We start from the raw sequence: 125,608 nt of genomic DNA on the forward strand, positions 1-125,608 counted from the left end.
TTCTGAAATTTCACTACAGGACCAAGGGGCAAACTGATATTAATTCCACAAAGAAAATGACCCTATTGCCCCCATGTGAACAAGTATGGGAGAACGCATTTGCAAGTGAGGTTAGATAATTTACAACATGCATAGATATATTTACAATTAAAATTAGTCCATTTACATATTACCTTCTTCTTCACCTGAAGAATGTGTCTGAGTGAACAAGTGTGGGATAGCCCATTTGCAAGTGGAACTAGACAATTTGCAACATACATATATTTATTTATAACTGGAATTAGTCCATTTACATGTCACTTCTTTCACTTGAAAAAGGTCTCCATGAGTGAACAAGTGTGGGAGCGCCCATTTGCAAGTGGGATTAGTCAATTTGCAACATACATACATTTATTTACAATTATAATTAGTCCATTTACATATCACCTCATTCACCTGAAAAATGTGCCTGTGAGTGAATAAGTGTGAGAGAGCCCATTTGCAAGTGGGACTTGTCAATTTGCAACATACATACCTTTATTTACAACTGAAATTAGTCCATTTACATGTCACCCTGCAATAAGTATTATGAGGGGCAATAGCGTCATTTTCTTTGTGGAATTAATATCAGTTTGCCCCCTTGGTCCTGCAGTGAAGTTTCAGAAAGTTTTGGGGGCTCTTTGAAATTAATTGTCTTCTATGATCCTACAGTGAAATTTTCCCTAAATAAAAACATATTTAGAAAAAAAGTACTACATTTCTTATATACTACCTTCTGTTCTTAATATAAGAGTTACTTAACTAATTTAAATAGATTAAGAAAGTTTGTTAATTATTTGTAATAAATAGATGTTATATTTATCAAAATAACTTTACTAATCATGTGTATTATCTATAATTACCATTTAATGGAATTTTTAACATTTACATATACTACAAGAACTAATTTGAAAAAAATGGTTAAATATAAGAGACAAAGAGGATTGGAATCATATAAGTAGGACCAAATTTTATGTTAAACTGACTCTTATATTAAGGACCGGAGGTGATATTTATTACTTTTAATTAATTTTAGCATATTTTTTAAAGAGTTGATATAATTTTTTTCCCTCAAATTTCTTTTTATTTAAAGCATTGGTTCTTATATTTAACAAAATCTAGACTATTTTTACCTTTTGAAGGATCAAAACCTATAATTTTAAACTTAAAAGACTAAAATCAAGACAAGAACAAATTTAAAGAACCAAACATTATATTAATCCCTTTTAAAATTATATTAGGATCTTATAAGAGGGAAAAGGAGGAGTAACTTTTTGTTGTAAGGATCCACGCCTGACCTAAAATGTGGATCATCCAAAGCATATTATTGTACTTCTATTCAAATTAGGATTTGAATCAAACTTCTCATTCAATAATTAAGCAATCTTCTATAACCAATGAAATTTTTGGACATAATTTTTAAGTTCTAAAAACATTAACTGATTTTGGCTTAATTTCTTAACACACAACACATACACATATAAATATAAAGTAATAGATCTTTATAATAAGCACTGTAAGAAGGATAGAATTTAAAACAATATTGTGGCTGTTATTTATATTTCATGGAATGCATAGACCCACACCTTGGCGTCTGAAGTTGAACTTCCCTTATTGTCGCTTTGGGGTTACTCCAAAAATTAACCGAATTAATGCAATATAGTCAAAACTCGGTCGTTTCATTTCACTTTGAGGAGCCGAAAATGAAATTAAACCCTAGTAAATGAATGCAGTAACCTAGACTATAAAAAGAGATTTTTGATTTTGAAAAGCTGTTAATTAAATACTACGAATCAAATTGAAATTAAAATACTTTTTTTTTGTTTTTTTATAAAAGTGATTAGGATGAATGAGATTAAGAAATGAAAATGAGACACACGAATAACACTGATGGTAATCAATCCTCTAATTCAACAATGTAGGCAATCATCACTCTAAAAGATGTGGGAGTTAAAACAATGAATTAAGAATTATAATTAAGCTTTTAATCCAACAACCGAGCCACCTCGAGTTGTCACAAAATATTTTCCTAAAATCCCAACTTACTAACTGCAACCAGAATAGTAAAATGGTTAAGGATGCTAAAAACAATGCTTAATTAGAACTCTTAAATCCAAAATAACAGAATTAAAGCTAGCAAGAGACTATATGATCCAAAATTCTAAGCCACCTTAGAAAATCACAATATATTAATTCCAAAATCAATACAAATGTCATAACCACAACATTATAATTGAGATCAAACTATAAACAGCCCAATGTCAAATACTAAGCAATAATTCAGTCACAATAATCCCCAATATAATCAGATTAAGCAATACAATTATCCCAATAATCAGAAAAACTATCCTAAGACCTAGGAATTATTAAACAATTATTGAGTAGGAAATTAAAGCAACTGAAACTCCCCTTTGATGATCTAAGCTCCTGCCTTATTGTTGAATTAGAGAATTAGGAATTAGCCACGGTTTGCCATAAAATCGCTGCAATCAGTATTTTGCTACAGGATCCCATGGAAGAACACTGTTCACGCTGAATGGTTCACTTCTCTGTTTCGCTGCGTCTTCCGCCCTCAGCTCGCTGGTCTGCGTCTGCGTGTTCTCTGGTCCTTTCTCACAGCCGCGCCCAGCTCGCCTTCAGCGTCCGTGTATTCAGCTCCGTTCGGCATGCTCTGCTCTCTGTTTTTCTGCTGGTGCCGCCTGCGTCTTCCCTCAGCTCGTGCACACCTCTCGCTGTCGCACTCCTCTCTGCCACCAGGAGGATTCAGCGAAGACGAAGATGGTGGTGATGGAAGACTCCGCCTCACTCTGCTCCTGTCCTTCGCCGTCAGAGCTAACGTGTGTGTGTGTTTCGTTCTCCGCCGCCCAAAGCTTGCTCTGTTTCGTATGTGTTCGGCCTCCGTCCGTGTGTTCTTCTCTCGTTCAAGCTGAAGGTGATTATTGGATATTAGGTTGGGGGAGCAAAAACAACGTTTTGCTCCCTCTTTTTATTATACTATATATTTTTTTTGAATTATATTTTTTTTCTTTTTTTTTATTTTTTATTTTTTTTTTAAATCTTTCAAAACCCTGAAACAAAATTAAAAATAAGGTAGCATTAATTGTCCTCAAAATCAATTAATCACAATTAAACCAAATATGACAATTTTGCCCCTATAAAATAATAATTCAAAATAAAATAAAATAAATCAATTAAGGCAAAAAGGGACCAATTAAGCTGACACAAACTCATATAAAAGATAGTAAAATATATAAAAATAATTGAGTTTGTCAGCGTCGCGACAGAGCCATAAGCTGTGGCATTTTATAAAAATAGACATGTTTCTCATATAGAAGGAATGAGGAAGGGTAACTTAAAATTAACATTTTACATTATATTCACTGAAGATAAAAATAATAAAATTAAAACCGTAAGCTGTTAAAAAAAAAAAATGAAATCCAAACATAGGTTTTATCCCTGCATATTATAGCATCTTCACTACCGTTAGTACATTCCTTATTTTCTTTTTTTTCTTTTTTTTTGGCGTTAAATGGGAATATTTATTCAACCTTTTTTAACCTGAACCAGATAAGTGAGCTTGTTAGGAGCCTGTTTGGCTCAGCATTTGGAGGGTAATAATAATTACTTTTTTTTTTTTATAAGCAGAAGCATGGTTGAAAAATTTGTTTGTGTTTGGATTGGTGATAGAACAATCTGACTTTTGCATAAAAAGCTACAATAAACTATAAGTAAAAATTAGCTACCTATGATTTATAGCTTGTGACTTGTAGCTTTTGCAACATAGAGAGAGAAAAAATTAAGAAATGTACTAATCCTCTTGTTCTTATTATAAACCTCAAAAACTAATTTGTAGAGAATAAAAAAATTAATAATTAGTTGAAAGTAATAAATAAGTTAAAAATATACTTATGAGTTCAAATATGCCTCTAGAAATATACTTTTGTTTTCAAATATACTTTTATAATAAATGATAAAAAATAAAAGAAACTATATGAGGTCAACATGAGCTTATTATTTAATAAAAGTCTTACTCATTTCGGTAATTTTACAAACTAAAATTACTTATCCAATCATAATTCAAACAACTTTTTACCCAGTCTAACTTTTACAAGTTAACTTTTATAAAATCTAATCCAAACACATCACCCAATTTAACTTTTATTTAATCCAACTTTTTCAAAAGTCAAATCAACAATAAGCTGCTTTTCTAATCACTAATCTAAACGGATCATAAGTCAGTCTCAGTTGAGGAATATCAATCATCATGCAGTGATTTAATAATATTAATTAAAGGTGGGATCACAAATAAATTTTTTATTATTTTTTTTTTTGAAAAAAAACTTGTTCCTTTCCGGTGAAAACAGGTTTACAAAACCCATTGAAGAAGTAGTCACTTTCACTATAAAATTATAAATCCCAGTATATGTTTTGTAAAATTCAACGTGAAATGGTATTGGTTTTTTACAAACAAGTTGCCCATCCCTTGAAAACATGTTGCAAAACCATTTAAGAAGTGGTCATTTTCATTATAAAAGTTTAAATATCACTGTGTGTTTGTTTGTAAAATTCAGCGTGAAATTTTATTGATTTTTAGAAACAAGTTGCTCATCCCCTGAAAAGAGGTTGCAAAACTCATTTAAGAAGTGATAATTTTCACTACAAAAGTTATAAATATCACTCTATGTTTTGTAAAATTCAGTATGGAAATTTATTGGTTTTTAGAAACAAGTTACCATCCCCTAAAAACTGGTTGCAAAAGCCATTTAAGAGTGGTCATTTTCACTATAAAAGTTGTAAATATCACTGTGTGTTTTGTAAATTCAGTTTGGAATTTTATTGGTTTTTAGAAACAAGTTACCCATCCCCTGAAAACTGGTTGCAAAAGCCATTTAAGAAGCGGTCATTTTCACTATAGTGGTTGTAAATTTCACTATACATGTAGTTATTATGAATTTTACAAATACATATTGTGATTTACAACTTTTGTAGTGAAAGTGACTACTTTGTTAATGGGTTTTGCAATATGTTTTCAGGAGATAAACAACTTGTTTGTAAAAACCAATAAAATTTCACGTTGAATTTTACAAAACATATACTGGGATTTACAACTTTTATAGTGAAAGTGACTACTTCTTCAATGGGTTTTGTAAACCTGTTTTCACCGGAAAGGCAACTTATAAGCATAAATAAATCATTCAGTGAACGTGCATTGGAAGTACGTCACAATAAACATTGAACTATTAACTTTCATAATTAACTACATGCATAGTGAGATTTACCATTTACGTAGTGGGATTTACCAAAAACCAGCAAGCATATGACAGCAGTTACGTTACGTAATTGCTTGCCATTGTTTTCTGATTTTTGCTTCATCTTTCCCACACAGTTTCATCTTTCCCACAGCTTTACATTCTCTGAAAATGGTTTTATGCGAAGAACAAGACAGAACCAAAATTTTTTAGAGAAATGCTAGGCAATAACATTTTAAGCTGTGGGAACCCATCGAAAATCAGCGTCTTCCTCTCTCCTTCCTCTCTTCTTCCTCCCGATTTCATCAGCGTCTTCCTCCTCTCTCCTTCCCGTATTTCATCAGTGTCTTCCTCTCTCCTTCCTCTTACTTTCAGATAGGGCATTTTGGTCTTTTGGCCAAAAATCTGAATTCCAGATTGGTACCCAGTCCCCTATATGTCATTTTGCTTATTTAGGTGCCTTATTTGTCTTTTTGAAATTCAGGTGGTATTTTATTGTCATTTTCCCTTGATTTTATGTTGTAAGAAATAAACATGCGAAAAGAATTCTATCTTATAGATAGCAAAAATATTTGTTTTCCCAACACAAAAACTTATTTTAAATTAACCCCAACAGTCACTTTATAAAGTTCTTGTACTTCTCTTAGAAGTAATTATTTATTTGTTTTTTCTACTATTTAAACGTCATGAAAAATTACTCATGTGCATTTAATTTTCTTATCTAGTACTTATAGACGATTTTTCCTAAAAATAACCCATGTTTTAGGATGTGTTTTGTTTTCAAATAGAAACAAGCAAAATCAAGTTTTAGTTATTGATTTTCAGCATGAAACCAATTCACCAAGCATGTAGTTAATCTGTATATAACTTAGATGTTGTATGCTCCATCACATTTTTGTTCAAAACCAATATTTATACGTAGTATAAAATATAATTATAATAGGAAAAAACCAATGCTGTCAATATTTGGTTATATTTATTTATTTTAATTCTCACTAGAATTATTCTTACAAAGAAAATGTCTCAAACATTTCAAATTCCATTCTACTTGTTGGCTTGAGGTCTATGTATAATAAATATAATAATGTTAATAATATGTCTGTCAAGCGATATAAAATTATTACGACAAAAATTATATTACTATTTATATTTATTTACAGACTAAATAATGAAAATCAATTTTTAAAATTTTTTCTAAGACATGATCTTATTTATCAAATTTTATTCTTATTATGATTGTATTTTAACAAGTTAAATATAATTTAAAATAGTATTCTGATTCCTTTCAATATTTTTCCTCTTCATGAAAATCTATTACTCCTCCGGTCTTTAATATAAGATCTATTTAACTAATTTGATTAAATTAAGGAAGTTAGGTAAGTTAGTTAATTATAAGAAATGTGACACATTTTTTCTAAAATATCATAATCATCTTTCTTAATATCCCCTCTCCTTCTTTTACTTGATTATGGTTGAGAGAGTATCCATGGGGTAATTTAGAGAAATAAATATAAGAAATAGATCTTATATTTAGGATTAAAATTAATTCAATAATTAGGATCTTTATTAAGCGCCGGAGGAGTATCTCTTTGGCCAACGGATTCTTTTCTCATTTTCGACTTAGGGTGTGTTTGGGTGACACCCCAAACCATGGTTTGGGGTGTCAATCACCCAAACACCCCCTCTAAAAACCAAAACCATGGTTTTGATTCCAAAACCATGGTTTTGAAAAAAGCAAAAAAATTTTGCTTTTGGAGAAAAAGGGAGAGTGTGAGAGCCTATATGATATATATCTTGTTATTTTTTTTATAAACATATTTTTTGATAAACATATTTAATCTTAAATTTTATAAATATATATACACATTAATTATTTATTAATTATATTATCTTATGTATTATTAATTATGTTGATAAAAAATATATTATTAACAATTTTATTCCTTCAAATTAAAATATATCATAAAATCTATTTTTTCTGTAATTATCATATTAACTTATGTCTTTGTTTTAGTAATTTGTATATATAAAAAGTGTTTCTGATAACAACTATCCAAACACTCTCACTTCTCAGAATCACTTTTTTACAAAATCTATTCTTCACAGAATCTATTCTCCCCAGAATCTATTATCCAGAATCACTTTTTCAAAGCACGGTTTGACCAAACACACCCTTAACCGTTCTATTAAGGAAAAGAAGCCGTCTGCGGAATGTCGAAATGTAATATTTCTGAGGTTGAAGTTTTTCCTGCGAAAATTTGAAGCAAAAAATCTTGCCAGCAGTTGCAACTCGCAAGCAAATTCTCAGTTGTGACAGCGATTGCCGATTGAATTGAAATCTCCGAGGCCATCGGAAAAATTCTCTCTCCCGTTTCGGATGGCTCGCTTGTCTTCAAACCCCATTAGTCTCCATAGATTCCGACCATGCCTGCAAATCCCTCAACCTCCGCAAATAATCGGAAATCCTCGCTACCCTCACCCCAAGACTCGCAGATTTCAGACCCTTGCTTGCCAAACAACTCCTAACCTGGACGAGACCTCCACAACGGTAAAGTTTCTGTTGGGTATTCTTTGGAGTGTTCGAGTCTTAATAGTTCGAATGTTTTTCGATTTCCATCATTTGCTAAGCATCCTTCAACTTTTATGTTCAGGAAAGATCGGTTAATGAGGCTACTTCCGTCAATGGTCAAACAAGCAAGGTTTCACGCGCCCCTCTTGGTTCTTCTGGCCTTCCTGAATTCCCAAGCAAAGACATCAATAAGAAAATTGCAGCTGTTTCTGCTTTAGCTGCTGTGGGACTTTTCTTATCTACAAGATTGGATTTTGGTGTTTCTTTGAAGGATCTCTCTGCTGTTGCATTACCTTATGAAGAGGTTTAAGTTCTTTCCGCTGATTACTATTTCAGTATTACTATGTTGTATTGCTTCCCACGCAGTTATAGGTGGTTCAGTCTGTACTGAATTCTAACAATCTTATAGACGGAAGTGACATTTTGCTCTTCCCAAAAACTGCTTATGTACTTAAATGATCCTCTTGTTACGCCTATATGATCATAGTAGACAGTTAACGAGCTGTGTGACGTGAATTACCAGAATATGTGGCGCTAACTGCTTACGTGGCCATCAAGACATTGCATAATCACTTTTCCAAGCTACTGGTTCAAGTCTCCATGAGTCATAAAATGCAGCGTTTTGTTGGCCACAAAAGTATTTAATGGTCTTGGTGATTTTATTATACTTTAAGTGAACATTATTTAAAAATAGAAATAATCTTGGGAAGTCTAAGACGAGATTTTTGGTCCTTAAAGCTAAATTGACTCAAGGGGTGTGCGCGCGCGCTTGCTTGCTTGGGTAGTCTAAGACGAGATTTTTGGTCCTTAAAGCTAAATTGACTCGAGGGGTGTGTGTGTGTGTGTGTGTGTGTGTGTGTGTGTGGATCAAGGATAAAATGCGTAATTCACAATATTATGTTTACCATCGTAAGCAGTTCATTTATTAATGTTATTCTAGGTCTTTAAAGATATGATAGATTGATAATGGCTTATAATTTACTGTTAGGAGCTGCTCTTACTAAACTTCGGTGTATTCATATATATATGTATATATATTTTTATATGTTGCAGCTACAGTTGCAATATCATATTTGCTAATGATTGTTGTACATTTGTCGGTGGATGTTCCAGGCTCTTTCAAATGGGAAGCCCACTGTGGTGGAATTTTATGCAGATTGGTGTGAAGTATGTAGGGAGTTAGCTCCCGACGTGTACAAAGTAGAGCAGCAGTACAAGTAATGGCTTCTATTGCTGACATAGTTCTTTATGTTCATATGTCTCTTTTGCTGCCTATTTGAATTGGTAACTTTTAGGAACCATAATATGGCTATAACTCTGTACTAAAATTCAATATTGACGCCACTATGTTTTCATTGAACTCAGGGATCGAGTGAATTTTGTTATGTTGAATGTGGATAATACTAAGTGGGAGCAAGAGCTGGACGAGTTTGGTGTTGAGGGTATTCCACACTTCGCATTTCTTGATAAAGATGGGAATGAGGAGGGCAATGTAGTGGGCAGGTTTCCAAGACAGTTGATGCTTGAGAACGTGGATGCCCTTGCCCGTGGAGAAGCATCGGTGCCTCATGCTCGTGTTATAGGACAATATTCAAGTGCTGAATCAAGGAAGGTGCACCAAGTTGTTGATCCCAGAAGTCATGGTTAGACAACAAAGGTATCATCTCTTCAGAACAACTCCTTCCATTTGCCAGTGAGAAACAATTGAAGAGGCAGCTCGTTGCTCTTGTGTACTCTTTTCCAATATGAATTTGTTGTCATTTTGAAAACAATGTGCAAGTCTAATATGTAAATTCAAAAAGTAGATTATCATAGCTCAAATGTCTATATTAATGCAATTTCAGGATAGGTAAAGTTGCACTTGGGTGTTTAAGAGTCTTTTCATCCCTAAATTATTTGTGTGAGCATGTTATTTGTTTTCACATCCCACAAAGTCATGCAACTACTGGCCATGCATATTTTGCTGGTTGGGTTGAAACCATATGATTTTTCCGCTTTGATTACAACTCACCACTCACAAACCAGAATCTAACTCAACCTTTCAAAGTCAGAACGTTTGAGCTCAAGCTCAATGAGGGCATGCTTTTCTGAGACACATAACAAGTAATAAAATATACAGGTTCTATAAATATTGTAAAAGTTACCTTAGATTTATGCGGCGCTAACGCTAGTTATTTTAAAGTAGTGATAGCTACTCAAAGTGATCGATACAAATTCTCTCATTAGATGAGTCATTTTACTACAGATTTTTGACCAACTTCTTTGCCAGTCTATCTGGCTCGAGGCCATAGACAGATTGATGAAGCAAAATATTTATTAATTGATGTGGGAGCTTAAATCTGAGACTTTTTTTTTTTGCTTTTGGGTTTTTTTTTTTGGGAAGAGGGTCTCATAGAATCCATAATTTAGTGCTGGAAGTTGAAGCATGTGGAAACAGAGCACAAGAACAGATGAATTTATTGTTTATTAATTGATTCATCAACACTGTGAAAAGCATGCAGACTTATGCCGGTCATGTTGACATGACCAACCGTAAACAACATGATTAATAATATGATTATTGTTCGAAGGTACCGATATTCCCCATCTCTTTTTGCTCGGATGCCCAAGAAAGTGAAAAACCCATCCTCCAATTTAAACAGACAACTTTTTTAAACCAGCATCTTCGGTTGCTTCGAGAGTGATGATTCCCCATTACCTGCAGTAAAGAAACACTAATTTAGAAATTGCATACTTCAACTTTTTTACTCATCGGATTGGATTTTGCATAAAGATCTGCAAGTTTTGTTCTTTTGTGATTTAGATTACCGCTGGAATAGTATTTTGTATTATTTTATCTTTATTGGGACACGTCAAGCTCGTGTGGGGAGTTTTAGCTTTCTAATTCCCTGCGTGTTGTGTCCAGGTGATTTTTTTTTTTCCTTTTGAATATTTGATCTACTTAGGTCCGAAATATGTTCAGTATTATATGTTTTCTCCCAGAATCGCAGATTTCTTGAAGGTGATCTCTGATATTGTGTTCTGCAAGTTTTCAAGTGCATGCATTAAGCCCTGTTGCCTTTCTTGATTACAGAAGTCTGCCACATGCCACATACCATGCAAATTAATTCTAAAAGCGTGTAATTGATTTGGACTGATCAAACAACAATAAATCTTATTCTACTCGATAGGATCGGTTATGTCAATAAAAATGAACTTGGTGGTGGGGGCAGATGAACATCCCTGTTGCACTACCTTGAGCAGAAGTTGCAGACTGCGATGGTTGGTCAGGGGAAGTGGCAGAAGCTTTAGAGGGGATGACCACACCAGGCCAAGAGTGGCACATACAATGCTTTCCCTCATCAATGCTTCCATACAAGTTTTTCAAGTGCTTCCCACATCCTCCCCATGTATATTTCCCGCAGCTTCTGCACTCTACTTTGTAGCACATTCCTTCCTAGCTTGGCTATCTGTTCAGCTTCTAAAAAACTATTTTACCCAATGTGAACCTATGGTTCCTTATATATATACCATTCCTCTAACTTCGTGTTCATCATCCCTTTATTTACTCATGTCTTTTACGAACACCACCTCCATGAAACAGCTTGCCACTGAAGATAACGCCTCACTCCTAGTTACGCAAGGGAATATTCCATCGCACATTATCAATCGACATGAATTTGTCTTAGCTATGTTGTGATTATGTTCGGCTGTCTTGGTTTCGTCGTTCACACTAGCAATAAAGCAGTTTTCTAAATTGTTTTTCCTTTTCCCTTTCTGGAGTATCTGATATATGTTGTTACTGTGCCAAATTTAAGCATTTTCAGAGTGATTTGACAAGTAACTATTGACAATGCCCAAGCTGTCTGTGATAAGGAAAGCTACGAAAAACATTCTCGTTTCGATTGAATAGAGGAAACAAGGGAAATTATAGCAGGGATTAGAATGTTGATTTTAATTGTGTTTATAAAGAAAATATTTTGGGAGCTATTGGGCTAAATGGGTTAGGCTATGGTAGTGATTCTATCTTTTCTAACATTGGTCACTCCTTCACCTTAGATCTTGAACAAGTTAAGGTGAAGAATGATGAGAGGTGGCTTCTTAGTTTAGTGTTTTTATGTGTATTTTAGTGAATTTTAATAATAGTGTCCCTTTTCCATTATTGAAAAAACTCTCCGGATATTTTTCTTTCATTCGCAAGTTTTAGCATTAAACATCGTTAAACATCCTTAGTCTCTTCATCAAGATCGACTCAGCTTCTATATCCATAAAACCAAGAAATACCGATGCGGTGATCAATCCTAGGGAAGCAAGACATAATTTTGATTTGGCTTATTCACTAGGGAATATGAAAGCCGCAAGGAAAAGCACAATTTAAGGGGGAGAAAACAGTTTCTGCAAAGGGTAATCTCTCTTTTTGCAGGTAAAACCCTTCTTCTCCTCAGATAATAGCCACGAACACTATCATTCAATTAAGAATACTGATGTAAAACAGCTTCGAGTCATTCAACACAAACTCAACGAGAAACATTACAGGCACCTACATCTGTCAATTGATCATGTTCAGCTTATAAGTTGATTATTTATAATACACCTATAAGGGTGAATAGGTGTATTAATAATTTAAATGCCATTTGTGTATTTTTCAAAGTATTTGATAAGTTAGTAGCTTCTGCTAACTCTAAACAAACTTATTTCATTAAAATTTAAATAACGATGAACAATTTTAGTATTTGATAAGTTGGCAGCTTGTGCTAACTCTCCTAATTTAGGATTTTGAAATTCAAGAAGTTTTTTTAAAGATTTTCCCAATAAATAATAATGGATAGAGCATAAGATGATACCATCACTTATTTGATTCAAGAAAATGCTTACCTACAATAAATTATCTATTTATATGGATCGAATGAATTACTTTAAAATTTCTATTAATTAATTAGTTAATTAATATTAATACTAATGAATTTTATGTCGAAGTTCTTTATAATAATTTATGAGATTTAAAAAAAACATAACTTTTTTCCTGAAGTTGTTTATTAAAGAAGTAGTTCTTGCGTGTAATAGTTGTTTATTAAAGAAGAAGTTCTTGTTTGTAATAACTGTAATTTATTTTCTTCTTATACCCTCGTGTTTTTCCAGTTGTTAATTGTACTTCGTAGACTGTTATACTTATTGAATGTTTATTAAAAGGTTTCAATAACAAGCGATGAGTTTTTTTTTTTAGTCATTGGAAGTTTTGAGGTAATTATGTGGTGATAAAAAAAAATTATGTGAAATATCATAACAATCCTCCCAATATGTATGTTACCCGAAGGCCCAAAACTACAGATCAATCCGGAATCCTTATTCCATCTTTCAGCGCCTTTTGCTTGCGGGTCAAGCATTGAGATGGTTGAGATGATTCGTCGACGCAAGACCACAAAATCCAACGTTGGCCCCCACTATCACCATATCATCATTGATCAGCCTGGTCTCTCCTCAACCTTAGATTCATGGCTTCCGCACTTTCACCTCTGAACCGAACTCTTCCACTCCACCCTGTGCGCAATGCTACACTATCCTCCTGCAAGGCGCACGCAACCAAACCTATGCCGGCATTTCCTATCAACGCCCTTTCGGGGCGGAGGCAGTTGCTATTCTTTCTGACGGCGTCTACGGCGCTTACGGCGAGGGAACGGACGTCCAAGGCGCAAGACATTCCTCTGTTCGGAATTCGAAAGAATATTAGGAAGGCAGAAGAAGCAGCCGAGGAGATTGTGAGAGAGGGCTTCGAAGCTGCGGACAAAGGACTGGAAACGGCCGAGCGTGGAATTGAGGCGGCGGAGAAGGGAATAGAAGCGGCAGAGAGTGAGATATCCGATTCGGTGAGTTTTGGTGGTTTGGCACAGGCAGGAGTGGTGGCTGGAGCAGAGGTTTTTGGTGTTCTGGTTGCAACGGCCGTAGTGAACGGTATTTTGGGGCCGGAAGCTCAAAAGTCATGACGCTACAGACTAATGCGTCTAATGCTTGTTGATCAACTTGCAATGGGCTTTTGTGTGGGTGTTACATGTTTATTCTGTAAGTTGTGCGAGAACTTTTGTATTTTAGCCTCACATGAACGCATTAGCTTGGTACCGTAAAGTGCAAAGCTGAATTGAACGATAAATCTGTGTGCGTGGGTGTAGAATCTGTTACTTCCTGTGAATATTTCTTACGTTATGTTTCAGTGGTCGTCTCACTACACAAATCAGCTTACTTTTGCTGTGATTTACGAAAGATGTGCCGAAATTATATATGTCCAACATATTTGTTAATTTGTTCAAAACATATGATTGTCTAGAAAAACATAATGACTCACATATGATCTTGATTGCATCAAGTTATCAGCTTGATTCAAGGAGAGGGAAGAAGGAAACTAGGGATTGAGTATTATATTAGCTGGTTCATGTCCTTTTAGCCAATGATGATATGATATACCGATAAGGGTTAAGGAGCTGCCCTTGACCTCCTCCACAAATTGTTGAGCATTATCCGTCTGCAGGAACCGTCAAAGTCTCAGTTTTACTAAGCTCTCATGAATAAGAGACGCCTCTGGAAATGTCGTGCATATAGTTTCGTCCATTTTTTCCTGCATCCACTGCTTTTGATGTATTCTCACTCCTCTGCTACCTCCATCATAGCAGGCCTGATGTCTCTTCGTGAATCAACGCATATAAATGCGAGCTCAGCCAACTTGCGAACAGAATAGTTGGTCCATTCATCCTCATCTGATGACTGGAAAGGATCCACTATCTCCTCCAAACAACCCCTTCCACTCCTATCAACTGCAAGTGCTTCCCAAATTAACCTCATTAAGAGGTCGAGAAAAATCAACCGCTTTCAGGGCAGCCATTATTGCTACTAAAACCACCCCAAAACTATAGACATCACTCTTGTTAGGGAGGGGGAAGCTGTGCTCATATGAAGGGGCAACATAACCTGGTGTCCCTCGTGGAGCGGTTGAGATATGTGATGTGTCTGTTATGTCAAGCCTTGAAAGCCCTAAATCTGCCACTTTTGAATTGAAGTTGTAATCCAGCCGCATATTGCTGTCTACGATACGAAATATTAAAAATGAGAAATAAGAATTAGGATTGGGATTGAGAAAATTTATTAAAAAAATGCTTAGTATGAGAAATTACTGGTTATATGATATTAGACAAATCCATGTATGTAGAATTGGGTAATGTTATAGGGGGGATCGGTTTCTCTCCACTGCCTTCCCATTCACTTCCCATCCAATATCTTGAAAGACGTTGTTCCATATAATCAATCTTATCTGTCCATTTTCTCGTTCAATCTCAATCGTCCAATGCATTTAAGATCAATTTCCCATTTCTCTTCATTCAACAATGTGAGAAAGTCAAAGCTAGTGGTGGGAATGAGTTTTAGAGAGGAGTTCTAGCAAGGAATGGATACCAAATATTAAAGATTGGTGAGTAAACAACTTTTATGAAATATCCACAGTTGACTTCAATCTCTGCAACTCTTTCCTGAGCTCCATTGCCTTTGTGTCTTCGATGCTCTTGACTTTGAAAGAAGCAGAGTATAATAGTGGTAAAATGAATCAACTCACATCGTGTCCATTAATAAATAATTACTATGATTTTATTTTTGTTTATGTGAAGCAGCATGTGTACGTGCTCCCTATATAAACACCACCCAAGTCCAACAGGGGTTTTCATTCACTACCCACAAAGGTATAAGTTTATTGTTCATTTCATTTTAGTTGTTTGGAGGAAAATTTATTTGTTATTAAAATGAAATAAATAAAATAATTTTGTAGATGGAAGTGCAATAAAGTTTAGATAATATTTTAGAAGAAATCATTTTTGGTCACCTCATGTCTTATTAAATTTTGATGCCGTTAATAGGTGATCATTTTATAATCAATGTATATTGGGTACATACATTGCAATTTTGCAGGAGGCTTATACCATGACTACGAATTTGACTCCTAGACTTAATCTTGAATTTGATGATATAAAAGAATCATGGGAATTTTGTAAGGCATATGGTCGAAGAACTGGTTTTGGTGTTCAAAAGCAAAAGTTTGACAAGAGTAAAAAAGATAAGTCAATATATTCATCTTATCTATATGTTTGCAATAAAGAATGGGTGAGAAAACCAGATAAGCGAGATGTGCAAACAAGGAAGCCTAGAGATGAGACAAGAACAGGCTGTAAAGCTAGAATGAAAGTTAAACTAGTAGATGGAAAATACGGAATAAGTGAAGTTGTTTTAGATCATAATCATCATCTTTAACCTCCTGAAGTTGTTCATCTATTTGCATCACATCGAGGGATAACACTAGCTCAACAATATGAATAAGAAAATGCTGAAAAGGTTAGGATTAATAAAAAATCAGCATTCAATTTGCAAAGTTAATATGCAGGAGGTCGAGATAATTTGAGATATACAAGAGATGATGTTAAAAATTATCTTAATTCAAGAAGGCAACGGGCCATGAAATATGGTGATGTTGGATGTTTATTTTGTTATTTTGAGCAACAGTTGGCAGAAAATCCATCTTTTTTTTATGCTCACCAAATGGACTCAGAGGAGCAAGTGACTAATGTGTTCTGGGCTGATGCACGCATGTTGATTGACTATGCTTGCTTTGGAGAAGTCATTTCACTTGATACAACTTATTGCACAAACAGTAACCATATACCTCTTGCAATTGTCTATGGCTTTGACCACTACAAAGGAGGGGTTATTTTTGGAGTGGCATTGTTATATGATGAGACCATTGAGACTTTTAAATAGCTCTTTGAGACCTTTTTATGTGCACATAAGAATTTAAGGCCTCTAACCATTTCCATTGACCAAGATGTTGCTATGGCACGAGCATTACAAGAAGTGATGCCAGAAGTAAAGCATGCCCTGCGCACATGGCATATTTCAAGGAATGCAATGAAGCATCTTCCAAATTCAATGATTAGTGATTTCAACCAGTGCATGTATCATTGTTGGGATGAAACAGAGTTTAAAGAAGCTTGGCAAGCATTATTATCAAAAGAAAGTATGACAGAAAACTCATGTGGTTAATGTCTATGTACCAAATAAAAGAGAAATGGGCAGTATGTTATATGAAGAACACAAGGACACTTGGTATGAGTACTCAAATTAATGAAAGTGTCAATGCATCTGTTAAAAGTTACACCAATGTTCAATTGGATATCAATTGATTCTTGTGTCAATTTGAACAAGTTTTAAAGGATAAGCGTTATAATGAATTGAAAAGTGATTTTGAGGCACGTGACAAGGTGCCAAGATTGATATTGTAGAGTTTATGCATGCTTTGTCAACTTTCTGATGTCTATACTCGACTTATTTTTAACTTGTTCCAACACCAATATGATCAACGCGATGCTACATGTATAAAAGAGAGAAAAGAAAGAAAGAAAAATGAATATGAGGAGGATAGTGTGATCGTGTTTGATTATCTTACCACCATGGATGATAAGAAAAAAGAGTTTAGTTTGACATTTGATCCTTCAATAGAGACGATTAGCTGCAAAAAATTTGAACGAATGGGCATATTATGTTGTCATGCATTGAGGGTATTAAATGACTTTGATATCAAATTGCTCCCTCAAAAATATATTGAGAAGAGGTGAACAAGAGAAGCAAGATGTGGGGTAGTGTATGATTTTAAGGAAAATCAAATTGAAGTTGATCCTAAACAACAAAGATCAAATCGATATAGACAATTATGCCCCCTACTTCTAAAATTACCAAGTGATGCATCAAAAAGTCTGGAGGCATTCTCTCTTGTCCATGAAGCTGTGTTAGAACTTAGTAAGAAAGTAACTAAGCTACACATAAAATATCTATCAGATAGCAATAATGGTAGTAAGGATCATGTGGAGAATCATGATGGTAATAATGATTGTGGAAAAATTGTTGGGTTTAAAAAAAGATATGGTAGAAAGACAAGTAAGCGGATAAAGAGCTGTTGAAACTCGTTTAAGAAAACAAAAAACAACAACCTCTAAAAAACCTCCTCAAGCTTCACATTCAGTACAAACTTCACAGGTATACTTATGATCAATTTAATTTTTGATCAATTCAATTTTATGTAGATGTTTGTTATATCTTTGTTGTTTCCTTTTGAATATGTTTTAGGGATAACATAGTCAACTTCAAAAATCTAGCTCATCAACTCAGGTGCAACATAATTCTATGATGTTGGATAACCTTCAACCAAGTCAAATGACTTTCACAAATTTGTTGATGGTATGTCATATAATGTTGGACAACATAATAAAGCTAGTTTTTTCATGTAAGGCATGTGTAAATTGAGACATTCTTCTTATTTCTTGACTGTAGGCATCATGTGATTGCGACATCACTTCGCTTGAAGCATTTGATTTTAACCAAACATATAATGATGGTAACCATAAAGAATAATGATAATTGAAAGAAAAAAATCAGTCACTTTTATTAAAATCTGAATTGTTTTTTACATAGCATTGTCTCATCTAAAAATAATTGACAATTTCAAGACTCCCACTACATATTGATTAACACTACAAATACAGGTTCAATGATTGACTTAGATCCTCCTTCATGAAGATCCTCCTGCATGAAGTCTTCATTTCGGCTCATTTTGTCTAGCTCATTTATACAACATATGGCTTCTCATGGGTTGCTCTCTTTTTTAGTCAAGCAGGCTCATCATTTTGTTCTTATGGGTTGCTCTCTTTTTTGGTCAAGCAAGCTCAACATTTTGTTCTTACAGCATTCTCATGTCTTCTCAACTTATGTAGTTTGAATAGGCTCTATTTTTTGATGAAGATTGCTCCTTATTTGTGTATCTATCATGAAACAGAGTTAAAAAAACAGTCACATAACAAGTTATGTTATTTGGTACATACCAATCTTTTTCACAGCATTTTTATACTATTGAGAAGTATAGCATTCTCTCTCTTTTTACTTTGATATCATCATTTAATTCCCAGTAAATAATTGCTCCTTAAGGTGTTTGAACCTCATGATTATTAAGAAAAGATAAATCATGTTATTTGGTGTACACATGAGACAGGACTAGTTGTGTTATTGGGTATATAAAACGTTTTAGTGTACATGACAAAAAAGGATTAGATTGGTCAATCTATAATTAAACAAATTACAACTTTGTTAAAAAGAAATTGCAACAAAAAAAGAATATGATGGATCAGCTAAAATCACCATCTACATGCCTTGCTTCCTCTTCTGAAAGGTCTACTAATCAAAAATTATTTATGTAGTCATGGTCTAAGAAGACATTTGAATGGTCAAAATAATTGATTGACAATATTTTCCCACAAAATATATTAAGAAAGAATCAAAGACGTTACCCCGTCTTGTTGTAATAAGAGATGGAAGGTTCCGTATGAAATACTATAAACAAATTGAACTCCTATCCCAAAGGTTGGACCTCAGTCAAAAAATGAGCTACACTAAATATATGCTATAAACACAAACTAAAAAATCTAGGATTTTTTATTTTTTTATCTCATTCTAATCATTAAGCATAAATATTAATAAGAATTAAAAAAAAGAAAGAAAAGAATAATTAAGGGGAAACATGAAAGCATAACAGTGAAACCTTGGTTTCTTTAATTTTCTACATCATTAGTCAAATCCTCCTAGGCTCATTGAAAATGGCTGAAGCACGAGCTACTCTCACCTATTAAGAGAAAGCTTTAAACAAGGACCTGCTCGGCTTAGAGTTGCCTCAACATAGCCTTAGTTTTTTTTTAAAAAATTATTCATCCTCAAATTTAGTGGCTTGGCACATTACTGTACATACCATTATATTAGTCAACAACAGCCAAAGTGGCACAAGAAAACAAAAAACAGAAAAATAATGTGATTAAGAAATTTACCAGTCATCTTCCTCTTCCTCTAGACTTGTTAGATACAACATATGCCTAGTAATAACAGCATGGAAATTGCACCCAAAGATGAGTAGTTTATATATGTACTCATTCAAGTAGTTATACCTTGAAAGCAACCATGAGGCACTTCACAACGTGAAATTATTGACAACACCAAAAAAAAAAAGCAAATTAAACTTCATTTATATATGTAATTGTATAAATACTATGGAGCAAAACATGGGGAAAGTTTGTATCATGGTCTTCTATCTGTTCCTTATTCGTTAGGATTAGCAATTATGATGGAGATCTAAGAGACCGATGGATTAGTACAAAGAAAGGAAGGAGAAAAACATGGGAGAGGTATGCATACTCATCACCCTCCTACCATACTTGATTGCTTTTTCATATGCCACACAAAACTTAGCACCAAAAAAAAACATCAGCATTATCTGCATTTTTTAGTAACAGCAATTCCTGTAAACAAATTCATATAGTTCAGAATAGATGGCAATGACTCACCGTTTCCATTTCACCATTTATAACGAGAGGGCTTAATCAAACTTCTTTGGGCTGGTTGATGTGCACAAAATCTCGGCCTGCAGTAGCGGTTTCAAAAGCTTTTGACAATGGCCGGTGAGCGGCGAGAATTAGCAGCCATGGAAGCTTTGACCTTGGATATTTGGTGTGGCTGGGAGATGTGATTGACTGTGAGAGTAGAGAATTGCAGGGGCAATAAAACAAACGCGACTCGGGTGATAGAGATTTGAGCGTAAGTGGTTAGGCCTAAACGACGTCGTTTACGGTAGTGGATGGGAAGTGAATAGGAAGGTAGTGGAGAGAAACGGATCTTGTTATAGGGGGATTGGTATCTTTTAATCCCATCATTGTAAGTTTACTTAATCTCATATAATAAATAATTATTTATATTAAATGTTTTTTTAATAATTTTTCTCAATTGCAATCTCAGTTTTTATTTCTCATTTTTAATGTTTTGCATCAAACAGAACTTATGTCTCTATGGTAGATTGGAGAATGAATGGCAAAAAATTTCTCCAATCAGGCATGCAAAGAGAAACATGTTGTAAACAAATTTAAAAAAAAAAAAAGGGAAACATGTAGAGGCTGATTTTTTTTTTAACCAGCAACATGTAGAGGCCGATTGAATATTAGGATGATATTTCGGCAAAAAGTTTGTCTGAAAATAACACAACAGCACAAAAGAAACCGTCGGGCCTTGTCCTTGCTCGAAAGCCATGGCCAAGAACAAGAACTTGCAGTGGTTTCGACTCACATCCTAGTAGCTTAGAACATCCTATTCATTCTTTCTATGAACTTCGCCAAGAAGCCGATATTGTCACGACCTTTATTGCAATCCTCCAACTCAATTTGATGGGAAAATTTTCAGATAGAAGGGATGGAATAGAGGCGAAAAAAATGGAAAATTTGGGGAAAAGGACCTAATCAGCAAATTAATTGGGGGAAAAGACATGATCCGGAATCTACAATCTATCTTTCACAATCTGCGTATTATCTTCTATCATTCTTCACTTTTCTACCTGAGCTTAATAATAATAATAATAATAATAATAATGCGTTTTCCTCTTCCCCCCCCCCCCCACGCGGTTAAAGACTAAAGAGAAGGCCCTTTTGTTTCCAAGCTTGGCTGCACCATATTAAATATTTAGTGCCAAAGAAATAACTATAGCTGCACTTCTCTGCATCTCCTACTTTTGACGATCATCGATTTAACCTAAAGACAACATAATTACGGGCTGAGATTTTGGCAGTTTAAAGCCAAATTTGTGCAAATTGATTATCTGAGGTTTTTCTTGTCCCCGGCAGGCATCATTAATTCTGTACAGTATTTTTAAGGAGATGGACAACAGATTACTAAATTAATCATCAGCAAAGACAGCTATGTTGCAACTATGGAACAAGAAAAGGAGCCATTATATGTATTTAGTATTCACATTGCTGGAGGCTTTCCACAAAAATGAGCTGGCGAGTGCTCATCACTGAACTACATTTCCCAACAAGCTGTTTGCTGAGGGTGAACTTTGTCCACTTAACCAAGGATCATGCACTGATACAGGAGAGCTATCCTTCACTTTTTCCGCAGAATGCTGTATTTTATCCATCCTCTTGTGACTCATTGATCTCTTGCTCCCTCGTTCTGCTTTCTTAAGAGCAACACAATCCATCGACTTCTCACTTCCAATGCGAGGTGAGGAACATGAGGAGCCAACCGATGATGCTGTGAATAGAGTTTCTTCCATTGTTGCCCATCCACTGCGTCTGATATGTTCTAGCTCCTCTGCCACTTCCAACATGGTAGGTCTCATGTCACTATGATAAGCAAGGCATCTAAATGCAAGCTCAGCAACCTTGTGAACAGAGTAGAGTGTCCAGGCATCCCTGTGAGGCTCCAGAAAAGGATCTATGATCTCATCCACAGAGCCCCTTCTGATCTTATCCACAGCAAGTGCAGCCAAATTAACCTCACTATGGGGTCGAGCAAAATCAACCACTTTCAGGGCTGTTATTATCTCTACCAAAACCACTCCAAAACTATAGACATCACTTTTATCAGAAAGATGGAAGTTTTGGTGGTATTGAGGGTCGACATAGCCTGGAGTCCCTTGTGGAGCAGTTGAGATATGTGATGTTTCTGTCATACCAAGCCTAGAAAGCCCAAAATCTGCTACTTTCGATTTGAAGTTGTAATCTAAGAGTATATTAGTGGATTTTATGTCCCTGTGATAAATTGGGGGATCCATGGCAGAATGAAGATATGCTATAGCATTAGCAGTTTCAGTAGCAATGGTGAGTCGTATTGTCCATGGAAGTCCGTTTCCCCTCTCTCTTTGTAAATGTTGGGATAGTGTTCCATTGGGCATAAACTCATAAACAAGTATCTGCTCACCACCCTCTATGCAGCAGCCCAAGAGGCGAACTAAATTAGGGTGACTTACAGAAGAAAGAAGTTTGATCTCGTTCATAACTCGGTCAACACTGTTGGTGTCTCTATACTTGATCTTTTTAATTGCAACGCATTCACTATCGTGTAGTTTTCCTGCATATACCGTGCCAAAAGCCCCTGTTCCCAACCTCTGTTCATCTGAGAAAAAATTAGTGGCTCTTTCTATTTCTTTGTACGGGTAAAAAGGAATAATAGAGTTGCCTGCAGCTTCACGTAATAGGCGCTTCACTGTCATTTGTTTGCTCAAACAAATGTAACGGCGCCGAGCAAAGTAACATCGAAGACACACACCAAGCAGGATGAAAGCTACAACAATGACCCCTACAAACAACCATGGAGCATCCTGTAAAAATGTTACCGAAATGGAATTCTAAAGTATCTTCTTTTTATACAGATTTGGGACGAACTCATTGACAAATTAGAAAAAGGAGAAAGGAAGAGCCAAATAAGAAAGAGACCAAAACTGATACTAGAATTTGGAATCTTGAAGACGTGTATTAACCAATAAGCAACTTTCTGATGGGACAATGATTCTCTCAAATTAATCTTCTAGTCGATCAGTGGATGAAGAAAAAAGAAATCTGACAAAGCTAATATATATACGATATTGACCAAATATAGTCTGAAAAGAACAGAAGTCATCCAAGAATTGGGATCTTACCTCCAGCAAGAACACCGATTTTAATTGCCTTTCCACATCCACCAGACATTAGTGTTGCAGCTCCGCACTGAGAAACTGACGACAGGACGATACAAAAGGTAAATAAATATAAAAATAAAAAAGAGAAAGAAAAAGAATCAGCAACAATGAATGCTTATTTTCATGTGCCAAAAAAAAAAGTTTGAAACAAGAAGCTGTCGGTCTCAACGTGCACGAAAAGCAAGTATTGCGTTACCTCATATCTAAATTGAATTAGGATAAAAACAATCTGGTTGGCAATGGCAAAGAAAATAATGCAACAAATAAGATTGTACCCAACTTCTTCTTTAAAAGAAAGAACGAAAGATGATGGGACAAGAAAAGAAAAGAAAACGATTACTCAGAAACAGAACATAGCAAAATCCCCTTCACCACTTTCAACAGCAACAAGAAGGCAAATAAGATTACCGTCAGAAACAGAGTCAAGATACTCGTATACGAAGAGTGGATGAGTATTAAAAAACCAGAGCAAAGCATAATCCCAAGACCCAAGTACTCAGAAACAAGTAAACAACTTTGTACAACATTTGTCTAAGAATAATCGGGAAAAAAGAAACTTGATTAATAACATCATTTGACATGCTGGTTCCGTCAATATTTAAACGATATATTATGTCCCGTGGGAAGCGCTTATACAACTTCTGCTGGTATCAAAAAGACATAAAACAAGTAAAATGTCGGTGATAGCCCCACTGATAAGAATGACAACCAATCGTGTTAATATCGGGTGCATCCTCATTGTAATCGTTCTCTTCCTTTTGACTACCGCTAAAAACAATTCATTGCCATTGGGTCAGACATGTGATTTGCCAAATATATTGTCTGTACAAATGATCGAGAGCGGTAGCTACAGAATGTTGACCTGGATTTTCCATCTGGCAAGTTATCATTCATAACACAGGGGCACTTTGCCTTTTTAATTACTTCTCGTATTGGGAATAGCACATCAACTAAAATAAACTATTTTTGGGACCATAACTTGGTAAAAATTATTGTACAAAGGACTATGGCAAATCCCTATTAACTTGAAATTTTCCCAGAAACCAATCAATCAAATGGAAAAGGGGTCGAGAGTTAGGTCATAATGTGCTCCAAAAGATTGAGATCTCGATGCCTAGGATATGTGTGACATGATGAGTACAAATCTAAAAGGAGAACCCAACCAGAAAAGACTAACATGTTAAGAGGAAGAATCCTTAGATTTATAAATCCCATCATACTTAACATAACTCCCTAAATGGGACTCAACAATACAGATGGTGAAATGATCCTTAATAGAACAACGTGAAATCAAACAAACGTAGTGTTTCATTGTTTGGAAGTGCCCTCTAAAGTCTAAACAAATCAAGCCTCGCTTTATGGCCATTTGTAAAGTAAATTATATGCACTTAACAGTATTTAAACGATTCTCAAACCAAAGCAATATCCACTACAAAATATGCTACGATCTGCTTTTTCATGAGACATAATCGAGTTGTCTTCATAAGTATGCTTTTCTTTCGTAACAAAAATATTAAGTTTTTCTTCTTTATAGAAATTTTATTTTTAAATTTTACAATCTAGCTATTATTTTACTTTAATGTGTAAAACATTGTTGTTGAAACTCATGAATTTCTAATTCAAATTATAGAATCACACGTTATATAAGTGTAAAAATACTCTATTATCAAATATATATAGTTTAAAAATATCAACGCATATAATATAAATCAAATCATTATTAAAGTCCAAATTAACCCATTTTTTAAAAATTTAATTGAATAAATTATTGTCTAACACTAAATTTAATTTTAAAATGATAATAATAACTAGATATTTGAAATATTATTAACAGTGTAAAAAATTAATAACATTAGAATTATATAAAAAAATTTAAAAAACAAAAAAAAATTATAAAAGGGCCGGCCCATGGCCCTCCAGGGTTAGCCCTTTTAAGCCCTCGGCCCTCCAGGGCTTATTTACCATTTGAAGGGAAAAATATCAAGCCCAGCCCTCATAATTTCAGGGCCTAAACAGGCCGACCCGACGGGCTCAGCCCGTTTTCCCGGCTCTACAACCAGCTACCAATTACTTCCATCAAACACCACTTGCTTCGTCATTATTCCACCAAAAAGAATAACCAATAACAAAAAGCCAGAGACTAAAATATACTCCTCCAGTACTAAAGATAAGACCCTTTTTATAGTGTAATTTATACTATAAAAAAGGTCTTAAATTACACTATAAAAAAAGTCTCATATTTAGAATTGGAAAAATAATTGTATAATAAATTAGGCTAAAGTACATATTTGGTACTTTAATTTTATATAAAGTTTCAATTTGATCCCTTAATTTTAAAAAGTATGTTTTTAGTTTTTTAACTTTAAATTTTTTTTTAAAAAAATGACGATATTAAGATCTTAAATGTTGATAAAATATTCTCAAATGTTAACATATTAAGTTTAATTTTCAAAACATCATGATGGTTACAAAAAATCATCATTAAAACCTAATGATTTTAGAATTAAAGTACTAAATGTATACTTTTTAAAATTATGAACCAAATTGAAACATTACCAGACTTAAATTACCAAATATATACTTTAACCAGATACTGAAATTAGTCCCAACGAATGGACTCACCTTTCCGGCAACCAACGCCGTTCTTGAAGCCATCTCCGGTGTAACCTTCACGACATTGGCATCGGTACCCGGTCTTCACGCCGCCAAGATTGACTTTGGTAGGGGATGCATTGTCAGAGCATTGGGGGGTTAGACCTTCAAGCCACCACCCCAATTCAAGCACCTGAAGACGGAGCGAAATCGTTGGGTCGTTGCCTTGCTCAATAGCAACCGCAGAGAATAACTTGCACGTAGGTTGATTAACATCCGCTGGTGCCAGAACATCGGAATCATTATTTCTTTGCGAAAAGCAACCGATGTTATGACTATGGCAATTCTCCAAATTGAATAGACTGTGCATCAGACCGGCGGTGGGTATGAAGCAGCCTCCTTGCTGAGACGAACAATTTTGCACCAGAAGGCTATTGTTTCGTGTGGGAGCGAAGTTTTTACTGAAAAGATGCTGAATAGATTTCATACTGCGGTTGCATTTCGCAGGAAGATTGACGAATATACTTCTGGGGGTTACTTTCTCCACCTCGAATTCCCCAATTTTCATGCGGCTGTCGCTGCAATTTAATTTGAGGTGGCACTTCTCAGAGAATCCGAATGGATACAGCACGGAATGTTTTCCACAACTGCGATCACAGTCGCCCGACTTTTGTGCTCTTGTTGAGTGGACGATGAAGATCGTGAGTACAAGAACGAAGTTCCTCCGGTAATAGAACATCTCTTGATGGAAATTGAATTGGTTTGTACTGGGTGTGGAGCAAGCAGCATTACCGTCACTATCTGAAACCTCAAAAAATAGTCCACTAAAATCTCTGATCTCTCATGAAATCATATTATCTTCTTCAGCATCTGAGAGAGTTCCTTGATTAATTAAATGAGAAATTAAAGCTCGTGATTGATGCCGTTGAGCAGCCATCTGTATCAATAAATGCTCATAGAAGAGAGGTCAGCGACAGAAATAATGCCGAAATTTTGTTACAGTGAAAAAAGAGAGAGCTATAAATATCACACCTTCGAGCATCCTGCAATCGTCGAAATAAAGGGCTGTGGCAGTTGGAGAAGTAATTCAGCATAGGTACTCGAAATTTAAGTCTGAGATTGGAATTCCGAAAACGGACGCACGGCAAATTGATGGATTCTGATTTCTCAGAAGCTTCGTCTCGTTCACACTTTCGCGTCTGGATTTGTACTCCAACGTAAAGCGCATTTATGTGCTCTTGGACTGGGACGTAGATTAAATGACGCATACACCCTTCATTGATTCTCTTCTTCACAAAATATGCCCCTACTCAAAGCCTGAATTACCTGGAATGGACATTTTGGTCCAAAGAAGGCAGTGCTTGACCAATTGCAGAGGTTCATTTGGATTCCACTTGGATAATTTTCTTCTTCTTCTTCTTCTCATCCGCGTAATTCTCTTGTTGAAACTATGTCATAAAATAAATGTTCACTTGGTCTGGTTTGGCTGAATTAAGCGGGAATGATAGCTAATTCATTGAACCTATTAATTATATAACTTAAATTGAGATTTGGCTCACACAAGCATATTAGTATCAATCAAATTCAAATTCAGAATCTCATTTAAGGAGTTGTTATAGTCCTCTGGTCCTATTTATAGTATAAAAGGAGAAGACTTTTTTGGTCATATTTGTAGAGCATTGAAATTTTTGTTGTTGCATGGATGTATAATTTTACCTTTTATTTATGATTGTGCTGATTTTGTTTGCATAAGGTATGGTGTGTATTAAATAGAGATAAAGTTAAAAAGTTATTGAATTTTAAATGAGAATTAATGAAATTTCAGGTTTTTCTTCGTCGTTGTGAAACATGTTGGAAGTAATTTATAATTAGAACCAAATGAATACTTTTAAAAAGTACTTTCACACAAATTGAGATAAAATTACTATCACATACTTTTTATATCATAAAATTACTTTTAAAATCATGATTTTCACCTACACACCCTCTAAGTATAAAAGATAACATTATCATTGAGATAGTTTGTTGTTAATCAAACAACTTGCAAGATAGATAAGAATTAAGATTATTTACTTAACCCATCATGGTATTAACAAGTAGTTTTGAGTATGAAATTTCCCAAAAGTTTATCCATTTTTACCGGATACTATTATATTTTCCTCGTCAGTGCATATTTGGTCATTGCGTTACTATTTCCTTTCCTAATTGTTATAAAGCTAAAGAAAGGGTAAAAAATAAAAGAAGAAAATAAGAGAATAAAAGATAGGGGTATTTCTTATTCCGTTCAAAGTACTGAATACATGATACATGTCCTCTATTTATAAACATAATTTTATATCTTTAATAGAATCTACAGATTATATAATAATAGAAGATAATTGTGGATCATGAAGATAATATAAGGAAGAGATATAGACATCCATATAAATATTATTATATTCATAACAAATATTATACTTTATACCTATTTTCATTTCGTTTTTTTTTATGCTACTTGTCATTTTTGTAAAAATACTTTCGACACACTTAACATAATACTTTTACAAGTTTTTGCAATTTAAGCTGAATGATCTAGACCTATAATTCCATTTTATGTAATGTTAAATTATAAAAATATAAATTTATTATATTTTCAATAAAAAATAAAATAATGCAACCCGTTAGATGGTAAATCAAATGATTATTAGTGATGATTGCAATTGCAGGGATGATGTGCAGCAAAAATACCAGAAAAAGCGAGAGAATGAAGTACAAGTCATAGCCGCCGCCGCCGCCGCCGCTGTGATGGTAAGAAAGGCCACAGACTGCAAGCTCCCAGGATTGACCCGAGATAATGCTCATGCCACTTGAGGATCAAGTTGAGAGAATGTTGTGTATAAGTCCTGTTTATTTATCGGCAGAATTAGATTTAATAAAAAAAAACTAATCTAAGTTTTGAATTTATTTTTTTTTGTGAACAAAATTTTAGGAAAGGGGTTGGGCTCACCCACGAGCGCCGTAGCTTTACTGGGACGGGAAGAGCTCCACGTGGGGGATCACCACATGTTACGAGCTGAGGCCTTGACTTCGAAGATGCCTCCCCCAGCGCCGCGACTGGAGCCACAACAAAGTGGCACTCCCCAGGATCGAACCCCCTCCCTTTGGTGAGAGTGTCCAACCCCTTCGGCAGCTGAATCCACGGACGAGGGGTTAAGTTTTGAATCTTTAGGTGTTCATATTTAGTATCTAACATTATTTTAAATAAAATTTTTCTAATAAAAAATGTTTTTTTAAAAAAAACAGCAAATATGTAAAATATACAAATATTTTAATAAAATTAAATGGATGGAGATGTTACGAAGTTGGAATCATAATCATATCTCAATCATAAATGTTAGAAGCTCAATTATAAATTTAAAAGATTAGTTTTAAATAAGTTATAAAGCATGAAAATTTTGTACATTATGGATTATTAATTTTAAATCTCTAATTTAGTTATAAAAGATGGAAACTAAGTTATAAAAAAGCCATAAATTAGCAAGACATTTTTGCAGTTGAACTTTCATAATTTACAATTATAGTTTTTGAGATTTACAAAACTTTAACTATTTATAATCAATTTATAACTAAGTTTCTAATCATAATCCTTTTTATTTTTTAATTTTACGACAAGTTTATGGTCTTTCAATATCATTTCTTCATTTTAGTGACTCTTTTGGCTCATTCTCCTTATCAATTTTGCCATAACATATTTTATTATTTTTCCAAATGAGATTGTATATACGGTAAACCAATGTTAACGAGTATGAAAAATACCCACAAATATGCCTTAACTTTCATATTTTATATTATTTTTACAATTTATATTGATGTTGATATACATTTCCTTTACCTATATATTTGCTTTATTTTTATTGAGGTATTTTTTCTAGAGTAAATGTGTATTTAACACCTTGATCTTTTTTTTAATCCAATATCATGATATTATTTTTTTAGTGCATCTAGTACTCCATATTATTATTTTTTAGTTACATTCAATACCCTAATCTTTAAAGTGCTAAATGCATAAAAAAAAAAAAGAGATTAGGCTGCTACATGCATCAAAGAAAATAAGATCAGAGTGTTAGATACACCTGAAAAAAATATTTTTTTTTAAATAATTGAACTTTTAATTTTTACATTTAAATTTTTCATTTTCTCAAAGTTACCAAATCACAAAAAAAAAAAAAAAAAAATCATCACTACTTCCTTCTCTTTAGCATGTTAAAAATGTCTGAACCTGGATGGCCGGATCTTGTCCCCACTTATCACAGAGGCAGTCTCATTAGGTGTTACCCTCCGCTACTATTTCGCATGCGAAACCTATGTGGTAAAACGGGAAGCATATAATGTGAATGGGCAGCTAAAGTGTTTAAAAAAGTGGCTTCAACGTACCTCTCTATTAGAAAGCGTACTTATTATTCTATACTATGCAAAAAATATCGTATATTTATAGATTGTGAATAAGTGTTTTTATATAATATTGCACTAATGCTATTTAATAGAGCATAAGATGAGTTGCACTTTTGATTGTTGATAATAGCAAACCTTACTATAAATTTTAGTGTATTATATAACGTATAATAATATAATTACCTCAAATATTAATTCTTCCCATCATAAACATAAAAATTAGATAACTAATTTGTAAAGATTAATAAAATTAATTTGATTATTTATAAAAAGATATGTTTTGGTTTTACTAAAATATTCATTTTAGTTATTTGCATTGGAAACGACTTTCTTCATAGTTAGAAAACTATTTTAATATGTGTAATTAATAGAAAGGGTTTAGAACAAAAAATATTTTATGAAACAAGGTGGATTGAAATTTTATGAATATTTAAGATAAAAATGAACCCATTTATCTGCTCATATTTAGGATTGAATGAAATATATATTGCATAATATTCCTTCCGGTTTTAAATGTAAGATTCATTTTGTAATATAAATTATATTAGAAAATAAGTCCTACATTTAGAACAAGAAATAATATTATGTTGATATACTACCTCTAATTCTTAATATAAGAGCTTGTTTGACTGTTATTTTGATATTAAATATAAGACTTTAATCCACTTTGTCTTTCATATTTTTTTTCCAAAGTAATCCTTGCAATAATAGTAGTTCTAGGTCATACACTTGGTTAATAAGGATATTTTAAGAAAAAAACAACACATATTTATTATAAATAATTAATTTAGCTATTTTTTTAATATACTTAAATTAGTTAATTAATTTTTCATATTAGCAGGGTTAGTGTCATATATGAACGGGGGAGTGCCATGACACCATCGTTGACTGGTTATTATGGGTTATTATGGGGTGTAGCAAGTGGACTCGTTAAAGGCACAATTTATAGTTTTGGATAGGCATGGTGGGGAATGGGGATGCCGGCGGAAGCCCAACTCTCTGGTCCACTGTAACTCCATATTTTCAAACTTATTCATATGGTCAATTTTGCCCATCTATTCTGATTTCATCTAATTAAATCATTAGATTTAAATGTGAGTAATTGCTTACTCATTCGGAACTCATAAATAATTATGCGTATAAGCCATGTCGTTTTTACATTATATATCTTATTTTCTAAATATATAAACACAAATATTTTTATTTACAAATCTGTTTTTTATTTAAAAATAGGTAGGTTAAATTCATCCAATAATGAGTAGAACAGAAATTCAAATCCCAAAAAATACATTTGTTGAGAGAGTTTTAACTTAATGCTCTTGACCAAACAAAAATCAATTTTAAACCTAGCTAAAGTGACTGGTAAAAGTTCTGAGCTACACCAAAGAAAAATAGCTGGGTTAAATAGGTTATTAGTGTTGAGATAGGTCCCGTGACTAAGCACCTCGTAACGTACCCTTTTTTTCCCCATGCATAAATAGGTTTTGACCATATTTGACTTGCAAATAACAATACGTTTTTGTAAGAATAGTTGGTTTGAGATTATATAATTTCCATGGTCTTTTGTCATTTTCACTATACTTATTTACTTCACCAACAATTTTTTCCATTAATAACTTTTATGAACTGATTCACAAGATAATTAAAATAAGAAATAAGCCTAAGTGCATTGAAAATCAGATCCGTAACTGGTGAAAACAGTGGTTTAAAAATAAGTGATCTAGCATAATTAAAATAGGTCAACTCTCATGTCATGATTAAAATGATATAATTTAATTAAAATATAGAAAAATTCATATATAACAATCAAAAGAATAATATTTAAATAAAAAGATATTAATTTACAAGTAAATGAAACATTAATGTATAAATAATACATAATCCAATAAAACAAAGTTATTAAAGCCCAAATCTACATGGCATTTTTTTTTAATTCTAAACTCAAAATAATATCATTCTAGGTTAGGAATAAATATAAAATTCAACTCAATCAATCGATTCAAAACTCTTAATCAATCAAGAGACCAATTTGCTAATTTAGTGGTGGACTTACCGGACGAAGATTTAATACCTTCAATTATATGCAATGTTAGATGTTGACGGTGATGATAAAGCCAAGCAGAAAAGCGAAGAAGATTAGGCCAATATACAGTTTAAAAACATTAATAGCGGGCGATACAGAAAATTAATCAAGTCACAGTCACTTTTGGGATTCATGTGAATCGTACAGACATGCATCCCCTTTCTTTGGACGTTCACATTTTGCAATTTCCATCACTTTTTCTTCCTCTGGCATGGTCCCATCAGAACCAAACCTTTTGACTCAGTCTCGTGCTGAAGATGCCACGCAATTCTCAGCATGTGACCCATTTCTTGACTAGCATCTCCTTTTTTCCCTCCTTATCATGCCACTTTTTGCTTGATTAACCCAGATACGTGTCTTCCACATATGAAAAATCCAATTTTCTATCCTTCCACGTACGTAAGAAAGCCAAAGCACCAATCAAAACCTGTCAAGTGTGATTTTGGCCGACGAGGGGGCCAGTGATGATGGGGTTTGTCGTAAAGTCGTTTTGGGGCAAATTAATGGAAGACGTGTAGCGTCATGGGCATCCTGCTTTGTTTGTTGAGCTATCAGCATTTAATTATTTGGACGCAAGAGCCAAGAGCCAGACATAGTCAGGAAAATCTTAGGGTCTCTTGCTTTGCAAGTTACAACGTTGAAACAACTAACCCCCTGCTCTGGGAAATTTCCAGTACCTGCATTATTATTATTGGCTGTGGTTCTTTCATGCGAGAGATATTTTGGGTTCCAAATGAATGATTCGCTTTTATAAAGCTTGAAGGGCACACATATTTGTAAGTTCCTTTTTGAAATCTTCAGAATTTAGGCTTCAAAAACAATACATGGCGGTGATGATGCTCATGATTCTGCTGCAAAATAATATAAAAATCATAAATAATTCTAAATTTATATAATACACACCAACTTTTTTTTTTAAAAAAGAAGAAGATAGAAGACCACAATAACAACAAGAACACAAGAATTATAAAGTGAAAAAACTTAGAACGACGTAAATTTGATTATAATACCCTAAAATAGGATTATTATAGTCTGCCAGCCCCTGGTCTCCTTGTGGATATTTCCGAGCGTGGCCCATAGTGCCACACAAGACTATCATATTGCCTTTCGTATTTGCTTTAGCCCCAAAAAAAATGCTTCACATTTATAAAAAAAAAATTCCTCACCAAAAAAGAAGAAATTGGGGGAAAAAAAATATTTCATGTGTGCCAAAATTTAGAAAAAAAAATAATTATGTGATACGCTTACCTAAAATTTTATTGCGATTTGTGACGCAAGGTTAAGATTTATAAATGTATCTTCAAGATGGTGATTCATAGTACATGAATAAAATTTTTAAGACCAAATTCGCGGCAACAATATCCTTCTAGGGACATCAAAAATATTATTAAAACAAAGTTATATTTCATCCCTTCATGATCGATATTAGGTGTTTGCTACCTAGTACTTGTATACAGAAAATTCATGCGATTCCCCACCTCACTTTGAGGAAGGACAAGGCGTCTCAGGATGGAAAGATGGTAATAAAGGACACTTTTCTGTTTCTGACATGTATATGAAACCTGCACAGAGAGAAAGTGGATGCAGGGACTGTATTTGGAGATTAGCGTGGGACTCGAAGGTTCCGAGACGAATGCAGGTTTTCTTATGGACTGCCATTCATGGGAGGCTCCTTACAGCTGCAAGACGAAATAGGTTATTTGGTGGGGAACACAATGTTGAGATGTGGAGCTGATATTGAGGATCTGAGTCATGTTCTAAAAGAGTGCCTTGTGTCAAGAAAAATCTGGAATGACTTGGGGATAACTAACTCTAACGTGCAGTTCTTTAACGATAACATGAGAGAGTGGTTTATGCACAATCTGAAGAGCAGTGGCGATTATTTTTTTTTATAAAATTTTTTTTTAGGCGAGTTGGATTATAAATCATCCTCACATCAATCAGGATTTGAACTCAAGATTTTATAGGTTATGAGCCGACTTCTTACCAACTAGACCAACTTTTGTTGGTGAACAGTAGCCATATGAGTATGTTATTTTGGGATTTGTTGTTGGTGGTTATGGAACTGAAGGAACCTTGCTAATAAAAGCCTAGAATATGGGAAGGATTTATGTGAATTGGAAACTCCCCCGACTGATTTACTTTTTTTTTTTTTTTTTAATATATGATTTACTTTCTGTACTCAACAAGGACTTTATGAAAGTGGCTACTCCCAGATATTGTACGGCTGATGGATTAGATGATTGGGCGTTTGCCCCGTTCGTTACCCTCCCGGGGGGGGGATCTGGTGTTTGCAAATAACTGTTAACAGAATCTGCCTTTCAAGGAGACGTGGGCTTGACTTCGTTCTGGCACGTAATTGGGCCGGCCCACCTATTCTCTCTTAGTTCACATGGACCCAAAAAGCAGTTTTCTGGGGGGCAAAAAAACAACGAGGGGAAGAAAGGCATCGCCGAGTGAAAGCAAGACCTCAGTGGGGGCGCATCATTAGCATAAACCCTAGACAGTAACAGGGAAACTGAAAGTAGAATCAGATATGTCGGACAGAGAAGACGAGAATGACGCGCCCGAGGAGTTTACAGCCGACCAGGTATCTTCGCTGTTTTTCTTCACCTCAATTATTCAACTAAGTGGTCTGGACGCACGTAATTTGTATTGACCTCATAATTTTGCGTTTCGCAGGGCGCACAACAGGAAGAGGAAATAAGGAAAATTCAGAAAGAAAGTAAAGTGAGGTAGTCCCCTGTGTATAATGAATCACGTTCATTTATAAGATATGGGAAAGTAGAATTGTAAAAGAGAAAGTTTTTCACTAGGTATCTTCGTGTAATTTGTATGAAATGTTTGGCACAAAATATGTCAATCACGGTGTGGTTAGACTCAGTACCTAAGGTATATTAACATATCGAGGAGAAAAAAGAAGTTAAAATCGAAGTGACGGTGAATTCAACACATTCTGCTGATTTTACTACGCATTCGTTGTATTAGTTGGCATCGAGATGCTTTAAGTCCTCGAAGAATTAGTATACTATGCTCTTTGGACCGGAATTACTTTTGGTAGCCCCTCAGGGCTCAGGGTACCTAGAATGCCTTTTCAGTTGGAGTTTAGGAAACTAGTGTGAGTTCCATGCATCTGTACAAGCTCAGGATGATCAGTTCCCTCTTTCTGTATTTTTATATTGATTGATGATTGGTTAAAGAATACATATTCACTGAAGAATGCAGCCATTTATAAAATTTTGGACATATTGCTGCTGGATCCCACGGGCCATTATTTACTAGGATGTTGCTATGGAATATTAAACTTCACGAGAGGTTGAGGGTTTCCCGTTTCGATCCTTGGTGTTTTATTTTGTCTAGAGGGTGTAATTTGTCGATTAGAATAATTTACATCTGTAGGCAAAAATAGAAATCCAGGGGTGGAAACAGTCAGCCTTTCAAGGGATTGAGCTTGTTGATTACAACACCCTGTGTACCAGCATTAGGCATTTATTGAACTGTATCTGCACATATCCCTGTTACTAAACTTACTGCTCCTTTTTCATGGTTGAATCCAAGCTTAAGATATGGCATCATGCTCTTCAACTTAAATGCTGTGGTGTTTAATATTGGCGTGCCTTGTAGGATTGTTCGTGAAAAAAAAGAACGTAGGAGAAAATTAGCTCAGAGGTTAACACCCCGACCGCCCAAAAAGGGAAAAGACTCCCAGGATGTATCAGAAACTGAAACTGAGCAAGCATCAACAGAAGATGCAGGATTTCTTCCGGACAGCATTGTCCAGATGATTGCAGCGAGGGAGAAGTATGACATATCTTCTATGTTTAGCCCAATATTTATGGTTGTTTATATAAAACCTCTCACTAAAGGGCTATAATTTATTTGCAGACAAGTTCTCTTATCAGGCTCGGATGATGAAGATAAAGTTGAGCCTACTTCAAGGAAGAAAAAGTCGACGAAAACACGGTAAAATTATCATAATTTCCATCACGAGACACTGATCATCTTCTTAGTGCTTTTCAACCTTTAGTAATTTTGGGTTCCTTTTGTTATCTGCAGCTTGGATGATGAAGATGGTCCTGTCATTTTGGACGACATTGGACCCCCTCCATGTTTACAGAAGTCCTTAGAATTCTTGAAGAGAAGGAAAATGGAGGTTCCGAGATCATCTTCAGTTTTGAACAATTCCAACCGAGCATTACGCCTGCTAACTGGCTCAGGTGTTCTGGGCCGAAACTGAGGATTTGTTATCACCTGTTTTCTATCATAATTCTTATCCGCAATTGTCATTTCTCTTTTGCAATGCTATTATTGATATGGAATAGAAAGAGGCGAATATATTTTCTCGAAGAAATTCTTCATGTCCCGTTTTTGAAGAAAGTGGAAATAGAAGGAAGATTTAAAATATTTTTGGGATGGTATGTCAATGAAAAGGGGATAAAAAAATTGTGAGAATTATTGTGAGGTCCAGAGAAAGAAAATAATTATTAAAAAGTCAATGACAAGTGGGTAGTTGAAAGGGATTATCATTTTTTATATTAAAATTTGTCACGAATTGTTTAAATTGAGGTTTTTTAGGTAAATATGCAGTTGCAATTCTCCCAAAATTTAATATCCATGAAAAGACCACACGGCCGCACCACCCATAAAATTAAAAAACAACCATTGAAGCTAGCACTAGGGATGGCTAGAAGAACCATCATGAACCACTGTCAGCGAACAAAAAGAACCACCATCTGAGAGCAAAAACCAGCGATAGGAGGAGGAAGACATTTAACACCCAACCATCAGAGAGTAGAAATCAAACAAGTAACCCAAAATATCACAGTAGCGTTCAACAAGCAATCCAGAAGAGATTCAGTCAGAGAAAAGATTTGGACTTATGGGAATACAGCGAATATTTGAGATGGAGTATGGCGTCATGGACCATCGCCCTCGATGCCGTCGAATATGGGAAATTAAAGAAGGGATGAAGAATGGTGCAGGGGTTAGAAGTTGCTGGTGGAGAATCACGCCGCCATTGAACAAGGCTGTGTAGATTGAAGAAGCTTGAGTTGGAGATTGAAGAAGCACAATGATGGTGAGGGGCACCGGAGATGGCGATGGCGACGGTGAAGGAGTGGTCCGACTGGTTAAGGAGATTGAAGAAGCGCAACGGTGATTGGGTGTAAAGGAGGAACCAATGTTCAATATTTTACTAAAAATGATACAACCAAAAAGGAAAAAAAAAAAGGTGGATTTTAGTAGAAAATGACAATTTTTAAAATACCATACAGGATTTTGAGACTGAGGTAAAATGATCGAATTAACCCCACAAAGTAATATTCAAGTTGCTAGTTCTAGTTAAAATCCTACTTGTCTATAATCAGTAGACCTCGTCAAACATCAAAAGGAAAACGCAAATGCAAATCTTGAGATTATGTGTAAATGCACAATAGCAAGCTTGTTAGTTATGCATGTTTGTTGAAAAAACTAACATGACTCGTCAATTTCTTTAAAATCTTGGAAGTGTATATTTCATAATTCTTGAGTTGGTAAATAAGGTTCTAATGTGGTCTTTTACCGAAAATGCTTCCAAGGAAAAAATAATATTAATAATAATTTAATAAACAAAGATATGCCGTATAAGGAAAACCACAGCCTCTGCACATCATGATTGTTGATTGATAAGGCCAATGGTATAAAGATTGTCCTCAACTGATTGATAGTGATATATTCTCTAGAATATGTAAAGTTAGTATAAACCAAATGAGGACCCACCCACATGTTGAGCTCACTGGAGGAGTCAATTCAAAGAACATGCCAGGGATGATGGCTATCTAGTGCCATCCCTGCGGCAATCCAAAAATAACAACTTACCAACATCACAAAATATTCACAAACACTGCACGTACACAATATGATGATCAAACAAAGCATCTAGAAGACACACTTCAACTTAAACAAGCAACCAAGTAGAAAATAGACCCAATGCATACTCATCTGAAACGAAAAAAAATGTGGCCAAGGCACAAACAAATTTTACAAGGAAGCTATATATCTCATATCAACAGGATTTGCAGCAATGAGCTGCTTCCCCACGGCTCTTACTGCTTCAATCAGAGCACCAGCCTGATTAGTGTGGGGCACCCGTGGTTGAGAAGTCACAGATCGAAGCCGTTCTGCTGTCTGCTTTGCTGTGGCCTGGGAACCTTCAATTTTACTGCACCACATATAAAAAATACAGAAATTAGTTCTCCATCTCACAAGACGGCATCCAACACTTTACTCATCCAACTTTATAAATGATAGTGAAGAAAATTTGCCGTTTCTTAAGCTGATTCAAGAAATCATTAACGAGGGACTGAACATCAGGCATTGTGATACCTGATTTCACCTGAAACGTAAAAAATGTCAGGGCCTAAGCATGCCTAAGTAAGATCATGCCTAAGCATCACAATAGAATGATGGGTCTTCACTTCGAGGATTGTCAGCCATCTAGTTTTTTCACCAAGATTTCTCAACAACCAAACTTCAGAGGGGAAAAAAACAGATAAAACCCCTATTTCAGCCAAGTGTCAAATCATGCCTCAACTGAAATCATTGCTAGAAAATGCCAAACAAAATTCAAACTCAACCAGAAATGGGGATAATGTATTGCATGCAGCTGTATAGTTGCAAGATTGCAGCTTTAATTTGGGATTACAGAGATCCACTTCTGAACAGGAGTTGGATTAGAATTCCAAATTTCTAAAATGACAACATGTTCTTGAGATTTCAGGTGCAGAATTTTACTACAAAAACCCAGATTTAAATTCTTTGTTAATCTTGGGGTAAAATAGTAGTTTAATAATCTCTTTCAAAGAAAAAACTTGGATCAGTTTTTATTTTTATTCCTATAAATGCATGAGGATGAACACAGATGGGGTAAGGCAGGGTTGACAATCAACCCAATGCCAAGCCCCAACTGATGTCGTGTTCTGGTCATGTCCTGACAAATCCAGAACAAGACCAAATCACTCTAGACCAGTCCAGGCTGGATAGCATTTAGGAGTACCATAACTTTTCTCCCCTTAATTTTGTACATTTTTCCCCATAAGATGAACACCATTTTGACGCAAACAAAAGCGCAAAAGCCGCATCAAACCTTGGCACACAAGAAGTCCAAAAGCTGAATCATACTTTGGAACATATAAAGGCCAAAAGTTGAATCCATCACAGTTCATTAATTCACCTAACTGCGCAAACATAACCAAATATGTAATGATTCTGTGCAACACTATTACATGCAATTCTGCTACATTTGAACACACACAAAGAGGTTGGATAAGTATTGCCATGAAGGCAAAGAAACCAACCTCCGTTTTTTGATAAATCTCAAGTAGTAGTAGAATAACCAAATAATCACTATCACATTAAAAAACAATCAAGCATTAATTCTAGGAGGCTACCAACACAAATGCACAATGATAAAATGCATGGTACAACTGACGATTTACAACACAGCCAGGCTATAGCCGAATAAGCATGAACCTGTGAGTTAGGCCTCAATTATGAAGCTGACCTATATTTTTGGTCCAATTCTGAGCCCACCAAAGGGCTGGGCCATGTTAAGGCCCAGGCAACTCAGATAGTTGCCTTAAGCCCCTCAAATTGTTGCTTTATACTCCATATCTGTGTGTGGTGTTTTTCTTTAATCATGGAGAGATTTAATTGGAAATTAAATAATTAGGCGCTAAGTATTGTTCATTTGTTCTTCCGGTTGAAATCTTCTTTCAATTTCGAGATAATATCAATTGTTGGACTTAACTATTAGCTGTTTAGTAAAGAACGAAGAAATTTTAGTACTTCAGTTGAAATATTAAACTAAATAAAAAATTAGACTCCCCCCCCCCCCAGGATACATATCTTGCTTATAGAATATTATTGATCATTATACTATTTGTGGTCTTGATTTACTTTCAAAATTGGAGTTGAAATAAAGTTAACAAAAGATAAAACTAGAATTGAACAATTAAATTAAATTATATCAATTGAACTTCAATTTATTAGCCGTGTGGGAGCCGTGAGTGACACAAAGAAGAAGGTGCAGAAACTGAATATGGGAAGAGCAGAACCGAAAGGGAGGTCGGTTTTAGCAGGCTAATAGCAAAGCTTGTTCTTGTATGCGAGTGACATTCAATGTTTTGACTGACAAAGAGGGCATTCACATGTACAAACAAAAAAGAAGAAGAAGAAGAAAGAGGGCATTCACAAACTAGTAGTAGTAGGTGAGAAGAACAAACGAGGGTGAGATGAAGGTCAGAAGAGCAAATGAGAGATAGAACATTGATATGAAGAATTACCTTTCTCTACCGTGGTCCTCCTCTGTGATTCGCCGAGTCGTACTTTCACCTCCGCCAGCTCCGTTCTCTAGCGGCTGGAGCGTCTGTGATATTTGATCGAAAATGAATAGCAGTTCTGTTTTTTCTTGGGCGAGGGAGAAAAGTTGTTAAGAACTTTCATAATTTGGAGTATTATTGTCAAAAATTGTTCACTGAACTCATCTCACTTTCATGGGCCTATCCAAAAACACTCACTTCCATACCCCCGTCACGTTTGAGCGTCACTTCTCCAGAGAACCCAGTTCACAAATGCCAAACACACTTGGATCCCACCTCTTGACTCTGGCAAACTAGAGGTACAGTAAAATGGCGTCTGGTTACTTTAGGTACACTAATGGTAGTATTTGATTTACCTTATTTTAGTTGATTGTATGTTGTGCAAGATAAATATATCAGAGTAACAAATAAGTGATTCTTTAGTTAAACGGTAGGAAGCTCAAATAGAAATATTCTATTTGAGCTTATGCTAGTGATTATGAAATCTATTCACCTTGTTTGACTAAATTTCTTAAAATTTCGAAAAAAAAATTGTTAATTTACTTTCTATTGCACGTTTGAGCATACTGATAAGTCATTAACACTAGTTTTTGCGATTGAAAAATTTCAATAGAAGTTCAGCAACGAGAATTTTTCCCATATACCTTTATAATAATTATAATTAAATTAAAATTATATTTGAATAATAATTAATGCTTATAAGAATGATATTGAATTATATTTTTTCTATATACCCTTGTTACTTTTTGATAATTATACATCTATAAGTGAGTTTAATAAATGAAATTCAAACATAATCAACATTCTTAAATTCATTTATAAAAAAAGTATCTAAACAAAAATCACGAAACTTCTAATTAATATCACTAATGAAAAATGATGATAATCTAAAATTACAGTCATTTACCACTAATTCAAAGAGTCACCAAGTAATTTGGGCCCAAAATAGCCCAGGGAATGAAATAATAAGTCAGCCTAGAGCTTAGCGGCCAACTATATTAAGCAGGTAGAAGGAATTCTGATACTAAAAAAATTAGGTCTAATAGAATGGGTTAGTCCCTCACAAAGTGATGAATCAATATTTGAATTCTCACTGAAAGAAGTGCTTATATTTAGTACTCGATTATGTCTTAAATAGTATTACTTCTAATAAAAGAATACCTATGCTTTGGAGGGGAAAAAAAGGAAAAAGAAGGAGGAGGAGGAATTCTGATCATCAGCAAGCAGCGCTAGACATTTTATGCTACGATTTACTCCACAAGAGACCGTTTGACGGTGATCATGTTGTTGACGCAATGATATTGTGACATGCACTATCATGTACATCTACGAGAGTGACGGGACTTATGTGTATTAGGAATATGTATAGTCGATTTGGCAGCGTATCTATGTGTTATGTTGCGATTTTAACTTCTATGTTTATATGATTATGTGATTAGATTGGATTCGAGAATCGAGACTCCACAAGCTTACGAAAAGCACCAGATGTTACAATTGAAAGAAAGCGTAGGTCAACCTAAGTCGTAATTACATATTTAAACCGTTTTTTTCTTTTTCCAGATTCATATTTAAACATCACGTTCATTCCAAACAAGCATTTGTAAAATAAAGCAGACTTGAAATGCTCAGGTAAAAGATTTTTATTGAAAGCCAAGAAGGGAAATCCAAACTTTACACTTTACAGGCCTAACAAAATGGACAAATAAATTTAAAACAGATGAATATTTCATTTATCATCGTTCTGGTCAATATAACTCAGTAAAAAGCCGCTAACAACTCTGCGGGCTACAGGATTCGGAATACAGCGACAAAGACGTCCATCGATATAAGCCAAAATGCCTGACAATACAAACTTAGTAATTCTCCATCTCTGAATAAATCTCACCTTATGCTCTTTTTCCTTTAAGCTTGGCGAGTGGGGCGCCTGATTGTCGGACTCTGACTTCTTTGCCCACTTCAGGTTGGAAATGACCTTGTTAAACTGCCTTCTCAGCAAGCGAATTGCGAAGCTAACAAACAGATGTTCAAACAATGTCATCACTGTTGGCCCAATTTTCCATTCCTGCACGAAATATCTCTCTATGGATTAGTTCGGGTGCACCTGGAAATACAACTTGATCATGCACAGCCAAGTGATGCAGGAATGAACAAGAATTCATTAGATTGGGCGTGCTAATTAATTTTGTCACTTCAAACATTCATTCCAGTGGATTTTCGTTATTTTACATGCAATTGATATATTCATGTAGCTAAAGGTTAATCTGCAAAGCAGACTCAAAAAAAAGAAAAACGACAAAGAAAAATTGCGCAAAAAGGGGATTTTACAGATTTGACATTTGAAGCACCTCCAGACTAACAAATTCTACCCAATGTTCTGGGAAAAGAAAATATTTTGGGCGTTTCTCTAGGAAAGAGAAATATAACAAGGAATAGGAAAGACAAAATATTAATAGAAACATGCTCTCTAAAATAAAACTTACACGTTCTCCACGACGATGACGCAGGGGGCGGGAAGTCGTTGAAGCATCTCCCTTGAGCAGCGCCTTGTTAACAAGGAACTCCTTTACACGATCCATGATCTCATTAATGAGGGAATGATTTGGAGGCAGATTTTTAAGGATAACCTAGACATGTCAAATATTCCATCACAACCAGACAACACAGGGTCTTCTAATCAGTGACAGCCAATTTGTATACTACATGTTATCGCACTAATTTAAAAAATAAAAACTATTGCACAATACATATGATCATTCTATAAACAAGGATATCTTGTTGAAATTCCATTCAATGTACTCAAGCTTGCTAGATGTTTAATGCCTCCTTACCAACTAGATGCAGATTTAGCTGACGATTACCTGGTTGTCAATGACTTTGACTCTCAGGTATTCTTGTCTATAAACAGTATCCAACATGGCTTGGATATATCCTTCAATGTATAACTGCAACAGCACTCACATCTAATTAGTGCCCGATAACATCACCAATGCTTCCTCTCAAGGTCAATACAACAGGTCAACATTATTGCTATTAAAAGATGCCTCTCAAAATTTATTTGAAAGATCTAAATAGTTCTTCCCGCTTATGTTCTTTTATTTTAAATACCACCGTATTAAAACTTTGTTGTTTGCATGTATGCACGCACACATATGCATGCATGGATGACATCATCAATGCTTCCCACTCAGGTGGAATGCAAAAGGTCAATACTTTTGGTATTAACAGATGCCCCTCTGAAATCATTTGAAATTTCAAAATAGCTCTTCCAGCTTCCAGGTTTTGCTTGTCTGTTTTTGTTGCGCACGCTACAATCTTAAAAGGTTTGTCAGTCCAGCCACCCCCATTTTTGTGTCAAACAAATGGGAGTAAAGGAAAATATATATGCATACATACAAACTTAAATATGGACACGGTGTTGAAGATCTGAGGGAATGGCATATAGGGATTCGTCAGCACAATCAAATGTAATCCTCCAATACCATGGGCACAGCATGACAAAACAAATCATGTAGTACCTCATCAACTCCTGGACTTTGATCAAGGACGATCTTTCTATCTGGACCACCTTCCATTAATGCAGTTCCCAGAAATGATGGCTCCATAGCCAATTTTAGTATTCCTTGATGAAACCCGCTCACCTTTAATATATACATACATGCATATGTGTGTGTGGTTAAAATATGCCATATTGAATAGGTCCCTACTCCGACAAGATTATTAATAAACAAAACAGGGCAGCAGTTCCATACCATTCCGTTGAAACCATTTGCTTCAGCTCCTTTAAGAACAGAGTCTGATATTTCAGCTACAGCTGTAAAAGCTACATTAGAACCGGCGGACCTCAACTGCAGAACCAACATCAATTGATCATATGACAATTACACCTGTAATTGAAATTTACTTTTGTAAACAATAAAGAGCTAACACATACTGTTTTTCCAAGGTCGCCAAAGTAGCGTCTTGTCCCTGAAAAACCTTCACCTTTGATACATTTACTGATTAATTTGAAAGTACCTGGTCAACCAAAAGCAGTGTGTGCATAATTTGGAGGAGAAAGTAAGGCCTGGCTGCATAGCTGCACTGGAATGGGAATCCCATTCTAATGCACAACAATCGAGTTATTTATTATATCTCCATTATCATTATTCAACAATAGTTATTTCTTTTTATTTGTCATTTCATCCAAAAGACATTTTTACAAAATTCCTTTTTTTTTTTTTTTAATTCCATTCTGCATACCACACGGGACCACATGTAAGGACACATAATGTTTTTAGAGAACTTGCTAGAGGGTCCTTATTAACTCCAATAAATATGGAAGCACAATCTTATATTCAAGCGTATTTGAGCTTTTTTTTTTTTTTAAACACAGATGGAAGTGTTGCAGGATAAGCATCAGCTTGGACGGAAGTGTTAAAGGATGAGTGGTGTTGAAATAATTTTCCCAGATTCTTCCCCTTTAACACTCCTTTTCAAGTTGTGACAGTCATCCCATAAGACCTGGACAAGTTTTTCAATAACCTTCTCATCTGTCTTGCATAAATTTCATCTCAGTATAGGCAGTGAGTTCAAAGAAATAATTTAGAAAAGAAAAAGGTTCGCAGTTCCAAATGATATTGAATCTCCAAAAGGGGCAAGGCCAGAAGGTGGGGTATAATAGTATCATTCAGCATAACCATTACCTATTTGCAAACAATTTCAAGTATCTTTTAAAAAACCTTCTGGTTTGAGCTATTCAGTCTAAGTCCATTACTCATCAATTCTATAACTTACATTTAATATATAATGGACATTTCCCCTTTGGCTCTCTACTTCTCAGCAAAAGCGGAAGATAGTACAGATAAAATATTATTATGCCACAGTACCGCAACTGAAATCTCTCTAAACATAATTCAAGTTACCATCACTAATCACCAATTCCAGAAGATAAACTCAACGTCCCCTAGCATTGGCAAGTCTTCGAAGCTTAATAAAATTGAGACTACCAATAAAATGTAATTGCAAGGTTTTGATGTCTCAATGCCCCTAGTTAGGAAACGAACTTCTATGGCAAAAGAAACAGTGCAGCAAAAAGGCATGAAAACTTGAGCTATTCGTGATCATGATGATAATTACAGTTTTCAACTTAGTCATAAATCCTTGTAGCACTCAGCATCCACATTCCTGAGTTTAAGTAGGAAGATCACAGAAAAAAGCACAAAGCGGAATTCGAAACCTATAAGGATAACTTAAAGAGAAGCAGGAGCAGAATAGAGACTTTGTAAGAGATATACCTAACGTCAATCCTGGAAGATTCATCAACCCACGAGATGGGTCAAAGAAGACATCAAGAGAGGATGAAGCCAAATCATCAAAAATAGAAACAAAATCGGGTGGAAGCAAAGGGCTTCCTTTAGCAATATATATGGCCCTCATAGCATACCTGAATAAAATAGTCAATTGTAAGCTATGACTTGGTGCATTTCTTCAATTCAAAAGGAAGCATCTAGTATAGGCTTACCAAGAATAATGCTGTGCACATTTGATGATTAGCTCACGCAGTGTTATCAAAGCATGGCTAATCAGGATGCCATTCAGTTCTACAACCATACCTTTCATGGGAGGCACCTGGATAGAGAGAGAGATTAAGGTCAAGGTGCAACACGACTAATTACATTATTATATAGGATTACTTTAAAAAATTGATAACGTATGCCAATCGAACCTTAATTACACTATGAATTAAAGACCTGAGAGTTTCCTGTGCTGAACTATAACTTGCAAGTGAATCCCCAGGAATAAAGCTTGCAGTGATCTACAAAGCCCATTCATTACACAACAGTTACAGAAAATATTCATGGTAACGGGGAAAAAAAATGAAAATATGAAACGAGTGGAACCTTTATTGGATGGATTTCAAAATGATCAAAGTAAAATCGCTGACTCTCTGAGTCACTGAGAGATCTTCTCCAAAATGAAGCAAGTTTCATTAATGTCTCCTCATCAAGGTTCAAATCAATTGGCTGCATGAACCAAGGTGTTCATTCATATATGACTCCTACAAATTCTAATATGCATCTTTAGCAGTTAACAGGCTTATCATTTTTAATGGCTTTTTACAAGCTAACGTAGTTTGGTAGAAGAAAGAAAGCAGAAAAAAGAACCAAAAAATTCAAAAGAGAATTAAAAAAATGCCCTCTTCGACTTTACCTGAAGAAAAATAGATGAATATCTAAATTGCTTAATCTTCGAACTGGAGGTAAGTTGGACAAAAACAACCTTCAGTACACTATCATTTGAATCATTGTAATCAGATTGATGCCTGCGAAGCATTGATGCAAAAGGAGCCCCATTCCACTTAAGTTCCAAATTCAAGTACTGGATCAATAACAAAGGATAAAAATCAAGAATCACTCAACTGGAACAAATAATTGAGAATCTAGAAGATTTATTCTTAAACATAAAAGAATAATGACCTGTAGAAGTCAGACATGCAACAGAATTAAGCATACTTAATTGAAGTACCTGCATACTGAACAGATTATATTTCTGATGATTATTAGAAACAGTACTCAAGTTGAGATTCCCAAACTTTGCCACCGCAATTGGTGAAAAATCTGTGGGATCATTGTCATCCACCTCCTTGACAAAATAGTAACATCAAAGAATATTAGTAGCAAGTATGCAAATCCCCCGCCCCCCCCCCCCCCCCAAAAAAAAAAAAAAAACAAGAAGAAGGAGAAGAACAACAATCACACATAAGTATAAAACTAAAAAATGTCATTACCACACCTGCTATGCTTTCAATGTGATGTATTGAGTAATCTAACATGATCAAGTGGACTGGAAGAAGTCCTCTCGCTTTCTAATGGGTCATAAATTTCATAACTATAAATGCATAAATTTCATAACAGCAGCATTTGGAATTCAATCAGTGACGTTTTAACCCATGTGAGATCCTGAATTAGAAATTTATATGAAATGTTTTTCTCAAGTTCTACATTGCATTTTTAGGACAGACACATAAGAACCAGGTACACACTGATACACACTGAGCGATACAAACTATATTCCAAAGACGTAGAAGGAATACACATTTATGTCCCAAGTCCAATTATTTTAAGTAAAATTAACATATGCACATATCTGGAAGCCTCAACCACAATCATAGAAAAGGCTAGAAGAGGCAAGCTCAAAGAAAACTTAGTATCAACTGATGGACTCAAGCACTCAACAAAAATGTAAATACCTGTTTTGCAGGTTCAAGTAGATGGATAGCAAACAGAGAAATTCTCAATTGCATTTTTGCGCACAAATCAAGAACTCTATCTCCCTTGAAACAATCAGAGATCTCGCAAATCCGCAGAACACGGGTGGGTCCCTCTGCATATATTTCATACCCCACTTTTTCTATCTCTATGCCATTAAGCCCATTGAAAGTTGCTCTCTGATCCCTTGATCTTTTGTCTAAAAGCAAATGTGGAGCCAATACTCTTTGTTGCCCAACTTTGTAAAATGGTTTCCATGGCCGCACCTTATCCAACTTAATTTCTCGTAACTGCAGGCGATCTGCAAGAGAAATCATTACCATTATTAGATGTAAGACTAAAAATTTCTTTAGTTCCACCAACGCAGCAAAATACAACGAAAGGGATTTACAAAAACATCAGAATAATGACTAAGTTATGTATCAAAAGGTCAAGCCTGTATCCCAAATCATATGACCACAAGGAAAGCACATGTAATGGAGTAGGGTAATTAAAGGGCTTTAAATTCAACTGTATCATATCCAGTTTATATATTAGTGAATTTGAAAAAGAGATATTGGCTTTTTAACTTAAAAAAAGAAGTAGATATTGGCTTTAAGTAGCATCTCTACTACACTGAGTATGGAAAATAAATAATACCACTCAAGCATTTCTGAGAATAAACTAAAGGAAAAAAGATGAATTGTTCTGAGCAAGTACCATTAATACGGACAACTAGTTTATGAGGAAGAGTTAAATCATCCCACACATAATCAGCACTGGTAGTAGATCCAAGAACCTCGGGCTCTGACGAAGCCTGCAAAGTTCTCAATTGATATAAGGGGAAGAAAAATTCAAAGTTAAAAAAATAAGAAAATATCAGAAAATATGAAACAAATATAAAAATGGTACAACCTTTTGATAGTAAGTTATGGATAAATCGTGCAAACAATTCTCAATTCGATATGGAAGACTCAGATTTGGGGGTTTGTAGAAATGTAAGACAAGAGTAGAGCCTTCTTCCACCACATGAATAGCAGCAAACTGTGTCATGTTACTGTCTGGTACTGTGAAATTGTTAGTTATCTTTCTAAATTTCAGGAAAAAACGTCCTAGGGAAGCTATGCATACAGGCCCCGACCATCCAAATCCTGGATCATTTGTTTTAATCTGAACATACAGCAAAGATTTGTCACTGGAGCTTCTGTGCTTCCTAATAAAATGATCAAATAAACTGAACTCTCTCTCCCTGCCAAATCCTTCCTTTAGCCGCAGTGTTGTTCGCTGTTTACTGTCAATGGAGGTAATGCCTGCCAAGTCATCCTTCACAAAGAGAAAAATTAATCACATGTATCTTAAAGAAAAAATAAACATTCTGTTAGAAGCTAGGTAGAAAAAGATAGAGTAAGTAGAGGAAAGAATAGGATTGTAGGAGGGACGTGAGGGTCCTCAAGAATTAGAATCTAATCCTAGAAGTAGGAAAATCTGGAAAATAGAAGTAGAAATAGGGGAAAGGGGAAGAAAGAGAAGAGAAAGGGGTAAAGAAGGAGAGAAAATCTAGAAACAGAATCTGTAATCCTAGAGAAAAGGAAATGATTCACTTAATAATACTTATTCTTCCTTTTGGCTGAATATATGTATGACATTTATAGCCTGGTAAATAAACTGAAAATAACATCTTATCCATATAAAACTGACAATAATGTAACCAACACTGACACTTGTAGCAGCTAACGCAAGAAATATGTTAAAACATAAAACATATAAAACATAATAATTCACTGAACAATAAACTAGTAAAGGCCACCAGTTCCTATCGCATTCAAATTATTATTTATAAAATCAAACCTGCAAGTAACATTGACGGACACTGATCTGTTCTTCTGATTCATTACAAATGACATATCGCGGTACCAAAGTCACCATTTGAAATGGCACAACAATTTCCCCTGAAGAAGGGCCAGTAGACACCCCAAGCTTTATTATAGATCTCATCTCAGATCCTTCCTCTTTATAGAAGCTTATTTCTGTGAGGCCTGATATAGCATCCAAGTCTAACAATGCCTCAGATTGATAGTCCTCCAGCAATCTAAGTTGCAGTTTTTTGGATCTGGAAGCAGAGTAGGATAAGTTACCATAAAAACCATGCAGGTTTAGATAATCTTACAGGAAAGCATTAATCAGGCACATTAAATCCATCGGTGATGGAAGATAAACATCTTACTTCAAGAACCATGATCTGGTAGACTTAGGAGGCAAGCACAAACCATACTCCAAAAGACTGCCGGAATTTAAATTGTCCAATTCAATCCTGCACATAGGTTTACATTCAATGGATCAAGAATGATAAAAAAGGGTTTAATTTTACTATTAACTCAATGAAAGAAAAGGAGTCACCTGGGCACATGCCTCTTTTTAGTTGCAAGAACGTAGATTGGAAAGTCTGTCTCATTCTTCATTGCATATGACGTAAAAACAACAGCCTGCAATGAGCACAACAAATTGACATTATTGTAAACTTATTGAGTCCTCAATAAAGCAATATAAGATATGCTCTCTCCAAAACCGGAAATAAGATTTTGGTCAATTTTAATGTAAACAACTGCTAGCTCAACAACCTCTAGCATGCCCCTGCTTCCACGGTACAATCTTAATGTTGCAAAAAAATTTCCACTTTCAAAGTCCAAGATTATATCCAGATATCGCGCATCACCATTTTGCTTTAGTAACCTCTTCACACAATCGCCACTGTTCACTGGCTTGGAACTCAAATTATAAGCACTTAAAGCAACAGTGAAATATATAACTGCAGGATTGGCATAAAAGTCAACTGAGGACCCGCATGATATCTTTGCCTGCTTTCCAATATTGTCATTCCCATAAAGTTTGGGCTGATCTACATCACAGGAAAAAAAAAAAAAAAAAGAACACGTTAAATCTGCTAATAGAAAGTTAATCTGCAAAAAAAATCATTATCTCACCTGTTTCACTTAGAAGGACTTCTATCTCGCACTGCAATAAATTGGTCATCCGTACAGTGGGAAGGATATGTATTTCTTTCTGCTCTTGCAGTGAAACTGGTGAATTTTTATTTTTAAACTCAACTGAGGACTTTTCAGGTGGTGCAACAGGGACATCTCTGGCAATTGTCTGAATAAGAAAGTGCATATTGCCAACATTTCCTCCCTCTGAGTTGAGGGCACATTGTGCTGTGCTAAAGGAACATTTAACTGGTTTTACTGATAACACCTTACGGACCCTGTAGTTTAATTTATCAAATATGCCAGAGAGATGGACTGCTTTTCCACCCTTAATACAATCAGACCATCCCACAGAAAGAGAAGTTTCAGAATTTGTCATGTCCTTTGTCATTTCAGGTCTTAATGAAAATAAGAAGTTACCTGACATTTAATCATTAGGCCAAATCAGTCACAAGAATCAAGACACAAGATCATGATAAGACTTAATTGATGCCTCAGAAAAGAAGATAATAAAGATATATGACCAAAACATTTTTATGTGAGAAAAGAAAAGTAACTAAAGAAGAAAATATTAAACATTCATCTTCATCACTTCTTTTTCACTTGTTACCTGATAGAATAGTGTGGGTGTGACAGGTGGGTTAACTTAGCATTTGATTATTAAAGAGCTGGGTTATACTAGTTGAATCATTGCTGTGATGAGGCCTATGGAATCCCTACTTCCATCACTGTTGTGATTCAAGGTCTCAACCCCACTAGCACACTAAGCTTTACTCAGACTGTCACCACCTATGCCATCGACTGATGAGGAAGAGAGTGACGAGGCCTAATGCAAAGCCTTATTCCTGTACTTTTTTTAAATTTCTTATAATGGGTATCAGCATAACCTGAATCATTCTTTTCTTTTCCTTGCATTTTATCTTCAAACATTTTAATTCTCTTATCCACACCAATCATACAAATTGATTCCATGGAAGGCCAACTTTCTTATTCCCATTCCTGTTGCCGTTGCCATTCCCATTCCATTATTCAAGGGAAATGCTACCAAATCGGACAACAATTTTGAAAAATAGTAAATTGAAGACATTAGCACTAGGGTTTTGTTTTGTTGGATTCCCACGTGTGCAACCCAAGCATTAAAGACTTGTTGGGAGAAGTTTGAAAAGTAGATCAAAGACTTTCAGGAAATGTGTCAACATACCTGGAAAGAGTGCCTCGAACAATGTTGAAAGAGCCACTCATGGGAAGCAGGTCAAAGAATATTAGAGTTTCTTGTCTACCTAGGACATCATTAGAGGAAGGGTTGGTTGTTGAAGTTCTTCAATTGCAGTTGGGTGACCATAAGAGTCATTGTACCTTATCTAGGGTTTTAATCTGTGTGTGTATATATATATTCCAATTTTGATTGGCTCTTGTTTATAACAACTTGAAGCTTGACTAATTTTCACTTTGAGGGACAATGATAAAATAACAAGTGTGTGACAAAGCTAAAATATGAGTGCTAATTACTAGCGGACTGGACTTGCACTAGTTGTACTGCCCTTGTACTTGATCAAATCAATGATTATAAATACAAATAGAAAAATGGCTAAGTTAAGGAAGTATTCTCATTCAAATTCCTCCATCTTTCTTATTCTTTGTGAAAATTATCATTTTTCCCCTAGTGAAGCTCCTGATGTGATTCCAATGTTCTGAACTTGTCTTTTCCCAACCTTTACACCCAACTTTTCTTTTCTTTCTTGCTTTATGACAGATGTTTCCTTGCATACCGCAGCCAACCCCTTATATCGTTTCTAATGAAGGGCTAGAAGCAGGAAGTTAATGCTAGACCTTATCCTGGATTCTTGAAATTGTATCCCAAAACCAAAACATAAATGAAAAATGTCTTAAAATCAGGCCCCTGATAAAAGGCTAGAAACTTTGATGGGGTAAAAAAATATATAAAGGGAATTCATGTGTCTTCATCTTTCAGGTAGTAAAACAATGTATTATGGTACTGAAAAAATGATAGTATTTCAGAAGAATGTCAGGATTTCTAGTGTCTGTATGCACATTTTGTGCTACATGCATGAATAGAAGAGAAATATTAGCAAGGATAGAAGCTGTGAGAAAAGCAATCTTAGTTGATAAAAGCAAAAGTTGACAATGCATACCAACAGTTAAAGACATCAAAGCCCTCTTTACTCCTCCAGAAAACTTCATAGCATCAAAAGTTGCCATGGAATCATCAATAGAATCCCCTGGTTTTAACGACACAGATGCAAATTCATCTTCCTTTGGTTGGGGCCGCTGGAATCGTAGTTCCATCGGAAGTCCAGTTTCATTACGTATGGTAACCAATGGAGAAACCGCAACCAACAAACCATCCTTAAAAGATAAGCATAAAATCATTGGCCTTAACAGATAATCTATAGTCTCCATGAATAGTCAAAAAAATGGAATGAAAGTTACAGTATAAAAGGACATGTGAAGATACCTCTAATTTTCTTGAAATGTTAACCACAAGAAATGGCCCAGGATATGTTCTTGAACCTATGGCAAAAAGGATAAGTTTTCCCTTGTCAGAAGTTACAAGATCTTAAAAGTGTAAAGAGTTTAAAATGATGAATGAAAATGAAGACTGAAAGTTTTGAGGTTGTGGTACTTTAAGACCATACAACTCTGTTTATATTGCATGTAAATAATTACACCAAAATAAGATGTCACTTTTATCCCTTTTTCCTTTTTTTCTAAATCAAAAGTGTCGCATGTGAGAAATATTTTACAAATACTAGACGGGCTAGAACACAGAGAGGAGGAAAAAGAAAGCACGATTGTAACTTTATTGACAAGAAGCCTTCATAACAGGACAATGTCTAATCAGTACCATTAGCGTGCAAGTTTGGCAGGCCCAATTCCACAGTTCAGCTGATAGAGAATTATTTAATGATGTTTCATTTAAATGTACAAGAAAGTGGTTGAATGAGACCTTCCATTGACATGATACGTGTTCTCCAAGCAAGGGATGATTGTGAAAGTGAAAGATGAATGGAAGTCGTCGCCAAGGATCCAAAATCAGCAAGTTGGATTGAAACAGAGGCTGCACTATCTAAATCTTGAGCCGTGAAATCAGAGAGCCGCCTGTCACATGAAAGTCATGATTTATCAATCAACTAATCAAATTAGAATGCAACTCTAATCATTAAAATTCGAAGATGTCCCATTGATACACAGTGGTTCAAGAAGAATCTGATAACTCTTGTGTAGACAATCAATCTTTCATCATTCAAAACTTCTTTCTAACATTTTTTTTCAATTTTATACAATAAGAGAAAATTGACATTTATTACAATAGGTGACAGATATTAGCTACCTTCCCTAACAAACTCAACTGGCATTAAAAATTCTCTCCAGTCCCAGCCACCAAATACAATCCTATTTATAGTTTAACTGTTACTAACCAATCTTTAACATTCATAACATAAATATGAGTAAGAATTAAGTTACACGGCCTGAATGAATGACCAGCGGGGAAAAAAAGAGACACAGAATAAGGAAAGGTGACAATGGTCCTTGGAAAACCTTTTCATATCATTAGATAACCATAAACCTACACTCCAGTGTTTATCAAGACCTATCACTCAAACAATATCAGCCATGAAATAAAATAAAAGGCTACGATCAAATAACGAGATCCCAAACCACAGTAGCTGTGAAATATTCACTGAAAAATAATTAATCAGAAGCAACATGTGCGGGAAAATGACAATCAAATTAATGTCAAAACAGAAATTCTCTTTCAGTAACCTACACTCTCCAATATAAAACAGCAAATAAACAGTTTTATGTATCATTGTGTCATACATGAAAACATCAAGGGCAGTTTTCCATGTAGCTACCTTAGTAGAATGGAAGTAGACTGTTTTCTGGCTACAGTAACCCTTTGCTGATTGAAATGCAATAGAAGATTTAAGCCTGACTGATTCTCCACCTGCCAAGGCAGATAAGAGAAAAGCACAGTTACAAAAATTATGAGATTAAGTAGGGACACAGAATTACTGGGAAAAAAAAAATCAGTTGAATCCTTTGGACATGCTGTTAAGAACCATAAATATGCACTGGATGTAAAACCTTGCAGTAGTTAGCCAGAATCATGGAGCTTCGCAGTGAATAAGGACCAGACAGATTTAGTTTTCCAATCATGAAGAGAAGTACGTCCAATGATAGCTCACAAAGGCATATGTTAAGCTGTAAATATGATGAGAAATGTTAGAAGATGGTAAAATGATGCCCAAATGAAAGTAAAGAAACAAGAAATCAGAGATAGCTTTAACAACCTCTTTAGTTCTGCAATAAAAATTAACGGGAACTGCATGAGATGCATATTCTGATTGCTGGCTTTGAAATTTAGCTCGGTAAAAAAGACATATTTCAACAGGACGGAGAAGTTCTCCCCTGGAATATAAAAAAGTCAAGGAAATATTGTTCATGAAAAGTATTACAATTAAAAGTATTGCACATAAAACAAAAGCTTTACAGTTAGAAAGGACATGTAACTAACCATATATCTCTTTGAGCATCAAAATAATGTGCCACAACACTTGATGTGCTTATAATCCGGGATTTTGTCGCAAACCTCTGTATTATAAGTTGGGCATTGTTGATGCACGCGCGGAGAAGAGGGAAGAAATCTTCTGTGCCTGGAAGTTCATGAACAAAATTCACTGAAATTTTGCCCATTTTAATATCAATTTGAGAAAGTTTCCCATACAGGCATGCTAAACTTTCTTCATTTATGTGCGGACTGCTCAGAGAGGCCATTCTTGGGTAGTTATCTGCTCCTATGCCATGAAGAGCAAGAGAAAGATCATGAAAAACTTTGAACTTGATTGGGTTCCCAGGTTTCTGCACATACTCTGGAACACCATCAAGAAAAGCCACACCAGAATCATTTTTTTTGTTGACAAGGTAAAAGGTTCTGTTCACCAGTTGATTACAACCCTCCCAGTCATTAACTCCTTCAGAACCATCATCCTGAAAAGGATGAGCTTGCCAAAGCGCACATCCTCCATCATTAGTACAGCAGATGTCAACAAAGCATGATCCTGGATTATAATTCAATCTCAGTGGCACACCCATGTCGTTCTTAGCGTACAATGATATCAAGGAAAACCACAAAACTGTAGACTTCCATCTCCTTTCAATGCAATATTTGACCTGCAGAAAATTTAGCCAACAGATATGATCCATAAGAATGATGACATTCCAACTAAGAGCACCGCCGATATGTCCAGCCAGAGAAGAAATGAGGTAATGTGAAACTTTATCTCAGAACCAGGCTCAGAAAGACAAAGGACAATTATATTGTAATCCTCAAGCAAATTTGGTCATTTGCAGACAAAATTCCAACCAAGCCCAAGAAGAATTGTGATTCCTGGTTCTAAATCATTACCATGACATGTCGCTAATGAAAACATTCTAACAACAGTCTGACAGACTTACAAACCCCAACGCAATGTTATAAACCACAAGTTACCTCATGTTTATCCTTTCCAATTCAGGAATTCTCAGCAAATGCATTTATGGTTTAGGGACAAGAAACAAGACCAGGAGTGAAACAAAAGCATAGAGTGGTTAATGAGTTATTAATGGGCCTGGTGTGCTGGTTAAGCATGTATATAAAAGGTCCAAACCCAAAATGCCTCTTGCCAAGAAAAGAAGAATACCCCAGTGAAGCTACTCAGGTCACACCCAATAGGTGAAGTGACTGTTTCCTAGAGTTGCATGCAGCCTGAGAGAGGGCAAGAAATAGACTGGCTTCTTGGAAGGAAAGCCCCTGACCTCTCAAAAGTCAGAGAACCCATTTCCTTTTTCGGTTTCTTTTCCATTTGTCTATGTTCAGATTTTGTCTTATCTTTTCCTATACCATTCATTAAAAGAGAAAAGCTATAACTAATCTTTGCTAGAAATAACAACTAGGAGTACCAAGTTATATCAGTTTAGGATATATTAATTTAATTAACCACCGGTCTAACTAATTTTTCCCAGTCTAGAAATATAGATACTTAGAGTTCCTAAACCAAAGGTATTCCTTTCATTTATAAAAAAGATAATAAAAAAATTGAAAATCCTCAAAAATTGTCTAACAAAGGGGAAAAGAGTAGCGAAATTTGCACTAGTCCTCAGATAGAACCATTAATGAATGAAAATTTTGCAGTAATATAAACGTATAGAGCTCACAAGCCAGTTACCTAAGGTATGTAAATTCAACATAAATTTCATACCCTGAAAAGAGCCCTTTCCCCTTCGAGAGAATAATGGATTGCACCACCAATACTCAAATTCCTTTCTTCACCTTTAACCGTAAAATACATATGTTGGGCAACATCTTGAATTGCAACAATTGCTCCTACACAAGCTCACAACTAATTACTACTGTAATTTTCCAATAAATAATAAACAAAACTATAAAATTTAATTCTGAATACCATCAGGAACTATTGCTTCCAAATTATTGTTAAATTCCTGCCTAGCAGTGCCATTATTTCTGTTAAATTCCCTGGATGTCTTCTGACTAGAGGCACCATAAAACGAAGATGTCATTGACAAAATTGTCTGGCGTAATGAAAACAGAGTTAGACAAAGGGCACTGTATTTTGAAGGGGGAAAACACTTGGACAACTTCCAACAAACTTTAAATAGCAGAAGAAATTATCACCTGTACTTCAGATAAAGAAAGTGTAACATCAAAGCCTGGAAGAGAACAACTGCCAAACCAACTGTGAGACAAGTGTAAAGAACCACTCTCTGGACTCTCTAGTTCCATAAATGCTCTCAAATCTTTCAAAATAGGCTTCTGATGAATAGAATGAAGGAACTCAGATTTCAAGGGAACAGAGTCTCTTGAGCTGCTTGCAACACTAACAGAGTTAAGTTCATCTAAATTCTGAGATCCTGCAAGAAAATCTCCAGATGCATGGTGAGATGACAATACTTTTGGTGTCACTGAAGCAAAATGAGGGATTTCTATTTCATCATCCTCACTTGTATGAAGAACTTGAGAGAGTATTGACAAATGAGAAAGGTCAAATTTCAATTTCCTCCTAGTAGTTGCTGATTCGAGTTTGAGATGGATGTCAGCCTCAACTAAAATCTCTCGGATTTCACCTGTGTTAACAGATTAAACATTTAATTAAGTTTTCCTACACTATGATGCAGTGTCACATCTAAAGACGAAATTAATTTACCAGATTCATTTTCATGCACAAAGACAAGAGCAAAGTGAGACAAAGATAAAGCAAATGTATTTGGTAATCCACTTTCAGCTTGATAAGACGGGCAAGGAGTCCCTTGAGCATCCTCCGCAGGAAGATTATAGCGTGCTTCACTATGCTCTGTCATTGTGCATCTATTATGTTGTCGAGAAGCAGAGGCAAGACTTAAAATACTATGAAGATATGAAGAATAGCAACCATTGACCACTGCTAAAGATGCCGTTTCAAGAATCATTCCACCCTGCCCCATAAAATTTATAGCTCAGCTGAATGAAATGAAATATTGTAAATATTGAGATGACAGCATTTATAGATAATAGCTTGAAAGTGAAACAAACCAGAAAGCTGCATAGTCATCTTTTTATGAACTTCAATTTGTTAAAAATAAAAAAATAAAAAAAAATTCAGAGTATGATGTTCTCGCTCATTCTCCTCAAGATGGAACAAGTGCAAATACATATATGTAACTGTAGCCAACAGACCCGCCTATCAGATCCCAAAAGAGAAATTAACAATAAAACATAACCAAATATCCTATCCTGGGAAACACGAGTGGAGAAAGGAATAGAACATTAACCAAAGAGACATAAATGAAGACAATGATCACATGAAATTTCAAAACTTCGTCTCAGTAAAAGGCTTCAAGCAAAGATGCAGTTAAAAGCGCGAGAGAGAGAGAGAGAGCATTTCTTCCCTCTAAATCACACACATTACCTGAATTTTCATGGATATCAACTCAAATTCTCCACCAATAGAAACCAAAGACAGAAACTTATTCATTTGATGTGCTGGAACAAGATCATTCTTCATTTGACACCTTCCTATGAAAACATTACCTACTGCAACACTTATAAGTAACCAGCAACTTCCTGAAGCTGGAGTTCGAATATTTGTAGCAGACCCCCTTTCCTTGACAAAGTGGAGAGATTGATTATTGGATCTCTCAGAGCAGATTGCTTGATCAATATCCCGTCCCAAAGATATATTACCACCAGGTTTTTTGCTCTCGTTGTCTAAAGAAGCATTCTGAGGGGCACTCAAGTATAAAGTAACTTTGCAGTCAGAAAGAGATATTTCATGTAAGCAATTAACAGATTGCAAAACCAACTTTTCAAGGAGAACGTGATCATCATTGTTTCCAATAGAGTTCCCGTATTCAAAGACAAGAAGCATAATTCCTGATGAATCAGAGAGAATATCTGCCTTTCCTTCTTCACAAGATATTGTAACAGAGGTATTCTGAATAGAAACCAAAATTCCATAATCAGCCAACTTTTTCTCAGCTAAAATGTTGCCAGTTACCAAGCTAAAAGTTCTCATCCAACTATCCACATTGTCTTTTGTCCTGGAATTATGAAGAATTACATCCACTGACTTAAATCTGCAGTTCCCGTTAATTAAAAACAGGCAACTATAATTTGTGAACAGGGTTCCTCCAATAGGTCCCTCTTGCCTCTCAGGTTCTGCAAATAATGCTTCTTCTTTGATGATTTTGGTATGTACAGTATCAACTGCTTCAAGACTGCTAAAAAGACAGGACACCACAACATACAAACTGGAAACTGCCTGTAAAAGAGAAAAGAGATCCTTTATCAACAATAATAAAAATTATGAAGTCAGGTCCTTACAATCTAGCAACAGTATATCAGGTCCCCATAATTTCATTCCACCTTAAGCTCATTCCCTATAATTTTTCTTTGAAATCAGGTCCTTACAATTTAAAATCCTTTGAACTAACTTTCCCCCATCAACCAGTATTATTGACCCCACTAAATTTTGGTCCTTGTAATTTGTAATTAGACCATGCCACCAATATGGGAAAAAAAATGTAAAAAATACTGAAGCCATCAAATGCAGAAATCATTTAGGGAAATAGCCAAGCGCACAAGGATCTCTATCTAGCTAAAGCACAATGGAATTAATGATATTTCATGAAATCATAAGGAAACCATGCATCCTAGTAACCATCTGAAGACCTAAAGACTTGAAACATGTGATTGATATAGGGATGGTAACTGTATTTTTATTAATTAGAAACTCTATTAGAAAAATATAAGCACCTCACCCAGAAGTTCCAGTAGTTTTAGGAGAATCTCCCAAATACAAGAAACAAAGTGATTATTCTAGCCACCCAACAATGTACAGCTATTTATAGCACTAGTAATTAACAATTAAATAAATTACAACAAGAAGCCATATACTAATGTCCTAATAAGTGACGTCAGCGATATGGATGGCATGACATCTTTGAGCTCTATCAACTACCAACTCTTTAGACATATCATTTACCAGAATATCCCATTCAATGTATTCCTTGAGGGTCCTTCTAGGCCTCTCTCTACACCACTTATAGGGATGAAGATCATCTAATTGACCCTTCTCACTAGTGCACCTAATGGCCTTTGTTGCACATGTTCAAACCACTTTGAAGGATTTTCTACCATTTTTTCTCAATTATTGCCACACCAACTTCATGTGCAATCACATATGCAAAGCGGCACATGGTGGTGCATTATGGGTGCCTAAAGTGCTATCATCATTGTCTGTTCTCCAAGTGAAATGGTAATCACCGCATCCCCACTATCCCCACTACTTCTCCCATATCCAGCAACTGCGCAACTCCCCTAATTCACACCCTTATGACTCTCACCTGCCCATCTTCTTGCCTACATATGTTTCTTTAAGTGTAAGTGAGAATGGGTCAGCATCCTTAAAAGAAAGCACTTGAATACTTGATTTGCAACAAAATAAGCTTTATATCACTTGAATACTTGATTTGCAACAAAAAGCTAAGCTTTATATCCTAGAATGCATGCTAACTCAAGGGGCCAATGAAAGAAGGTAAAAGCTAACAACAGATCTATAAGGAAGGCACCTTGTTGCTACGTGACATGCAATAATTTAAATATCTTCAATGGCCAAAATCACAGAATTTTACCCCAACAAATGCACTAACCAATACCTCCAATGATGATTATGATGTAAGTGATCTTCGCCAAGTTCAACTTGATTGGTTGGGCTGAATTTAAGAGTTCAAAAGGTATAACAAGGCTGAAGAGAAAAGAAAACTCTGATGCCAACTCTAACCTCCTAACATTCTGAATTGTGATTAGGTTGAGTGAGGAAAAAGTTGAGTGAATCTTATGATGGTATTAAGCTGCCATTTCTGAGTTTCCAACTTCAGGACAAGGTGAATCTTCTGGGGGGAGTGTTAGGAGGACCCAACGTACTGCTGCCACCAAAACATACAGAAGGAGACATGAGGGAGTAGGAACGAGGGCAGAAAAGGGGAGCCACTGGTTCAGAAGACAGCACCAAGGTAAAGAAGAAAAAAGACACAAAAAGCAGAGGAGCAAATGGTAGAGATAAGAGGGACCAGTTAAAGAGTAGCTGGTAAGATATAAAAAGTGAAAAGCTGAAAAAAAGGGGAACAAGAACTTTGGGTCAGAATTTAGCAGCCATCCTCTCGAAAGTTGGCACCTGTATTCTCATCTTGAAGGGTTTTGTGTTGTATTAGTTGTGTTTCTAGTGGGCATCTGTGTATTAGCTATGTTTCCGAGGGGTGTCAGGTGGGTGTCCATTGAATAAGTTGTGTTTCTAGGTGGCCGTGTGGTATGGTGCATGGAGTTCCTCTTTCTTCATTTTCTGTGCTAGTGTTCTGCATTGCTCCATATATGTACCCTCAACTTCATTTACACATTATATGTTGGTTTAGATTAGCGTCATGTAGCAACTTTGCATCATTCTGTGTTTTGTTTCCGTTCACTTGTATTTTGGGTGCAACAGAGATGTCGGGTTGGATCTTGTCAGATGATTTGGGCCAGAATAGCAAGACCCAAGTTCCCCATTTCGTTTGATCTTCCGTTTATATTATACTAAGTTTTAGTTAGAAAACTTCACTGGTTCCTAACAGGTTCACTAAATGATCGACTTAAAACCTTGACATGATATACTTACAGCATATTTTACAATAGGTCCTAACAGCATTACTTGGTCTTCTTTCATGTTCTCAGTCACTAGAAAGTGGTTCAAAATGCATAAAGGTGCCTAGTACTTAAGGGGCAATAAATTTAATCAGGCATACAATGTAAAACTTATCATTTGACTTAAACAGGATGGGAAAAAAACTACCTGATAGATCATATACAACTCATCCAAAAATGACAGAACAGTTAATCCTCCAGCCATCATGGTGAAAGCAGCTGAAAAAGCAACTGTTGTTGTGCTTAAAGAGTGCATGTACTCCCTGAAATATCAATTTAACACTCATAAATCACAATCACAAGGAGAAATATGCATATGACAACATATTTTTAAATTATGTAATGGAAGGGCTAGTAATCATAAATCTATCACAAATACAAGGGCCTTAAAAAAAAAAAAAGTAACTTATCATCAAATTTCAACATGAGGTCATGGCCATATCACCTGCGGAAACTTCTCTCTCCAGAAAACACTTCAGATAAGCAGCAAAATGATATAATCATAACTTAAGAGCCCAGTAAGAGAGAAGGAGTGTCTGCAAGTTTCGGTGTTTTCCTTTTGCTTTTTTTTTTTTAAAAAAAAAAAAAATTTGTTGGGTGGGGAAGTCGAAGGTCTTAAAACGAATAACAATTTCTGTTAGAAGTTGGCAATTTTTTTTCCGATTCAAGGGTGATTCCAAACTTCATATTCAGAATTATTTGAATATTCTTTGTATCGTCTTGAATCATACTTGTTTGCTTTATCGTGATCTAGTTTTATTGTGATCTAATTCGGAGAACATACTTTCCATCCAATCATACAATTATTTGCATTCTACTTAGTAAAATTTGTGCATCAAAGTTCAATTATTATTTTCGCCTCAATCAACATCAAATCAATCAGAGATTAAATTCACCAAACTTTTTTCATGACTTTGTTCCTATATTCAACATATATCAACCCCAGTACTGACAAAGCAATACATAATAAGCCTACTCAAAATTATCCAAAAAGGAAAGCTGAGCATAGAGAACACCAAGTCTGCACAGGTGCTGAAACTTCATTTTTTTCCCCTCATTGAACTGAAGAATGGGACTAAGATTCCTAGGCACACAGTGTAAAAGCAACATATTAATGCATTCCCAAGTCAACACCAACTGGCACAATCATGCATTTACATAATATTTTTTTATCCATAAAAGAACACGTGGAGAAAAAAATGAAGTCAATGCTTGAATATCATGGGAAAAAAGAAAGAAAACAGCAAGGAAAGAGAAACAAAGGAAAAAAGAATATCAGCTCAAAGAGACGAGAACAATCTCAAATAAGGTCTTGAGATATTTGCATATACCGGTAACTTATTAAGAAAAAACATTGAAGAACCATGAATCATCAAGTCCCAGTGGAGATTTCACTATAAAGGACATAAATTAAAAATTAAAAATATATTTGAGAAAAAAATTCAAGTATATATGATTGGCTCATAGAAACATCAACTGCTTTTCAGACATTGATTAGAATAATAACCAGTCTGAGAAACAATAAACAAAAGAAAAATAATGTCAAGATACAAGACCCATTGAGGACCATCAAGGAACCAACAATGAAATCAAAGTATCATCCTATAAACATATCACCCCCAAACCAAAAAAATAAAAAAATAAAAAACATCATCCTATAAACAACATCCTACCTAATGGATGAAATCTGTAATGTAATTGGCTTCATTGCAAAAAGTTGAAATTGATGGCTCTCAGCTGGTTTCCTCAAACAAGCATTTAAACCATTTAGACGAAGATAACAACCAAATGAAATCTTTTCCCACGATGCATATTTATCATAATTTGGTTTAGGGATATCGATTGCCTGAGGTTCCAACCTAAGACACTCTTCTTTCACATCATCAAATCCCAGCAAATCTACCAATGGCGCCACCCCACACAGGGAAGGTGAACCAATAGCCACTTCTATCTCATGGAAATCAAAAATCAAGTCAAAAGAATTATGACTAACATCAGCCTTCTTGTGTAAAAATCTCACAGAAGGACCATCAACAAATACTCCAAGCTGAATGTTTTTCTCCGGAAGCACTTCAAACAGGGCCATAACCCATGCTTTGGCATAATACTCAAATTTGTTAACCCAACAAACTTCTGGTTTAGCCATAGAATTCGAAACAAGTGATGTTTTCCCCTTGTCCTCCTTCCAAATAAAATGCTGCATCTGACCAAGAAGTAGAGACACTGACGATACTGAATAATGAGTCAAAACTAGATTTAACTTTCCTAGAATCAAACCACATTCAGGGAAACCAAAATCCGAATTCTTAAGGCCCGGGTATGTGAATGATCTTTCAAACTTACAGAGAAGAGATGGATTTTCAGAATACTCCATTCTGTTTTCAATAAAACTATCACAAATTCCTTTCCAGCTCAAGCAAATTTTCCCCAAAAGGCTTTCCACACGAAGAGCACATGAACCTTCATCCTGGACCTCATCAGCATCTGAAAGAAAAAATAACTTTGCTGGCTCAACCCATAAAATTGATTCCATATCATCGATTCCTTCCTTCCTATTCTCTTTCTCTGAATCAATAAGAATATTCATTTTACTTGACTTTGATGATGCTCTAAGAGATGCAGGCATAACCCTCATTAGCCCACATGATAAATAAACTCTCTGCTCAAAAATGTCTTCAACAGATACAAATAACAAAGCATCAATACAAAAGCTTATTGAATGGAAATCTGTGTATTCAAACCCATAATGTGACTTTAGCTCAGCATATATAGATGGTTGAATTCTACTGGCTGGGGAAACCGTTATAATCACTTTCCCAATGTCCAGAATGAAACAACGCTTTTGACAAGGAGATTTGTTGGTGCAATCCAAAGTGCCATCAGCATATCGATCTTTCACAACTTCTTCTCTCAAAAATAAGAGATTTACTAAAGATTTGATTATTTTTGAGGTCAATTTCCATATAAACATCAATATCGGGAAAAGAGGGCGAAAGAAATTGAAAGGACTTGTGATAAAATGTTTCTCGCCATCAGATTGAACTTTCAATGTGGCTCTATGACGAGCTACTCGCCTTGCCAAGGCTATGCCTGCAATGGGCAACCTTTCCTCAGTGTCAGATATTACCTTCCAGTGGTGTCTAGCAGAACTCAACTTGGAGTTGTTCCAAGAAATCTTAGAAATGGATCTATTCAACAAGAGGCCAGAAGAATATCCAATCAACAACAAGAGATTCTCATAAGCGTTGACATAATGTATCCATTGACTAACAGTACAAACTAATCTATGCAAGGACAATCTGGGAGCATAGCCCATTCTGCTGGCAGCTAATCTCCATAATTCTCTAGCACTTCTAGCATGATTGTGCTTATAAGATAGCACTTTATCAAGAGCTAGATATATAAAAATGTCATCTGGAGAGAATGAAAAAGTCAGTTCTGGAAAATAGATAGTGCAATCGGCCAGCTGAAGATCATGCAATTTGATGTGTGTACACAGATCACATGAAAATACAAGACGGTCTATGCAATCTTTCTCATTAAATCCAATCTTCAACCCCATGCCATTTAATATGTAAGAGCTCTCGTTCACTGGAAGAAAAATTGCACCAAGAAGACCTCTGGTAAGACATTTACCATCCAGAAACTTAGACCTTGCATTAAACTCCTCTAATTCCGCAAAACACATCAACACATTGTTTAAGATAGGGAATTGAACCTCCACACGGATGTGATGTGCCTCTAGATGACAGTGTTTGAGAATAAGATTCACAAGTGATGCTGAAAAATCCTTTCTTGAAGGTGCAGTAAACAAGATTCTCTCCAAGAGGTGATGCAAAGCACAACCCTGAAATCCATACAAAATGTCACTGTGATGGCCACAATGATACTCCCTCTGTCCCTTTTTATAAGCAACATTGGAACTCATCACGTAGATCAAAATATTAGTTAAAATAAGTTAAAGATAATAAATGTGTAGAAATTAGAAGTTCTTTTTCTAAAATGCCCTTATTTATGGGGGAGAGAGAGTATAAGAGAAAGAATAAGAAAATTATTATAATAAAGAGAATTATGGAAGAGAGAGAATGTGTGATGGAAAGATGATAGTTTGGAAAATGAAATAATAAATATATTAAATATTAAAATAAGTAATTAATAATGGCAAAATAGGAATTTTGCTACAAAAATTTAAGACAACTTGCAAATGTTGCTTATATTTAGGGACAAGAGGAAGATGGTAGTTGTTGCTTATAAAATGGGACAGAGAGAGTATCATCTTAATAAAAAATTTTCCTTGGAGATGCTTGATATAAAAAATTATAAGCCCAATTGTATCAAACTCTTTGGATCAATAGACTAGATAACAATGCATAGAGTTCATCCCAAATGATCTTTCGCCATTTTTAGTGCATCTACAACATAGACAGCCAATGGACGTTCATTTTCAAGTTGAATTCCCATCCTTTAACGATTTTGCAAGAAATTAGAAAGTGAAAAGAAGCAGCCAACCAAATCAGTATTTCCATTTGTTTTCAAGTACCTCGTTCAGTGACAGTTCAAGGCAGAGAATCTTTTAACAGAACAAAATGATGAAATGAACACGATTTGAAGCATAGCAATCGAACAAACATGGACAGCAACATAAGAACGAAGAAAATTTTATGCGATGAATTCGATTTTTGCTACGCATTTTACATTGGGAAAATCTGTCAAGAGAATCATAATGTAGACGACGGTTCAGTGTTGGCTGAAAGCAGCTTTGATAGAGAACTTCGCCGGGTAGCAAAAGTTAAGTAATAGGAAAAGAAACAGCAGTTGCAACAAATAGGACGGCGACTTATATAAAATTTCTCAGAGCATTACCTCTGGATCAAGTGCCGAAAGCTTCTTCCTCACATTTTCCAAGTCATTATGCTTTGATGTCCGCAAGCGCCCCAAGCATCCCTCCTGCTCTGGCTTCCTTATATATCATATACAAAATGACAGCTTTAGGAGATATTGACTAAGGTACAAATTACAAAGGCAGCGAGAACAGGACATAGAAGGACACACAAAACAACACAAAAGCCCATAAGTAGGGACTTACTCAAATGATAGTACAACGTGGACTCCATGAACTTCGATTGAGAAGGCTGGTGCGGACCAGTTCGATAATCGAACGCTTAGATGTTCAACTGTGATGTCCTTGAAAAACAACAGAGCAGGCGCGTCCAAGAGCTCGTTAAGAACGGAAACATCAATGCGAAGATTATCCGCAACCGCAAAAGACTGGATGAACCCTAATTTAAGATGGAACTCAGGTTCCCCCAGCAGCCATGGCTGAAGCAGAGACAGTAGTCTCCGCCGGATGATGCGTTTAAAGGGCATGGTGGCATTAATTAGGATTTGGATTGGATAACACTGAATTTTTATCGAAGTTCTACTGGTAAAGCTGAATTCGAAGTGGCTCCGAAAGCAAAAGTAGCTTCAGCATGAAATCGATGTGCATCCGCCTCTGCCAGTGAATCGGCGGGAACTTAACGAACCATACCAGTATCCGATTGAAGTCCTTTTGTCACGTCAGCCGAAAAAAGAAGTGCTTTTGTCCTGCCAAACAACATTTTTTTTTACCAAAAAAAAAACGTCGTTCTGTCACAGTAAAGTGTAAAAACCATGTGACAAAAAATCATGAAGCCCAGTTTACTAGTTCTCTTTTTGGGTCAGGAAGCCCAGTTTACTAGTTCAGAAACAATAAAAGTATGAATTTTTTATATTTCTATAAAAATGATTTTATTTTTTAATGTGTATAGAATTTTCAATTTTGATTTTAATACTAAAAAATAAATATTTTTATGTCATTTTTTCATGTGATATCCTATAGCCATTAATTTTCTTAAATAAATACTAACTTCAATTCTTAATATAAGAACTAGATAACTAATTTGTAAATATTAAAAAAATTAATTAAATTAGTTATTTGTAATAAATAAATATTTTCTTCTCTGAAATATTCTCATAAATCATGTGCATTAAAATAAAAATCCTTTAACATGTATAATCATCATAGAAACTATTTTGAAAAGACAAATTAATAAATATAGGAAACAAAGCAAAGTGAATTGAGTATTATATTTAGGACCAAATAGAATCCCTAGTTAGTTTTTATACTCTTCTAATCCTAAATATAAAATATATTTTATCAAAGGTATTGTACTACCTCCGGTCCTTATTATAAGACCCCATTTGACTTTTTGTTTGGTCCTAATTATAAGACCCCAATCCATTTTCTCTCTCATATTTATGCATTTTTTTCCAAGATAATCCTTCTAATAATGATAGTTCTAGCCAATATACTTAATTAGTAAGGATATTTTAGGAATGACAACACTTATTTATTACAAATAACTAACTTAACTTACTTCCTTAATCTCTTCAAATAAGTCAACTGGGTCTTATAATTAGGACCAAAGGTAGTATCAAATATATGAAACGATTTGGAAGGCTGAAGGTTTGAAGCAGCAAGCTGACATCTTCATAGGACATATATAAGAATACATGGAGAATACCGTTTACTCTTAATTTTAGTCAATTGACCAAATCAAACCTCATTACGAAGAATGCCGTTTGTTTGATTAAAAAAAAAAATAAAGTCGGATTTGTCTGTTTCTAAGGAAAAAGGACATCTCTTTTTTTTTTTTTAACCATGATATGATATGACTAAGCTAGACATCTAATCAATTAATTAAAATATGCCAAACGAATCCATGGCATGCTATTTGTAGGCTAAAAATGGACGCCCTTCAATACAATCACACCAACAGTTTTTGCGGTTTTCTAACGGATTATTATCGTATCGTCCTTTCCTCTAAAACAGTGATTCACCTTCCTCTCTGTTGAATGAACAAAACAAAAAGAAAAGGCCTTTTCCCTGCCTTTGCCCGTGAATTCATTGTCAGTTTTGTTTCTGTTTAATCTAATCATATTCATTCTACGAAAAATTTTCTGTCGCTTTTTGTTCATGCATGCAAAGGAGGGATATAATGATGACAGGCTCAACAAGAAAAGGTCGTGTGCTCTCCGAAGAGAGTAATACATATGGCCGCCAAAAGTTCGACAACTTAGGAAGAAGCGATAATAATAAGGACGAGTATAACAATGATCATAACTGCAATCATTGTCCAAGAGAAAGCAATGTTGTAGATCTTCTTGGTCCATATCATGCAATGGCGGCTGATCTATACGAGCAATCTTCGTCTCCTCTCTCCAAATCTCCATGGTCATCTCACGTAGACGCCCCTCCTTCTTCTGCACCTGCCATGGAAGATAGCTCATCGTCCAGTATTTTGTTGGGGTCGTTAATCCGTCAAGAAGGCCATATATACTCGCTTGCGGCATGCAAAGATTTGTTGTATACAGGATCCGACAGCAAGAACATTCGAGTATGGAAGGACCACAAGGAATTTTCCGGGTTCAAATCGAATAGTGGTCTGGTTAAAGCAATTGTGATTGCAGGAGAAAGAATCCTGACGGGTCATCAAGATGGAAAGATCCGGGTCTGGAAAGTCTCCGGCAAGGATGAAACTCTGTACAAGCGAATGACCACCATGCCAACTCTAAGAAACTACATCAAATGCGCAACGAAACCCAGCAATTACGTGGAAAGTCAAGACAAACGACATCGCAGCAAGCTCTGGATCAAGCACTACGACGCCATCTCCTGCCTCTGCCTTACAGAAGATTGCTCCCTCATTTACTCTGCCTCTTGGGATAAAACGTTCAAAGTGTGGCGAGCAGCAAACTACAAATGCCTAGAATCCGTAACCGCTCACGACGACGCCGTCAACGCTTTGGTTCTGGGATTCGACGGATTGGTGTTCACCGGTTCCGCCGACGGCACCGTGAAGGTATGGCGGAGGGAGGTACAGGGAAAAGGAACAAAGCATTCTTTTTCAAGTGTATTGATGAAGCAAGAGTGTGCGATAACAGCATTGGCAATAAACCCAGAAGGGACCGTTCTGTATTGTGGTTCGTCCGATGGGTTGGTGAATTTCTGGGAGTGGGACAGGAGTCTATCTCACGGCGGAGTTTTGAGGGGCCATAAATTGGCGGTTCTGTGCTTGGCGACGGCACAGAATCTCTTGTTCAGTGGGTCTGCTGATATGTCGGTTTGTGTGTGGAAAAGGTCGTTGAACGGAGAGCATCACTGTATGTCGATTCTGAATAGCCACACCGGTCCGGTGAAGTGTCTGGCGGTGGAGAAAGATCACGAGGCTATGTGCAACGAGCGAAGGTGGATTCTGTACAGTGGGAGTTTGGACAAGTCAGTGAAGATGTGGCGAGTTTCGGAGCAACCACATGTTCAACAGCATCAATCGCATCGTAATAGTACTGAAGTTTTCCCCAGATCTTCGTCTCTGCGAAAATTGGGATCAAGAAGATATTGACAGCATAATTGGGCGTACGTGGCATTGTGCAAATGTAAATATTTATGTGGTTTTGCATCTTTTGAATTGCCATTTGGTAATTTCATTCACTTTTTTGTCAGCGGAAGGTGAAATCAGAATGGACCGTTAAGACTTCATCCAAGTGTGAAATTGATGGGAAAAGAAGAGTTGTGGTCAAAACGAGAGGATGACAAAAAAAGGATATTAGGTCCGGGCCACGCTAAGATATGACCTTGTATATATATAGAATGAATGATAATTTTTAAAAACTATCAGCTCATTATTCTACCCTGTTCTTAACTTTTAATCCTCGAATTGCCTATATTCTACATATTAGCAAGTGATTTAGTGGATTAAAATCATGTTTGGTACCAAGTATTGAGAACGAGAAATAAAGATTAGAATAGGATTTGAGAAAAACTATTAAAAAGTGTTTAGTATGAGTAATTTCTTATTACATGAAATTAGGCAGTCTCATGTAAATATAATCAAGGAATACCACCTCCCCCATAGTATTCTCCAATCCACATAATATACACTTGTCCAGTCACAAATAACAAGTAATTACTCATACTAAATTTTTTTTAATATTTATTCCTTATTTTCAATGTGTAGTATTAAACGGGACCTAAATGTTCTTTTTTTTTTTTGGTGGAAGAGGGGTGAATATATACAATTAGTATTTTATATTTGCAAAAGCAGTACGATCGATTGATAAGAATATCCATTTCTCTTCGCGTGATAAAATTTAGTTTTGCCCTGATGTTCACCGGGAAAGAAGAAAATTAGCGTGGCCCTCACTTGAAGTCTGGCATGGATTTGGGCAGGTTGATGTCAAAACTAGGTTGTCCTGTTTCCAAATGGCAGTGGCAAGCAAATGTGCACATTTGTTTCAATTTTTTTTTTCGGTTAAAGTATTTAAGAAAAATATCCCAATTCAAGACTTGATTAAAAAATTAATGTTAAATGAAAAAGAAGTTAAAAAAATATATAATTCGGGTGGTAAAACTTGAAAGGTTAAATAGTAATCAGGTTATTGTTTGATATTAATCATCTACTCAAGTCTTGATTTGTTATTCTCCCTTCACTAGTTGGAAAAGTTTACATAACTCGCATCAATAAACGTCGGAAAATGATAGTACAAAATCAAACATCTCTGAGCCACTAGTCACATATTTATTATACAGATATTGATACATGCACAACAGTCCAACAAGAACAATCATGCCTAAAACGGTACAAACAAAGGGGAAAAAAAAAAGCTAGGCTTCACGTAGCTCCCCTCACTTAAAAAGAGTTACAGTAGCGAAATGCATCCATGGAGTTAAAATTTAAGGCGAGGAAGAAGAAGAACCTCAAGTGGGGTTGCCTTTACATTTGTCAAACCAGTGCTCATAGTCATGTCCACGGGTTCCTTAGAGGGAGTACACATTTCAAAACTCTGCAAAAGTGTAGCCAATGTAAGATGCATCATCTGTAGTGCTAATGACATGCCAGGGCATGATCTCCTTCCTGAGCCAAATGGAAGAATCTCATAGTTTTGGCCCCTCACATCAATATCCTTATGACTAGATAAGAATCTTTCGGGTTTGAAGGAAGCTATGAGGATCTGGCCAAACATGCTCGTCACGATGTATTTTCCATATGTTCACCATCAACTGTGTGCCTGCAGGAACGTGATGACCAGAGGACAGCGTGCAATCCTCTATTGCCTCAAGAAAATTAATGAGTGTACTGGCAGGATAGAGACGTAAGCATTCTTTTACAGTGGCTTGTAGATAGGGTAAATTCTTAATGTCAGATTCTTTCACTAGGATTTCTCTCCCTATTTGGATGTCTAGTTCATCTTGAGCCTTCTTCATCACTCTTGGATTGTTAAGTATCAGACATAAAGCCCATGTTATTGCCACCATTATGGAGTCAGCTCCTGCTATCATATTCTGCAGCAGAAGAACTAGTCATAAATTAACTCGTTTTTATAACATGAAAGAGAAACAACTCTCTTCTTTTTCTCTCCGGCAATAGGCATTGTTCACACAAGAACTTATAGGCCCTCCAAGAACATAGATTCCTTGTGCAGCGCATTAAATCAATAATAAAAGTTATCTGCGGCCCACTAAATCAATAATCAGAAGAACAAAAACACACAAAATAGGGGGAAATCAATTCAAGAAACTCACCAAGCTAGTAGCCTTGATAATAGTATCAGAGTCAAAAAAAGGAATTGGGTTTTCCTGTAGGATCCTCAGCATCACATCCATGAAGTCTTGTTCTTCCCGTGCCTGCTCGCCTAATAGTCTTCTCTGTTTGTGTTCCTCCAACCACCCGCCAATGAGTTGGTCCAATGCCTTAGCCGTCTTCTTCATTTTCTTTTTAACACCATTCATATCCCACCACTTGAGCAATGGGACTGCATCAGATACCACAGGATCCCCAAATAGATGTATTAAATCCCTAATCACTTTCTGGCAGTACTGTGCCTCACCATCCTCAGAGTTTGCTCCAAAGTATCTCTTACCTGCCACCATTCTTAGAAGAACATTTAAACACAAATTTCCAAACCATTGCTTCATATCCACGAAAACCCCATTTTCAGGGCATCCTTTGCTTGACCATAAGTTGTACAACTCTTTTACTGCAATCTCCACCTCAGTAGTTCTCATATGTTTTAATTTCTCAAGCCTATGGTTTGATAGAAGCTCAATTGTTGCTATCTTTCTCAACTCACGCCAGTAAGGGCCGTAAGGTGCAAATCCAAACATCGCACAGTCATAGCCTAGAAGCTTTGAAGCAGTAACGATAGGTCTGCCGGAAAATACTCTGTCATGTACAGTGAAACACTCTTTGGCCATTTCCCAACTGCTCAATATGAGGACCTTGCATGAACCCATCTTTATGGTAAAAGCAGGTCCATACTTGTCAGCCATGGCAGCTAGTGTTTCATGAAACAGTTGATCCCTGCCAAAAAGATGAAGATGGCCAACAATAGGCAATGCCCCGCTTGCTTGAGGAGCACTAGAGGCCCTAGAGTCATCTGTAAGCCATCTCCTGAAGTAGTAAATAAAGATGCAGACTAGAGCGACAAGCAAGCTGATGATCAATGTTAGTGAGAATGGGAGGGAATCCTCCATTACATATGATAGACTGAAGATAGAGAAGTACAAGGAACAATTGATGAGATCCTTTTCTGTGTTTTATTATGTAATGGATCCCCATCCTGCTTTCCCATTTCTTTATTTTGTAATTTCGAAAATTATACTGTCTTTTTCTCTACTGTGGTGGGCAGGCTTTGACTTTCTGCAATGCAATATCTGACTGCCATTGGCGGCTTCCACTATGAAAGTAACTAAATGATATAATACAGATTCGGATAATGTCGTGTGTGGTAAAAAAATTCTGAGTTATCAGCAATTATTTGACTTGGTGAGAAGTGTGAAGATTTTGGTTTGGTCCAGACAGCTCATAGAAAAAAATTATACTCAGTATTAAAGGATTAATATAACTCATAAGCGCTTGCATAGATTCATTTCGAACAAGAGCAGGGAGAAGAGAGGTTTTTCTTTTCTTATGGGAAAAAATGTGAGTGAGTTTAGCTTTAGGAGTCAAGACAGATAGATCTCATGATATAAAAAGTACTCATAAACATACTTACAATGCACTCATCAACGTACAGCTTTTCATTTTGACAAAGGCATTCTTGCCCACACTCTTCTAATATGTAAGCAAGAGAAAAAGAATCTCATAACAAATACTACCTCCAGTCCTATTTATAAGAGCTAATTGACTAATTTGAGGAGATTAAGAAAAAAAGTTAAGTTAGTAGTTTATAATAAATATGTATTGTCTTTCCTAAAATATTCTTAATAATCAAGTGTATTGGCTAGAACTATTATTGTTAAAAGGACTATCTTGAAAAAAAATGTATAAATATGAGAGACAAAATGGATTGAGGTTTTTTATTTAAAACCAAAATAAAAGTCAAACAAAGTCTTATATTAAAGACCAAAAGCAGTACTACATACAGTCCTTAATATAAGATGTACTAGATCTTATATCAAATATTCGAAATAGTATGAAGGAAAAAGAGGATGTTTTAACAAATTTGTAGTTCTCTTTTTGGGCAAGTACAAATTTCTGATTGAGAAACTCTGTGATTCCAAAAAGTGAGATGAATTATTTCTAGGAACATAAAATGATGAACGGGTCTTTTGTAAACGTTGACTTTGATGCGAAGCAAATGCTAAAGTATCATGTTGGTGATTGTGCATGTACCTTGTTTAGTTCTATTTCTTCATCATGTCTCAATCTCAACGAATTTATTTTATATCAAAATATTAAAAAAAAATGAATTTGCTTTAGAGCAAGAGGTGGGCATGACATGTTAGCCTCAACTAAAAAATATGATAAGGGTAAGGAAAAGTAAATTATAATAAAATGTTATTATTCAATTATTGATTAATAATATAAAACATGGTTGATTATAATATCAACGGGATAAGGTGGAGTGAAAGAATGGAACTTTAATATTCATATGAGATAACAGTGAATTTAAAAAATTAAAAATAAAATTCTTTTTAAATGATCGAATGTGACCCTTGTTTCTTTAAATTTTTGTTGATGTTATCAAAAATTTTTGCTACTCAGAACTAGTCAACGGACTTGTTGGGCGTCTAATGGCAGCTCATGAGCATTATATGAAAGGGTGAATAGGACCATCGAGAGTTGGACTGGGAGACTGGGTATTTTTTATTGGTCAAAAGCAGAAATTCGTTCACTTATCAGCAAGAAAGTTCTTTACAGGCTTTTTTACTCAGATATGATGAACAGTAAAAAATTTACTCAGATATGATAAGATCAAAACTATTTACTAAGATACTACGCCTGAAATCGTTCAGACCGTGAATAACTTTAAATTTGTACAGAACTCGTTCTTGGTCTGAACAACTTCTGTGGGGCCTACATTATAAAATAAAAGTTGTTTTTGGCCTGACCAATTTCAGTGGGACCCACAATCCATATTTGTCTTATGCTCCATGTGAAATTGCTTCCTTCCATGCCTTTTCAATTTTCATTTGACCAGACCATACTTTTGTTTTTTCCTGCTACACGCAAAGTCATTCAAGAAGTAGTCTTTCATTGTTTGAAACTCAACTCACACGTAAGGATTCATTCCCTACATATTCCCATCAGTATAGGACTCAGAGAATAGTCATTCATTGTCTTCAGCTTTGTTTTGGCATGTGAGTGCATAGTGTAAAATTTTGGTCTATATAATGGCATTCGACATCCCCACTCTATCTACCTTCTCATCACTTCTCAAATTGTTCTTAAACTTGGCCGATTCCTTCCATTCTTCTTTCTCCTTCCACACTTTTCGTGTGAAGTAGGTGGTGTGTACGGTCTTGCAATTGTATACATTTTATCTCAACTTGAAGCTTAATTTTTCTTCTGAATAAGGTACATTCTTTTGATTGAATTTTTTTAAAAAAATTTTGGTATGTATTTTGCTAAATGATGGATAAAAATTTTATATTTAGTCATTTTTACATGTTGAGTTTGTTTTGATTAAAAAATATAGACATATAATTAATTGTCATGTAAAATAAATTGTAGTTTACTTTTTTATAATCTGATTAAATATATAACTATTTCTTTAGTAGATAGTGTTTGAGTAAATATGTAGTCAGATTAAATATGTATCTGGTTAGATAATATTTGGTTGTGAGCTTAGTCTGGTCTTATATTTGGTGAAAACTAGCACTAAATAGTATCCAAATTTTCCTGATAAAAAGAGTACTGATGGTGGGATTAATAATAATGAAAGAGAGGAGTTTTTTCATTTAATATTTGGGGAAAATTAGAGAGGAGGACTTAGGAAAAACAATATTTATTAAAGATAATCATAAAAATTATAATTATTTAGGGAGACCAAATAATAAAATATAAATCTAAAAAAATTACTCAACAGTAATGGCTAATTGTTTTGTCATATTAAGTAATTACAGTTTTTAAATAACTAGTGTGAAATAGTTATTAACATTTATTTTTGTTTTCAATCATAAGGATGCTTTTTTAAGTCACTTAAACGGTACCTAATGTAAAATTACACAAGTGCATTTATTATAAGCTTATCATTATTCAACGTAGATGTACCTTTATGTGCTAGTCAAAGAATAATTATATTCCTTTCAGCCTTTAATTTCTAAAATGTATACAATTGCAAAACTGCACACACCACCTACTTCACACAAAAGTATGGAAAGAGAAAGAAAAATGGAGGGAATCGGCCAAGTTTAAGAACAATTTGAGAAGTGATGAGAAAGCAGATAGAGTGGGAATGTTGTATGCCATTATATAGACCAAAATTATACTATGCACTCACATGCCAAAACAAAGCTGAAGACAATGAATGACCACTCTTTGAGTCCTATACTGATGGGAATATGTAGGAAAGGAATCCTTACGCGTGAGTTGAGCTTCAAACAATGAAAGACTACTCCCTGAATGACTTCGCATGTGGCAGGGAAAAACAAAAGTATGGTCTGGTCAAATGAAAATTGAAAAGGCATGGAAGGAAGCCATTTCACATGGAACATAAAACAAATATGGATTGTGGGTCCTACTGAAATTTTTCAGACCAAAAACGACTTTTATTTTCTGATGTGGGCCCCACAGAGGTTGGTTAGACCAAGAACGAGTTCTGTACAAATTTAAAGTTGTTCACGATCTGAACGATTTCAGGTATAGTATCTTAGTGAATAGTTTTGATCTTATCGTATCTGAGTAAATTTTTTTACTGTTCATCGTATCTGAGTAAAAAAGCCGGTCTTTACATCAGTTAACCAACACCTGATCTATCCTATGAACTACCAAGAGCATCAGACTGCAAAATCTTAAAAAGAGGGGTTGGGGGGAAAAAGGACCATCCACCACTAAACAACCCCTTTAAAGCTTCCCTGGCAAGCCAATTTGCTGCCATATTACCAGAACGAGGGATGTAGACCAAAGAGAGCTCCTGACATCTCTCAAAAACAGCTGCAAGTTCTTCAACCAAAATTCCAGCACACCAGTAGGTTGGGAGAATGAGTTAGTCCCTTACAACATGTGTTAAAAACCAAAGTTTGAATTCTCATCGAGAAATATGTCTGCATTTAATGCCCAACAATAGTAGCCAAAAAAAGGTCAATAGGAAGGGAAAAATTTAGATAGTTTTTTTTTTCCTCACTTTGATATGCACGTATTAGTCGAAGTATTCGTTATATTACAATGTCATATTATCCTTTTTTGAAAATATAATAATAAGCACCCAAAACACTATACCCTTCACAATTGGGGATAAAGTTTGTTTAGTAAGACTTGGAATATAATTATATTAAAAGATTAATTTTGTGCCACAGGATCCTCCTATCAGAGATAATTTTGTTTGAGACATTGTCAAACACTAAATATCAACATATCTCCTAGTAGAAATTCAAACTTTAATTTATTATGTTGTGAGTGATTAGCCCATTTTGTTATATCCAATCCATTGTTAATTTTGTGCCATATTTAAAAAGCCTCTGTTTTCTCTTATTTTTACGGGTCTCAGCATCTGATTCTATTCCCACTGCATACTTCTTTCTTTTTTTGGTACAAAGTTCTTTTTTGTTTGTTTCTCTTGGGAGTGTTCCTTAGGAAAATGTAGTGCATGTGTCAGCCGACCCAATACAACTTCCTAGGCTCCAAACCGACCCACACAGAACCTAAAATCCAACCCACTTACTCCTTTGAAATGAATAGCTTGTTTGTTGAGTTTAGATGGACTGTGATTTTCAGACGAAATACCATTATATGCATCCGATGACCGATATAGATAACATAAATAGCAAGTTGGCGTTGCTTTTAATTTATACTCTCAGTCTATCACCAAACAATGCACCTAATAAGTCCGCTTTTACATTCTTCCTCAATGGCAGCTCAGCCCTCAAGTGCAGGACAAGGCATAGCTCATTGTTAACATCGGCAAAGTCTATGTAACAGCTAGTTGAGAAATCTGCAGATATTGATGAACCACTCTTGAAATTTTGCGAAACCAAACTGGTCACTCACTTGTTTAAGTAGACAAAAATGGTCAAACCAAATAAGCTTGTTAATTAATAAAAGCAAGCTCCTTATAAGCTTCATCATTGGCTTTTGGCTCTTGCAACGGTTGCTTCAGAAGTGGAAGGCCATGGCTATGCAGTATTACAGCACTTTGGCCCTGCTATTTTCTCTTCTATATCATTGTGTGGCTGCTGAACAAGATGGGTTGGGAGCATCATTTATATTTGGAGATTCTTTGGTAGATGCAGGGAACAATAATTATCTTTCAACTCTATCAAAGGCAAACATTCCACCTAATGGTATAGATTTTATGGCCACTGGAGGAAATCCCACTGGTCGATACACTAATGGAAGAACCATTGGTGATATTGTTGGTAATTTTTCTTCCCCATTTAATCTTTTGAACAAAATGATTAACCCATTTTACTACTTTATATCTGATCTCACTTTTGTTTTCATAAAAAGGAGAGGAGCTCGGACAACCAAATTATGCAGTGCCATTTTTGGCTCCAAACGCAACTGGCAAAGCTTTACTGTATGGGGTAAACTATGCTTCAGGGGGAGGAGGGATTCTAAACGCAACTGGAAGAATATTTGTCAGTACTTTTAAGTTTTAATAACTTGATGGGTCAATATATATGCATATTAGAAACAGATAAATTAAATCTGATTATGTGACGTGTTTGTTGAATATACATGAATTCATCAGGTTAATAGGATTGGAATGGATGTTCAGATAGATTACTTCAGCATAACAAGAAAGGAGATTGATAAATTGCTAGGCAAAGCAAAAGCGAGGGAGCATATTATGAAGAAATCCATATTCTCAATCACAGTAGGAGCAAATGATTTCCTCAACAACTATCTTCTCCCGGTACTCTCCGTCGGAGCTAGAATCTCTCAAAGCCCAGACGCCTTCATCGACGATATGATCACTCACTTCAGATCCCAGCTTACTGTACGTACATTAAACATGAACATCTGTATCAATCATTTCATACATAATCTTAAAAACTGAGTTATATATCTTCACATATATGTTGGAAATGAACGGCAGAGACTGTACCAACTGGATGCTCGGAAATTTGTGATCGGTAACGTTGGTCCTATAGGATGCATTCCCTACCAGAAAACAATAAACCAGTTGAACGAAGACGAGTGTGTGGATTTGGCTAACAAGCTCGCACGACAATATAACGCACGACTGAAGGATTTGCTTGCTGAGCTGACAGACAACCTTCCTGGAGCCACCTTCGTGCACGCAAATGTCTATGACTCGGTGGCAGAACTCATCAAAAACTACAAAAACCATGGTACTAATTCAGACAAATTAAACAACAGCACAATACACATGTGGGATTTAATATGCTAATAATAATCTCTAATTAATCCTTGTGGTGTGTACGAACGTGATCGAATATGCAGGGTTTGTAACAGCAAGCAAAGCATGCTGTGGAAATGGGGGTCAGTTTGCAGGAATAATTCCGTGTGGACCAACATCAAGCATGTGTTCAGATAGGGACAAGCATGTGTTCTGGGATCCTTATCACCCAAGTGAAGCAGCGAACCTAATACTCGCCAAACAGCTTCTGGACGGAGACAAGAGATACATATCTCCTATGAATCTTAGGCAACTTCGAGACCTTTGATTAATGTTTTTTCCCATTCCGTACCTCTCTGTCTCTCTGTGTAATGCATCCTGCCTCTAATGAATTCAACTATAAATAAAATAAATAAATATTATGTGTTTCTGAGTATTTTACATCCAGTTGGCTACTTCGTTCATCCCTTGGGGGGTAGTTTCCACTTTCAAGTAGATATGGGTGTGATTTTTGATTTGTCGCTTAGTGTGGTTTTGATGGTGACTCTTTTCCAACTCCGTGATGGACCTGGAGAAGGAGGAAGTATGTTGTTGTTGAACGACTTGCCCGCCTTGGCGCTTTCAAAAATCCAACTACCTTCTATGACTTTACATCAATCTGCTCTTCTTTTTTTCCCCCCCTTCTTCGCAACATTCATTCGTGAGAGAGATCAGAGATGAAATGATATGACGAGTCACTTTTAATTGGACCGTAATTTCCCAATTTGGTGGTTTCACCAGATTTTTCTCTCTCCGAGGAATTAAGGATTTTTATGATGTCCATTCAATCACTTTTTTTTTTTGTCAAAAAATATCAATTGTCCTTGGACCAAAAAAAAAAAAATAAATAGAGCACACCAAATATGCAGTTGACAACCCACGGCTTTTTGGAGAAAAACCCAAAAAAAGATTTTTTAAAAATATTTTCACACAAATAAAAAAATACTTTTTATATATTTATTTTATATATCCTAAAATTATTTTTAAAATTATGGTTTTGGTTTCTCTAAACTAGTGTGTGTATATAAATTCGGTTCTTCAATTGAATTATTTTTTGGGCAGAAAATATAATATAGTCCGCAACTTGTGCGCGTGCACACACAATGATGAAAGAACATAAGCCAAAAATGAAAATAAGAAAGGGAAGGCAATGATAAGAGATCATCCCATACTCTTTCACTCGGGTGGTAATTATTCTGGGTGAATATTCAAGCCCGTGAGTATCGGGTAAAATTGTCTATTATTTCCACATGACACCATCCACTTTCTTATTGACGAATTTGACGCCTGATTGATAGCACTACATGTCACAGCCTTGATTGTTTTTTTAAAAAAAAAAATTCAAAAGAAAATCCTAAGTTGAACATTATTTTTTTTTATAAAAAAAAGTCACAAATTAATCTGGGGGAAACCTGTCATGCATGGAAAGCTATGCTTATGAATAGCATTTCAACTTGACATATTTGATTTGCATTGCGCATAATGGAATGAAAAGGATACAAAAATTATGACTATATCTTATACATAAAAAGAAGTTAAAACAGAAATGATAGGAAGAAGAACAGAACAACTGAAGACATGATGATGCGTGGGAGGAGAGTCCGGGAGTGGAGGGCGAGGGAAAAGTGGAGGGGTGAAGAATGATGAGTAATAATAGGAAGAGGGAATGGTAATTCCATGAGATAATGATGGAATTAGGAGGGTGGGGAATCACAGAGATGCAGAAAAGGCCAAAAAGAGAGAGGGAGAGAGGGATATGATTCTGAAAGGACTCTGGGAAGGTCAGTGATTATGGGCGACCCATTTGCACACTTGGAGACTCCTCATCCTCATTCATCCTCCCTTCGCCCCCACACACACACACTCGTACCCCTTTTATTCTAAATTTTTAACTCACTCTAATATCCTGTTCATAATTTTAATCAGATTATAATTCAATTTTTGAATTTTAAAACTCCCGAGTTGTCAATTTTATGAGGCATAAATATAAAATATTCTCCTATTTTCTATTTTCATTGTTGTTCTTAGGATTCAAGAAAATAGAAGATTATTGTGTTGGATTATTATTATTATTATTATTTTTGGATTGGGCTGGGACAGCGACGCATGATTGTTTGGGTGGGACAGGCCGGGGGCGAGCGTGCCACTCTTCACCGACAACACTCTCTTGCCATCTCTGGGTCTGACACCTGTCGCGGCATCAGGCCCTTCATTTGCCATCGACCCGCCCAGGCCTATGCTGTTTGTCGGCTACTGGGTACATGGAAGCGGGAAATCCGGTCCGGGAGAAGGGTACGGAGGCGGAGTAGGAGGAGGGGGGAGGAGGAATCTGATGCGGACACGACGCGTCCGAAATCAGAGGGGAGACCCAATTATTGCTCCCCACGCTAACCCGACACTCATGATTCTGTCGCCACCTCCCCCTGCCCCACCTACTCAGTTACTTCCACTATTCAGCCCGCCCAGCCACCTTCGAATCTCCCCCCACACCCCCCTTCCGTTTCTTTCCCTTATTCCTCCTCCCATTGGGCCCCACCCCTTCCTCTCTATTCAAATCTAGGTACTAGTAGCTCTCTCTCTCTGTCTCCTCGCCGTGGAAAGTTTACAACACAATAATATCATTATGTTTAAGGTTTTTATTCATTTCTGGCCATTAGTTGTTTATCGAATGCTAAAATATTCATTTCAAACTTTTAAAATAATCTTTATTCGGGAATACATTTATTAAATTACTCAGACCAGAACACATATTTCATTTGATGATTTAATAAAAGGAATCACGTGTTTAACATATCTAACAAGTTCCTCATTAACTGAATGAATGGTTTTATAAACTATCTTTTCTATATTGATATACAGATATTTGAAAGTGTTGGCAAAAAAAAGAAAGATATTTGAAAATATAAAAGAAACATATTTCTTCCGAACTCATCAAGATTTTTTCCCTAAAACAAATTTTTTTTTGATAATATGCCTTTTTGTCCATATGTTTATTTGAAACATGGTTAAATTGTCTATCCCCTTTATTGTTAGCTGGGCAAATTATTTATTGATTTGGATTATCACAGCAACTTTCTTAACGAGAAAACTGCAAAAACCAAGTATAGGAGTAGCACCAAGGCACAAGGAAAAAAAAAAACATTCATTCCATTGTAGTACTTGCCGTATGGTTTACTCTCAAGGAAACAGTCCTAGGAGTATTAGAATCAAGGTTTGATTATAATAATATGATGATTAACGAATTATTAAATAATATTAAGTCTCCCTCCATGACATGATAGGGAGAAAATAATGAGGGAGACCAAGTCGAGAATCCAATTGACTAGTTATCGGAATGGCGGATCCCGGGCACAATTCTTGAAATGTGTTGCCTTGTCAGAAGAAAATAATGTGAGCTACGGCCTATAAGGACTACTTACAATATGGTAGAACCCTTCCTCATAGCATAGGCATACTGTTATGGTATTGACTAGGGAAGGAAGATCAGATTTCGATGCTGAGCCTGAGACCATATATAATAATAATAGAAAAGAAGGCCCGTAGGTGAGTGGGGATTGGATAAAGCCAAGACCAGAGGCTTCATTTGTGCATATAAAATTAGCAACGTGCTTGACTTATTTTAATGGCCTCCTCCCCTGATTATCATTCCTGGTCTCTCTAAGTGGGAGCTAACACAATCTCATCTTATTATTTAAAATATGTATGGATTGATTTGGATTTCACTGGATACTAGATTTCATTATTTGCACTTATATTGGTCATCACCCAAATGCATGCATCTGACTCACAACTACCTACCATACACCACTAGAATTCTAAGTGCCTCCCACACTATATATGACCTTTCTGCACCCTCGTCTTATTCTAGGATCCAAATGCAACAAAACCCATAAAAAATATAAATGATTAAATTTATTGAATTTGTATCAGGATTAAGGATTGAGCCTGCTTAGCCGGCCCAAGCAGAGGTTCTTCTGGAGCCGACTGAAATGCCGTGCTTAACAGAACACTGTACTAAAGCTGATCCACTCTGTCTCATATAAGCCTCAGAACTTGTCTCTGTTTGAACCACAGATATTCTCTCCACATCTTCTCTCTCTCCTAATCCCCATAAAAGCCCTCTCCCTCCTCCCACCAACAACCAAACCTTTCGCCTCATTTTCTTCCTCAAGCAAAAAGACAACTTCTTCCTCCTCCATCCTCATTGAGTGAACTTTGCTTATCCCACGTAAAGCTAATATTTTTCCTGCTTGATTCGTGTCCCAATGCCGTCAAACTCCGGCGACAATCCCCGACCATCCAAGTCTCAGGCTCCGCCACCGGAACAAGAGCATCTCCCATGTCCTCGCTGTGACTCCACCAACACCAAGTTCTGCTACTACAACAACTATAACTTCTCCCAGCCGCGCCATTTCTGCAAGGCTTGCCGACGCTACTGGACTCACGGTGGCACCCTCCGTGACATCCCCGTCGGTGGTGGCAGTCGTAAAAACGCGAAACGCTCTCGCACCGCCTCTACGGCTTCTTCCTCCGTCACGGCGACTTCTTCAGTTTCTACTCAGGACCACCCGCTTCCTACAACCCCTGTTTTTGTACCCATGTCGGCTGGCCAAGGGGGGTCCATGCCGTTTGGGGGCAACGGTGGAGTTGAGAGTGATTTGAAATCTAGTATGGGAATGTGTGGAAGCTTCACTTCTTTGCTTAACAACACCACCCAAGGGCCTGGATTTCTGGCTCTAGGCGGGTTCGGGCTCGGACTTGGCCACGGGTTTGAAGATATGGTTTTGGAAATGGAAGAGGGGGTTGGGCTTTTCCTGGAGTGGTGGATGGCGCCAGCATTAACGGTGGAGTTGGGGCTTCTGGCGTCGGGAATTCATGGCAGCTAGAAGGCGGCGAAGGTGGTTTTGTTGGTGGTGCAGACTGCTTCTCTTGGCCAGGACTTGCAATTTCAACACCTGGAAATGGTCTGAAATGAACTTGTTCATCTTTTTTCTTTTTTTGACTTTTATTTTGACTCCCTTCGTGCAAGGGAAGGTTCTCTGATGGTTTAGAATCTGGGTTTAGAGTTTAGCTTACTGCGTGTTTGGGGGTATATTTATTAGAGACATTAGAAAAAACACTAAGACCTTTTTCTTGTTTCCTTTGTTCCATCAACTATCTCGTTCTGTGTACGCTACTGGTGTCTACTTGTCCAGTGTTAAGCTGTGTGAAATTTCTGCAATATCTGTATCTGATATAATTTCAAACTTCAAAATCGTCTGCTTAACCAACCTCAAATTCTGATTCAGCCATTGCCTTGCAGTGGTAGTTAAAAACAGGGATTAAAAAAAAACTAGCAATTACTGACTCCAGGAATGTGCATTTGTTGTGGAGTTCGCATATTGGACAAGAAATTAGAGATAAATAAAGTATTATTGTTGATCAATAGTGGGGTTAGGAAGCTGGTGAGTGTTGTCGCCTGGTTATTAAAAAAATCGAAAAATTGTCGTGGTCGAGTTGTTTATTACTCTCTTTCTCATCAATCCACATGCCAGTGATGATGTCTGTGTTCGTATCATAATGAGGCATACATGTTCCCAGTGAATCACGTTTTCCTTGGAGGATATGCTCTTCGTCTTCATTTGTTTTGTTCTTTTGTTACTTGCGGATACACTTTTGTTGTTTTCGAAGTTATAGCAAGTTTGTTTTAGAATTATTAGCAACCGTTCAGTTTTGTTGGACAGTTAGGTAATTTACTGTTCAGGGAGGGGGTGGTTGGTATTGGCATTAACTGATTGCCTTTCAAACTCATCAAATTGCCATAATCTGCGCTACACAAACCTGGAAATTAGTTGTATTCATGATGTTTCTAATAGATATCCCTCTGGGGAGTTATCCATTAAGGCCAATCCAAGTGAATTTCATGTTCTGGAAGATATTCTCCTCCTCGTCGTCGTCGTCTTCTGTCTGTTCTTTTGTTAATACGCATGCGCCATTATTGTTCTCTATTGGAGCACGTGTGTTTCGGCATTACGAGTAACCTTTCACTTTGGCTTCACTGGTTAGCAAATGCGAAGGGGATGACAGGTTGGGAGAGAAGTGGCAAAACAAACTTGCCTTTTTGAGTTTTGACACATTAATTATATACTACTATTTTTTTGAAAAAATGAAACTTTTGATTGAATTTGCGCCAACGTTCGAATTCTCATTTTTAGCGATGTAATCTTGTTTCGTTTTAGTCAGATTTAAGCAGTTTTTCTTGGACCAAAAAGGAAAAAAGACTTGAGCAGGTTTTCGTAGTTGAATTTGGTTCAAGAGGTGTTCAAATTGGATTAGAATGGGGGATGTAGTAGGAGGATGGGTCCCACCGTTTGCTATCTCTTCTCTCTCCTGTCCTTCTATTGAAAATGGAGAGAATTACAGTCAAATCCCTTATAAGAGAAATAATTATTAAAAAATTTTAATAACAATCTTAACAGTCCATAATAATAAGTTTTGGAATGAGAATGATAATTTTTGAGATTTGTTTTTTAATCGTTTTTCTTACTTTGGATCTCATTATAATTCTTCTTTGAAAATATACCCGATAATCATATAATTAACTTCTCTTGAGCGGCTTTGGAGGTATTTGGTACCATAAAAAGTACTCTTAAAAAAATTTAATTGAGATAAACTTCTTTGTATATTTATTTTGTATATTATAAAATTACTTTTAAGATTTTGATTCCATCCAAATGTTTTTTAAAAAACTAATCATGTTCTGGCAAAACAAAAAAATCTTGCTAAATTTTATAGAGAAATGCGTAAACCTTACTTTTACTGAGATTACTTGGATCAAAATATATCGAACTTCCATAAAATTCGGGTTGAGTATAAATTTAAGGATACAATGAATGGCATTCTATTTTTTATAAATTAAACTTTTTTGTATTTATAGCTCTCACTTTTAATACAAAAGTATATTTATTTATATCTAAAACTTGGTTTTAAGCCTGCAGCACCATTATTGTTCTAGCCTAAACGAAAAAAATGAAATGCTATAGAAGAAAATTATATAAAGCTACTATTAAATGTAAAATAATATATATAGGTAAAACTTAATGATAAAATCAGATACTCCTTTATATAATAATTGTCGACTAATAATTATAATGTAATATATATACTCGTACCATACATTTCGGTTTCTGTGTAATAATGCAGGTTTGGTATATGCCTTGAAGAAATTAGCAATCATGTGAACCACTTTTATGATAAACACCGCGTGGATAATTCAGGAAAAAAAAAAATTGACTATCCATTCTACAAAGATGGGCCCCGCTCTTTCAAGACTGAATTGTACTTATTCTACGCAGTTGGGCTCTTTTTCTACCAACATCCACCCATTTTTTTTAACATCAATCAATTAAATTTAAATACTACCAATCCTAATTATAAAAATTAATTGACTAATTTAAAAAAATTAAATTAATTATTTGTAATAAATAAGTATTATTTTTTCTAAAATATTTTTTTTAATCAAATGTACATTGGCTAAAATTATCATTATTAGAAGAACTACTTTAAAAAATGCATAAATATAAGAAATAAAGTTAATTGAGATTTATATTCAGAACAAAATAAAAGTCAAATAAAATTTTATATTAAGAACCGGAAGTATAACAAAAATATGTATATCAAGTGATTCTCACAAGAATGCCCATGACAGGCACTTATACAAAAAACGCGAGCTCTGATTTAAAAGGATTAATTAGTTGGCTCCATAATAACTCATTTTAAAAAAATAATTCTGGTTTCATTCTGTCGACGTTGAATTATGATTCATTTCTAGAAGGGGCAATTGTCAATCCCATCATATTCATATAATCATATGTACGGCCTTAACTAATATGGCTACGATTTTCAATCAGGTGAATGATTTATATATATATATATATATATATAAACATATTCGTTACCATTTAATCATTTTAACGGTTTATTTTTTAGAATAATTAAACATCTAAAAAATAATTTATGTTTTTGAAATAATTTTTATTATTATTTTCATTTTAAAGTGGTCCTCAACGCAAAACCAAAGAGTTATCGAGAGCATCCGCTCATCATAACGTTCTCATTTCAAGCACTTAACTTGGGAGGATAAAGGCGGGTGTTTTGGCCCCGATTTTTGCTCTTTAGTGTTTAAAGAGGGGTTCTTTTGGATTCTCTTGTCAAGTCCTAAAGAAGGATCATAGTTTGTCACCAGAAGAATTTCTGATAGAAAATAAAAAAAAATGTTATTTTCGGTCTTTTCGACCACACAGCTGCAGCCATTGTTTCTACTACGACAACAGCAGCAGCAACAGCAGCTTCTTCTGTTCATCAAGGATGCAACTCCCGCTACTTACGATACCAAGTGGGAGGATCTCCATCCTCATTCTCAGCAGATTCTTCTTCAGATTGAGTACGCTTCTTTGTGCTTCTTTCTTTTAATTTCTGTATCGCAAGTTTCTGCAAAAATGTGGATAAAAAAGAGAGGAACAATTCATGGTTTGTGCCCGTCTCCTATCTTGTTGTTCAGAAATCACACAACATGACTTCTGATGAATGATTAACTGATTTTTTTTGCCCTTGTCTTTTTGTTGAAGAATTTTCGGTTATACGATCTTTTCATAATTTCTTGTCCGTCTGCACTATCAAATCGTATCTTCATAGCTGCTTGTAATTGGTACTAGAATGGAAGTCATTTGAAACTTAAAACATGCATTCAGTTTGAAACCGGTATTTGGTGTCGGTTTATTGTATTGATTATTATTGTTAGACTCTAATACACCTTGTAGGCTTTCACACAGACTAGTGACAAAAATATATTAAAAGTTGGCGACCAACCTTACAAACTGCACAAGAAGGTTGCATGTCGATATATAGGGCCACTTGTTGTGCCTGCCTCAACTGCCATGTGGCATATTTTATAAAATTCGTGTTTGTTCTTTGTATTTTTAACTGTTCTCTGTTAGACATTAGAGTATAGGGATGAGAGCCAGAGATTAGATCAAAGCAGTCGTCTCTATAAATATTTAGTTCCAAATGATGACTTTAAGTCTGATGCCAGCCATATTGTTCAGGTTCTCCATTTGCCCTCATGTTTCTTTGATAGTCTTTCTAAAACCACATGATGTATTCGTCCCCATGGTGGTCAATTATCTGTTTCATTATTGTTATAACATAGACAAATGCTTTTTATGCTTTAAGTTGGTTATGATTCTGTCGGTTATTAAAGTTGTGGAGGGTTTTATAATAGGTAACCTCTGCCTATACAATGGGACATCAAAATTCGGAAGTATCTTCTCGGCTAAAGCATGTCTATCTGGAGCCTCAATGCTAATTTATTTGCATTTGAATTTGTTTTAATCTATGAGATGCTAAAGAGTTCTGCTGACAGTTTATATGATCTTTAGATGTGACGGGGGTTTAGCATGTAACGAACCAAGGGTCACATCATCGCTTGGGATTAATTAACCCGACAGCACCTTATGTTGGCTGTTTTCGTTATTGCTGGTCAACTGAAAATATGGCCATTTTTAGCTGAAGTCAAAATATAATTTCAATTTTCCGTGTGGTTGTTTTTGCTTATTTGAAACTTGAAAGAATTGTAGTTGAAAATTTAGTTGACAATAAAAGACTTAATTTTTATCACAAAAAAATAGAAGACTTGATTTTATGTGGTGAGACAGATCTCTGTTAATCTGTAAAAGGAAGTTCGTAGTCCATTTATGTTTTATTTCTCCTCTTGATGTGACAACTTTTTCTTTCATTTCTTCATTTCTGTTCTATTTTCGTGACTTGCTATGCTATTTGTTTGTATTTTTATTAGAAAAAATAAGAAAAGTTAATAATTAATTTTGACTGGATTAGTTCCTCTGTCTCTTGTGATTTTGTTCTTCATCTGGTGAACTTCAATAGTTATGTATAGATTGTACAATAGCTATCTTCTTCTGTTTGATAGGTACTCGGTAGCATCAGTGCTGCCATGGAATGACCAAGAAACTTGCAGCAGGAACTGACGTCTGCTGTAAAAAATATATTACGCAACACAGAGATGACGGTTCGTTCTTCAAGGTTCCTTCATCCCAATAAGGTGAATGCCTTGAGCACCACTGCTCCGTCACAGACTGCTGTAGTGACTATTACGCCTACATTGAGTAGTCCACCACCAGCTACATTAATGCCTGTGCCTGATTTTTACCATGGGCTTCCGAACAAACCATCATCCTTCTTATGTCAAACATTTTCAAGATTTGAGAAATATTTTGGTGAATGCTACCAACGGCTTGAAGAGTTGGAGCTGCTTCTTGACAATTTCCGAGAAAAACACTTCCAATAATGGATCCTTCTCATTGCAGTCTATTCCTAAAGCCATGGCAAATGTGCATGACATTTTTATTCATGTGGCTGCGAAGGCACATATGAGCATTTTGCAGTTTCAGTTGACGTTCCCGGTAAAGCTTTGAGCATATTGCGTCATTACGAAGTTATATGTATGTCTATATAATATATCTTTTCTTAAGAAATGTTCAAAGTATATGGACATTTTTCATGCTGCTACTCTCAATACTCTTAGCTCTGTAAATTGTATTTATTCCACCCCTCTATTTTTGGTTTTCTTTTATCCTTTTGTACTCATCATGTTTGCTGGGGTTGCAAACTATGAGCTCAGTTTGTTTAACAGAATCTGTTCCTTGTTCATATCCATACTTCTGAACATTTCTCCTTTATATTTTAACTTATATTAATATTTAAATATCACAGATTGAAGTACGTAATTTGCGTACTGCTAATATGAACTGGGAGTACTTGCCATATTAGTCATGTACTATATCACACTTGTTTTGATGAACCAGGCACAAAACTTGGTGCATTAGAGATGATACTTCTGATGTTCATCCTTTGCACAAAATAAGTTAATATCTGCTCATAAAGGGAATGCGTGCTTTCTCTTTTCTCCTTTTACAGTGATAACAGTTTGGAAAATGCTTACCTAGGTGGAGAGCAGCATTCATCCGTACATGAATTACATGAAATCAATATACCTAGTTAAGCGTCGCCACTGGCAAGAGGAGAGTGATCCATCTCAAGCGGCTGACCAGTGTGAAACAGCAAGAAAAGAAGTTTCCTCAAAAAGAGTTCGTCTAACATTGCATTTACCTGAAGATTCACAACCATCAACAAAAATTGCCGGGTTATTATCAATTTATGGAACAGTAGGGGCATCAACTGCCCCACAAACATCTCCAGTAACTTCAAATTCTTCAGGAAGGGGGCTCTCAGTTTTCAGCATGCCTTCTTCAATTCCATCTTTGTCCATGACCCCAGCAACTTCTGCTCCACTATCTCCTTTTTTCTGGATCGTCAAGTGCTACACCCCAAACCTCACTTTCAAATTGTTCAGGAAGTGGGCTCTGAGTTTTTAGCACGCCTTCTTTAGGTCCATCTTCATCTGTGCCATCTTTGTCTATGACCCCAACAACTTATGCTCCAGGATCTCCTTTGTCTGAATCGTCAAATGCTACGCCCCAAACCTCACTTTCAAATTCTTCGTCAAGTTCCTTGTTTGGTTCCGCTCCTTCTTAGTTTGGTAGTACTGCTCCATGGTGCGTTACAACTTCTGGAGGATCAACCTCTTCAACTTCATTTTCCATAGGTATTTTAACGAGTACAGTTTTGCTGAGTGTCCTGGTTTAAGTTCCAGTGAACCACATATTGTTTTGCACATAAAGTTGACTCAGAAAACAAATTATGTCCTTTAGTGCATTGCTAATGTCTTTATCGCGGGCTTCACTAATCACACATGACTCAACCACATTTTCTGGTCTTCGGCTAATATTTGCCTGTCCTACAAAACACAAGCTGCAAATCTTTGATAAGCAATTTTGCGCATTCGCAAGTTTGACACAAGATGATCACCACAATTCTGGGCCCTGGTCATCGGTAAAGAAACTAGATGGGAATACACGTGGCCATCCATAAGGAGTTTAATAGCCCAGTATAATTTACCTTCTCTACTGTTCCTGATTATTCATGAGATGCTATTGGTTAGTCCCTTTTAGATGTTGTCACAGGTTTAAGGCAACCATTATAACATCACAACACATCCTCTATATATTTAGTCGGGGCAACACAGGTGTCGGCAAGCATATTTTCGTTTGCAATTTGCTACCAGAACTCGAATCCATAGAAGTTAATAGGCTTGACTGCCATACAATTTGGAAATATGAAAAATACGAGGGGGTCGCCTGGAGGATGGATTTGATTATTACTGTTGTTGTTGGTATGTTTAAATCCTGACTTCATAGTACATCAGCAATCATCATTTCTGCTTTCCCCTTCTTCCTCAGTTTCTGCAACAGGATCAGGGGCAAGATCTAAATCAGCGAGTATCCCTTTTAGCTTCTGACTTTATTTTCAGGGAATTCAGCTAATAGTAACAATTGATTAATATTACCTAGTGTATAGTATAACCTTGCATGCTTTGATGGAGATCAGCATTTTAGTCCTCTGCATTACTTCCCCAGATCGATCCGTAAGTGCACAGAGTCGTTCATAGTGTAATAAAAGAGCCCAAAAGGTTTTAGGGGTCGAACTCGCAGGAAGGCTACGTGTGCTATATCAAACATATGACAATAATGGAGATGGATAAAACTAAAATTGCAAATAGAGAGAAGCACAAGAGTTTATTTGACTTTTATTTTAATCTTAAATATAAAATTTTAATATATTTTATCTCTCATATTTATTTATTTTTTTTAAAATTAGTTTTTATAATAATAGTAGTTCTAGGTTTCTAGCCAATATACTTAATTAGCTAGAATATTTTAGGAAAGATCATATTTATTTATTGTAAATAATTAACTTAATTAGTTTTTTTAATCTATTTATATTAATCAACTAACTGTTGTACTAAGTATCGGTAATTTCTTCCCATCACATTGGTGGGAGGATGGTCTTCGCGTTTTGCGGGTCGGCCAACGGCCTCCGACAGGAAGCACGGCTTCTCCAAGAGCTTCTTATCCGTGGCCGGAGCCCGGAAGTGATCCTCATAGATATATCCCTATAATCCGCCCTTGGATGTGCTGTTGGGCTCCATTTTTTAAAAAGTTTTTTGGGCTTGTGTGGGGGCTAGAGTCGTACAGATCTTATACCTGGGCCGGGATTTTCCCTTTCACCTCTCATGCTTGGTAAAGTCATAATACATTCATCTTGTGAAAGTATGCTAATTCCAAGGCAAATTAAGCTATAATTACTAGGAATTGGGCAAGAAAATAGTCATATAATTAAGTAAATATTGGGCTTATCAGCTTGTAAGAATGCAGCAATTTAACCTCTGTTTCTTTTATATTCTTGCGGAAATCAAACCGGCCAAAATCTAGAACTCCTCGAATCTGACAGAAGTCACCTGAGATTACAAGGCTGGTGGTAGCTTCTCTGCCGCCAAAGCAAAATGGACGTTCCTCATAAAATATTGATCCGTCCTTCTGATTTGTTCTTGCTTCTTAGACTCTCTTTTTTTCCCCTGATGAATCTTCAGAGGTAGAAACGAAATCGTGGTTAATATTGGATGCCAATTATTATATGTCCTGCAAAATCTATTAATGTCTAACGTGTTGATTGATCTAGGTCATGGTTTTGGGTAATAAAATTTGACGGAGAGGTTTTTTTTTTTTTGGGAGGAAAAATTGTATTCGTATCATTCAATACAAGCACCAAGAAATTACAACCCAACAAAAGAAGGCAGTACCGAAGCCAACAAAACTATCAACGATAAAACACCAAACAAAGTAAATGAAAGCTAAAAGAAAAATTTGACGGAGAGTTATAACATAGTTTGTTGGCAGAATTTGTCAGGGGAAAGGTTTACTTCTCCACTCCTGTATCTTTATATTTTTACTATTAGATGAAACTTGGATACTTGATATTTAATATTTCACAAATTTTTTCTTACTTCTTTTACTATAAATTCTAAACTGTTTAATAATAGTTCTATGAAATACCAAATCCATGGTTTGATGTTGAGCTCACGTAAGAGATGGGAACATTTCAGTTCTTTAAAAACAGAGCTATTCCTGCAGCTTATCTCTCTTCATCATGTAAAATTGTCCTTTAGCCAATGAAGGTCACCGACGGCAAGGAGGAAATTCAACGCACTAACAATCAGTCGCACAAGACATAGGTACATGACAGGGTTCATATGTAAATTTATTCTTTAAACGATAAAGACCACCGAAAGAAACTATTATTCAAGGCATTTAAACAACTCTGATGTAACATCATATGTTTTTCTGAGCTATCTGGATGAGAGACTGGCAAACTTCTTGAGGTCTAGAAAGCATAGCCATATGATCCGAGTCCTTGATTTCCAGGACATGGTCAATTCCAGCATTTTCAATCATCCAACTTTGATATTCCAATGGAATTATTGCGTCCTCCCCACAGACAATATAAGCCTTTGGAACCGAACCATACCCTTCTTCTGAGAAATTCTTTGCCTTCTGTAATTCTTCAACGAACAGATATCCTGGCCTTATCAACATCTTGGCTAACTCAAGATCCTGCATCGACAACCCAGTTAGCATCCCTCTTCCAATCTAAAACCTCTTGTTTTCTTCGTTTAAAAATTATTGTATAGAACTAAAAATCTATGCATTCAAGACAATTGAACACGGTAGGTATAGCCATGATCAGTACCTCAATGGGACAGAGTTGATAAAGTTTGGTGGACAAACACTTGGACCCAAAAATCATTGATGCAGATCCAGATGATGAAATCTCCATGTTGTACACTTCATTCAGTTCTGCTGTCTCCTTAGCCTTGTAATGCATATAAATTTAAAAGTTAAGAACTTTTAACGCACACGCACGCCAAGCTCATATTTTACAAATAAGATTTGCATTTATTTGATAAATGAGAAATAGATGTGGTTCAGAAACCAAAAGCATATATACCTGTTGTTCTATGACATAAGAGGGTGGGTGTTTGGTATCAGGAACAAAAGCTGTTAAGAAAACAGCAAGTTCTATCTTATGAGGGAACCTGTCCATGGCAAGAGCTAAACTCAACCCTCCAAAGCTGTGTCCAACAAGAACAACCTTTTCACTTGGAGGAAGAGATTCTAGCAACTCTAAGAGGGGCCCAGAATACTCAGAAAAACTACGAATATCTTCGATTCTCTTGGGGTTGATGCCTGAGGCTGCAAGATCCAGTACTGTGACCTTGTTGCCGGAAGACTGAAGTCGAGGCTTGAGCTTGTACCAGCACCAAGCTCCATGGCAAACTCCGTGCACCAAAACATAATGCTTTCCTTCCATTGTTTTCACTCCTTACTTCAGAAGCTACAAATGTTTGGGGATTATTATATAGATGGCGCTTATCTCTATTGAATCTTAATGCTATAAGTAAATGTTACTCCTCCGGTCCTTAATATAAGACCCATTTAACTAATTTGATTAGATTAAGGAAGTTAGGTAAGTTAGTTAATTATAAAAAAAGTGATACGTTTTTCCTAAAATACCATAATCATCTTTCTTAATACCCCATCTCCCTTTTCTATTTGATTATGGTTGAGGAAGTATCCATAAGGGTAATTTAGAGAAAATTGACAAATATAAGAAATGGGTCTTATATTTAGAACCAAAACCAACTTAAAAATTGAGTCTTATATTAAAGACCGGAGGAGTATTTAAAACAGGCATTCAATGTTTTGGGTCAATGTGGTCACAAGCATTGAGTTGGCTTTATGACAAAATGTGTTTTGGTAGTCCTTAAATGATTATTATAATGTGGCACTGCCATTAAGGTTATGCTTTAAAATAATGCCCCTACCACACCAATTGATTGTGAGTTAATTAGCGATCGGTTTTGTTTGACTACGTGCCCAAGAAAAAAATCTCATTAATGATATTTTTTAATTTTACCTCAATTTAATTTCTCTTGGAAAGAGACAAAGAAGAGAAAGAATTGATAATTGATAATGATTTGTAAATGTAGGAAGAAAATTTTTTTAATAGAAACAAATTTAAAAACTTTTATCAATTTAAGATGTATTCAAAATTTAATTATTATTCTTTGATGCATGAGAATAAGTTACAACTTATAAGCCACTTATAATAGGCACGGAGGTTTTTTTTTTTTTTTTATACCAATAAGATAATTCCCAGCACTATAAAGAGTGGTTTGAATTCAGGTGCTAAGGCCACAATTTCTTCGGTAGATTATCTAGAAACAATTTTATTAATACTCTTTAATCTGTGAATACTGGCTTGCCTTCATGAGTTCTCATAATCCAAATTATTTAAAATTTTGTGTATAAAGCATACGTTTCCAAATCTTCTTTTTTTAGGAAAAATTTTTGTCTATTTTTTCTGCATATTTATTACAATAACTAACAAAAATATAATATTTATTACTATTACTATTATTTAATCTAATAACAAGTGTTATTTTTTATTCCAGTTTAACCAAAAAAATATACCAGTCTAATAAATTTGTTTGAGTCTTAATTTCAACTCTGCGGTAACCAATTCATTTCTTGAGTTGAATGATGAGTTGTACATGTTGCCTCTAAAAGTCTAATTAAACAGAAATTTGCCCAAATCCGCCCATCTCTTAATAACACAATAGTACACCATTAAATTAATCCAACGAGTTTGCATCCCTCAATGCACACCATTAAGAGTGCCTAATGAAATGCTAATGAGTTGTTCGTCAAGAGACTAGAGTTTGAAAAATACAAATCATGATATTGTCCTCTTTATTTAGGAATTATAGCATCGATTACGAGGACACAGATATATGATTGCATCACTTCTGCTAGGAGCTATTGATGCAGCACGATATTTGGATTGGAATACTACTTAACATAATCAATACATATGGGTAAGCTAGAGGAAGCCATAATGTTCATTAATCATCAGGTAAAGTTATTAGCAATGTGGAGGAGAGCCAAGCAAAGTTGATGTGGCTTGGAAAGCATGGCCCACTACCAGAAAAAAGGCTTTTAACGGCGGTTAAAAGTGGCTTTTAACGGCGGTTTTGAAGGCGAAATTGTTAAAGGCGACATTGAAAGGTAAGGAAAACACGGCGGTTTATATTTAACCGCCGTGGAAAGTCCATTTTCCACAGCGGTTAAATATAAAACCGCCGTGGAAAAGGATTTTAACGGCGGTTATATGTATAACCGCCGTTAAAAATGACTTTTTTTTTTAGATTCTGCTTTATTTTCGTGTTTACCACCCTGCAGTTTACAGTTCCAAACAAATGTAGGCAGTGCAGATCACGCAGAACAAGATCAATTAGCTAGTTAATATACAGCAATGAAATTTTTTTTTACACAATTCGAAAATAGGAAAACCGGCCAATATAATAGAACTAAGTGGTTACCAAGGAACACGTATTGGCTAGGTCCAACAATTCTGAAATAGAAGTAACTACTTCTCTGTACAATGGAAATCATGAACAATATAAGAGGGAACCGAGAGAAAGCATCTAACAATGAATTTTTTGAGAAATAACCTATCTATTTGAAAGCTAAATTTCAATTTTTTCTACCAATGTTGTTGACAAAGTGTCCCTCATCAAGTTGATGTCATCCATGAGATATGGCGCAGTATTTTGAAATATCTGTTAATCAAAAATAACATAGTAAACTTAGTCAAAAATGTGAAATAAATTGAAGAACGTCATGCAACGTAACTCATCTTTACCTCGTCTAATTTCTCAGTCGTTCCTGTCTCAATTATGTCATTCATGTAGCGGATGACATAATATCCACACTCAACATGTCCTTGTTGACAACGGTACTAAAAAAATAAGATATAAAATTGAATATTAGACATTATTGATTATAAACATTAACTTTAATTCATCCAAAAATGTTTAAAAGTTAGTTCAAAACAACATATACCTGTGGAAGAATCCATGTTGGTGCTTGTCTATTTTGTTTAATCGCCACGACATTAAAAGTATGAAAAGCCCTATCAACATTATAAGAGAAAATGATATTAGAGCATGCTTGTATAAACTTCACAAGTAATAAATATATAAATAAAAACTAACGTGTCGATGACATCTTTGGTTTCTTCGGATGGACTTCCACAGAGTGAATCGAACCAGTAAACTTTGTTGTCAAAAGGGGCACAAACAATTAGAGTCCAATGATAACTGCAAAAGGCAAACCATGTTAATTATAACCCGACACATACAACTTGTATATCTCAAATACAATAATACACTTACCCTTCCACGTAAGGTGCAAAATATATTAGCTTTTTGGTCTGACTCATTGCGGTCATAATGTAGATTGACCTTGCTTCCACAGTATTAAATTCTTTCTGCACCCTTTGAGGACACATAAAGCCATATGTTCTTTCAAGTCCTCCGTTTCGACAGATTTGATTAAAATGCCTGTTGTTCAAGTAAAAAACATTAGGACATGCATGAAGTATAATATGTAATAAGAAAATGATATTGTAACTTACAAAATAGCAAGCTGCATGAAGGCTATATCAAGCTCCTCAAAGTTGAGGAACTGAACGAGGTCCCTCTTGTCAATGGTGAAGTCGTATGTTATATCTGAACCCACAACCCCCAACGGCATCTTGAAAGTCACAGGCTTATCCATGTTTGGCACCATGGAATGAAGAACCTCCAAACTGGAATACATAAGCGCAACATCACTAGGAAGAGGCAAGAGTACAGGATCAGATGATGCGCTCGTTGTGGCCTTCTTTGCTGCCGCCTTCTTCACTATTGGCTTTGTAATAAGTCTCTTTGGCCACAAAATGAAATGTCCTTTAGCTTGGGCCAAGAGTCGAACCTCATCAGTAGGATTAGGCACTGGTGTACCCCCTGACCACGAACAATCCTCTCCACTGTCACCCTTGCTTGATTGCTCGGAATTTTGTTGCCGTGAATCGTTGTGCCCATGAATGCTCGACCACTAGCAACATGAACAGGTGAATTTTCATAATCCACATAGAGAGAACACGGCATCCCATTGTCTTCGACAGGGTCAGGGCTAGGGTCAGGGTCAGACACTGTCAGTGGCTGTGTCTGATTATTACTGCCCTTTCCGCTTTTTATCACAGGTGAACCCTGAAACATAATATGAAATTAGTTAAGAAACATTAAATAAGTTTAAATGGATCAAATGAATCTTTAGAAGATTTAAAAAGATGTGTGATTATTACCTGGGAAGGTTCAGATACTCGGGGCATCTGGAATCCGCTCGTACCCATCATCATCAAAGTCTGTTGAAACTTGGCATCGAATTCATCACGTATCTTTTGCATCTCTGCCATGTGTTGTTGACTTAGTTCAGCTCGAACTCTCTCTGTTTCTTCTTGTAGTCGTTGGTCGAGCTCCTCTTTAGATACCATGTTAGCGGAGGATGATCTGGTGCTTCTTCGTGAAGCAGAGCCAAAAAATTCTTTAATACCAATCCCTTTAGGGGCCCCTCGGACTCTTCCGGGATGGTCAGCCTTTCCAATAGCAGTGGCCAAGATATCCATCCGTCCTTGAGGGATGAATGTACCTTGAGATAATTGCTCCTCAAGTGTATCCTATATCATTAAAACAACAAATTCAATTTAAGATAATTGAAAAAAACAATTAATGAAGCATAATTCTTAAATATTACTTACAATCCTCTCAGCAACAGCAGCAGACTGTGGAGTAATGTATTGACCCTTTTTAATCCTCGCCGCCTTCCATTTTTCTTGGCGAGAAGGACGCTCAATAGATGGCATGTAGCCAGTAGGATCTGAAGCAGCAGCCATCTGTGCATTCTTCAGTCGTTCCTCCATCATACTTCTTTCCAACCCACCATACCCTGCACGAGACATGGTATGTGGGTATACATTCTGCTCAGATATTTGTTTGTTCTTCTGACTCAATGCCTATGACAATGAAACCAAATCGACAAAATTAGTTTAGTTAAATAAAATATGACCTGATTAAAAAATAAGTTTGAAGAAACCAAACCTGAAATGCAGGGTCTTCACGTTGCTTCACAAAATTCTCCCATGCCTCTTCACTAATAAATGAATATCGTTCCTTAGGATGCTCACCCTTTCTTTTTCCATTAATATAATGTGTTGTAAGCATGGACTTAAAATCCCTCCACCGTTCAGCAATTTGCTTCAACAGACGGTCTCTCATTTGTTTAGTGGCAGGAATATCAAATGTCAGCTGCATGCAATACAATAATAGCATAGAGTTATAAAGTAAATAAACAACTATAATTGAAACAAGTAGAGAAAACAATGCACAATATACCAATATATCCTCCCAAAGGTTTTTCTTCAAATCTTTGTCCACCTTCTTTCAGTTAGGAATGTCAATGCTAATTTTACTGCGTGCGAGATAACCCACATAACTAGTAAATTGAGCCCCATCCTTTCCTATAGGCTTCAGATCATCATCAAACTCCACTGTAATCCTCATAGGCTGTGTGCTCTCATCACGTAAAGCTAAATGCCTCATATGGGTTGGCCCTCTACCCTTTCTCCGGCTAGTAAAAGAGTTGTCATCACCAGAACCCTGTTGACCGGATCCGTCCATTTCCTGTTTAAAGAACAAGGAATTAATAAATGTAAGAATAAAAAATATCAAGTTAATATAAAACATTATATTATTAAGTATATTTAGCAAAAAAAAATCAAAAATTCATTTGAGGCTTACAACGATTATCCTCCCAAATTCCTTCACAATGATCATCTCTAACAGCATAGTCATCATCTACCAAATCTAATTCAACTGCTTTAGGTCGAGTAGCTGTGAAAGGCGGGGTTTCATCAAGATTAAGCTCTAAGTCACCATCATCTCCACCAACTCCTTGCCTTTTACCTTGAAGCACGATAGACAATTTCTTTTTTGCTAGATCGGGAACGAAGAACACTTGTTTTGCTTGACTTGCCAAAATAAATGGCTCGTCTCCGTATCCAAACCTCTCAAGATCGACCGAAACAAATCCAAATTCTTCATCCACTTGCACAGCATTACTATTAACCCACTTACATTTGAAGACGGGAACTTTAAACTTGGTATAACTAACCTCCCATATCTCTTCTATTATTCCATAATAGGACATTGCCGCCAACATTGGGTTTCTGTCTTTAGAACTAGCAAAATGCATGGCTTCCGCTACTACCATCACCCCACTATTCTGCATAGTACTCTTATCGTCTTGGGTTTTTGTGTAAAAAGAATAACCATTTATATCATATCCACCCCAACACAAAACCTCAAAAGAAGGCCCTGCAGCTAGCCTCTGTATTGTCTCAGAAGGATTGCCATCTTTTAACACTTCTCGCTTGAACCACTCTGCAAATGACTTATTATGTTCATTAGCTAGTTGCATGTCACTCTTTCTTGGATTCAAGTTCCTCAGCATATTCTTGTGAGCATTTAAGTACGGCAAAACTTCATCCGTGTTGTTTAAAATGTATAGATGTGCTTGCATTACAACTTCTCTTGACATAGACCTCACTATGACACCCCGTGTTCCCTTGCTTCTTCTCCCTTGATCATGTCGAGATTGAGGAAGACCAACTGCCTTTACCCTGTCAAGATATGCGTTACAAAACTCAACTGCCTCCTCAGCTACATATCTCTCAACAATTGATGCCTCAGGCCGATAAGGATTCTTAGAGTACCCTTTTAGGATTTTCATGTATCTCTCAAAAGGGTACATCCATCTTAAACACACAGGGCCACAAAGTCTTATCTCTCGCACAAGATGAGCTATCAAGTGGACCATAATATCAAAAAATGATGGAGGAAAATGCATTTCCAATTGAGAGAGGATCACATAACCTTCATTTTCTAATTCATCCAACTCAGCAGGATCAATGACTTTGCTGCAAATGGCACTAAAAAACATACAAAGTCTTGTAATAGTATTTCTCACATCGGTTTTCATAATGCCTCGAATAGCAAGTGGAAGTAATTGTTGCATCAACACATGACAATCATGAGACTTCATTCCCGTTATCTTCAAATCTTGCATTGAAACAAGTTTGCTTAAATTAGAAGAATAACCTTGTGGCACCTTAATAGTATTGACAAAACCACAGAAACTTCTTTTCTCTTCTTTTGATAATGTGTGCGCAGCTGGATGTAAATAAGCCCTCTTACCATCTCTTTCTTGTGGGTGAAGGACATTTCTTATTCCAATTTCGACTAAGTCTCGTCTTGTATTGATTCCATCTTTAGTCTTTCCACTTATATGCAAAAGTGTACCAACAAGACTCTCACATACATTCTTCTCCACATGCATCACGTCTAGACTATGCCTCACATCAAGACTTCGCCAATATGGAAGATCAAAAAAGACAGATCTTTTTTTCCATATATTTCTCTCACTAGCAGTCTTCTTCTTCTTCTTCTTACCGAAGACCACATTAATTCCCTCCACCCGCTGATAAACTTCTTCTCCAGTTAATGGTCTTGGAGCCATTTCATATTCTTGTGAGCCATTAAATGCCTTTTTCAATCTACGGTAAGGGTGATACCGACTAAGAAACCTTCTGTGACCAAGGTATACTGTCTTCCTGCCATGTTTAAGTTGCATATAGTGGGTGCCTTCTTCACATATCGGGCATGCTTTATGCCCCTTAACACTGTATCCAGACAAATTTCCATATGCTAGAAAGTCATTTATCGTGGTGAAGATCATGGCACGTAAATTGAAGGTCTCTTGTTTATATGCATCAAACACATCAACACCTTCCTCCCATAATTTCTTCAGATCCTCAATCAAAGGTGCCAAATACACATCAATATCGTTTCCCGGTTGTTTTGGCCCCGAGATCATCAAAGATAGCATGATATACTTTCTTTTCATACATAACCAAGAGGCAAGTTGTAAATTACGAGGAGCACTGGCCAAGCACTGTGTGTGCTACTAAGATTACCATATGGGTTAATTCCATCCGTACAAAGCCCTAGCCGAAGGTTTCTTGGCTCGCCACCAAATTGAGGAAATTTTTGATCTATTGTTTTCCATTGAGGAGAATCTGCTGGGTGACGAAGCTTTCCATCACATATTTTCTCATCAAAATGCCATCTCAAGTTCTTTGCATCTGTGGCATTAGCAAATAGACGCTTAAATCGTGGTATTATTGGAAGATACCACAGAACCTTTAAAGGAGAACCTTTGGTCATCTCATTATAATCACCATCATCTTTCTTCATTTTGTATCTTGAAGTCCCACATTTAGGGCACTTATTCAACTCTTCATAATCATTTCTGAATAATATGCAGTCATTAGGACACGCATGTATCTTCTCATATTCCAAACCCATCGGACACAAAATTTTTTTGCCTCATACATTCGTTTCGGAAGTGAATTCCCTTTGGGAAGAATATCACTCAGCAATTCAAGCAATTCCGTAAAACTAGCATCGGTCCAACCATTTCTTGCCTTCAAATTCATCAGTTTCAATACGGTTGTCAATCTTGTGTAATCATCTTTGCACCCCGGGTATAAAGGTGTCTCTGCATCACTACACAAAGTTCAAAGGTGGAAGAAAACTGTGTAGAAGATTCAGACCTTATATCACGAAACATATATGAAATTCTATCACCAAAGTCTTCATTCACAACCTTCTCATTTGCAGACAGTGTAGTCTTTCTAATTTCTCCATGCCATATCCAATTTGTATACCTCAAATTTATCCCATCACAGATAAGATGCTCTTTTATCTCAGAAATACTCCGTCGACTATTGTTTAAACATTTGACACAAGGACAATAGTACAATCCATCTCCTTTACTAGGGGCATTTCTCTGAGCAAACTCAAGAAACTTTTCAACCTCATCCTCATATTCCTTGCTAATTCTCTTAGCTTTCATCCAACTACGATCCATTGTTCTACAGATTATTTAAACAATACTTTACTATCAATCAAAATTCATAACGAAGGAAAAAAAAATACAAAATAACTAACAGATTATTTATCACTAAATTCTTATATTTATTACAAAAAATTATCAAAAATTCGAAATAAATATCAAAAAATTATAAAAAAATTTAAAAACTTCACAACTAATCAACTCCAAACATTTAAACATATTTCTAATACAGTATATAAAAAGGAATTAAGGTTTTCTCACATCTAATGCCTACCAATTAACACCAATCAACGGTTCAACCACATAAAAAATGCAAAATGAACAATACAAGTCAACCACAATGTAAAACTAACAACCCCATTTCATATATAACAGATTTTCATGGCTAAAACATTCAACAAACCAAGAAAAATTGAAAAGAATGAAAGAAGAGGATACTCACAGAGCAGAGAAGCTTCAAACGCGAAGTGAGGCGGCGGCGGACGGCGGCAACGCACTAGTTTTCGGTTAGATAGTGGGGGGTAGGACCGGTTTTCGGTGGTGGACCACGGCTGAGCAAGAACGGACGGAAATGGGAGGCGGTCGACCACGGCGGACTGCGGTGCACGGCGGCAAGGCTCCAAGAGCTCAATGGAGGAGTTTAAACGGTGGGATAGTGGTGGGAATGGCCGGTAATGGTAGTTTTACGGTGGTGGGGCAGAGGGGGACCACGGCGCACTGAAGAAATGAGAAAGAAAGTGAAGAGAGTCAAGCGGCCGCGGGGGTTTGAAGACACACTTTCCACGGCGGTTTTCTTAAAAACTACCGTGGAAAGTCATACCCTCTTCAACTTATTTACAAAAATGCCACCGCGTTTTTTTCCACTTCGTTTTTCTACTGAACCGCCGTTAGTTTGCGACGTTAAAAGTCTTTTTTCTAGTAGTAGCCATATGATCAGCATCCTTGATTTCAGTAACCTCATGAACACAAGCATTTTGGATCATCCATTTCTGAAACTCCATTGGAATCGCCAAGTCCTCATTGCACACAATATAACCTACTGGAGCCGACCCATATCCCTCTTTGCTGAAGTTCTTGGCCTCCCTCAGTTCTTCAAGAAAAAGCGAACCTGGCCTTACCAAAGTCTTGGCCATTTCGAGATCCTGCAAAGCCAATAAAAGGTCAATTCCATATGTTGAATTGGCTTGAAAGCAGGAAGCCATACGTACGTACCTCAGAGGAGCAGAGTTGGTAGAGCTTCTCGCATAAGAAATTGGGTCCGAATGTGATGCTTCCGCGGGGCGATAACTCAGTGTCTAAGCATCCACTCCCATTAGGATGGTTTCTTTCTACGTACTAGTCATGTTTCAAGTTTATTTCATATTAAAGGGTCTGTTAGTATAATATATACTCTATATAATCATTAAGGGTACCCTATATAATCATTAACTTACTTTAAGTTAAAAATTGCAATTACATATGTTACACTTTGATGATCCAAGTTTGACTTGGCTTTCGATGTAATTTTTATGAATTAACATTTTGTAACTAAATAGTCCGTATAGTTTCGCATGTCTAATTTTTTTAAATCTTTCACTTTTATATGTTAAAATAACCGACTTCAACCAGTTCGCATAGATTGTATTAAATGAATTATCAAAAAATCATATGACTGGTGGAGTCATATGTAACCTTTAAATCTTTTGGGTTACATAAATATCTTTGATTATTCATTTATCTCGTATATGCATGTATATATTTAGGTTTAATGTTATGTCATAAAACTTGAAGAAGTTATTTATGCATAATTGAAAGTTTAAGGGGATTATGTATAAAAACTACAAATTTAGGAGTTCGATTTGGCATTAACTAGCTGCATCATCATATCAATAACAAAAACGAATTATTAGTACAAGTTGGATTTAACAGAATGAGCTAGTTTCTTATATTGTGATGAACTAAGATTCAAATCTCCTATAAAAGTTAAACAGAATTGCCTTTAATAAAGAGATACTTGTACCTAACAAAAAAAAAAGGAATTGTAGGCTCATCACTATGGCGAACCATACCTGGTCCAAGACATATGAAGGCGGGTGTTGGGTATCAGGAACAAAAGCTGCTAAGAAAATGGCAAGTTCTATCTTATGAGGGAACTTGTCCATGGCAAGGGCTAAACTCAACCCTCCAAAGCTGTGTCCGACAAGAACCACCTTTTCACTTGGAGGCAGTGATTCTAACAGCTCTAAGAGAGGCTCACAATACTCAGCAAAACTATGAACATGTTCCATTCTCTTAGGGTTGATGCCTGAGGCTGCAAGGTCCAGTACCGTGACCTTGTTGCCCGCAGACTGAAGCTGTGGCTTGAGCTTAAACCAGCACCAAGCTCCATGGCAAGCTCCATGCACCAGGACATAATGCCTTTTGTTCTTATTTTCTGTAGTCATTTTAGATCGGATTTGAGAGATTCCCCACTTCAATGAAAGCCAGTAACTAACTTGGCAAGTAAGTGTGTGTGTGTGTGTGTAGAGAGAGAGAGAATCAATCATGCGAAGTTGGTGACTACCCCATCAGGGGATTTGAGAGACCTTTGAGTAACTGGGTATTTATGAAGAGATGGGGCCAGGAGGCGGGAATATATCTCTACCGAGCAATCCCTTGGACTCATATTATAGAGGCATCAACTCATGGTTCTCTTTACAAGTAGGGTTGAAAACAGGCTAGGCCTGTAGTGAAGCTTGTTAGCTTGAGTTTGGCTGACGGCTTATGAAAAGCTTTTTGTTTAGCCTGAGTCTAACCTGTAATTAAGTCTGGCCTGACCTGTGGCCTGTTAAGAAACTTATTTTTTTTTAATAAATTTTAAACACACATAAACCAATTTAAAATTATAATAACTCACCCAAATTATCTAAAATATAAACAAAAAATATGAAATTATCAAATTAACACAATTTGTTCTTGCTAGTTACTACAATTACAATAAATCATCAAACCACAAAGCATTAAATCTTCAGCACAATTTTTTCTTCTTTTCAAAACACCTAAGAAGAAAAAATCAAATATGTATTAGATCATAACAAAATTTAATAACTAATAAACATAAGAAATGGTATTATTTTTAGAATTCAAAATTTGTACTTTTGATTTAAGGTAAGTTCATTAAATTTAAGGTAAGTTCTTACGGTGTTCATTAAATTTAAGGTAAGTTCCAAGTATCCAAATTCTCAAGAGCTTCAAATCTGGTGTGTTTATAAAGAGAAACTAGTGATTTGGTGCGAAAAATAAAGCTAAGTATTTTATTTTTTGAGCCCCTGTCAGTTTACATATTTAACCTCAAAACAAAAAAAAATAACAGCCCCAAACCATCTGACAAGCCTAATAGGCTTATTATCAAGCCTAAATCTGATCTAATAAGGTAAACAGGCGCTTTTACAAGTCTGAGCCTGTTCTTATATTTAAATAGACTAGGTCAGGCCAGACCACAGGCTTCTGACAGGCCCTCTAGCCTATTTCTACCCCTATCTACAAGCTACAGAAAACAAATTAGGCAAGACCACATGATTCACAATTAATTATTTTGTAAGTGTGACAGTGGGAAATATTCGCAAATCTAGTTGTATGTCCTTGCCTGACGTTATACAAAGCGAATGGAAATCCGTACTCAAAAAGATAGGTAGAGTCTGTAAGCAAGTTAGAACAATAAGGTGCTTGTGGGACTCATCTTCCTCATATGAGGAAAGGTGTTTGTTGGCGCTTGCGTTGGTGATATGGATTACCCGTTTTGGACAAATTTATATGTGGAAATGGAAAAGCCGGGTGAATAAAACGAGTCTGTATTTCAGAAACCCGATGTTGCTGAAGTTAGATAGAGTTACCATTAAAGTTAATAACGTAATTGATTGAGGGACTCGGCTTCGAGAGTTGTTGCCAATACGAATGCTCATTGCTCTCTGATTATGATGACTGTCTACCCCTTACCCACAAATTTAAATTCGGAATGTTCACAAAGCCACGACTCCACCCAATTCACTTCAAGGCATGTTTCGTAGTTAAGCGAAATATTGTTGTTGTTATTGTTATTATTATTGTTACCTCAAGAATAAAAATATATCTAACACCTTAATTTTATTAGGTACATTTTGCATCCTGACTTTTTTTTCACTGTGAATTCAGTATTATGATTTTATTTTTTGGGTGTATTTAGTATTTTAAAAATTAGAGCGTTCAATGTAATTAAAAAATAATTTTGACATAACTAATGTTCCAAAAAAATAGGATCAAGATGCTGAATGCAACTTCAACCTGGTTTAATAACATTTCTTTTATTTTAATGTCATATTTAAAAGCAAAAACATTGAGAAGTTTTTTTTATTAATTATTTAATCTTATTTTGAATGACTACTTATATACGGAATAAGTGGGGTTTGGTTGTTGAGTTTATATTTACGTATTTTAGTTTAATAACATCTATCATCTTTTTTTTTTCCCAATTTTTTAAAGATAAAAACATTGAGAAGCTTTTTAATTTCAATTTTTATATTTTATTTTTTATGCTTATTGAAGCGCCCGAGTCTGCACGGATCTTGATAAATTTGAAAGAAGCAAGCATCATTAAATTTATTCCAGACACATACACACAGACACACGCACAAAAATGTGGCCGCCCGCGGTGTTTTTTGTATTTTTAATTTCCATTTGAGACTGGATAGGAGCCATCCCAGCCCAGCCCATATGCTGGCCTGATCAAGCATATTAAGCTTTTTAAAAAAACAAAAACTACCCGTGTTCGGCGCGGCCCGACTTGGCCAGACAACAATAGGACAATCAGGCTCCCTAACTGGATGAACATCCCAGCTTAAATCACCCTTTTTCTCAATTAAGGAGAAACTATTTTGGAAGTACTTATACCTTTTTTTTTTTAATTTTCAATTTGACACTTATGCATTTTTTTTCTTATTTAAATCTTTAATTTTGCTCTATTAACATTGTCAACCCTTGCATAGAGACTAAAAATGCTAATAAAACAAAGTTACAAGAACTAACGTTGCTAAAAAAGTAAAATTAAATGATTTAATTAAGAGAAAAAACATATAAGTACCAAATTAAAAATTAAAAAAAAAATATAGGCACCTCTGATATGATTTTTCCTTTAATTAATAACAATATAAATCTAATGAGGCTGGAGCCACTTCTTCAAATTCCCTGACCAAAGCGGAGATCAAGCAATTTTCACAAGCATGATAAATAAGGCGGCTGATATGCAAGAAGACTCGCAAGTCACGAACATTTGAAAATATATACAAGACCATAAATAGTAATCGCAGAACAAACATACTTCCAAGAGAGAGATAGAAAAGAAGGAGAAAAAGAAAGGCTACTCAAAAGCAAATATTTACAAGGGCAAGTAAACTAAACCTTGCTTCATTTAGCTTTATTCAGCTCTCTATATCCAGCACATGATTATGCACAATAACAATCCACGGAACCACATGCGCCCTGTCAGAACTGACAATCAACTTAGCATGGTTGGATGCCCAGACTGGAGCATCCTCTTTATCATGTCCATCCCGAAAGCAGAATCTGATGAACTGGTCAATGGCACCTTAATATTAACTCAGCAGTCTAATTTATGAGCTCCACATCAATTAAGAGGAGCAGAAAGAACTGCAACTCATGAAAAGAAACAAGAGCAAGACCACTAGAGAGCAGTGGAAATCTGGGATTTTGACGGTTACCAACATAGTACCAAGATGATGAAAATCAGCTGGAAGTGAAAAAGAGCAGTCCACTAAAGACAAAAAGGACTCTAAATTCAAACAAAGAAATTGCCAGACCATCATGGACATATCAGCTACAGACTCACAAGGGTCACCCAACGGGCTAGATATTATGAAGAGTTAATCTAGAAAGACCCATCAACACCTAGCTTCTTGATATGACGAAAAGTAATGCAATAGTTATATAAACTCAAGCAGAATTGCCCTTGCAATTCTCATAATCCCCACTAGTGTTGAGAAAAGAAATGACCGCCAATTGCCACCTTGCATCAGCCCAAACAGACATCTCACATCCTGATACGCCAGCAACTTCAGTGTAACAAATAGCAGCAAGAGACTACTTATAGCAGAACTAGTCAAAAAATCAAGGAAAACATTGCAAGCGTAACTGTTTCAATATGTGCTCTTTAAACTATAAACTGCTTTGGTTTCTTAAAACTTGATTGTGCACAAAATCATTTCCCAGGAAAGCTTTAGTGACACGCAATTAGCGTTCTCAACAAGGTCTCTCCCTCTCTTCTAAGAAACTTCATAAGACACCGCTCATCAATCCACAACAGAATTAAAAAAATGTCGTGGCCCTTCACAAATACTCCCAGAATAAAACACTTTCAGATATATAAAGAACGGACTTACACACAAGTGCCGGAAAATTAAGCTAAAAATACATTACTTTAGAAACAACTACACAACACTGGTAGAAGAACATCACACAAAACAAAAGAGAAAAAAATACAACCCACCCACAAATCACTGAAACACTAGACAAGAACACACTGGGTTGCCAATCTTTCAAGAGGATTGGCTCCGTCCACTCCAATGCCTAACCCTGATTCAAATTCTTCTCTCCTCCCTTGCTCAGCCAAAAGGGAATATTTATAGACCCAAAAATGACTTTCACAGCCCCCAATTCATAGACTTTGACTATAGCAGTCCTATAGCTACTCTGCTCTCTACTTCTTTCTTCAAAATAGCAAATCAAACTTCTGCCCATCGAGAAGTTTTTTTTTTTTTCCTTCCTTCCTTCCCTTTCATGTATCTTCCTAGGTCTCTAAAAGTGGTCCTAGAAAAAACCCATCCAAATTTGGATCGAAATAACCTCATCACAAAGAAGTATCCTGAAGCATCATAAAATTCTAGTAAAGAAAACTAATGAGAAATATTATAGCAATATTGAAAGCCATAGTTAGAATCTGGGTAGCCAGAGCAAAGATAACTGACCTGGGTATAGTAATTTCAAAGGGGAATGAAATGACACCCTCAAGATTTGGTATGGGAGGAACATGGTCCTTCTTTTCGTTAACAAATTTAATAATTTGAAACAAAACTTCTCGAAGTGATGATTCAAGTGCTGCGCTTCTTGCATTTCTATCTTCAAGTGCTCCCTCTAAACATAAGCAGAATGGGAAACAGGTAAGGAAGGGAAAAAGACATTAGATGGAGTGAAGCAGTTCTCTACGTAGTGGTAAGGCAAGGAGGATAAATTTAATCACCTCCTGGATCAGCAACTTTAGAATGATGAGATTTGCTAGAGTGAACCTTTGGATGCTGGGCTACATTCAGATTAATATACCATTGCTCCCAATACAAGCGCTCACTCTTACTGAACCAAGATGCATGTTTGTTTTTTTCTTCATAGAAAGATAAGCATACCTGCATCATCAGAATTCAGAAGCCTGTTATAAAGAATAAGCATAAATATTAATTAAATAAAAAAAATCAATGCCCAGAGAATAGAGATAGCACTTATAGCAATAAACTTTGATTGTGATATATAATATAAGTCACTTGTAACAGTCTCACATGCCAAAAGCATTAAATTGTCAAAATTTACCAATTTTAACCCTATTAAAAGTTTCCTCTCTCTACATTTAAAAATCATTCTCATATCTCTCCCTTGTTTCTCTTTCCAATGAGAATTAGATAAGGGTAAAATTGGAAAACAAGCATTAAATATACTACAAGGGACTTAAATTTTGGACCAAAACTTCTCCCTACAACTACAAGTGACCTACATTTGGAACGAGAGTGGTCGAGCAAAAGAGAATATATATGATACATTAAGACTGTGCTACGCATTTTGCATAATTTGCATTCAGTTAATATCTTTAAATCCCAAAAAAATAGAACCACTAACAGAAATCTACTCGTTTCGTTAAGAAAAGTTGTTGAATTACAAAATATAATTGCTCGTAGAATATCCAGTGTTGTCTCCTTTCTACATAACAAAATACCGAACTTTCGCAGTTGGCCAACAAATGAGCAGCTTGAAACATGATATATACCACTCTAAAGCTTGAGTTGAATTGTAGCAAGCCTAAAAGCAACACACCAAGAAAGATAATCACAAGGCCCTTCTACTAAAAGCAACCAGGTCCAGAGCATTCCTAACCAGAAATTTTTTTCCCCCTTAAGCAGTGTTCCCAGTACAAACAACAACAAGCCTTCTCCCACTAGATGGGTTGGCTACATGGATCACATGATGTCATTGTACTTTATCAACAACCAAATCCTCAGATAGATTGTTAACCAAAAGATCTCATTCATTCAGTGGCCTCATTAAGTTGTCCCAGTATACTTGAATAAATTTTAACATGAGACGGGGTACAGAAAAGCAAATAACAAATTGCTGACCTGACTTTTTTTGTTTGGATGCTTCTCCACCCAACTAATGAATTGCTCGATCTTGTCATCTACCTTCTTTTCGAGTTCATCTTCTCCACATTGCACCTATACAGGAGGAGGTAAAGTAAAAATGCTTAAATAGACGAAGATGTTGAGAAGAAGAAGAATAAAATGTTTTTCCAGTTGCCCATAATTTAACGCATTAAGAACGGGGAAATTTGCAAAAATAAGCATATTTCGAACGCCTGTGTTTTACCCCTGAGAAACTAACAGAAGATAACAAAGCATACGAACACATGTAAATAAAGCAACTAAAAGCACAATTAGAAACTGGCGAAAGCAAAGAAGGGCCATTAGAAAGGTGAATGCTAGAAAGTAGAAAGACTTCCAGATATGCGAAATCATGATAAGCAATACAAGAATAAAGGACCATGAGAAACATTTAATTTGCATATTTCCCCTCTAAACAATTATGAGCAGCTAATTGAATTAAAAATACATACGTAAGTAATATCAAATAGTTCCAAGTCTACATCTTTTGGACGGACAAGACCCAAGGCCCGATGAAACAGGATGGTGTGTAGTATGCCTGCAACCATATGAAAAGAAGAGATTTTCAAGATCAATCAAACTGGAAAAACTGCAATTGAACAGAAAAAAGTAATAATGAAAAAACCAATTTCGGGTCAGATTACATCGCAAAACTTCCCGTATCTCAAATTGCTCTAGTTCCTGCAAGCATGCGATGTTGCAATCAAACGACCACTCAGAATGCCGACATGATCAAAACTGAAAACTGCTTTCAAATATGACAGAAATTAACTGAAAAAGAAAAGTTTAGAAGACTCTTTCAGGTTACCAGTTCTTTAAGTTGGCAAACTTCACAGCTCATGGTTGGAGCAAAATGAAACCCTAGCCTTTCAGGGACGATGACAAAATTTAAAATTCGTTCGAAAGAGGACGAGTACAAGTAACACGAACGGGAAATCGACGAAGTAACTCGATGGAGGCAACCATCTTCAACCTCAAGAGGAGTGAGCAATTTGTACCACCGCCTACTTATTTCCAACTTCCACAACCCAGACCTCCTTGCAGCTAAAGTTATATATAAAAATTATTTTTATTTTCTAATTTTATTTATTCTTATTCGCAAATATTAATTTTCCTTATGTGCCTGAACATAAAATTAAAAGTATTTAACCTAAATAATAAAGACTTTCTTTTTATTTTAGAAGCCCATATATAGATTTTCTTTAAAATCAAAACATATGTTACACAAATTTTTCTTCTAGATTTAAGATTTAACTTAAATCCATCCAACCACTAACTAACCGTTAAATCATAGTATCCACCCATTATTTTGATTAAAATATTCTTTCTTAACATAATATTATCTAATAATTATCATTTAATCACATGTAATATATCTTCATTTAAAATTAAAAATAATATATTGTAATATTTTTTGTTATGCTGTTAAATCGATTATCATATTATAAACTAATTAATTTTATAAATAAAATTTTTATTTTGCAAAAAATTTAAATGTTGAATCTCGTTTCCTTATTAAAACTTTCTTGGGATGTCATCTTTTAAATATACGTGTTAGCTGAAGATGTTTTGTAACTGTTATAAAGTTATATCTTATTTTAATAGATTTACTAAAAATTATTAAATAGATTATTGATAAATATTAATGTTAATAGATTGACTAAAGAATTAATATAATGAGGGATAAAATATAAATATAATTTATTCTAATATGGTTTTTAATTAAAAAAATATGTTTAAAGAATTTTTCAGAATATTTCTTAACAGTATTAATAGTTTGAACTAAAATATATATTTTAAAAATAAAGAGGAGGTATATATAATTAAGGCAAAACAAAAAGGTAATGAGATTATTTTACTTTAAAATTATTTTGGTTTTAAATGTTAAAAAAAATTGAAAAAAGTATAAATTATATAGCTTATAATTATAAACAATTGAACTTGTTTATAAATTTTATGTTTTATATTTAACCAAAAATATATATTATAAACAGGAAATGAAAAATCTTTAAACTATTGTGATCATCCAGCAGACAAAAACATGTGCGAAAATACAAGTTAATTCTTTTTTTATTTTGCCAACAAATACAAGTTAATTCAATAACATTTTTTTCTTTTTTTTGGGGGGGGGGGGAGCAATTCAAGAACGATATGGACCGAGATGCTACATTTTACTTTGCATATTGGACTTGAAAGTGTTGAGCTTTTGGGCTTCAGCCAAGCTGAACCAGTAAGTATGGGCTGGCAAGCCACAGAGCCTGAGCCCATAAAATGGGTAACCTTTTGGTCGATACTTTACGTGTTGGGCCATAACCCGCACGTTGTAAACAAATGCTGATCTCACCAAGAAGATTATAAATGCTGCCAAACGACTTATATAGTTTATAGTTTAGTGGTACGAAAACTTTCATGTAAGTAGGAGGCTACAAATTTGATCTTACTTATAACTTCAAGCTGTTAATGGGCACATTTGGATTAGTTTATAAGTAACTTTTCAATCTTAATATATGGAATACAAAATAAATATGTGAAAAGAATTTTGTCTCAATTTATATGAAACTTGTTTATAAGTGTTTTTGAACACTATTACAAACAGGCCCAGTATAGGGCTATCTAATTTGGGGAAAAAAAATTATAAATGATAACGGTCAATGGTAATCATTCATCTGGGTGATGACAATTTTCAGAAAGAGACATGAAAATGGATAAAGCAATGGTGAAAGTTTATCACAAGGTGACAAGAAAAGAAGCTGGCATGGCCTTTCAGTTCTTCTGTTCTCCGTGACTGGCGAAAATGATCATCCCAGTTTTGTCTCAGTCTTTGAACTCACCTTCCCAGAGAACAAGATCAGTCTAATAGGACAAATATATATATATATATATTCTCAGAATCATATTGTCCCCATTATCCGGCATATACCTCCCCCGTTCCCACCTTGAATCACACTAAAACCTAGCACTCCTTTTATTCTTAATATAGGACCCAATTGTAGAACTGATTTTGATCTTAAATATAAGAATAATTTCTCATATTTGTCAATTTTCTCTAAATTATTCCTATGATACTCCCTCAATCATAATCAAGTAGAAGAAGGAGATGGGGTGTTAAAAAAGATGATTATGGTGTTTTAGGAAAAATGTGTCACTTTTCTTATAATTAACTAACTTACCGAACTTCTTTAATCTAATCAAATTAATTAAATGAGTCTTATATTAAGACCGAATGAGTATTTACTTATCATTTCAGCTTCTTAACACAGTGAAATACTACAAGCGTGTCATAGTTTTAATCAATTATTTAATTTCTAGCTAGCTAGATGTTATGTTATATGTGTGCCCCTCTTTCATATTCTTGATGCTATGATTTCTAATCTTAAGTTTTCAATTTTCATCGGATTTTCAAATCAACAAATTAAATTTGAAATTCGAAAATGAGATATTTAGATCGTTTTAAAAGGGTATTAAATTATATTCCACAATACTATTTAGCATCGTCTTGTTAAGATCAGCTGGGTACGTGGAATTGAATTCAAATTCAAGAGCCAATCAGTTACACAACAACCACTAGGGTTCAACAACGTACATAAGGGAGCTTTCGTTGCGGGTTTGAAATCAGCTAAACATAACGGACCTTGTAGGACAAGGCTTCTAAAATTTAGTGTTCCATGATTATGGTTAATCATAACTACCGAACACGTATTATGTTGTTCTCGGTCGTGGACTTAGCTTGTTGGGGCAAATTAAGAAAGCGACAGGAGAAGAAATATAATAATGAATCATGAATATTTTATCCGGCGTGAAGAACGGATCAGAAAGAAAATATATGATTCTTCCCCAGTGGACTTGTATATTTAAACCCAAGCTGTGGGGTAATCCCAACTAGTGTTACTTGAGTAATAATGACGTTTTGACGGGGATAGTTCTCTTTAATAATCATCGTTAATTAATGCCACAAGATCATTGCTTATGTTATTTTATCTATATATATGTGTGTGATAAAAAGGAATGAAAATGAAGTTCGAGTCTCTAATATATCTTAATGCCGTATGTAAGGATTCATTTTGCAGTATAATTGGCTGTAGCTGGCATGCATCGCATTATATTCCACTCAGAGATATTGCTACGTACAGTTCAACTTTTGTAGGTTCCTCCGACTTTGACGAGTGCAGAAAACTATATGTAGTGGGATGTGGGACGGCGAACGTTTTAGCTGTATTATTTCAGCCCCTACTAGTACAACTTTAGACTAAGGTTGTAACAATCCAAATCACAGGTTCTTTTCGATAGTGTAATCATATATGAATCATATGAATCATCTTCATCGATCTGCTTTTGGAAGTCTTACCAAAGAAAACAAATAGAACTAATAATAGTTAAGAGTTAATTAATCTTGTTCTCAAAGTATTCCCAAAGAAAGAGTTGTGGTTATTCGAAGGTTTTTTTTTTTCCTTTCAATATCTCTTTAAAAGTTTAGTAAAAAAAAATAATGGTGCCATACCCATTAAAAAACTAACATTAACCATACGATTAACATTTTTTTTTACAGTGAGGACAACATAAAAAAAAAAACTTTTTGAATACCCAAAGAATACTTTCAAAGCAAAAATGACTTTTAACCCTAAAACTAATTATGGCTGACAGATGGGGTTGATGATCATAAATATGCATTTTATAGGCCATGTTTAAAATGCTAGAGTTGGACTGTATTGAAGGGTCAGTGAAAAAAAAGCATGCATGTGGAGGGGAGGCGAAAAGAGGCAGATCGGTCATATAGTAATATATATATTAGCAGCATATCAGTGTGTATCTGCTTGAAAGATGGAATACTCACTCATGCTCACAGATTTCAAATAAACTGATAGAGAATGTCAGTTAGATATCATATCTTAATTACCTCCCACCACATCTTCGTTTGGGGATCCTCATTGTTGTTTAATCACCTGGGAATAATTGAACTACTGTTTGCTTAATTATAATTATAATTATACATCTGAGTGATCTGCATTCTGCAGTAGCAAGGCCTGACTAAAACATGAAACTCCCAAGGAGAATCAAGTTGCACACATCTAGCTAACCTTGGAAACACAAAATTCTATTAACAGTCACCATTGGTCTTCATGGTTTTTTGTGATTTTGTAATTTGGCTGTCAGATATGGGTCTAACTCCCATTAGAATCCACTCACATGCACAGAGACATATATATATATATATATATATAGACACACACACACACACACTTGTATATGTATATGAGATCGGATCTCTCTCTCTATACAAAGAATCTCTTGTCCACCATAGCTTTTGTCAGGTTTGATGAACACTGTACATGTGGTTGCTTTCGTTGCTGTTCTGAATCAATGTCATTGTGGAATGTGGATGACCTACCTCTACACGTAGTTTCATGCTTTTAAGGAGGGGACCATGCATTATGGCTAGACAAACATACACCAAACAACCCTCCATTATTCCTTTTCCAACCACACATACATTTCTCTTCTCACTCTCCTTGCTGCTGTTACTTCATGTGATCTCTAATATAGTATTTAGATAACTAATTTGCATAAATAAAAAGCAAATTAAGTTAGTAATTTATTAAAAACGTTTGTCGATTTTTTTTTTAAATATTGTCTTTAATTATTCGTGTTGGAACTATCCCGTTAACAGCTAGCTAGTTACCCAGCAACAACTCTATTAATCATGTTTGGATGAGATCTCAAACTCAAATTCAACATTAATAAGTTTGTGTTCATGCATGTGGTTGATTGTATCAAATGAAAAGGACAAGAATTATCCTATATATTTTATTTGTACTGTACATGTCTCCCTCCTGGCTCTTTAATTATACATAGCTAGATTCAGGGGTTTATCATGTCACAAAGAAATGTAACTAGGGTTTCAAATTAAAGGAATTGTGTTTACAACCTAAGTATCCACTAAACAAGACATGATGCATCTTTGATATGCCTGCAGCCATATGTGGTTGTGTCCTAAATCTACTGCTATGCTAATTAAGATAGAAAAACAAGAATAAAAAGAGGAAAGAAGGAGGGGTGAGCCCAGGAAAAAAGCTGTCTAGTGCTGGATAAAGGGCGGACACTGGGAGGGGCCCTCGTGAGAGGATGAAGGATTATTACCTTATCCCCCACCCCATGCATTTTACTGTGCACATTCATGTGCTTTCACTTCGCCCCCCGCGCCTCAAACAAGTTATGCTCATCTTTTAGTTATACAAATTCTATTCTTCATGTCAAAAAAAATAAAAATAAAAAGATAAATAAAAAATGTTTATCTAATTTTATTATCATCTTAAAAATAAAATTATTATTACTCCACAGCTTACCTGAATACTCACTTGCTTCTTCCTTTTTAGTTTAAAGTGTGTTTGGACGAAAATCAAGTCAAGATTTTAAAAATAATTTCATAACATACAAAGTATGTGAATGGAATTTCATCTTCACTTACATAAAAACATTTGTTTAAGTGTTTCCACAGGTTACCAAACAAGCTCTAAGGCAAACTTATTTATGCGTCGTACTTATTTAATACCCATCTGGTCCTTAATATAGAACCTAATTTTAAGTTGATTTTAGTCTTAAATATAAAATATATTTCTCATATTTATTAATTTTTTCTAAATTATCCCTATTATACTCCCTTAACCATAATCAAATAAAACAGAGAGGGAGGATATTAAGGAAGATAGTTATAGTGTTTTAGGAAAAACATGTCATATTTTTTATAATTAACTAACTTACCTAACGTTTTTAATATAATCAAATTAGTTAAATAGGTCTTATATTAAGAACCGAAAGAGTAGTTTATATTTTAAGTTTAATAGTCTCAATTACTGTAAAATTTGTTTTTATTTAAAATTAAGCACTTAAGTTTATATATTTTTAATTTAGTCCCTGTCACTGATTTATGTTTAGTACAAAATGATATTTATAATTAGAATGTCAAAAAATGCATTACTTTTTTTTTTGTCAAAGGAAAACAATGCATTACTTTACTAATCCTAAATATATATATATGAATATATTAGTATATACAAACAAATTCAAATGAGTTGTAGCATTCACAGGTATAAATAGCACAACGTCAAAACAACCGAAAGATGTACAATTATGTCAGTAAAATTCAACAGAAGATTGAACAAATTTTAGCAGACAATAAAAAATAAGAAAAATTATAAAGAAAGACTTTTGAAATTAAAAAATTACATATAATGACTCACTCACAAAAATTCTTATCAGTTGCTTATCCATTGTCATCAAAACAACAATACTAATAGTGTAACGTGTCACTATTTATAATTTTTTATTTTTATGATTTTTTTATGATTTTTCTTAAAAAATATTGTCAGAGAATAAAAAATAAAATGAATTTTTAAAATTAAAAAAAAACAAAACAAAACAAAAAAACACACACTCTGTAAAGCAAAACCAAGGAGCCAAGGACTGGAACTGGACTGTTAAACAGGGGCGGGGTTCACATCTCACAGACTCCCACAGAAACCTTGACGGCGACTGTAATATTAATAATATAGGTGCCCGCACTGCCCGCGTTGCCCAGCATGTCCCTCACAGATTTTTGTCGTATTACCCAATGCGGTCCTCGCCTTCTTTTTAAAAAAATAAAAATAAAAGTGACCTTTGAATTGAAGGACCTAGGGCGAACCAAAGACCGGAATCAAATTAATTACTCAAAATCTTAAGTACATTTAAATTCACAAATTTGACACATAAATAAAATAAGACTCAAGAGGTGATTATTCTTTTAATTTGAGAGGTATTTATTAATGAAAAATCCACCAAAAATCCCTTCTGAATTTCAAAAACCCAAAAAAGTGACATTAATTTCTAAGATATTAAATCATTGCTCATGTCCCAAATAAAATTTTGAAATGTTAATGATTTCACAATATTGCATAATTCAAAATACAAAAACACTCAAGCTACCGTCATCAAAGTTTCGGCATCGGCAGCCTGCCCCTGTCAGTAATGTTGGCTTGATTCTTTGAGAAATTCTTGCATACACCCAGTGTACCATCTCATTTGTGCACTGGCCAGTAACATTTTGACAGCTCAAGGAATCTCTATCCTATTTGTCCGCCAACGTGACACCTTCCCTGTTTATTATTTAAATTTTTTTAGTAATATGTGTTTTTTTATTGTCTCTTTCTTCTGTCCTCTCTCCCATCTGCAATTTAAAAAAAAAAAAATTTCACTCTCCCTCCCTTATTTGCCGCCGCTCCTCCCATCTCTCTTCCGCCACCACGCCACCCTCTCTTTCGTCTTTCCCTTCCGGCCTTCCCTCATCCCCTCCATCTCTCATATATGATCTTGTCGCGGTAAGAGGCCCTGTGGAGGTTCTGATAAATCACTCTTCATGTGTTTGTGGGTTTCGCTGCTCATGTCTTTTCTCCCCTCCCCTCCATCTCTCTCTCCCATATGGTGTCTGATTTGTTCGGAAAATATGAAAAAGAAAGAGAAGTTTCCGGCCTGTGAGAAATCAGTATCTTGTTCTATACCTCCTCTGGCATCCACATGCTAGTCACCGACTACTAGCTCACCAAGCTTAGACATTAGCGTCGTCACTTTTCAGAGGCGGTGAGGCAGCGGCCACGATCGGCGCACACTCTGATCCCTCCGTGGAGCGCCACATTTTTCAGCTGGCATCGGCAGTTTAGGCCACTCTCCTGTAATCCGATGGAGGTGGGTCTCATGATATCCACTTGCTTGAGAGAGGGAGAGGGGAGAAATGGCGGTACTTGAGAGAGGGAAGAGAGATGGGAGGAGTGGGGCACTGAGACGGAGAGAGCCAGAGAGGGAAAATGAAAGTTTTTGAAAAAAATTTTGCAGACAGGAGAGAGAAGGAGAAAAAGAAAAATAAAGGAGCACGTATGTCAAAAAACAATAATTAAAATAATAGAGGGAGAGGAGTGACATGCGGACTGACAAGTAGGATAAATATTCATCAAGCTGTCAAAATATGACTGGCCAGTGCACAAATGAGGTGGTACGCTGGGTGTATGCAAGAATTTCTCTAATATAAATTTTAGTCGTTTAAGTTTATCTTCAATTTAGTTTTAATCCCTCAAATTTTAAATTATAGGTTTTGGTCTCTCAAACTTCTTTTCATTTAAAACATTAATCCTTGTAACCCAATAAAAATTTAGACCATTTTGTACCTAGAAGGATCCTTATAACCCAATAAAAATTTAGATCATTTTGTCCCTAGAAGGACCAAAACCTATTATTTGAAATTTGTGGGGCAAAAACCAAAATGAGGGCAAATTTAAAAGACTAAAAATTATATTAACCCTAAAATCTAAGTAACTAAGTTAAGTGGATTAAAAAACTTTATTCAATTAATTATTTGTAATGCATAACTATTATCTTTTTTATAATATCTTTGCTAACCATGTGTATTAACTAGGATTATTATTGAATAGAATTTTTAAAATGTGTAATTACTTCAAGGGCTACTTTGCAAAAATATATAAATATGAGAGATAAAATAAATTAGAATTTTATATTTAGGACTAAATTAAAAGTCAAATTATTGATTTAAAATTTTGAAAATTGGTGTCATATTTTGAAGTTGAGAAGGTATTTGAGTGAAAATGAAATCGTTATTATTTATATTATTTGCCAATAATAGAGGGAAAAACACTAAAATACCCTCAAAAATACTCAAAGATAAATTAGAGTGAGTGAATTTCAAAATCTCAAATCAAACCCCTCGTACCATTTTGGAATTTTGAAATATTGTAAAATGAAAATATTACCCTTACTTCTAGTAACTACTTTTACATAACTACTGACTACTCTATTTTAATTATTGATTTTTGTTTTCAAAGTTTCAGTGACCACTTTTGTATAACTATTAACTATGCAAAAGTAATAAATAACTAAACAAAAAGTAGTGACTAGATCTCCAAAAATACTTAATGCATTTTTTTAATTTTTGAAATAATAGTAGTCAATAACAAAATTAGAGTAATTAATAGCCAAACAAGAATAGTCACCAAATTTTTAAAAATAAAAGTAGTAAATCGTAATATGAGAGTGGTCAATAGTTAAATAAGAATATTCATTAGAGTGATCTAAAAACAAATGTAATCAATAAATAAAAAAAGTAGTGAATACATAAGAAAGAGTAGTTATCAGAGCTTCGGTGACTAATTACAGGAGTTCCGGTGACACGTTGCTGGAGCTCCAGTAGCAAGCCGCTAGCTAGGTTGCCAGTACCGGAGTTCTGATGGCCAAAAACTGGCTAAGGATGCTAAGATAGCAATATTAAAAAAAAGGAGAGGAAAATAGTGAAGGGTATTTATGTAATTTAGATTTAAAAATTCTAAAATAGTACTAGGGTCTGAATTGGAATTTACCCACACTAATTTATTCTTTAACAATTTTTTTGGTATTTTATTATTTTTTTAATCATAAAATTAAAAAAAAAAAAAAAAAAGCAAAAGTTTGTTGGCAGGAGTTGTCGTTTTCTGGCTCCGGACGGCACGCGCGTTCAGGCGCCTCTTATAGATGCGCTCCTCTCAAATCTGAAACATAATAGAATGACACATGCCTGTTATGTTTTGTACGCGCGCACGCTCACAGTCATAAGTTGCCAGTTACATATACGTCGTTCCCCATCTAACAAGACAGCAACATACCATAATGTTGAAGGTGTAGTCAACATTTCTTCTCCCTTTCTCCTCACATATACCAATGTACCTTCATTAGCTTTCCCTTTCATATTTCCTTTTCCTCTCCACCGACCCACCACTCACTCCTATTTTCTTTCCCTTTCATTGCTTTTCTCAGCACACATATGCACAAGCTCCTTTCTTTCTTTTCGCTTTTCTCGTGTCATCGAACGTTAATTAGCAGTGATGAGCTCCCAACACCGTAGTGTGTTTGTGTTATTACAAACTAGCAGTCAAAAAAAGTACAGAGGCCTATTGTGAATAATGTTTATTCTTCATTCAATTCAACGTTGTTGCTTGACCGCTCAAGCAAATCAATTGAGATTCTTATTTTATTTGCTTCTTCCAACGTTCTTGTGTGAAACTGAACTTGATGTTCACATTTACATCTAGCTAGGGTCCAAAGCATGTATAGATAGAGATAAGCTTGTGGATCGCTTTCGTTTCAACAAAGTGAGGCCCGCCCTATGTATAGGTAGGTAGAACCAAGGGATCCATTAATTCCATGTTAGATTTGACAGCCAACAGAAATTAACTGGTTTTTAATGACCAACTTAAAATTTTAATGTAAAATGAAAACGGGTTTAAAAGAATAATAATTCCATGTATACTACTCCTCCTCCAGTCCTAAATACAGAACCTAATTATTAAATTAATTTTAATCCTAAATATAAGACCTATGCTTTATATTTATCAATTTTTTTCAAATTATTTCTATAAATATTTTTTCAACTATAATCAAGTTTGTGAGGAAATAAGGATATTAAGAAAGATGATTATGGTATTTTAGAAAAAAACATGTTATATTTCTTATAATAACTAATTTATTTAACTTCTTTAGTATAATTAAATTAGTTAACTAGATCTTATATTAAAAACCGAAAGAGTATCATAATGCTTTGTTGATTATTGCTACTTAGTTGCGGTGCTGTGTGGCAATTTGAGCGGTGGGATTAATTTATCAATCAAGATTTGATAGACAAACGGTTCTGCGAATCCGAGACATATAGACCCCTCTGTCTTGCCCGTGAGATCTCTTTACATCGCTTTCCTTCTTTAGTTTGATCCTGACTCCTACAAATTAAAACAAAGTTTAACATTTTTCCATGTGTTCACAAATTTTGAAGTGGTAAAAGCAAACGCGTCTGACCACATGTTCACGCAAAGCTGCTTCTTTACATTTATATAAATATATATAATCGCCTAGCATAATTAACTATTGAGCCAGTGTTCATTCGTGTTTCCCACGAATTTGCTAACTGGCTCAATATATAATATACATTACGTGTCATCTTAGTTTTATGAGAGAGGGAGAAAAGTTGACGGGTTGAGTAAAAGTTTATATATGTTGAATTTGTCTTTTGTTCTTCTGATTAGTTAGAACAGTAATTACTTTGACGTGTTGAGTAATTATGAAGACTGAGTTCGGTGTGAACGTCTTTTAATTAGCAATTAATTAATCCGTTAAGGTTTGGACAAATTCTGTCGGTAATTTCAGAATTCTCTGCATGCAATTGACATATCAGTTCATATTTGTAAAGAAATGTTAATAATCCTCTGATCCTATTTATAGGGTAGAGAGAAAAGATTTTGTTATCCTATTTATAGGGTACTGAGAGAAATTTTATTTATAGATGTACAATTTTATCTTTCATTTATTAGTGTTGACTTTATATACATGAGGTATAAAATATATTAAATAAGGATAAAGTTAGAAAGTTATTAAATTTTAAATAAGAGTTAATGAAATTTAAAGTTTTTTTTTTTATCTATGTAAAACATGCTAAAAATACTTTATAAATAGGAGTATTCTTCAATAGGCATTTCTAAGGTCACATCGGTACCTATTTCAGCTCATCATGTGATCATGTAGTAGCTCCTCTTCTCGGTACAAGATTCAATTGATTAATTTAACAAACTTTAAAAATTAATAAAGTTATAAAATTATTTTAAACTATTTATATTTATTCTTTTTCTAATTTAATTGATCTCGCTTATAAATTGATATATATATATATATAAGTATTTTAAAGACATCATATAACATGCTATAATCAAATAATTTAGTAACTTTCTCAATCTTTCTAAATTAATTAATCATATCTTCTATTAAAAACGGGAGATAATAACACATACACTATAGCAAACTCGATCATAATTCATAATTATGTTTGCATGAAATATGAGATATGATATTTTTTTTTTATGATTTATGAATAATATAATTTTTTTATAAAATTTTATTACAAGAGCATGAAATTTCTAATCCGCAGCTCTATATGGACAAGTCCAATTAGGCACAGTGAACAGAAATAGTAGCACGCGGTAGTATGTAATTGAAGTCCGTTGAATCATTTAAAGACTGCGCCAACCATCCCAACAATTTTAAAAAACCTAAAAAGATGTTTTTATGTAAATCAAGATAATTTTTTTTTTCATATACTTACCT

The 125,608-nt window shown here is 35.4% G+C and overlaps 12 protein-coding genes and 3 pseudogenes across 15 annotated transcripts; 7 read left to right on the forward strand and 8 right to left on the reverse strand.

Moving 5' to 3' along the window:
* Positions 1-7,519: 7,519 nt before the first annotated feature.
* LOC114719137 (thioredoxin-like protein HCF164, chloroplastic) lies at positions 7,520-9,743 on the forward strand. Its single transcript, XM_028904597.1, has 4 exons — positions 7,520-7,815; positions 7,919-8,140; positions 8,950-9,053; positions 9,202-9,743. The coding sequence occupies exons 1-4, from the start codon at positions 7,645-7,647 to the stop codon at positions 9,482-9,484; spliced, it is 780 nt and encodes a 259-aa protein (XP_028760430.1). The 5' UTR covers positions 7,520-7,644; the 3' UTR covers positions 9,485-9,743.
* Positions 9,744-13,268: 3,525 nt separating this feature from the next.
* Positions 13,269-14,037, forward strand: LOC114719139 (uncharacterized). Its single transcript, XM_028904598.1, has one exon. The coding sequence runs from the start codon at positions 13,308-13,310 to the stop codon at positions 13,794-13,796; it is 489 nt and encodes a 162-aa protein (XP_028760431.1). The 5' UTR covers positions 13,269-13,307; the 3' UTR covers positions 13,797-14,037.
* Positions 14,038-14,331: 294 nt separating this feature from the next.
* On the reverse strand, positions 14,332-20,739 carry LOC114719140 (wall-associated receptor kinase-like 14; annotated as a pseudogene).
* Positions 20,740-21,481: 742 nt separating this feature from the next.
* Positions 21,482-27,113, reverse strand: LOC114719146 (wall-associated receptor kinase-like 14). The gene is made up of 4 exons (XM_028904607.1): positions 27,008-27,113; positions 26,006-26,912; positions 23,345-23,419; positions 21,482-23,004 (listed from the first exon to the last, which is right to left on the reverse strand). Exons 2-4 carry the CDS (start codon positions 26,712-26,714, stop codon positions 21,716-21,718), a joined length of 2,073 nt encoding a protein of 690 aa, XP_028760440.1. The 5' UTR covers positions 26,715-26,912; positions 27,008-27,113; the 3' UTR covers positions 21,482-21,715.
* Positions 27,114-35,004: 7,891 nt separating this feature from the next.
* On the forward strand, positions 35,005-36,893 carry LOC114719161 (uncharacterized). Its single transcript, XM_028904625.1, has 5 exons — positions 35,005-35,079; positions 35,172-35,224; positions 36,114-36,290; positions 36,375-36,452; positions 36,546-36,893. The coding sequence occupies exons 1-5, from the start codon at positions 35,026-35,028 to the stop codon at positions 36,724-36,726; spliced, it is 543 nt and encodes a 180-aa protein (XP_028760458.1). The 5' UTR covers positions 35,005-35,025; the 3' UTR covers positions 36,727-36,893.
* Positions 36,894-42,468: 5,575 nt separating this feature from the next.
* LOC114719142 (uncharacterized) lies at positions 42,469-59,775 on the reverse strand. Of its 3 annotated transcripts, none has more exons than XM_028904602.1 (32): positions 59,021-59,775; positions 58,280-58,547; positions 57,751-58,199; positions 57,521-57,647; positions 57,317-57,441; positions 55,594-56,249; positions 55,370-55,487; positions 55,164-55,280; positions 54,932-55,023; positions 54,022-54,173; positions 53,530-53,585; positions 53,207-53,420; positions 51,054-51,473; positions 50,691-50,968; positions 50,470-50,555; positions 50,297-50,383; positions 49,921-50,182; positions 48,988-49,395; positions 48,793-48,889; positions 48,075-48,394; positions 47,351-47,464; positions 47,036-47,203; positions 46,726-46,848; positions 46,551-46,640; positions 46,347-46,453; positions 46,120-46,268; positions 44,778-44,860; positions 44,596-44,691; positions 44,362-44,484; positions 43,705-43,788; positions 43,327-43,470; positions 42,469-42,908 (listed from the first exon to the last, which is right to left on the reverse strand). In XM_028904602.1, the coding sequence occupies exons 1-32, from the start codon at positions 59,624-59,626 to the stop codon at positions 42,573-42,575; spliced, it is 6,555 nt and encodes a 2,184-aa protein (XP_028760435.1). In that variant the 5' UTR covers positions 59,627-59,775; the 3' UTR covers positions 42,469-42,572. The 3 variants fall into 3 exon arrangements, with proteins under 3 accessions (XP_028760435.1, XP_028760434.1, XP_028760436.1); XM_028904601.1 differs by having other exon boundaries at positions 47,351-47,467; XM_028904603.1 differs by having other exon boundaries at positions 47,351-47,467; positions 58,280-58,572; positions 59,021-59,095.
* On the reverse strand, positions 59,658-67,776 carry LOC114719165 (uncharacterized). Its single transcript, XM_028904627.1, has 6 exons — positions 67,376-67,776; positions 67,153-67,249; positions 63,963-66,136; positions 62,438-62,552; positions 59,760-59,872; positions 59,658-59,676 (listed from the first exon to the last, which is right to left on the reverse strand). The coding sequence occupies exons 1-6, from the start codon at positions 67,654-67,656 to the stop codon at positions 59,658-59,660; spliced, it is 2,799 nt and encodes a 932-aa protein (XP_028760460.1). The 5' UTR covers positions 67,657-67,776.
* Positions 67,777-69,491: 1,715 nt separating this feature from the next.
* On the forward strand, positions 69,492-70,712 carry LOC114719143 (protein JINGUBANG-like). The gene has a single exon (XM_028904604.1). It carries the CDS (start codon positions 69,492-69,494, stop codon positions 70,710-70,712), a length of 1,221 nt encoding a protein of 406 aa, XP_028760437.1.
* Positions 70,713-72,036: 1,324 nt separating this feature from the next.
* Positions 72,037-73,843, reverse strand: LOC114719166 (cytochrome P450 CYP82D47-like; annotated as a pseudogene).
* A 5,068-nt stretch (positions 73,844-78,911) lies between these two features.
* Positions 78,912-80,551, forward strand: LOC114719160 (GDSL esterase/lipase At2g23540-like). The gene is made up of 5 exons (XM_028904624.1): positions 78,912-79,168; positions 79,260-79,390; positions 79,504-79,752; positions 79,852-80,107; positions 80,220-80,551. The coding sequence occupies exons 1-5, from the start codon at positions 78,922-78,924 to the stop codon at positions 80,441-80,443; spliced, it is 1,107 nt and encodes a 368-aa protein (XP_028760457.1). The 5' UTR covers positions 78,912-78,921; the 3' UTR covers positions 80,444-80,551.
* Positions 80,552-84,054: 3,503 nt separating this feature from the next.
* LOC114719153 (dof zinc finger protein DOF3.4-like) lies at positions 84,055-85,424 on the forward strand. Its single transcript, XM_028904617.1, is given in 2 exon segments — positions 84,055-84,930; positions 84,933-85,424. Coding segments are annotated over 2 exon segments (708 nt in total). The 5' UTR covers positions 84,055-84,419; the 3' UTR covers positions 85,130-85,424.
* A 3,003-nt stretch (positions 85,425-88,427) lies between these two features.
* Positions 88,428-91,940, forward strand: LOC114719141 (nuclear pore complex protein NUP58-like; annotated as a pseudogene).
* Positions 91,941-94,436: 2,496 nt separating this feature from the next.
* On the reverse strand, positions 94,437-95,475 carry LOC114719167 (polyneuridine-aldehyde esterase-like). Its single transcript, XM_028904629.1, has 3 exons — positions 95,113-95,475; positions 94,855-94,971; positions 94,437-94,718 (listed from the first exon to the last, which is right to left on the reverse strand). The coding sequence occupies exons 1-3, from the start codon at positions 95,473-95,475 to the stop codon at positions 94,437-94,439; spliced, it is 762 nt and encodes a 253-aa protein (XP_028760462.1).
* A 1,601-nt stretch (positions 95,476-97,076) lies between these two features.
* On the reverse strand, positions 97,077-106,444 carry LOC114719168 (salicylic acid-binding protein 2-like). Its single transcript, XM_028904630.1, has 4 exons — positions 106,070-106,444; positions 105,234-105,356; positions 104,948-105,163; positions 97,077-97,145 (listed from the first exon to the last, which is right to left on the reverse strand). The coding sequence occupies exons 1-4, from the start codon at positions 106,442-106,444 to the stop codon at positions 97,077-97,079; spliced, it is 783 nt and encodes a 260-aa protein (XP_028760463.1).
* A 2,676-nt stretch (positions 106,445-109,120) lies between these two features.
* LOC114719136 (autophagy-related protein 101) lies at positions 109,121-113,463 on the reverse strand. Of its 2 annotated transcripts, none has more exons than XM_028904595.1 (7): positions 113,259-113,463; positions 113,095-113,131; positions 112,903-112,988; positions 112,409-112,504; positions 111,268-111,427; positions 110,996-111,161; positions 109,121-109,585 (listed from the first exon to the last, which is right to left on the reverse strand). In XM_028904595.1, the coding sequence occupies exons 1-7, from the start codon at positions 113,289-113,291 to the stop codon at positions 109,510-109,512; spliced, it is 654 nt and encodes a 217-aa protein (XP_028760428.1). In that variant the 5' UTR covers positions 113,292-113,463; the 3' UTR covers positions 109,121-109,509. The 2 variants fall into 2 exon arrangements, with proteins under 2 accessions (XP_028760428.1, XP_028760429.1); XM_028904596.1 differs by lacking the exon at positions 109,121-109,585 and adding an exon at positions 109,592-109,803.
* Positions 113,464-125,608: the final 12,145 nt, after the last annotated feature.

This window comes from Neltuma alba, unplaced genomic scaffold (genome assembly GCF_004799145.2).
Source record: "Neltuma alba isolate B1F8T4 unplaced genomic scaffold, ASM479914v2 tig00011895_pilon, whole genome shotgun sequence".
Taxonomy (NCBI): Eukaryota; Viridiplantae; Streptophyta; class Magnoliopsida; order Fabales; family Fabaceae; genus Neltuma; species Neltuma alba.

What these genes read in the sequence shown, in the direction of transcription:
- LOC114719136 (XM_028904595.1), bottom strand. Translation starts at nt 113,291, where the DNA reads ATGAGCTGTGAAGTTTGCCAACTTAAAGAACTG. An exon ending in AACTATTTGATATTACTTAC is followed by an intron (nt 112,505 to 112,902) that starts GTATGTATTTTT and finishes CCTCCTGTATAG; the next exon opens with GTGCAATGTGGAGAAGATGA. An exon ending in TTTGAAATTACTATACCCAG is followed by an intron (nt 109,586 to 110,995) that starts GTCAGTTATCTT and finishes GCCATTGACCAG; the next exon opens with TTCATCAGATTCTGCTTTCG.
- LOC114719146 (XM_028904607.1), bottom strand. Translation starts at nt 26,714, where the DNA reads ATGTTCTATTACCGGAGGAACTTCGTTCTTGTACTCACGATCTTCATC. An exon ending in CGGCGTTGGTTGCCGGAAAG is followed by an intron (nt 23,420 to 26,005) that starts GTGAGTCCATTC and finishes TCCTGTCGTCAG; the next exon opens with TTTCTCAGTGCGGAGCTGCA. An exon ending in AATCGGTGTTCTTGCTGGAG is followed by an intron (nt 23,005 to 23,344) that starts GTAAGATCCCAA and finishes GGTTGTTTGTAG; the next exon opens with GGGTCATTGTTGTAGCTTTC.
- LOC114719168 (XM_028904630.1), bottom strand. Translation starts at nt 106,444, where the DNA reads ATGACTACAGAAAATAAGAACAAAAGGCATTATGTCCTGGTGCATGGA. An exon ending in CTTCATATGTCTTGGACCAG is followed by an intron (nt 105,357 to 106,069) that starts GTATGGTTCGCC and finishes AAACATGACTAG; the next exon opens with TACGTAGAAAGAAACCATCC. An exon ending in TCAAGGATGCTGATCATATG is followed by an intron (nt 97,146 to 104,947) that starts GCTACTACTAGA and finishes TTTTTCTGGTAG; the next exon opens with TGGGCCATGCTTTCCAAGCC.
- LOC114719160 (XM_028904624.1), top strand. Translation starts at nt 78,922, where the DNA reads ATGGCTATGCAGTATTACAGCACTTTGGCCCTGCTATTTTCTCTTCTA. An exon ending in ACTTCAGATCCCAGCTTACT is followed by an intron (nt 79,753 to 79,851) that starts GTACGTACATTA and finishes AATGAACGGCAG; the next exon opens with AGACTGTACCAACTGGATGC. An exon ending in CAAAAACTACAAAAACCATG is followed by an intron (nt 80,108 to 80,219) that starts GTACTAATTCAG and finishes TCGAATATGCAG; the next exon opens with GGTTTGTAACAGCAAGCAAA.
- LOC114719161 (XM_028904625.1), top strand. Translation starts at nt 35,026, where the DNA reads ATGTCGGACAGAGAAGACGAGAATGACGCGCCCGAGGAGTTTACAGCC. An exon ending in AGGAGTTTACAGCCGACCAG is followed by an intron (nt 35,080 to 35,171) that starts GTATCTTCGCTG and finishes TGCGTTTCGCAG; the next exon opens with GGCGCACAACAGGAAGAGGA. An exon ending in ATGATTGCAGCGAGGGAGAA is followed by an intron (nt 36,291 to 36,374) that starts GTATGACATATC and finishes ATTTATTTGCAG; the next exon opens with ACAAGTTCTCTTATCAGGCT.
- LOC114719143 (XM_028904604.1), top strand. Translation starts at nt 69,492, where the DNA reads ATGGCGGCTGATCTATACGAGCAATCTTCGTCTCCTCTCTCCAAATCT.
- LOC114719139 (XM_028904598.1), top strand. Translation starts at nt 13,308, where the DNA reads ATGGCTTCCGCACTTTCACCTCTGAACCGAACTCTTCCACTCCACCCT.
- LOC114719165 (XM_028904627.1), bottom strand. Translation starts at nt 67,656, where the DNA reads ATGCCCTTTAAACGCATCATCCGGCGGAGACTACTGTCTCTGCTTCAG. An exon ending in CACGTTGTACTATCATTTGA is followed by an intron (nt 67,250 to 67,375) that starts GTAAGTCCCTAC and finishes ATGATATATAAG; the next exon opens with GAAGCCAGAGCAGGAGGGAT. An exon ending in TTTCGGCACTTGATCCAGAG is followed by an intron (nt 66,137 to 67,152) that starts GTAATGCTCTGA and finishes TATGGATTTCAG; the next exon opens with GGTTGTGCTTTGCATCACCT.
- LOC114719142 (XM_028904601.1), bottom strand. Translation starts at nt 59,626, where the DNA reads ATGAGAACTTTTAGCTTGGTAACTGGCAACATTTTAGCTGAGAAAAAG. An exon ending in ATTCATCTATTTTTCTTCAG is followed by an intron (nt 46,849 to 47,035) that starts GTAAAGTCGAAG and finishes TGGTTCATGCAG; the next exon opens with CCAATTGATTTGAACCTTGA. An exon ending in TAATTCATAGTGTAATTAAG is followed by an intron (nt 46,454 to 46,550) that starts GTTCGATTGGCA and finishes CTCTCTATCCAG; the next exon opens with GTGCCTCCCATGAAAGGTAT.
- LOC114719137 (XM_028904597.1), top strand. Translation starts at nt 7,645, where the DNA reads ATGGCTCGCTTGTCTTCAAACCCCATTAGTCTCCATAGATTCCGACCA. An exon ending in TGGACGAGACCTCCACAACG is followed by an intron (nt 7,816 to 7,918) that starts GTAAAGTTTCTG and finishes TTTTATGTTCAG; the next exon opens with GAAAGATCGGTTAATGAGGC. An exon ending in TTGCATTACCTTATGAAGAG is followed by an intron (nt 8,141 to 8,949) that starts GTTTAAGTTCTT and finishes TGGATGTTCCAG; the next exon opens with GCTCTTTCAAATGGGAAGCC.
- LOC114719167 (XM_028904629.1), bottom strand. Translation starts at nt 95,475, where the DNA reads ATGGAAGGAAAGCATTATGTTTTGGTGCACGGAGTTTGCCATGGAGCT. An exon ending in CTTATGTCATAGAACAACAG is followed by an intron (nt 94,972 to 95,112) that starts GTATATATGCTT and finishes TACAAGGCTAAG; the next exon opens with GAGACAGCAGAACTGAATGA. An exon ending in ATCAACTCTGTCCCATTGAG is followed by an intron (nt 94,719 to 94,854) that starts GTACTGATCATG and finishes TTGTCGATGCAG; the next exon opens with GATCTTGAGTTAGCCAAGAT.